At 28.5% G+C, this 143222-nt stretch overlaps 12 protein-coding genes and 6 long non-coding RNA genes across 21 annotated transcripts in view; 9 read left to right on the top strand and 9 right to left on the bottom strand.

Annotated features, from left to right (window-relative positions):
* Positions 1-346, bottom strand: part of LOC135119756 (CDK-activating kinase assembly factor MAT1-like) — a 10576-nt gene extending 10230 nt beyond the window's left edge. The window contains exons 1-2 of the mRNA XM_064044137.1: positions 238-346; positions 1-112 (exon numbers count right to left, since the gene is read on the bottom strand). The exon at positions 1-112 is cut by the window's left edge and continues 72 nt beyond it. Coding sequence (XP_063900207.1) covers positions 1-112; positions 238-323 — 198 coding nt within the window. The 5' untranslated portion in view covers positions 324-346. The remainder of the gene's footprint in view (positions 113-237) is intronic.
* Positions 347-2751: 2405 nt separating this feature from the next.
* LOC135119788 (uncharacterized) lies at positions 2752-4494 on the bottom strand. Its single transcript, XM_064044176.1, has 4 exons — positions 4439-4494; positions 3828-4313; positions 3393-3594; positions 2752-3311 (listed from the first exon to the last, which is right to left on the bottom strand). The coding sequence occupies exons 2-4, from the start codon at positions 3851-3853 to the stop codon at positions 2820-2822; spliced, it is 720 nt and encodes a 239-aa protein (XP_063900246.1). The 5' UTR covers positions 3854-4313; positions 4439-4494; the 3' UTR covers positions 2752-2819.
* Positions 4495-7954: 3460 nt separating this feature from the next.
* Positions 7955-9142, top strand: LOC135119747 (large ribosomal subunit protein uL10-like). Its single transcript, XM_064044129.1, has 3 exons — positions 7955-8061; positions 8122-8324; positions 8379-9142. The coding sequence occupies exons 1-3, from the start codon at positions 8009-8011 to the stop codon at positions 9086-9088; spliced, it is 966 nt and encodes a 321-aa protein (XP_063900199.1). The 5' UTR covers positions 7955-8008; the 3' UTR covers positions 9089-9142.
* A 2047-nt stretch (positions 9143-11189) lies between these two features.
* LOC135119734 (uncharacterized) lies at positions 11190-11889 on the top strand. Its single transcript, XR_010278351.1, has 4 exons — positions 11190-11341; positions 11394-11494; positions 11553-11670; positions 11804-11889. It is a non-coding gene; the product is annotated as an uncharacterized LOC135119734 (long non-coding RNA).
* Positions 11890-22066: 10177 nt separating this feature from the next.
* Positions 22067-23103, bottom strand: LOC135119801 (zinc finger Ran-binding domain-containing protein 2-like). Its single transcript, XM_064044189.1, has 5 exons — positions 23054-23103; positions 22712-22876; positions 22574-22656; positions 22401-22508; positions 22067-22351 (listed from the first exon to the last, which is right to left on the bottom strand). Exons 2-5 carry the CDS (start codon positions 22786-22788, stop codon positions 22080-22082), a joined length of 540 nt encoding a protein of 179 aa, XP_063900259.1. The 5' UTR covers positions 22789-22876; positions 23054-23103; the 3' UTR covers positions 22067-22079.
* A 4115-nt stretch (positions 23104-27218) lies between these two features.
* On the top strand, positions 27219-28457 carry LOC135119786 (uncharacterized). Of its 2 annotated transcripts, none has more exons than XR_010278366.1 (4): positions 27219-27318; positions 27532-27702; positions 27764-28176; positions 28228-28457. It is a non-coding gene; the product is annotated as an uncharacterized LOC135119786 (long non-coding RNA). The 2 variants fall into 2 exon arrangements; XR_010278367.1 differs by having other exon boundaries at positions 27532-27728; positions 28066-28176.
* Positions 28458-28957: 500 nt separating this feature from the next.
* On the bottom strand, positions 28958-30168 carry LOC135119796 (uncharacterized). Of its 3 annotated transcripts, none has more exons than XM_064044183.1 (7): positions 30084-30168; positions 29969-30030; positions 29846-29908; positions 29622-29741; positions 29456-29515; positions 29289-29351; positions 28958-29184 (listed from the first exon to the last, which is right to left on the bottom strand). In XM_064044183.1, exons 1-7 carry the CDS (start codon positions 30086-30088, stop codon positions 29015-29017), a joined length of 543 nt encoding a protein of 180 aa, XP_063900253.1. In that variant the 5' UTR covers positions 30089-30168; the 3' UTR covers positions 28958-29014. The 3 variants fall into 3 exon arrangements, with proteins under 3 accessions (XP_063900253.1, XP_063900254.1, XP_063900255.1); XM_064044184.1 differs by having other exon boundaries at positions 30087-30168; XM_064044185.1 differs by lacking the exon at positions 29846-29908.
* Positions 30169-33054: 2886 nt separating this feature from the next.
* LOC135119735 (uncharacterized) lies at positions 33055-33714 on the bottom strand. The gene is made up of 3 exons (XR_010278352.1): positions 33305-33714; positions 33158-33235; positions 33055-33101 (listed from the first exon to the last, which is right to left on the bottom strand). It is a non-coding gene; the product is annotated as an uncharacterized LOC135119735 (long non-coding RNA).
* A 5804-nt stretch (positions 33715-39518) lies between these two features.
* LOC135119737 (uncharacterized) lies at positions 39519-40039 on the bottom strand. The gene is made up of 3 exons (XR_010278354.1): positions 39817-40039; positions 39647-39725; positions 39519-39554 (listed from the first exon to the last, which is right to left on the bottom strand). It is a non-coding gene; the product is annotated as an uncharacterized LOC135119737 (long non-coding RNA).
* Positions 40040-50064: 10025 nt separating this feature from the next.
* Positions 50065-53553, bottom strand: LOC135119755 (extracellular serine proteinase-like). Its single transcript, XM_064044136.1, has 5 exons — positions 53465-53553; positions 50511-50698; positions 50341-50451; positions 50213-50283; positions 50065-50160 (listed from the first exon to the last, which is right to left on the bottom strand). The coding sequence occupies exons 1-5, from the start codon at positions 53551-53553 to the stop codon at positions 50065-50067; spliced, it is 555 nt and encodes a 184-aa protein (XP_063900206.1).
* Positions 53554-58737: 5184 nt separating this feature from the next.
* On the top strand, positions 58738-59879 carry LOC135119738 (uncharacterized). The gene is made up of 3 exons (XR_010278355.1): positions 58738-58877; positions 58976-59125; positions 59728-59879. It is a non-coding gene; the product is annotated as an uncharacterized LOC135119738 (long non-coding RNA).
* A 3238-nt stretch (positions 59880-63117) lies between these two features.
* Positions 63118-63770, bottom strand: LOC135119793 (uncharacterized). Its single transcript, XR_010278371.1, has 3 exons — positions 63691-63770; positions 63328-63619; positions 63118-63269 (listed from the first exon to the last, which is right to left on the bottom strand). It is a non-coding gene; the product is annotated as an uncharacterized LOC135119793 (long non-coding RNA).
* Positions 63771-64761: 991 nt separating this feature from the next.
* LOC135119754 (uncharacterized) lies at positions 64762-86582 on the top strand. The gene is made up of 9 exons (XM_064044135.1): positions 64762-64794; positions 83438-83555; positions 83600-83800; positions 84176-84257; positions 84574-84584; positions 85033-85197; positions 85708-85842; positions 86054-86211; positions 86508-86582. Exons 1-9 carry the CDS (start codon positions 64762-64764, stop codon positions 86580-86582), a joined length of 978 nt encoding a protein of 325 aa, XP_063900205.1.
* An 8051-nt stretch (positions 86583-94633) lies between these two features.
* Positions 94634-97882, top strand: LOC135119773 (ras-related protein Rab-14-like). The gene is made up of 9 exons (XM_064044151.1): positions 94634-94680; positions 95163-95231; positions 95604-95708; positions 95847-95961; positions 96250-96395; positions 97007-97109; positions 97256-97324; positions 97708-97760; positions 97824-97882. Exons 3-9 carry the CDS (start codon positions 95609-95611, stop codon positions 97880-97882), a joined length of 645 nt encoding a protein of 214 aa, XP_063900221.1. The 5' UTR covers positions 94634-94680; positions 95163-95231; positions 95604-95608.
* A 1834-nt stretch (positions 97883-99716) lies between these two features.
* On the top strand, positions 99717-107391 carry LOC135119753 (uncharacterized). Its single transcript, XM_064044134.1, has 7 exons — positions 99717-99756; positions 99879-99958; positions 100160-100232; positions 100306-100348; positions 101685-101797; positions 103738-103856; positions 107207-107391. Exons 2-7 carry the CDS (start codon positions 99883-99885, stop codon positions 107389-107391), a joined length of 609 nt encoding a protein of 202 aa, XP_063900204.1. The 5' UTR covers positions 99717-99756; positions 99879-99882.
* Positions 107392-112647: 5256 nt separating this feature from the next.
* On the bottom strand, positions 112648-123959 carry LOC135119752 (protein LTV1 homolog). The gene is made up of 14 exons (XM_064044133.1): positions 123945-123959; positions 122905-123068; positions 122725-122854; positions 122444-122630; positions 122277-122388; positions 121170-121348; positions 119520-119638; positions 118220-118296; positions 115722-115780; positions 114518-114595; positions 113440-113505; positions 113059-113138; positions 112886-112951; positions 112648-112709 (listed from the first exon to the last, which is right to left on the bottom strand). Exons 1-14 carry the CDS (start codon positions 123957-123959, stop codon positions 112665-112667), a joined length of 1377 nt encoding a protein of 458 aa, XP_063900203.1. The 3' UTR covers positions 112648-112664.
* A 620-nt stretch (positions 123960-124579) lies between these two features.
* Positions 124580-128527, top strand: LOC135119750 (prohibitin-2-like). Its single transcript, XM_064044132.1, has 8 exons — positions 124580-124690; positions 127014-127143; positions 127202-127270; positions 127320-127412; positions 127472-127656; positions 127757-127886; positions 127966-128073; positions 128376-128527. The coding sequence occupies exons 1-8, from the start codon at positions 124580-124582 to the stop codon at positions 128525-128527; spliced, it is 978 nt and encodes a 325-aa protein (XP_063900202.1).
* A 2003-nt stretch (positions 128528-130530) lies between these two features.
* Positions 130531-132008, top strand: LOC135119749 (uncharacterized). Its single transcript, XM_064044131.1, has 5 exons — positions 130531-130582; positions 130656-130747; positions 130974-131058; positions 131141-131231; positions 131840-132008. Exons 1-5 carry the CDS (start codon positions 130531-130533, stop codon positions 132006-132008), a joined length of 489 nt encoding a protein of 162 aa, XP_063900201.1.
* Positions 132009-143222: the final 11214 nt, after the last annotated feature.

The raw sequence follows: 143222 nt of genomic DNA, 5'->3' as shown, positions 1-143222 counted from the left end.
AGGGAATTGGCACAGGACATCAGTGTTAAGTAAATAAAGTTTGTTAACACAAATTCGGCAGAGTTTATGGCCACAAGGCCCGACTAGAATCTCAACATCGAGAGATTTGTCTCTAAAAAAAGATTGAAATATAAAAAATAGATATGTGATCGGCTTTATTACCTTAAAAAAAAAAGATTATCAAAGTAAATATTTTATTGTCGGTTGCGAACAACTTGGTAAAACGATGGCTATAACCTGGAACACTTCGGACATATTTCTAAATCGTCAACCTCCTCACTCCTAAATACCGAATTTTGTTTTCTGTTAATTTGCAAAACCATTGAGAATTTATTTAGTTCTGATGGAAAAGTTATACACCGCTCAGATATATAAAAGACGCATCTTTGTATCAAATAAATTAACGGTCCTAGAAATAAAGCAGCTTTCCAGAGTAAAGTACTTCAACCACCTCCAGCTGCTTACAAGCGCCTTGAGCGTTATAGCCTCTAACCATTTTAAAATCTTAAAATTTTCTCACAATTAAATAACAAATTATTTTTTATTAATTTGCAAAACGCAATCAATAACTTATTTAATTCCGTTAAAAAAATTAAAATACTGCTCAGTTACACAGAAGATACGGCTGCTTAGAGATAAAAATATAAGGACAATGTTAGAAAATAAGTAGTTCCCCAAAAAAATTTTTACTTAAAAAAACTACTTACAAGTGTTTTTAGCGTTATAGCCGGATTTTAAGTCATCTTTAAAATAATACACTTTTCCTTTTCGTAAAACCTTATATTGCTCGGTTATAATTTTTAAGCATATTAAGTCTTTTAGTTATAGTTGAAGGGAATTAAAGATAAAAACTACTTGAAATACAAATACAAAGCTTACCCATAAGAATACGTTAAGCATTCATAAATTTTTATTTACTAAGATACCACTAAAATTTTGGGAAATATTATATGTAACCTAATAATATTGTTTTCATTATAACCTTTTAATATTTCTGTATATTAAAACGAGAAGTTTTAAAGAAAAAAATTAAACGTAGCAGGGATGATTATACAACTCTGTAAGGATAAAGCTTTCTTTCAACCCATCTGAAAAACTTTTTGTGTACAACTTGTTTCTTTCATCAAATTATAGTATTTTTTAAACATAGCTTAAATAATAGTTTTTTTAAAATTAGATTACTAAACACCATCTTTATTTTAGTATCTTTGTTTAATATCTTAACTTAAGCATTTAGTAATTAAAACCTTTATAAAGTTAGCGTGACTTATTTTAAAAAAGTGAACTACTTATTTTTTCCATGAAAGGTTAGATGTCTAGAATTATAAAATATATCTTTTTATAAAAAAAACCAAACACAAACTTAATCACAAATTTTATACCATCTTTGAAGAATAACTATATTTTGGCTGCTATTAACAAAAACCTTTTTAGCGTTTTACTTTAATATAATTCATCTTTATATAGTAATGGTTGTTAACTTCACAATATAAAGATAGTTGCCAAGGATAAGACCTATAAAGCATACAAGAATAAATATAATCCCCCCGTCTATGAAGAACAAACTCTTCCTTAAGATTTTCAAGCCAAAATTATAAAAAACCATTCATAATGAAAAATTTATTACCATAATACGGAATATAGTATGAAACAAATTAATGATTATAGTTTTGTCAATAAACTTTTCCAAGAAAACTTCATAAATAATAGATCTGGAAGCCGATAAAGTACAAACACTTATTCTTATCCCTCTTCAAGCGTAAAGAGGAAAATGAGCCTAAAAAAACGGGTTCGTCGTTTGATTTACAGTCCCGTTTAAGAAAATTTGAGTAGTTAATAAACATTTGTAAAATAAAAGATACTCTATAATAATTGAACTTATATAATTTTTATTAATGTTATTAATTATTTAGTAACAGACTGCAAACCCTTTTAAAAAAAGCCTGGTTTTTCCTGTAAAAAAAAGTTGTTCTCCACTCGGGTGTTTTAGTTTTTATAAAAAACATAAGTACTTACATAAGTAACTCCGAAGTAAAATTTCTTTTTTTAAAAATCGGATAAAGGTCCTTTTAAAATCCTTATAGGCTTTAAAGTAAAAAATATACTTTTTTTAAAAAAGCAATAATTTCAAACGCGATTCCATAACCTCAAAACGATTACAAGGTTAATTTACAGTACAAAAAAACTAATAAAAAGTATAAAAGCATTCACCCTCATCTTAGTGCTAGCGTGCACATTAAAATTTTTAACTAGAAAAATAATTGTCTAATTATAAGCATTAAAAAAAAAACGACAAATTTCCATCTTTGCACCAAGAACCTCAAAAAAACAAAATTAAAAAAAAAAAGGTGCAAACATAAAATTTAAAATTTTATTAAAAATTTTAGATAAGTTTCCACGAAAAAAAATAATCCTCAACTTTTAAGGGTTGTACAGTTGTTTATTAGTAATAAATGAACCAGTTGAATGACAAAAACTTATAAATTTCTCTTAACTATTCCAACATATAATTTAAGTGTTCTTGAATAATTTATAAATATATTCCAATTAAAAGTTACACAAGTAAAACTAAATTATATCATAAAATCCCTTTTAATATAAAAAAAGCTTTTTATATTTTATTAACACTTTATTAGAGTAAAAAAAATTAAAATAAAATTTACTTATAATTAAAAGAGAGACTATACTTCCAGAGTAAAGTCTAAATTACGGAGAAAACTTGATTCCACGTATTTTCTTGTTATTTTTGGGACTCGTTCTTTTTCCCAATAAAATCCTCAAAACAATTTTAATATTTAACTTTTAAGGGTCATAAGAAATCAACAACTCAAGTTTGACTGTTTTTCCTTTTCCAATTTTTCACGAAGCTGAACCACAAGATTGACTAAGACATTTTTTTCTAGGTTTTCAATGTTTTTTTTCTCAATAGTCTCCGCCATAAGAACACTTTCAAGATCAACAGAATTGTTTGTCTCGCTGTCGGGAGCAGCACCTTCGCCAGAAGCTTCTCTTTGGCTGCTCCATTCAAAGCCGTACGGCGTGGCGGGATTAAAGACAAGTTTGGGTACTTCAGGTGTCAGGTTACTGGCACAAGGCAGAACCGCACTGCGCTCCGCTGCGGGCTCGGTTTCGGGGGGACTTTCCCGTAGCATCTTCTCAAAATCATCAACCTCAAAGCCATAGGGGGTCAGCTCACCATTGTGGTAGTTTTCGCCATGCTGAGCCAAAAGTTGCTTCCTGCGTATTAGCCTTCGCTGTTCTTTAAGAGCGTGACTTTTTTCATCCCGAATGCCAAACTCGTGAATCAAAAACTTTATAAAGTTTAGTTAGTCATAAGAATTATTATTATTTATAATATTATCACTATTACTATTATTATTATAAATTCACACCTGAGTAGTGTTCTTTGGAGCACGTGGGCAGACTGCACCACTTTTTTTCCCTTTATACCGTTTAGTATAAGAACCTTCTTGAGCTTTGATTTCATAATTTAACACCGCAGTGGCTTTTTCTTGCTCGCGGAGATATCTGTCCTTCAGCTCCTCAAAAGACATTTGAGAATAGGGCTTAAATTTCATTCCTCTGGATCTTAACCTACGAATTAGATGAGAAAAAAAACTTAAAAAAAGGTAAAATAAATAAAAAATTAATTAAATTTATAAAAAAGTTAATGTAAATAAAAAGAATTAGAATAATAGCAAGAAGCAATAAATAAACCAAACAATTTGCAAAATAACAAAATGAGTATAATATATAAATAAAAGAAAATTTCAACGTAAACTTTTTAATCTTATTTTTTTAAAATAAAAAATAAAACATATAAAAACCCTCTTCGCGTCTTAGTTCGCTTCATATTAGATTCCAAATCGTCATAAAAATCTCTTGTCACCGACTCGTCCGCATCCGATTCATAAGCGTAATTTAGACTGCTGGAAACACCAAAATTCACGTTAAAAGAAACATCGCCGTTATTGGCGGGATTCTCGCCGGATGGGCTGCGTTCGCCGTTTACAGGGCTACAGACTTTAGTAGACTTCTCAAGTCCGCCCCTAAAACGGGCTCTGCCAATATTATTTCTCTTTCCAGGATGTAAAAACTTATGGTAAGTACTCTGCTTTCCTCCATACCAGGCCCCTTTGCGTATACTGCGCAAGTTGCTACCCCGTAGCGCGGATGAGCCTCTGTTTTTATAAAAATGTTTGTTTCTTCTATCAGTAGATGTACTAAAGGGATGGCCATTGACTAACAAGGCACCGCGAAAAGCGCGAATCCCTCTTCCAGGGGAAGTTCGAGAGTAGACCCCATAACCATTTCTATGCAAAGGAACCATTATTAAACAATTGAAGCTATAAAATTTAATCCACTTAATATTTAAAAGTGTTAAAGTTTACAAAATGTAGGTGCGGTAACATACAAGAAAAAGTCACTAAAACGATACCTTAAACAGAAATGCCTCAATATAATTAAAAGGTCAGCTGGGCATCTAAAAAACCAAAAAATATTGATAGCACAAAAGTAACCCAAAAAATTTTTAATGTATAAAGAGTACTTTTTTAAAAAAAAATTAAGTTCTTTATGTCCCCAATTCTGCGCAACTTGTTGTAATTTAAAATCTTATAACTTAAAAGCACTGACTGTAAATAACGAAATAACGAAAACCACAGTACCGCCACAACTAATAAACCCCGAGAAGCTAATACTAAGTGCACACACAAAGCCCAAAAAGAAAAAACCCGGCCTTCCAGAAACGCACAACGGCAGACCAAAGGACTCCACAGACCCGTAGAATAACTATTTATACTTTAATTAATTTCCATTTTTAGAATTTTGTCTGGTCAAAATAAAAACTTATTGGGTACAAAAATACCAAAGAACTCCTCTTATTAAACGCTTATTGGGCATTAGTTACCCAACCAAACCGAGATTTTAACTTCCACTTAATGCAGTCGTTACTAATATGTCAGGGGGCTGTTTATTGGCAACAACTAATACCTTGACCTTTTCAAACGTTAAACTTTTGAAAGCTAAGGACCATAAAAAGAATTTTTTACTGTTAAGCACAATAGAAAATAAAAAATTTTACGTAAAAAAAGACACTTTTCTCACGACTATCCTTATTTTGATAAACCTTATGCTTTTTTTTTTCTGTAAATCAAATTTTAAAACTGATGTACACCAACATTAAATTTTTTAAAACGTGAACAAACGCTTCTTATAGTAAACTTTTAGCATATTATTGATGTTTCTAAGCATTTTAATCTGGAACTTTGAAGCAATGGTCTACGTCACCTAACACTAACTTCACTGTTTAAGTTTTTTGAGTAATATGTGGTGATATTGCCTAAAACTATTCTCAAAGTAACGTGTATACATTGCAACTAAGAAATTAGTACTTTTAAATTCTTGGTTATAGTAAACAAACTTATTAATTATTTTCCTATCTATATTACTTTAACAAAAGTTTAAAAAAAACCTTTTGACTTGCTAATTTATTTTAGAACTTTGTCTGCGAGTTTACAGTAAATTTGAGATTTAATGCTTCGTATTTAGCATATGAAAAAAATATTAAGTTATTTACTAAATTTAACTTTAATATTATAAGAAGTCTATTTAATAAATTTATAAATATTTCATGACAGCAATTGAATACTTAAAATGCAAAATAATGAATTATCAATGATTTAATATAATTTTTTGACGAAAAGTATTTTATGCTATAATGACAAAATTATGAAACTGAGAAAACGGATTATTTCTTTTTAGTAGGACAAGTTCAAATAATTTTAAGATCCGGGGTCTAGATTAATAATCAGTAATTTTACAACTAAAATTTGTACATTGTTAAAAAGATACACAATAGATAACTAAATATATCCTGAAGTTCTTGATTAAGTTAAACATTTTGCTAAAAAAGGAAACCAACATTTTAGCACAGCTCATTTATAAAGTTGGTAAAATGGGCTCTTTTATAAACTCTCTTCTTTTTTTTTTTTAAACAGGGCAGGTTGGCATAGGAATACATAACTGGAGTGTCCGTCAAAATATATGTTTATCTAACCTTGCATGATATTTTTATGGCAAACAATGAGACAAATTTTTGCTAGGAAAAGGCCGCTTCTGCACTGCAATTGATTTACAATGAGAGACCACAGCAAAAGCAGAATTACGATATTATAAGCTATAAATAATTACAATTTTAATTAGAAATGTTGTATATAAACGTCCTCGTTTCATGTGCGACAAAATTAACTGCTAGTCTTATAACAAAGGCGTGGTTTTAAATGCGCAATGAAACACTTTACCACGGGTATACAGGTTGAGCTGCTAACCACCATCTTTAAATATGATGCGGTCGCCTTCTACGAACGGACAGTTGGGCAAGCTAATCGCATTTTAGCGGATGAACTCAATTACAAGTGTGGGGCGGTGCACTTTTAGCATGACGGTTGAATGCTATGTAATGGGTTTGTACCGAACGTTAAAGGACAACTTTTACTCGTGGAGGCTAAAAACCTGTTTGCGAGCTCGTGAATTCGGGGTTGTTAACGCGCTCGAGCACCTGGAAATCCGTTTAGAACAATAAATCTTCTCTTCATACGTTTTCTTCATGGTCGTAACATTTTCCCACACTGTTCAATAATGGTATCAAACTAAAGTTAAAGAAAGTTGGTTTCGTTAAGCATATTTTTTTATTTTAAGAAAATATAATTTCATATTCAGCCCAAAGAGTTCATTGCTTTTGCTTAAAGCTAGAATCCAGCGTACATATTTTACAATTTATAGATCATAATTTTTTTATAATTGTGTTTAAAAGCACACCATACACAGATAATATTTCAGCTACATTAATTGGTGATTCTGCTAGTTTTCTCACTATGATAAAGGATATATGATTTCCTTAAGGAAGCAAAAAACCCTTTAAATCTATCGTCCGTTAACGACGACTATAACAACGATAACTATTATCTATTAATTGTTTACGGCGGTCTATTAAGCGTTTGAGGCCAATAAAAAAGGAGGAACTTTTTTTAAAGTAAACAGAAGAAATGTTTTACACCAAAAGTTGTGGTCCTTTTATTCAGTTAAAAGTAATTCTTTGCATAAAATCCACCACTTTTTATATTTAAAGCTTAATGTCACTATTCCTTCACCATAGTAAAAATAATTACAATTAATATATATATATTAAGTGATTAATAAGTAGTTTAGAACCCCGCATATATAAGTTCCCTCATATTAAAAATATATTAAACGATATAGTTAAAAAATTTTATTTTTAACTTGTAAAGCTTTGTTTCTTCTCTAAGTTATAAAGTTTTGGTAGCTTACACTTTTAAATCCTTCTTACCTTTCCCGTGCATAAGCCTCTAGAAACGGTCATTTTATATTTCCTATACCTTTTATAAAAAATGTAGAGCGTTATGATTTCTTTAAGGACTGCACCAGTTATTCCACTTAAATGTACACTTTCTCAACGCAAGTTTTAGCATATAAAAAAAGATAAAGTTTGTCAGTGGATACAACTTAGCTACTATATTGTAAGTCTAATGCCTTCAATTTAATTCTGTTTACTAACTCTATTAATATTTTAAAAGTAGAAAAGTAATCTTAACTTAAATTTACAAACTTTATATTTTAAATTTTCGAATACGTGTAACAGTGGTGAACAGACGATAAAAAAAAAAGGAAAAGTACAAATAAAGTTAACAGAAACTTCCTGGGACGGGCAGCTAGTATGGAAAATTAAACTCCCGCGTAAACTTGCCTCGTGCATAAAAAACGTTCAAAAATTCTAATAATCTCGTGGATATAAATAATATCAACATCCCTCTGTAGACACTCCCTACTTCTTCTTTTCTTGGGTCCTGTGCTTTTTTACCTATTAATTGCTAGACTCTCTTACTCTTGTGTAGAGCAGTTTTGAATTTTATACTGTTTGCGATTTTGTAAACTATTTTCTTTTTATATCTAGAGCCCTTAAACTTTTATAAAAGGCCCTCAGCACGTGATGGTGAAGGTGGAACGATCTAAAAAAGAGAGAAAATCTGAGTACTTTGATAGGTAAGTTTTGTTTATCTAAATATTAATTTTTTCTATTTTTAATAACTTTTTTTTATTTAGGTTTATTTCAGCCGTAACCAGCTACTCTAGGGTTCTTATTGTTAATGCTGACAATGTCCGTTCAAAACAGCTTGCCCAAGTCCGAAAGTCGCTTCGGGGTAGAGCCTCTATTCTTATGGGGAAAAATACACTTATTCGCAAGATACTCGGAACTATGATCTCTGAGTTTCCTCACTATGAAAAACTTATTCCTCATATACGTGGTGAGTATTTTTTATGTTTTTTATGTTTTTGTTCCGTTATTGTATTACTGTTAGGTAACATCGGATTTGTATTTACCAACGACTCTTTAAACGCTATTAGAGACATTCTTGTAGAAAATAAACTACCTGCTCCTGCGCGAGCTGGTGCGATAGCGCAGTGTGACGTCACTATACCTGCTGGTCCTACCGGAATGCCTCCGGAGAAGACTTCCTTTTTTCAAGCGTTAAATATCGCCACCAAAATTGCTAGAGGGATTATTGAGATCATTTCAGACGTCCATCTTCTTACGGTTGGCGATAAAGTCAACGCCTCACAAGCCGATTTGTTGAACAAAATGAACATATTTCCTTTTTCTTACGGCTTAAAAGTAGTTCTGGTGTTTGAGGATGGCTTGATTTATCCGGCCTCTATCTTGGACATAACAAAGGAGGAGCTTCTTGCTAAATTCTCTAGAGCAGTTTCAGCTGTTGCCAGTGTCTCTTTGGCTATAGGCTATCCCACTGCTGCTTCCATTCCCCATTCCATTATTAATGGGTTTAAAAATCTTTTGGCCGTGGCGCTTGCCACGGACATAACTTTTGACGCTGCCGAGCGTGTGAAGCAAATGCTTGCTACCCAGAGAGCTAATGTTTCAGCAGGCGTGATTTCTGCTTCTCAAGAAGAGTTGAGAACAGCCGGAAACGAGGAAGAACCTGTTGAAAAGGAAGAATCTGATATTGATCTTGGTGCGGGCGGCTTATTCGGAAGCGATGACGATTTTTAAGCAATTATTTTTAATTTTTATATCGTTGCGCATAATAAACTTGGTGAATTATTGTATTATATTTTTTTACTTTGTACTTTTGATAACATTTAAAAATAATTTTTTATAAAATTTTAGCTGGAGAAGTTTTATACCTGCTTTATAATAATCTTTGATTTTACAGAAACCATAACTCTTACTAATTTCGCTTAATAGCCTTTTTTTGAAAATAATTAAATAGTGGTTAACAGAGGATGGTTATGATGCTTATGTCGTCAGTATGTATATATACATATATGAGTTTAGATATAATATAATAAAAAAAGCTTGAAAGCTGAAAGAAACTAACAAAAAGTTAAAATAAATATATATAACCAGTTATTACTGTTAACCTTTATAATACCAAAAAAGGTTAAGTTACTAATTTGACTTATAACTTGCGCTCTTTTTTTTTTCAATTATAAGGTTTAAAATCGTGCTTGAAGTTATTAAACGGAACCTTAACGTTCACTTAAAATTCAAAGAGAAAAAGATACACTGGAAGTGCATTTCAATCGCCTTTTACCAAAATTCCTTTTCAAACTCCGCCTTCCCTATTATTTAACGGGCATCGCCACAGTTCTTAGTGTTTTCTACCTTACGAAAAGACTTTCGGTACGCTACACTAACCTGGGATATAGTGGAAGGCAAGGATAAGTTGACGCGAGGCACTTCGGGCGTAGTTTACAATGTTATAAGTCAAACACTGATAATAAAGCGCCCGAACACTCTATGCACACCGAAGCTATTGGAATCCTTTATGAAAAATAATATAAACACCTGTAACAAAAAGCTATCGTGTTATATATGACTTATAGTGACTACACCTACACCTTACCTCTGTAGGCATCCTGGAACAGCACTGCAAGTATGACCTAACAAGCTACTTTGAAGCATTGGAGTTTGCAACAACACCTTCAAAAATGAGTAACGCACTTCACCCTCACACGCGGGTCGCCAATTTCGCCGATGACTCGATGATTTATTCTTCGTCAAAGTCTCCCCGTTTACTTTATCAGCACTTACAATTTCACCTCGACGCGCTTGCTAGCTGGTATCATCAATAGGGCCTCTTCATTAATGCAGCAAAGAGCAGGGCGCTTCTTATAACGAAGAATCGCCATGCACTTCCGACTCCCTTAACTTAAAGGCAAGGAAATTCCGTGTTGTTCTCAGGTAAAATATCTGGGAGTCATTATAGATTCTAAGCTCTCGTGGCGTCAACACGTAGATTAGTGACGGCGAAGGTCCAAGGAAGCGACCCAGATGCTATATTCTCTATTATGCAGCAGAAGTAAACTTTCGTTGCTGATTGAGCAAAGGATTTATGTGCTGTGCATTGGGGCCGGTTATGACATATGCATCTTTAGCCTGGGCCTACGATTTATCGGCATCAAGGTCCCTGCTTCAAGTGCGACAAAAAAAACTGCTACGCTTTTAACAAACTTGCCTTTTGTGCGGCGTAATACACTTCACCACGAACTACAAATTGAGCTGCTAACCACAATCCTTCGAAATAATGCCAAGTTGTTTTAGATTTTAGTCGTTAATTTTGGCTAGCTAAGTAAAACATCATAGTTATTAAAACCAAACGACAAGGTGATTGTTATTTTTTAATGTTTTTGAGTATCGCTTAATCACAAGTAGATCTTTAAAAGTATGCAAAGCCTGAGCACTAACTCTTTTAATAGTAAGAAGGTTTACTCCAGCTTCAAAGACTAGCCGATTAGCCCAAAAGTCATTTGACCCAAAAGTCATTTGATCAGTATCTTGATTTTATTAAGTGGTATTTGGCCCTCTATGAACGGATAGCTGGACAAGCTGAGCGCCTTTTAGCGGATGAACTCACTTACAAGTTGTGGGCGGTGCACTTTTAGCATAAGGGTTAAAGGCAAAATTGGGGGGTCTAAGTTGAACGTGAAACATTTTAAGATAAGAATTTTACTTGTACTCGTGGACAACTAAAAACCTGTTTAAAAGCTCGTGTATTCGAACTTGTTAAGATCGATCGCCAGGAAATGCCAAATATAAATAATAATAAAGTTTTTAATGGAAGTCTCTTTACTACTAACTATGGGCCTAGTAAAATATGAGCTTCAGTGGGTTCACCATTTTTAAAGTTCAGGGCTTTGTTGGCCTTGAAGGTGCGTTTCAGGCTGTTAATAAATATATTTCTCAATGTGTTAAACTAACTATCTACTATTCTCCTAAAAGCGACAGTAGTTTAGGAACAAGGTTTTAATATGGAATAGTTATACCTCTTAGTTTATTTTCTTACTTTATGTAGGGAGTTTATTAATTCAAAGATTGTGGCATTCGCAAATAAGAATCCACAAATTTCCATAGAAGTAAGAATTAAAAATCATCCTTACGCAGTAGCAGAATATAGTACATATTTTTCTTTCTCTTAAGGGTTACTATTTTTATAAGCAAACGTTTACTTTAGTTTGCGGGAGAAAGAAACCAACTTCATTGAGTAACATGACAATGGAAAAAGTCGAGAAGCAAATTATGCTCCTTCGGAACTCCAGCGGGCTGCTCTACCAGCCTTACACCAAACCGAAGTATGCTATTTTAAATATTTTATTTTAAAAGTAAATTGTTTTGTTTAATACAGGTTGTTATAAAATTTAACCATTAAATTTTATACATATTGTGGTTATTTAATAAATTTTTTTAATTTTTTTTTCCTTTTAGACAAACGCGAAACGTTTTTTCCGTTCAAGGTCAATGGCATCCTACCTTAAACGTTGTTTAGTGCAACAACGAATTCAACGTAGAGAAACAATAATAATAAAAAAACGCTTTACTTTTTTTTATTTTTTTATATAGTTTTTTTTTTTTATATAGTTATTTAATTTCTATAGACTTTGTATAAAGTTATTAGCAAAAACAACTATAATAACTCGCTCTTCTACTAATTTTCACTATATAAAATTGATTTTATTGCGGTTAACTTTTCATACCTTGTAAAACAGAAAGATGAAAGTTATTAAAATTTCTATTCAACCTGACAATTTTTTTTATTAACTTCATTTTAACTTTAACTTACATTATTGGTATTTTAAAAAATCTTAATTTTTTGTTAAAAGGTATTTAGAAAAAACATTTAATATAACTATATAGCATTGCACGATCGGGTGTTTGTTGGTATTATTTAGGTGAAAAGATTTACTGAGTAGTATATATAAGCACAATGAATATTGCTAAGCGTACCGTTAATAAATTAAAATAGTGATCTTTTCTCGTAAAAAAAAACTCAAAAAAATTATTAGATAATCTCAAAGAAGAGGATTTAAATTTTTGAACTGTAACAAGTACTTTTTCAAGTCAACAGCACGGGTATTGAGTGTACGCAGTAGATAAGCTAAGTTAAAAATAAATTTTTTATAAACATGTTTTTAAATTTAAACTTAATATATCAGCATTCTTTTAAAAATGAGAAAGTAAAAGCAAAATCAGTAATACTAATAATGACTATAAGTATGTCTATTAATAAGATAAACATGGAAGAAGACAAAAACTATTCAAAAGTGACCAAAAGAAAAGTAGTAGTTTTAATAAAACTTTATATAAATTTTTATTAAATCGTGTTCAACGAAGTGCATTAAGTAATAAATATAGCAATTTTCTTTCTAAAAATCCCGTATTTATAATATTTGTGAAAAAGTTTTTAAAAAAATAATAATAGAATGTCAAATAAACTTAACCTTCAAATTATTTACTATATAACAAAAACTTGAGAAAATTACAGTTTAAATAGGATTTAGATTACTTAACTTGGCTAAAGTGAGATTTAGGCTGCAGAATAATAGTTAGTATTAAAAATAATTACCTTCAGGAAAAAATTAGCGTAAATAATATTTCTGTAATATTAAACATGATTTAAAAGTTTATTAACGAAACAATTCATTTATGTAATACTTAAGGAAAACCTTTTACTATTATTAGAACAAAAAATATTAATTTCTAACTAAAAAAAATTAGAAAAACTAAGCCTTTTGCGCAATTAATGTCACGATAGAATTGGCTTCAAAACTATTTACTACTATAAAAAATATTAACTTAACTATAAATTATATAGTGAACACAAAATTACTTAAATAATTCTTTGTATAGTTTGGTAGCGAAGAAAAAACATTATTATATTTTAAAAAAGTTTCGGACAAGAAATTTTAGTTTTTCGAATTAAATCTGTTAAGATAATTAAAAAAATTAACTTTATAATATACAATATAGATCCCAGAGGAGAGGGCTAAGAACCTTTTAAAAATTTAAAATAAATAAAAAAGTAAAGCTTTCTTTAAACCCGAGAGGATAAAGACTCAAGGTTTTGGTGTAGTGTACTAGATGAAGTTAAACCTGAATAGAAAAGCTAATAAAAACTTTAAATTTCGAGTAAACAGAAAAAATCAAAGATTTGAACTAAGCAGGGGTTTCAGTCAAGGTGGATATTTCGGCGCATTATAACTTAAGATAATTATTAAAAAATATAATAATTTTAATCTTAGAAATTTTTACATAACAATTACTAAGTTTTTTTTTAATACTTTGACAAAGTTAACACCATACATCCTTTTTACTAAAAAGTAAACCTGAATAGTGAAATATAAAGCGGATTTTACTTAGCGCTCTTTTGAAGTGATGCAAACCCTCTGATAGAAAAGATCCAAGGACACAAAAACAACTTTAGTTAACTTACTATATCCAGAGTAATTATTAAATAAAGAATTGTTTATACAATATTTTAATAAATATAAATTCTTTTAATTTTAAAAAGTTAAACATGCTTGGTGAAGTTTAGTATGTACCCTACTTAGAATATGAATGAAACAAAACAAACCTAAAGATCTAAAATTTAAGGAATGACTTAGTTAACATAAGTAATGACTTTAGTTAACATAAAAATTTAAATAAATTTTTTTTAAAGAACAATACTGTGAATCCCCAAAAGCCTAAGTATTTATAACATAGAACAATAGTCTTGCAGTTGTAGAATCAAAAATAAAACATTAATGAAGCCTTCTAAGTAACCTACTTACCTTTTAAGTAAAAAAAAGTAACCCTGAAAAAAATTTACTTGCGAATTTAAGCATATCCACAGTTTAATAAAAACTTGACCAAAAAATTAGGAGTAAAATATTAATAAACTACCTATTAAAGCACGAATGTAAAAATTTGCTCAATTTTTTTTTAACATTATAAAAAAATCTTTTTATTATTTTATCCAAAAAAAGAATTTATGCCTTGCATGTTTAACAAAACTGAAATTAATATTTACATAAGTGAGTTTAAAACTTAACGAGGAAATCTGCAAAACATAACAAACTTAACTTTTTAAAGACATTTAAATATTTTTCAGTTCTATAAAGTTCGTTAAATTCTTTCTATATTAGTCGAAATTAGGTACAAATTTCTTTTCTTTAATTGTTATTTACCATCAAATGTGGTATTATTGAACCTTGGTGATCATTAAAGATATAAAACAAGATGCTTTTTTGAGGGGAAATGCAGGGAGTGCACTGGCGAAAAGCATTTCAGCTTGTCCGATCTAAGAGTCAATGCCTCGGGAACTTCGTTAGGACTGCGGTTGGTGACCAGAAGTCTAACCACGTACTGCTCTTCCCCCTAGAAAATCGGAACATTCATGATATTCCTCCTGGAGATGTACGGGTGTCTAACATCCCCTAAATTAATTAAACGGTCTGCTCTCGACTTCCGAGAATTCCGCAAAAATCATTAATTATGAAGAAAAAGGGTTGAACAGCGGCTCACGCTCACCCCGATGATCTACCATATAAGCTGTTCTTCATTTTTGTAGACTGTTTTACAAAAGTGAACACTTTGCCAGGTGGAGCTTCTCAGCGGAGGCTTAAAAGCTTCATTGAAGAGCTTCTTTGGTTTAAATTAATAGTGTCGGCATTGAGGAGATAAACTAAACTAAGAATTTTTCTTAACGAGCACGAAAGCTAAGCTATATCAAGTTTAATTTCGGATGCGCCCTTGCCTTTATCCGGTCTCGACAGTTTTTAAATTGATATCAATACTCACTCTAACTGCACAAATTATAATTTTTAAAAGTAAAAGTATATCTCTTTTGCAATTTTAAAACTAAAATAATAAAATGGAGACAAAAAAGTGTTAAAATAATTTATAATTAAAAGTACTACCAGAATTACTTCTTTATAATTAATTAAATTATTTTTTAAATTTACTATAAAAAAAAGTTAAAAAATTAAAATCCAAAAGCTAATGCAAAGCTACTTAAAAAAAATTTGATACAAAAAATTAGTATTTTAAAAAAAATCTTAACAAAAAATAACAAATTATTAGTAATTTCTCCTAGACCAAATTAGATTTATTTTAATAAAAAATATAATTAATCCAATTAAATTCCATTAAAGCTAAAAATTATAAACAACTTTTTATGAATCTATGACTGCGACCACAAAAAATACTATTAAAAAATAATTAATAAATAATTCGGGAACAGGCTTCCAATTAGTTATATTTTAAAAAGAATAAAAAAAAAAGAAATAAAATTTGTTCTTCTTTAAATAAAATTTTTTATAAAAAATATAAAAATTTAATATAATAAAAGTTTAAGATGAAGAAGGCTAAAACTTCTTTGAGCTACAAAAATTTAAAAAAAAAATTAAAAATCCGTAAGAAACGAAAAATAAAGCAAAGGAATAAGATTTAATAACATTGAAATTAAAAAAATAAAAAGTAATTAAAAAAATTTTAAAATATTTAAAAATAATTTATTATTGACTTATAAAAAATATTAGTCATAAACTAAAAAACATAAAAAGTAAAAAAAAAAATAATTTTATAAAGTAAATAAAGATCTTTAAAAATATTAATTGAGTTACTTTACTTATAAAAATAAGCCTTAAAAAATCGACTTTTAAAGGTTTAAAATAAAAAAGAAAAGTTGAGTGAATATAAGAAGATTGTAAGCAAAAACGTACTAAAATTCGTACTAAAAAAGGGAATAACCAAAAAAATTAAAAAAGTTAGTCAACAAATTTAGATTCTATTTATAAATAAATAATGAAACATTAAATTATTTTAAAAAAGTATATAAAAATTAGTTTAAAAGATAATAGAAGTTCAGTAATATGAACAAAATCAAAATAAATTATATAAAAATTTAAAAAAAGAATATAAAAAATTATAACAGGAAATCTACTAATTATAAAAATAATCTAGAAATCTCATAGTGATAAGGGAAAGAGTGAGCTCAAAAACGAGGTCCATCGCTAGAGCAGCCTTTACTGATTAAGTGTAATGGTTCTTCGAAATGTTGCGGTTTCCGCCCCAATAACCAACCATAAAACTAAAAATCCTGAAAAAAGTTTAAAGAAATTCAGTTAAATCAAAAAAACGTGTTTTTTGAAGGGTAAAAAAGACTCTCTATCGCCATAAAGGTTAAAATAAAAACATTAATTAATTTTACTTTTGTGTATTACAAACAAAAATTAAAATTTTCTATTAAGCAAAAAGAAATTATAAAACTTATTCCGTAAGTTTACCTATCATTATTAAAAAGCTTAAGCAGTAATAACATCAAAGAAAGCACAAAGCGGATAGTACCAAAGGCAATGGCATAAGCTTAAGGAATTCAAAATATATATTAATTATAAAAAAATAAAACAAAATTTAATTAGGGTAAAACTTGGAATATACAAAACAAATTTTTTATATATAAAAAATAGGGTTATCCACAATTTTTGAAAAAAAATTTATAACCAAGAAGTTTAGTTGCCAATAAAAAATGATAGATCTATACACAGTTCTAATTTAGAAAGCTTAAATTATAAAGATCCCATATATGTAACAAAATAGGATTTACAGTAAACTGAAAATAACTTAAAGTTATGGTAAGCAAACAAGTCCTCATACAAATATTGGCTCATAACTTAAAATAAAGTTATAAAACTAGTCAATAAAAAATATAAAATGTAAAAAATTTCAGTTAATAAAAATTATTATTAAAAAAACGACAACGACAGATTTGATTAATGAACTTAAATTTTTCAATAATAATTATCTTTGTAAACTGCTAGAAGTCAATAAAATACCCTACATTATAACATATTAATAAAAATTTATATTATAAGTTAATTTATATAAGTATTCAGTTAAAATATGTCTTAAAATGTTATATACTTTATTTCTTCCTTCTTTTTATAAACAAGCCTTGAAAAGTACATAAAAGATGATTAAAAAATGATTAAAAAACTGCCAAACTTAAAAGTTTTTGGCCACCTTAATTTAATCTTCTCTTTACGTGAAAATAAAAAGAAAGAGTGCTCCTTTTTACACCTGTCATGGATATGCTGACCTTTTTTTCCTTAAATATTTACTTAAGATATAGATAAGCTAATTAAGTAATAAACAAGCGGAAGATTTTAAATAAAGTCCATATATAATTTTATAATATTGCCGCTGTAGGAAGTGCATATTGTATAATCACACACCGGCGCCGACACGGTTAGGTAACACAAGGTACTAACCATAAGAATTCCGATTACTGCGGAAATGATGTCACGCTCAAAGTTGACTCCTGTTATGGAGGAACCGCAGCATAGAAAGAAGTGATATCTTTCCTAGCTTCAAGGGTGCTCAGTTTAGCTAACTTAATCGTTAAGGGAATTGCTCGCTCTTGAAATGACTTTATAATAAAATCTCTTTCCTTGTTGGATTGCTGCGTTGAGTATTAGTATTGTCTTCCGGAGACGCTCCTTTAGTGAAAATCAAGGGATGATCAGTAGTAGTTAACTTGAGCACTATATAAATAGTTAACGAAAACTGCTAAGTTAATATAAGACAGTCCTGTTATGTGAATAGCAAAGACGAAAGCAAAAAGAATGATTAATATATTGATGAGTAATGTTTACTGTATCTTGTTCCTTTGTATCCGAAGGATGCATGTTTTCATCTTACCTTATTGGTTAAGCATGTAGTATAGTACTAGCACTAGTACACTAGTATCTTTAGCATACGTCGCGGTTTTTGGCTCATAACTGGGCTTCGATTCGTGCTATTGGTACTATTGTATTAGTACTAGTACTATATATATTAACGCACCGCTCCCGCACACTGCCAATAAGCGCGCTCCAAGCCGACATAAATCCATTCGGGTTTAAAGGAGCATAAAGGTTACAGCCCTTTAAATGTTCCTACCCCAATACTAGCTTACAAAAATAAAAATTGTTTATAAACAAATGAAATAATATATTTTCAAGTGACCTGCCCACCATACACATAAAAGTGGGAGCGACTAAGTTCATTATTTGTGGTTTTTCGGGCATAAAAGAATTAATAGCTAGCATCAAAGCTGTTAGAGAGTAGAAATAATCCTAACTGCTAGTGCGTAAGCAGCCACTCCAGTACGTATTACTGTAGTGAGTTAATATAAAAAAAAATTAATACCAGAGTTAGAAATAATATGGCAGGTTGAGTTAAATAGAAAACAGAAAAGAGACAGAGACAAAATAACACAGCAGAACTTGGACTATTAAGCATTATGTTATGAGGTCTTTTAATAGAATCAGCCGAAAAATTTTCACCTTTTATCCATGTTCTTTACTATATTTTTAATTGACAACCTTCAAATCTTAAAAATAACACATCTTATTGATGTACCAAGTTACTAAAAATAAACCAAAAACAGCTTGCTTTAAGGTTTTACTTTTACTTTAATATGTGGGGCAACTGACTTAATTTTTTTTTTTTATAAACACTAGTATGTGTAGACAAAGGCCATGGCTGAAGTAGAAAGTAAAGTTATTGGCCACCAATATATGCCAGAAGATTACTTCGGAATATAAAGTATTTTTGGTTGGCGAGTTCGTTAGTTTTGGTTTAATAATTGTCTACACGTGCTAATCATGTAGTTTCGGTGCAATAGTAGTTTACTGAGACTTTCCTATGTAGTATTCTTTATAAAGTAGCTCTAATGAAGTAACTGAGTTACACTGAACCTATAGGGATTAAAAAATATTCCATAACATCGATTAGCTATATCTTGATGCGTGGTATGCAATTGCCTTATGGTATGATTACCTTAGTGAGTTAATTACAATCTCGGTTACCGCAATTTTATATTTAGAAAAGTAATATATATTTAGCACACTCGTTGGGGGTTTATAATCGTTGGGGCAGTGACCTCTTAAAAAAACTCATGTTTTTATAGCGCCACGATTTAATTTGTAAGAATTACCCGCCTTGTAAAGCTTAAAGTTAATAATTTATAAAAAAATGAAAATACTATAATACTAATAAAAAAATAATTTTTATGATCTAAATAGACGAGATAATCAAGTTTCAAGATTACTAACGTTCTAAAATGACCGCCAGGGGGGCTAAAAAAGTTCGTTTTTAACCAATAAAAATAATTGTAAGTTATGGTTGTTGCAGCAATTTTTTTTTAATATAAAGCCATACGGCATCAATGTTTAATAAATGCAGAACTATAAAATATTAAAGGGAGCTTCTCAGTAACCCTATTCTAGGAGGCTCGTCGTCTTGCATATGAAGTTATTCTGTTTCTTCTCTTGGTTCACTCTTTTTAAACACAGAGTTTGTTATTATCAAGTTTTAATTATATGTTTTTCCCTCGGGTGCCTTTTTAAATTTTCTAATTTCTTTAGCTTCAAAACTTTATGTTATTAAAAGTAAGTAAAACCACTTAATCCTTAAAATGCTGGTTAGTGATCGTATATGCGAACGCATGCGTTAGTTTTAAGAGGGCTTGGAGTGGTAGTGATTGTGCCGTGCGTAAAAACAGCAGTAGGCCCTGTGCAACCCCTTGCATAGGAACACCGACGTCTAAAATTGTTTATTAATAAAAATTGTTAATTTCACAGGCTGTAAGCATTCGAGAACTTGTATATAATAGACAGAAAAGTAATATAGTACAAGAAAGTCGAAGTACTAGAAAGCACTATAATTTTTTTTTGATAATTATAGATCCCAGAGACACCAAACCCAACGCACAACAAACAATGGATACGAAAAATAAACTGCCGCAGGTGTGCATGCCAAACTTATATAACCACATGTGCTCTTCTCTCGAATACAACCCTCATACTGTAAACAAATTAAACATTTTGAGTTGTTAATTTAACAAGATGTAATAACCATATAAACAAATATTAGGCAGTATTTCCAAATAACAAAGCACAAATCAAAATTACTAAATTTAGTTATAGTTCGGACAAGCCCATTGACTGAAAAATACAAAATGATTGGTTCAGATTTCCCGAGGTGATGAAGAAAGAACCTTTGTTCAATATGTGTTGTTTTTAATTTGCTTCTGTCAAATGAAGGCTATATCGATTTTTTTCTTTTTAAATTTATTAAGATGCATATAAACTTTGTTTGAACTCTAGTAAATTTATGTAAGCATATATTAGTTCTGACTACAAATCCTTAATTATAGTTAGTACTTGAAAACCATTACAGGAAAATACCCACTTTAATGGTGTTAGGTTCATAAAAGAAAATAATGAATAGGCGTTATAACAAAAACTGATATGATTTTAACATAATAAAAACACTTTTATAATATACATCAAATTATCTATAGTAGGCTTGAAAGAAAAATAATTAGCGCGCATACTGCTCCTTTAGGGTTAACGAACACAATATTACAAAACTTATTAATAGAACCAAAACTAAAAGCATTATAGTTACTCAAATATCCCAAACGCCCCTCTTCAAGCATTCCGCATATATGCGACTTCATTTAGCGTATAAAAGGTACTTGTGGCCAGTCAGTATCATGGATAATTTAAGAAAACATGAAAGTCGGTAGGATTTATATTGGCTTAATTTTGTTTGCTTGGAGCTCCGCTTTTTCTAGAATACGTGTATACTGAGTGCCGGTTGACCATTTACACTATTTATTTTTACATCACCGGAATTAAATTAAATTAGTAAGTTTTGAAGCAAGTTTACTATTTAAAACATCTTGACAAATTTATAAAAACGCAGTAAGGTTAACTTTTGAGATGTTGCATATAGTTAGTTTATATATACGTCTTTACATAACTTCGTATGCCCTCAAGTTGTTCTTGGATACGGGTTAAAGCTTTTCAGTAAGATGGTGTACCTCTTTTAAATAACATCCCAACTATAAACGCTACGGTTCAACTTTAGAACTGAGCGCAGAGAGAGCCAAAGCTAACAATATATAAAACTAATATTAGGTATTGAGGGGAGCAATAATTACTGAGATAAAAAAAGTAACTCAAAAATAACTTGTTCTAGTTGCAGAAAAAGGAATGTTAAATAGTAAAGACTAAATTTCAATCTGCAGTCAATTGGGTTTAAGCAAAGGTTAGTTTAATCCATTTATTATTTAAAAAATTAAGAATAAAGTCATTCTTAACGATAAGCTTAGCAACTATATTGAGTACAATCCTTCCAAAATGGATGACATGAAGTCAAAAAGATTTTTATCAGCTACGCTTAAGATTTCTAGTTTTAAGAAGTTTATATTCTAAACCTAACTTAGTAGGTATTGACTGCCTACACGTACCGTAGCCGTTTAGGTTAAAGGTCAAAAAATTAGTTTATTAGTATAATAACTTAAAGTGCTCTACGCTTCCGTAGGCTTACGTTGAATCTACAGTAAAATCTACTTTTTAATATTATATTTCTTCAATATTTACAATAAACGACTTTTTATAATAATTTGTAGTAATATAATATCATAAGGTACGTGTTAATGACTAAACCTTGCCACATATTATAAATTGAGCCATCTAAATACTTACCAATAAGTATAAAAAGCTAACAAACTACTAAATAAAATTAAATAAAAATGTTAACTTAGGTTTAATCTTTTTGTTTAATTAAATTTATAAGGGTCGATAATTTTTTCAGATTTATTAAACTTTGATATTTATATTCCTATACACAAAGTAATAAGGCCAGAAGAAAAAAAATAAAACAATATTCAAGAGCTTCTTGAAAAAGATCGCGATCTTGAGCGGCTTCTCGAGTCTTTCAAGCGAGTTCGGGATGAAGATCTTGAAGATGATCGTCGACGGGAAGTATATTTATGGTCTTTACATTTCACGGGGGAGCGCGATCTTGACTGGGAATCAGATTTTGGATTCCCATGTAAACCCTGTGGGTGATTTTCCTTTAGAAAATCAGTAGTGGATTTGGTATTCATATTTCCAGTATCCATCCCTCCTTCTAATGGATCAGCAATACGAGCAGTGGCTATTAATCCAATTATTAACAGAACACAACTAAAGAAAAAAAAAGCAACTATTTCTTTTTCTTTTCTTTTTACGACCAAATTCGTCGTATTCGCCTTCTTCAACAATAACTTCTTTATACTCGAGACCTTCTCTATCGTTAAACCCACCACCGACTCCTAACAAAATAGCAATAAATCTAAAAATTAACTATTGAGTAGTACTATAAACTATACTATGAAACCTGAACGATCTTCGACGGCTTTAAACTTTTGAACCCCACAAATGTTACAAGCTAACCGGCGAGCAAAGTTTATGTTCCCACAACTAAACAACTCTTTTTTTAAGAACAGTAGAATAAACGAAGAATATATAAAATTACGCAGAGCAAGCCCAGTCTTTAGCGCTAAACAATCCGTTAGAAAATTCAGCTGCCTTCTCTCCTAATTCACGACCCATAATTTTTACCTTTTTTTCCTCTAACACTGGTTTTGCGGATTTACATTTATTACAAACTTTTCTGAACTTAAAATTAATATTTCCGCACCTTAGAATTATAATTAATGTAGAAAAGAATAAGCAAAGTAAATTATAATATAAAAATAAAATTTTATATATAATGTTTAAATAAAACTTATGATTCAAGTTTTAGAAGGAGTTACAAAAGCACAATTTTATATAAAAACTTTCTTAAACGAATCTTACTGTACACATTCCCAGTCACCTGGATTTGTAGGTGGTCCACTTTTTGGCATTTTATTTTAATTTGATTGTGCAAAGGTGGCAAATATAGTATAGTAGGTTAAAACGAGTTATAAAAAGAAAAGTAAATGAGGTGGCAATAAACAAAAAAAACGCCTTGAGAGGAACCTAAACGTGTAAAAAAAAATTACCTCTCAGCCCTCACGAAAACTACGACTTCCTATGCCACAAGTGTTTGGGATCGGTCTTCTTCGCTCTGGTATTAGGCTACCAGAGCATTTATGCATGTCTGGCGTTTTTAAAGACTTATTTATTAAATAAGATCTTAAAATTTTAATATTTTTAATATTTCTTGAGCTTTCTGAAGCAATTAAGGCTTTTTTCGTTGTAAAAATGTTATTATCACCGGGAGTATATATCTGATCATCCATACGTCTTCCGGTAGACTAATCTAAGACCTACTTTGTCAAAAATTCCATTGAGTACTCCCCTTGCAATTTTTGGATGCTACACGACCTAAGACTTACTGCACTTACTATAAAAATTTGCATTTTCTTTAATAACTATGGTATACTTTTTTTTTCTCTAATTTTTATCAGAAAACTAAATATCATTTTATTTTTTACTTCGTGTACATGTTTTCAAAGGTTAAGACCTAAACTTATTGACTAAATTCTATATTATTTCCATTTTTTTTAATTCTTTTAACCCTTACTACTCTTGTAACTAGAGAAGTACAACCACAGATAACAACTCAATTCTAGGTATCCGAACTTACAATAGAAAGTGTACAGCCTCATAAAAACTCAGATCACTGCAGACGCAAGAAAAAAAGATAATTTACAGCTAAATAAAACGTTACGTTACCGAATTTGAACTCTCTACATCTAAACATACCTTCTTTTGAAACCAAAAGCCCTTTGAAGTGGATTATTTCTTTATAAAAAAATAAAATTAATATTGACATATTAAGAAGAACAAACCTCGTTTAAGTCCTGTTAACAGTATTCTTGACAATATTGCTAACACAACGAAATTTTCGCATCGAAAGGTTCCCTTTCACTCTTAAAAGACAAAAGCAAATAGGTTACCTACCATGTTACTTCTAAAATGGCCTAATGACACAAAGTTTTTCCTTCCTTTTCAATCGAATATAGAAGAACTACCACACTTTGGAGAAAACTAGTATGACTACTTTAATAATTGTTCAAAGAAAAACAACGTAGAGCGGTTTTAAATAGAGTATATTGCATAATTAATATACTCTATCTATTGAAAAATCTTTTCCGAATTTCAAACCCTTTAAATATAGTTAGAGAGCGCAGTTTAATATTAGTAGGCAAGTACTATCACTAATCCTTATGAAACTTCCAAGATTTGAGACCTCCATAAAATTATCATTTATTTGCAGTTTTGAAAAAAAGTCAGACACAATTCTAAACACTGCATCTCTACACTAAACACTTTAAATGCGGGGAGGTCAACTAGATCTTAATTTGCTTGAATAATGGCGGATCTACACCCAATATTCGCTGGTTATCAAAACTAACGCACCGCCAGTAACATTTCCAAATTAATATTATCAAGACACTTTTGATGCACCTGCCTTAAATCTCCGATCTCATACCCGAAGGCCTCCTACATCTTTAATCTCAACTAAAGCTTAAAAATTTTTTTTTTTATCATTTTGACTGCCACAATTACAGAGAAGTTATTGCATTTTACAAAAAAAATATCTCAAAACTAACTATCGTCTTTCAGTAACACTTTTTAAATTAAGGAACATAGTTTTTTTTAATTGCAGATTTACTCTATAAAAAAAAAAGAAAATTGCAGAGCTATTTACGAGAAAATAATCGATATTACCCTTGTTCTGAAACACATCATAGGTAGGGATACGTTAAAGTAATAAGCTTAATTGGTTATCAAAATGATAGCTTTTATAGAAGTGGCGGAGATTGCCTAATATGTAAAAAATTATTTTAAACGTGCTCTTATATTAAAGCTATTTGTAACAAAAGAAATTTTTTTAAAAACCATGTTTCTTTAAGAAAGAACCTTACTTTTTTTCTCTCAGTAACCCCCATACAAAAAAAAATAAAAATTTAATAACGAACAAATACCCTTTCGCCATTCACATTCTATACGAGCAACAATCCTCTCCCAGTTAACCCTCATATGGTCCTTTAACCCAATTATATGTTTATTCATTTGTGGTTAGAATCGCCCATTTTACCATGCAGGTACCTGCAGCTTATCTAGACGCGATTGCTAGCTGGTGTCGTCTCATTGAGATTCTTTTATAAGGATGTAAAGAGTGGAGAGCTTCCTATTATAAAGACGCATTGTGCTCCCCATGTCGTTGGCAAGGAAATTTTCTGGTTCTTTCGGTGGTGTATTTTAAGGTCATTATAGATTCTTCGCTGTTCGTGGCGTACTCAAGGGTTTACTTGGTAGTAAAGGTCAAAGCAGCAAACCAGTCGCTATATCGTCTATTGTCCAGCAAAAGTAAGCTTTCTTTGTGCGATTAGGAAAGCGCAGCATGTGGTGTGCAGTTGACTAATCATAACGTCTGAGCCTACAACTACACGACAATACATCCTCGCTTTAAGATAGTAAACAGCTGCGCTTTCAATAAAAGCACCGTGATATGTTCACAATGATATACTAAACCTCGAATTACAGGTTGTGTCACTAGCTTTTAAGGTACGAATAGCTGACCACGCTACTCGTTTTTTAACATAAAAGACCGTCCTCAAGGTGCAACTCTAAGTAAAATTAGTAGCAGTGGAAGTAGAGTATTTTACCACTCATGACTAGGCAAAGACAAGCCATAATTTTATCTTTTTCCAAGGCTTAACTTTGTGCTTTAAGTTAAACTAAAGCCACCTTGCCGAATATATACATTAAAGCAACTTAAAATTCGTCGATGAACGGGTGGCCCAAACAGTATGAGACGGAAAAGCTAGCTCACTTTTACGCCTTGTGTCTAAGTATCCCAAGTTTGGTTAATATGAGCCCAAGTCGTAATTTTAGCTCTCTTTATGGCGCTTTAATAGCTTTTGTAGCATCCAGATTCAAATTTTTGTAGGTGCTTTTACCACAACGACCGGAGACCCTCCTATTTTTTTTCTCGTAGGACATTAATATAACAGCGCCCACTCCAATTCCAAATCCAGCGATCCAGCTCACACTTTTATCTTAATATTATTTTCCTTTATTGTCTTTCTAAATCCTCACTTCGTGTAGTTTCAGACGATCTAATAAGAGTTTTTAAATTATATATTATAAAAAGAGGTTAGGTATAGAACTCTATTAAATTGCTTTACACGCTGCTTGCGCGCACGCTCATATAAACATTATTAATGATGTCATTGGTTTTCAAATGGTATGTACCTTGAAAAATCCACTTTTTAGAGCTTTTTACAATTTCTTTAAGGCACACAGGATGCGTTCTCCCCTTTAAGCCCCTTTAGATAAACTTCAGACTTATATAGACCTTTACCTGGCCTTCAATCCTCATTTCTTCAACTTAAAATTTACTTATTTGACATCGCTTACTTTACCATTTCCATAAACTTTTGGTTCACACTTTTCATATCTTAATAAGGCACCTTTTTTCTTAGCTCTTATATATATAAATTTTTTAGGTATATCATTATGTAGTCAAACTTTTTTAGGTCCTTCCTTCCTTAGAGAACATCATTTTATCTTGTAGGTTATAAACTACATTCAAAATTATAGCTGCCTTCCAATTATTGATTATTGGTTCTACTATGCCTACAATACATTTAATTACAAACTTCCTGGCACAAATATAATTTACATAATTCTATATTATTATTTGGGATAAATGTATATTATAATTTTAAAAAAAAGGGCCGGTGGTTATGGGCTAGGACTATCAACTGTTTTATATAAAGGGCAATAGCTAACGGCTACAGTGTTATCTCCGTCCGTAGAGCATAATTACAACAACGAGCCCGATGTCTGCGACGAATTATCGTTACTAGCCTATCAGATAAATTATATGACAAGGCCTTAATTTTTCTTAAACAGGTAGCACCATCAACGATAATTGACCCATTATGCACATTAAAAATAATTTGTCGTGGCACGCGGACATCTAGATACGTAATAACTATCATTTTTTCAAAATGATAACGAAAAAAGAAATATTTAACTCAAGTACTGTTCAATTCTAATTACACTTACAGACCTTTGTTAACGGAGTCTTTCACAAGAAAGTCACTTTTAGTATGGACATGAAAGCTCCATCAGGGAAATGTAAGCTCGCCCTAAAGATTTGCCAATAACTTGTTTACATTTAGTTAAACCTATGGCCAATAACCCAAAGTCCATCTTTATGTATATGTGAACATATATATATATATATATCTTGAACTCATTGAGTAAACAATATGTAATTTGTGTAAGATTATCATAAAAGGTTAACTTTGCCTTCTTCTGAAGGCTATTTACCAATTCTTTTTTTCCAAGGTAATATGAACTAAGTATCAAAAAGGACGTATATTTTCGACTATAGAGGCCAATTTCTTAAATAAACAATATATATATAAACAAGCTTTATTTATGCCAGCTTCAGTTAGCTTGCGAGCTCGTTCTTACCTGGAAAAGTTTAGCAAAACAGTTATCTCAATGAAAATTTGTGTATATGCTTTAATATTTTTCTCAAGGTACGAACTTTTTATATTTTGCATATATAAAATAGACATAAGATTTATACCAGAAACAAAACAGTCCTCTTATTTAGTGCTTAAAAAGGGGATTATTACTTTTTAAGTGCTGCTAAGATACGCCTCGTACACCGGTTGTTTTTTTATTTCTATTTATTGAAGAGCAAAACGCCAGATATATGCATACGGTTCCTCGCACATGTCAACTCTTTCTATCAAATATTGTGATTTTGTGCTCCTCAGTCGTTTTTAAACTTATTATATAAGTTGTTACCGTGTCTGAAGTCTTTTAATAAATCATAACCAGTAACTTGATACCTTTACATAAATTTACTAGATGTCAATAGGGAGTGATTCGGAAGCAAATTATAAAAACTGAATAAACTGGAGGCGTATGAATTTTTAATTAATAAACATGATACCTAAACGGACAGGATGCCGAAAAGAGGTAAATTAGTTTATATTCTCACTTACAGTACCTAAGATGTTTTCTCTTTAGAAGTTAGGCATCCCAAAAACTTCTGCAGAAAAAAAACAACGCAAAATAGCTTCTCTTAACAACTGGTGTATCCTATAATTGTCGCTGCTTTGGAAGGAAATACGTACAATTCTTCTGGAAGGTGATATTAACGGCAAAATTATTTTTTGCTAGCTTCAATAGAATTGAAAGGCGGATTCAAAAAACTCAATGACTCTACACTTCTCGGCCACGCACTATAATGAAGCATTTAGTAGGTCTTAGTTATCTTTTAGTCGATAACATAACTTTTAAATAAATATAAACTAACCCTAAAAATTCACTAAGCTAACTGACATAAAAAAGTAAGGACTACTTTATTCTCTATCTCTATCGCTTATACAAATATATTTTTGAAATATGGAAACAAATAAAACATGTGGAAAAAAATTCTTGGTTACAAAACTGTTTCAAAAAGTTTTCGTTACTGTACTCCTGCTAATTAATGTCCAAGTATTATAATAAATGTAATTATTAAAAGTTTCTGCAGATATATATTAAAGTCTCTCACTTAAAATCCCGGCTAGGCACCATATTTAAGTTAGGTCTACATTTTAATAAAACTTGAAGCGAAAAATTTAAGATTTCAATAATAGTGGTCTTAATATAAAAATTTGTTTTTGTTGTCAAATAAAGGCTTTTCACAACTATAAGGATAAATGATTAAGTTAAATAAACATGTTTCTTTATTAAGTATGAAAATTGCGATCGCATAAATTTAATATTAACAGTAAGATTATAAAATAAATAAAAGAAATTAACTTATACGTTAGCAGAATATACTACTAAGTATAAATACTAAGGTAATTGCTAACGAACTTCCGAAATAATCATCGTTTTGATTAGGTAAAGCTTTCTCCTTAACTTTGCCGACAAATTGTGTCGCGGTAGTTCCTATAGCATCAGCGCCTTCGGAAATCTTACTGATACTTTGCAGATCTAAAGATTAAGTAGAAATTAATATAGCTAACCAAGCAATAAGTTAAAACGAAGCAATCATTGTTTTGATTAGTTAAAACATTCTGCACAAAATTCGCTGACACCTTCTTTCGCATTTTTTTTAAAAGCATCAAGGTCATCTGACATAAAATTTAAAGATTGCGGATCTAAAAATTAAATAGAAATTAATATAGCTAAGCAAGCTCTAAGTTAAAACGAAGTAATCATTGTTTTGATTAGGTAAAAATTTCTGCACAAAATTCGCTGACACCTTTCGCATTTTTTTTAAGAGCATCAAGGCCAAGAGCATCAAGGCCATTTGGAAAAATATCTAAAGGTTGCAGATTTAAAAATTAAGTAGAAATTAATATAGCTATAACTTATACGTTAGCAGAATATACTACTAAGTATAAATACTAAGGTAATTGCTAACGAACTTCCGAAATAATCATCGTTTTGATTAGGTAAAGCTTTCTCCTTAACTTTGTCGACAAATTGTGTCGCGGTAGTTCCTATAGCATCAGCGCCTTCTGAAATCTTACTGATACTTCGCAGATCTAAAGATTAAGTAGAAATTAATATAGCTAACCAAGCAATAAGTTAAAACGAAGAAATCATTGTTTTGATTAGTTAAAACATTCTGCACAAAATTCGCTGACACCTTCTTTCGCAATTTTTTTAAAAGCATCAAGGTCATCTGACATAAAATCTAAAGGTTGCAGATCTAAAAATTAAGTAGAAATTAATATAGCTAAGCAAGCTCTAAGTTAAATATAGGAAAGACCAGCCAAACTGGGAATCAATACTAATAAAAGCACCGCCGACCGACAGAGAAAAGTAAAATTCCTAAATGATATAAATTAAAAAATAAATAGGTTTCTTTCCCCTCCAAAACAAACCACATTTTAAATAGTCGCGAGAAAATCACCCGCTCTACCACCAATGCCAGCTCAATGAAGCCAAGCAGTAAGCAAAAATTATAGAACTAAAAAATTTTTAAAAATCGACTGCACATGGGCACCCAGGTCAGTTGCCCACTGAATGCCAGAGGTAAAATGAGACAACGCCAAAGGCATTCTTGCTTTTAAAAAAAAATTGACCAAAAAAATAAAAACATTGTCTTATAAAAATGTTATTATTCATTTATCCGTACTTAGGGAAGTTTCGAAATAGGAAATAAATATAATATGAATTAGTAAAATAAAATCAGGTAAATAAAATAAATAAAAATCACAAAAATAAAATGAACTAAAAATTCCTTTATTTTAAAAAGTGCTATTATATAGAACAATTAACGACTTCAAGATCACGTATATAAGAGAAGAGAGCTAGTTAATTTTCTTCTCGCTGCGCGAGGACAGAACCATCTTAATAAATCTATTTTTCTAAAAGCATCAGCTTTTTAATGCACCTTATTAACAAACCTTTTCTTATGACCATATTTAGCGGTTTTGAGGTCGCCAATACATATTGCTAAAAGCAAGTAATGTAAGCATTGAATAAAATTTAATTATTCTGGACATGTGACTTGTTTGTACTTTTACTTTTAAACGATTTTTTTCGACCTACGATATATATAAAAAAAGGTTTGCTTTTAAATACTGATAAGGTAAAAGTTTTTTACTGCCACAACTACATCATCCACCAAAAAAAACAAAATTTTCCGCATTACCGTTTATTTAGAACTTTCTCTTCAAAGTACGAAATTTTAATTTAACACTGGATATTAAACCTTTTAGTTTATTAAAGTCCCAGGGCTCGAGGGAAGTTTCTTACACGCTAATAATATTATACCGTTAAATTATTTTGTTATTACGTGGATTATTTCTTTGACCCAATTGAAATGGCACTTAAAACTGTAAAATGAATGACTTGATGATTGGTTAGAGTTAATATTCTGCATTGAATTCCTTTTTCTTTAAAGCCCTGTCTATATATAATATAGACTAAGTCATCCTTGCGACTATGAGTTGAATATAATATTAATTTTATTAAATAATAAACAATATTATTTTTGCAAATAAAAAAAAAATGACTTGCATCTTAATGCAATTCCACCAGCATAAAAGTTGTATAGGCCCTCTCCCCTAATTGTTTGCCAGACTATGTGCTGGAATTTAAAGCAGCCTTTATAAATTGAGTTATTTTTAGGATCTTAAAATGATAAAGATTTTTTGATGATAAAAAAGCGCTTAAAAGCTACAAAAACGTTATTAGTAAAAGAATAATTAGAAAAAAGAAACAAAATACATAATTTGTTATATAAACAAAAATATAATAAAGGGCTCCTCCCTTATGGTTGAGGAGCTCATACTCCAGGAGGCCTGACTAGCAGTGGTGCTGGCGGGTGTCTTCAGGTAATCTGGTATCTTGTGCCTAAGGGTACCTTTCCAGTGATGGTTTTAAGCGGTTTTCCCCACTTTAGGCCGAATGGTGAGAATCCCCCCAATATCTTCTGCTTTTTCAGTCCTTGGATACAGTCATTATAGCTCACTAAGAGCGTACACTGGCGGGCCAGCGTGCCTGTCCCATGCCCTGCGGAAGAGGGTAATTCAGATTAACCAACTTAAGTTCTGAAGAAGACAGCCGTAGTATGCCGGTGTTAATATATATAGATATATAATAAAAGAGTACCAAATAAGCTCAAAAAAAATGCAAAAACTAAGAAAACAAAAGGACTAAAAACACAAGCGAGAATCATATATAGAAAGACACAATACGCGCTTCACTGTAAAAATATATGAGGCAAGGGGCTTAGTTATTATAGTTTTTGGAAATTTGTAGAGATGCTCGGTATAATCAAGTGCAGGTTGCTTAGTTTTTTTTCGCTAATAACTCAGTGTAATGTGTAGTTTGTATTCAGTTTTCGCAAGTCCTCTAATCCTTCTATAGATACATATACATTTTGTATGAGAAGGTTTACAATAAGTGTGCGCTTAAAGAGCATCGCGGAGCTGTCAGGAGCGTGCGTTTATCTAGGGTTCGTGTTTAAAATATCTGGTAAAACTAGTTAACATAGTGCTTAATTTGTTGTCCTCTAGAATAAGTTATTTATTAATCTCGTTTAAAATGCTCTCTAGCCCTCTAGACTAAAACTATACCTTTACAATATTGCTGGTCCTCTATACTAACGTAAAACTACAACAACAAAGCTACGCTCAACACCGAAAAAGAACGAGCAGAGTACAAAAAATGAATGAACCATGTTTTTTTTTATTTATAAAATGGCATGCTACATTAGAGGTCGCAAAACCCTTAATTGCTTAATCTATCTTCCTTTCGTATTGTAGGGCGATGGTTTTTATAACCAACAAGAAAAAAACAAGACAAAACAAAACAAAAAAAACTCGCGGGGGTATCCCTATGAACAGTAAGAAAGTTTACTTAACGACCCGTGCATTATATACTGACAGGGCTTCTGGATATTTTACAAGCTCTTAACTATTACATGTTTCGGGCTGTTTGTATTTAGGATACCGACTGGGATCGTACTTGAACGTTTCCAATAGCAATTTATTGATGCGTTAGCTGTAAGCATTGAAGATGGTTGTGCGCGGCTTATTGTAAGGGCACCTATAGGTTCCAGTTGACAGTCTCGATGTAGCTAACTTTTGCTCAAAAACCAAGGAGTATTGAGTCATTTGAAAGCACCTACTTTGAAATAATTGTACCCTTTTAAGATTTTCCGCGAAGAATAAGCCCAAGCTATAGAGGTATACTGTAACACTGGACGTATACAAGCCGTGTAGAGGAGAAGTTAGTTATGTAGTGAAAGTTATAAAATATATCATACCTTCAATGCAAATTATATAGCTACCCTCAAATATTAAATTTTCAAGTTAGTGCTGTAAAGTAATTAAATTCTAAACAGTTCGTGTGCAATTTTTCGAACAGCTAGTGGTTTGAATGCCTACAAACTTAGAAACATTAGTTGCTTTTCGGAATAAGTAATAAGTAATATAAACGTCCTTACTCAGGCCGTCCTACAAAGTGTTATTGCATACAAAATACAATTCGCCGGTCATAAGTCGCAGAAGTGCAATTCTCAATGCTTATTCGTACGTCCAAGCAATAAATACGTAAGTACAAACACTGTGTCAAGGAACAGTTTATAACGTACAGAAATTATCCTTTTGCACACAGCCGCGGTCAAGTGCGTGGTTGCTGCCAAGTTCCTCGGTTATCAATTATGATGCCCAAGTATTTGATCTGAAAAAGCCCCACAGGATCATCGTCGGGAGGGAGTGCATACATTTAAAATGAATATTGCCCTGCTTTTCTCTGCATTAATGATTACTCGTCACTGCTGCATCGGTTGGCAAGTGTTTCCAAGTAGCTTGGTATTGCCGTATTTATGAGAGGTTTTTTAAGGTGTTCTGTCATCGGCGTAAAGGGTGAAACCAGAGAACGTTGCGAAATGCCAGTTGTCAGTAAACGGTTGATAACAGCGCAAAAATATTACTCAAAAAGTTCGCCCGCATATAAATGCAAGCATGTTACCGAGGCTTAATGAAGGGCCTAATACGCGTAGTTAATGTAACAGGCCCTCCTGCCTCACTCGGTTATAAACCTTTTTACGTGAAAGACGACCAGGTGATAAATTATAATTGAAGTTCCAAGTTGTCCACTCAACAAAGCGCAACAGTTATTGCGTCGTGGAGAGACATCTTCGAAATCTAGTGTAATTCTGGAAGCGGTTTGTGTTTCGCTAAAGTCTTTCAGCTGGTTTTCTAGAACAGCCTTTACGGTTTTTCCCACTACTGAAAGTAGGCTGATAGTTCGATATTTGTTGGATGGCGTCACTATAGTATATATTTTCCATCGTGTTCGAAACGAACCAAATGACATTGCAGAAACTGGAAAATGGAAAGAGATGGCAAAACTTTTTAAGCATCCCATTAGTACTGCCATCGGGACCAGTTGAAAGCTTCCTACTAGCCGATTTAAGGTCAGAAGTAAAACATGCGTACTGATAAAGTAAGCACTGTATTTTACGATGAAAAAAATTTTCGTTACAACTGTCTCCGAGTAGGAACGACATATTGTTTATGAAGTTAAATGCATACTAATAATGATGTGTTGTTAAATGAAAGCATTATAAATATAATTTAGGAAACTTGATGACTACCACATGAAAAAAGTAAATTTAAGAAAAAGAAGAGACTGATAAACACAAGTAAAATACAAGTTGTAAGAAGGGTGTTACAAGTTAGTTACTCCTTTCTATACACACTAATTTTATGAATTAAACAATTCAAAAAGAGAAGTAATGTCAAAAACTAGCCTCTTATTTTGTTACCTTTATTTTAAGCAATGCTAGTGTTAAAACTTGTTTATTTTAAGACGATGTACGCGTAGTCCCGAACGTTCTCAAACCCATAATTAATTAAATCATTGTTTAATACTCTTCAAGATATAAACAAATTGTTTTAAAACAAGTTGTCTTTTTTTCGCACAAAATTTTTTGTAGGACATACATAAGCTTTTTTGGGACTAGAATGGTAATTAACTATTTTAAAGTTTGACCTGACAAAGGTAAGCTCTTTTGAATTACTCAAAAAAGCAGTGTTCATTTTTAACTATAATACTTACAAAAACAACTAAGCAAGGCACTGTTTAATCCCTAAACTATTCAAATATGTACAACAATAACACTAATATAACATTTTTTTCAAAATTAATTTAAACAATTTTTACTCAGACCAGTGGGCTTGTGCAATACGCCCTTTCTCCACGTGCGCATTACTGTTAACCATGATTAAGTTGGTTGTTTTTAATTAGTTTATACCAAATATAATTTTCTCCTTTTTCTAGAATTTTTATTATTGAAAGCGTGACTGGTTTCCTTCCTTGTTATTAAAAGATTTTTAGAAGTCAGTTATCTTAGCTTTGCACGGCGAATTAACATGCCGGGCGTTAGTTATGAAGTTTCTGCTGAACTCCTTGGAGGTCTTTTCATATTTATATAAATTTTTTATTGGTTTGAATGTTTATTTTAATTTAATAATTATTTTTATGCTTACACCATTTATGAATTTAAAAGCTTAGTAATTTTTTTAACACACGGCTACTTCAAACTTTTATTATAGGTAAAATGCACGGTGGCTTAGCTCGTGCTGGAAAAGTGAGGAAGGTTACCCCGAAAGTCCCCAAACAGGAGCGTTTAAAAAAAAAGTTGACTGGTCGTGCTAAGAGGAGAATGCAATACAATAAGCGCTTCGCTCCTTCTTCTAAGGGCTTTGGCAGGAAAAGATCACCTAATTCTAATCAATAAAGTTTATATTTATCAATAATTACACTTAAATTTATTGATTGTGAGATTTCTAATTCATAACTCATAATAAATATTATTTTTATTATTTCTGCTTGTAGACTTGACTTATATAAATTATTAAAAGAGTTAGTATCTATACAACTTTAGGAGATGACTTTTGGCTCACCAGTTGATTTTTTTAACACGTTAACTTTTCTTACTGCCTTTGATCCTTTTTTTAAAAAAAGCATCCCTTAATTGGCAATTATTTATTTCGTTTAAAGTTTGGTCATAGACAAGAGAAAGGAAACACATACATTAATATATATATTTTTTACAAATAGGGTGTTTTAGAAAAGGTAAAAGAAGGTGCTGCTTGAGCAATAATGAAACCTTATATATTAAGCTCACCTTATGCACTAGAGCCATTTTAGAAGTCAAGCACAATATAAATTTACTCAATCGTTGGAAGGCTAGTTACAATGTTTCCTGCCTTTCGAAGAATTTGTGGGAAGTAACTTGAGAATCATACTAAAAAAGTTCAGGAATATTTGTGTCTTTAGGTTATACATTTGTTTACGGTGCAAAAAAAGGTATCAGACGAAAGGTTGGATTTTATTGCATAGAAGTTATACAAAGGGCCTTTTTTGCGTATATATTAACTAAACAGAGGATAGCGTCTTAAACGTTATTTACGAGAAACAATGAAAAAAGAGGTCATGTACTATTGACTTATTAATATACTACGATAAATAAATATATACTCCGTAAAAAAAGATATTCAGCTTATTATTCCTATCACTAGTGCCCGGCCTTCAGGAAACATTAATCGATAGGAACTTATTACTCACGTCCTAATTGCAGCATTCTTAATGATGCCTTAGCAAACGCTATTGCAATCGAAATTTAGTTGCCTGCACTGATTGTTAAGACTATTATTATAGTAACAATTCTTGTAGGTAGCCAAGTTGTCCTCAATATCGACACGCCTATAGAGGGCCGCTCCTTATGTCGAACAAGTACTAAAGCATGAAAGCTATAGGTTTCAATATGTGCATTTTACTAGAAACTTAGCTTATAATTTTTTTTTTACTAGTATACTATCCTCACAGAGTCAAAGTGATTCAGTAAATCTTATATTTTAGGCTTCTATTTGAAAGAAACCATATACAGCACGAGTTTGCAAGAAGAAGAGAAATAAGAATGCAAACTTTGCTTTGAAATACTAACTGACTGATACAATATTACTTTAAAAACATAAGAGCTATATTCACTTAAGTTATTAAAAAGATTACGAATAAATGTTATTGGACTAAAAGTTGTCTTATTTAATTTTTTCTAAAATCAAAAACTTTAATAATGTAAAGTGAAATTTATATTTTAAATTTTTGTAAACGGTAGATTCGTAATATTTATATTAATTTAAAAATCTTTGAAATAAATAAACTCCTATAATTTAAAGAAATTAAAAATTATATGAAATAAATGTCCTAGAAGTTTCTTAAATTTATTTCATTCTAAAAGCTAAAAATATAAAAAATCTAATCTAAAATTATAAAAATTAGTAAATACAAAACCTATTATTATGAAATTTAAAACTTTTAATAGTAAAATTAGAAATTTTAAGAGTGAACTTATAAAACTTAATAATAAATAAAGCCATTTAACTGGTTTATAACTAATTTTGATAAAAACATACTTTTTATTACTATATAATGTTTATAGAATTATTTTTAAAGGAACATCGTTAAAAACTACCTTACCAAATTCATTGAAAAAACCTTTAAGCCTATAAAATTTGATTGGAAAGTGACCAATTTGTTAACTTTATTTATAAATTTAATATAAACAAATAAATTTATAAGTTTTGACTTTAAGCTTTAAAAATAATTAAAAATTTTCAAGATCTTTAAAAAATTTATAAAATATAACGAACTATAAATTAAAACTTTCTAAAGTTAAAAGTGATTCGCCTTTTGTGAACATCTCGTCTTTTTCCAAACTAATTGGCTCAACTTCAGATTCCAGAAGATTTCCAAAATCTTTTATTCTTTTTTCGAAACTGGTCTCGGCAAGAGCTGCTAACTTAGCGGGCATGTGCGCCCTAAAAAAAAGTAACAAAAAACCAATCATTTATTAACAAATTTTATACTTTTTAAACTTTTAGATGAAGAATCACCAAAAAATTTATTAAATAGAAAAAATTTCGTTCAAAAATTCAAATTAATAAATTTTAAAATAAAAATTAGTATATATTTTTAGTTATTAAAGATTTTTTACTAAATCCATTAAACTGATATATTTTAACGAGATTAGCACTTATACTTTTGCTTGATCAAAAATAATATAATAAAATTGAAAGCTACTTTCATCATTTTAACTAACGAAGTTAAAATAAAATTAATACCCAGCGCTCGCGTTAATTTAAGCTAAAAAAGTACTTTGAAACTAATATTGGTGCCACGTTCGTTTTACATAGTAAAATATGTTTTGACACTGTATTAGTAAAGTAAGTTTCATGGAATGTTAGGTTAAAAACCATCATATAAACTAAAATACAACACTCTTTGAGCCCAGGCAAAAGAGAATTCAAATGTGCGAGTTATATAATATATATAAAAAATAACTGAATAATTTATAGCACATCATGCAACAGTTTTCTTTTTAATGTGATACTATCTAACAGTTTTTAGTGAATATATATAAAATAATTCCTCAGTAATTTAGACAAAGCTAGAAACTAATATACGATTGTTAAAAAGAAAACTTCGTGAGTACAAAGTAAGGCCCTAACTCGCTTCTTGTACTGCTGCTTGAATCATTTAACGAACCAGAATACCAGCTAAAGAGCGAAAAGAAGCTATAATAAACAATAGCATTAGAACAGAAACCATTTGACAGGCAGAGCGCAATATATACGTTTATTGCTTTCGAAAACCTGTGAAAAGAACATAACCTTTCTAAATTTAAGTAGAGTAAACCTAAATTATTACTGCTTAATAGCGGTGTTACGATGTGTCGTGCTTTTTATATATGTCTATTGTAGTTACCCCACGAATCTTTCTTACTAGGTGATTTATTTCTTATCTACCGCGTACAAAGTGTGTTCAAGCTGCATAGTTGCATGAGTGAAGTCTCATAGCGCATCGTAAGCGGAGGTGACGCTTTCTTTTTCGTCGCTTACCCCTTTACATAAGCAGCGGCTGCTGCTCTCAGAAAGTAATTTTCGAGGTGTGTTACTCATCACAAGGGGTGCCTTGGCAAATAGGTCACTAGGGAGAGTTTTATCCTACTGCTAGAGCAGGGTCTCAAAAAGTGGTAACTATAATATTTTGCCTAAAAAAAGTTAGACACTTATATTGCCTATATAAGGAAATTTAAATTTGCCTTTGACTATCATATTTAAAGTTACTTTAAACTTTTCGCAGGTAAAATAAACAGTATGCTCCCAAATTTAGTCTAATAGTCTAACCTAAACCTTTCAAATTATTTCTTTGTGAGCGGTTTATTTCGGCAACTTTATCTTTTCACCCAGCAGTTAATATTTTCTCTTTTTGGTATAGCAGATTGAAAAGCGAACTTTTAGAAAGGTTACGAGGAAGACAGAGGTAAGAACGGCGTTTATTTTTTTCAAGCACTGTTATCACTGTTGCTAGTATGATCCACTTGCGCAATTAAATAAAGTAGACCCCCGCAACCGAGGAGTAGTCTTTTTTGTAATTTTAACTGGTAGATCTAATCTAATTAGAAAATATTAAAACTATATATATTTATTTAGTCCTTGATAAACAGCAAGGGGAGGACTCCTCTCTTCTGGGCCAGGGTTGTAGTCGGGGGGGCTCGGCTGGCAGTAATGCTGGCCGTTCTCTCGAGGTGGCCTCTGGCTTTGTGCCTAAGGCCCCGCCTCTCTGGATGGTAGTTTTTAGCGGTTTTCCACAGCGCTAGACCGTGTGAAGGCGTCCGGGCCGGATTTTTTCTGCTTTTCCGGTCCTTCAGCACAGTCCTTATAGCTCTATAAAGAGTATACACTAGTGGGTACTCACGCTCTAACCCTTGCAGAAGAAGGGGAATTATAGTAAGCTGCTCAAAGTCTCCCATGAAGCCCGGCAGTAGTAAGCTAATAAGTATAAATAAACAGATAGATCAACTATATCGGGAAGAGTATATGTAATAAAAACTAAGTAAGCATTATATCGATAAGCCAAAAACTTTGTAAAGGTCAGTCGAATCTTTTTCGGTTGAAGTTGAAACTTACTACTATCTCCTATAGTAGTGATTTTAAGTACCTCTGAGTTTATATAACAAATAAGCAGTTACAAATTTTGTTCTAGAGATCTTGCTGTAATATGCGAAAGTTATAAATAGATAAAAATATATGCCTCTATGGGTTTCTAATTGTAAAGCTTTTTTTTAAGGAAAGGAACAATCGACTTGGACCAATATAACATATTTTGTTTGTGGTTTTCGCAAGTTTTTTTTTTTAGATTCGCCTTGCCAAGAGTGGAGTTCGTTGCCGTTGCTTAAATCTATTTTAGATACACGCGGGTGTGAGAGGTGAAAAGGTGAAGTGGTGTTGTTGTTGATTAATTTGGTTTCAGTATCCTATAATATCCTTTTAATAAACTACACTACAGCTCTACTATTTCTTAATGAAAATTGGTACTTAGCACTTTTAATATTATTCTAAAGTCTTATAATGCCAGAAACCCATTTAACCAGTACATTGTCAAGCAATAAGTAACTTGCTCTTTCGCCAATTTTCTCTCTATATCTTGCCAAGCCCAGTTAATAACAAAGCATTACCTTCTCTCTGAACTTAACTGCTATACTTTACGATGTAGAAGTTATAGTTTGATAAAATTTAAGTAGTACTCTCGTACGCTTAAACTACAACTTGCCGAAGTTAATTTTTTCAAACTGAAGGGCGAAGTAATTAGATTTAAAATAACTATAAATCCTTAATATTTATAAAATAACTTATAAAATAACTAACATATCTTACAGTAATGACCAAGATTATAGGCAGTTGAGTTATCTAAAGCTTTGTATATCTGTTCAAAAACTTACGGGAGCAATTGTTATCTGAAGATAATAAAATTGTTCAAAATCAAATATTAAAGTCCTACTTAGTGTCCACGCAAGGCGCTCGTGGTAATAGTACAAGCGAGAGGCACCGCTATAATTACTCTTTTAGATATATACATAATAGATTTTAAGCTTAATATAAGTCATATATATAAACTTGATTTAGTTATTATAGTACTAAAAATAAAATTATTAGAAGCAAAAATTAATAATATATTAAAAATTTTTAAAGTCATAACCAAAGTAATCGTAATAATTTAAAGAAAATAAGGAATCAAATATTATAGTAGTAAATGTATTTATGGGTGAAATAATTAAATAAATAAAAATACCGCAAGATAGTTAAAAATTTACGAATCTATACACATATACACATATATATGTGAAAAAGTTAATACACACAAGAAGTATAGATTACTAATAGTAAGAAGACAATGTAAACAATAAAATAAAAAATTGAAAAAAAAATTTGTAATTAAAATGGTGATACATATAGTTATATTAACAATACAAACAATGAAACAAAAATTGCAATTTAAAATAATTCTTGAAAAAGATAAAAAATATTAATATAAATTATATAATATATATATGAAGCTAAATTATAAAACAATTACTAATACTATTTAAAAAACGTTCTATAGGGAAAATATTAACGTTATCATTAGAGGAAATAATTATAGTAATAAATTAATATATTCAAAAATAATATATAAAATTTTTTTTTAAGTGCTTGCAATAAAAAATATTATAAGAATATATTAAAATATTACAATGAAGTTGTTATTAGGGGTTATGAATGTGTTATTAACGAAAATAATAGAGCTCATAACTACAAGTATTTAATAAATGATTAAAACATAACTAGTACTTCAATACAAAAAACAAAATGGCAAATAGTAAATATAAGTTTTTTATAATTTTAATAAAAAAGTAGTCGTGATATAAAAAGGTTATTAATAGCAGTAATAAGAATAATAATATAATTACATACTGAGTTCTACACTCCCCCTTACCAGCTAAATGGCTATTGCTACTTAATAAGTCTAGTTTTATAATTAAATAATTTTTATTTGTAAGAAATGCGCTTGTTAAGGAATTATATTCTTGTTGATTATGAATATACTAGTAAGATAAATTCATAAGGGTGGAATATACATCTTTCACTACAGTGGAAAAAAATATACCTTATTTAAGCTTCAAATAACATAAGTACAGGCAATCTTATAGGATGTCATTAAATCACCCAGACAGTTTATATTATAAATAACTACTTTGATCAAACTTTGGAATAAGACTTTTCGAAAGATTTTTACTTGTTTATTGTAGCCTTGAATCGCTTAGTTTATATATGATGAAGCGCCTAACCATAAATGTAATATAGAGAGGCACAAAATTTTCTGAAGTGCAAAAAACTGCTAATATGAATGCTGATTACTTATATACGCTCTTTAGCAAAAGCCTTAGAATAGGCCGTCCAACTGCTACCTTAGCTTTTTTTTACCGCTTTAGTAAAACTGCTAACTAATCATTCTCTATTTAATAAATGTTGAGTAGAGAGCAATAATTATTTTTATGTTTAAAAGAGCTATACCTCGAAAAAATGGCGGTATACCGGCAAAAGGTGGAAGAACAAGCTTAAAAAAAAAGTTTTTCCTGAAGCCAAAAGTAGTGAAGTTATTGTAAATAATTATTATTAAAAGTAAGTATTACAAGGTTTACTTCCGGGGAGATCGTACCGTTTTTTGAAGTTTAATGAACAATCACAATAAAGGCTTAATAAGCTTACTTGTTTCTTAGCAATTATTACTTTCAGCAGTAGTAATAATAACTATACACTATAAAAAATATTGGGAGGGTTATTCAAAGCAAATCTTGAATATAATATATTTCTTTTTAAAGTCAGTATTTTTGTAAGAAAAAATTATTTATTATAAGGTTTTCTTTTTTAGCACTGGCGTACTGTGGTTTTCTTGAGACCTTAAGCCGCTTAATCTGAATTCCCCTCTTCTGCAGGGATTGAAACACCAGTGCCCACTAGTGTACGCTCTCTAGAGAGCAAATGACTATCCCGAAGGACTGAGAAAGCGGTCATTCGGTCTAGTGTTGGGGGATACCGCTAAAAAACACCACTGGGAGAGGCTGTCTTAGGCACAAAACCCAAGGGGCCTGGGGAAACCGATCAGCACCACTGCCAGTCAGGTCTTCCCTGTTATGAGCTCCCCGCCCGGAAGGAGGAGCCCTTGCGTAGTAAACTTTATAAACCACTCATCTATTTTAGTTAAAAAATAAGCAAATAAAACTACCACAGCAAAAAATTGCACGCTATATTTATCTCTCTACCGTATAATAAGGGATCGAGTTGTAAAATTGTTAGGTTTGAGGTCGTCCAACACTAATAGTTTTATACACCGCAATTAAGTTAAAAAATAACTTTGTGACTGTGTTGCATTAAATTTCTTAGCTCTCTTTTCCAGTTTGCTTCCTACTCCAGAAACGTGTAAATTTCTTAAATATAATATTATAGCTTTACGACTGCGTACTAGCGTAGAAAAGGGACGACGGGAATATCGTTCATTTTGTAGCTCTGACTTTTTTTTTTATAGTAATTTATAACCGCTTTCTAACTCTAATTAGTGGCAAGGATACAAATATGACCGCCACATTTATTTCTGTTAGTTTGTTTATTTTATCTTCTTAAATATACCTATAGTGTAACAAGGTTAGAAAACGAACTTTGTAAGTATTTGATTTTTTAACTAATTTTTTTTTGTTAGAAATTTTACTTGCCTACCAATCTGTACTTTCAGAAGTGCGTAAACTTATTGATGCTAGAAAAATTTTGCAGATGAAATCCGTCGGGGTACTAACCTGTTTTTGACGATATTTTATTGCACCGCAACTCAGAAATGTAGAAGAATAAGTAGCCTTTTATTTACTTTCATTTATATAAACATAAGTTTACCAATCTAAGCGATATTGCTAGCGGTGGAACGCGGACATATCTGGTTGGTCTCTTCCTGCGGGGAGAGGTGGTGTATATAGATATATAAATTTTTTTTATCACCGCTGGGGGTGGAGACTGCTTTTTTGTAAAAGTGGGACGAAAGAGAGAGAGACAGCAGAAAGGGAGAAGAAAATGAGGAAATATTATCTCTCTTCTTTAATTTTAAGTTTGGTTGTTTCCTTAGTATTGGTTAGGCGGATATATATATATTACTAGTTACTAGGGCTATATAGTAACTACACTAAATGAACAGCACAGTTACACAACGGCAGATCCAAGGCTTTGAATGAGAGTGCAAGAAAATACCGAAGGCCCCGGAAACAGGCAATAAACCTAGTAGTCATCACTCATTACGTAGCTCTTGCTAAGAACGCTTTCGGTGGAACCTAATTGCTGCTTCATAGTAGTGTACATAACCTAGCATGTTTTACCAAGCTTTCACATAAGGTTTCACACGCTCTTTCTAGGCAATCATGATGGACCGTTCGAAATGGGGATGCTAGTACTCCACGCGGAGCTTTGAAGCGTCAAAGATTCTTCTAATACAATAAAAGTCCACAAATGAATGAAATAAGTTTAGTCAGCATGTAATTAGGTATTTTCGCGAACATGCTTATATCATCCAAAGTTACAAGGGATTTAGCACCTGCTTCTAGACTAAAATTACTTGTTTAGAAACATTGAAAGGGCGCTAAGGTTTGCATTTAGAGGTAACAATGATATTTCACGGAGGTGGACAGTCAGTAAATGCTTAGATAATGAAAACAATTTGAAAAATATTATTAGCAAATCTAATGGTTTGGTTTGGTTTTTACGATTTCATTAACTTCCCTTTAGTTCAGAGTACCAGAGAAAAACCTCAGGAAATCTCACCAAAGAAAAAGTCGTAATGCTTTATAAGTGCTAAAGTTTTGCGTTTAATAAATATTTCATTGTTTTTTAACATTTCGGTGCCTTACGCCTAAGGAACTATTCTTCACCGTGAAAGCTTTTTATAACTACATTAGAACCAAATAAAATTAGAACTATTTCTTTTACACCTATTTTTAGTTTCCACAGTAGCTTTAACTTAAGATAGAAAATTTACGAAAATAAATGGTCCTTAAAACATTTTCTCCTTGACTCCTGCTGCTATTCTTTTAATAAATATTACCTATTAACAATTTTAAAGCCGTTCTTTAAAAAAATTAAGGTGACATTATTTCTCAGTCGTTATAGCAAAGTTTTCTTCCCAAAATAATAGATTACTTTAAAAACATTAGGTAATCCACTCATGAAATTCTTTCTTAGTCAGCTTTTTTAATAGTGGAGTTGGGTCTCCAAATTACCAAGTAAATTACGCGGGACTGGAATGAAACAAAGGTCTCGACTTTTATATGTAATTCTGTCATAAAAGGTTGTGTCTGCTTATTTATATAAGATAACATTTATTTTGTTGTACATTTCTTAATAAAGAAACTACTAACTGAAATCCACTATCCTCGCTCACATTTAGTAAACAATCCTATCATTATATTTTGTTAATAATATTATCAAATATGACTAGTAGTAATGTTTTTAAATAACTTTACAGACTAACGGTAACAAAGTATTAGGATCGCAGGAAGTACAGAGACCCCCAAAAGTTACTTTTCATGAGCATCTAGTGCGGTCGCGTAGCTGGTCACAATATATATATGAACGTTGACTGATATTTCTAACAAATAAGTAAAAATCGTTTATTATCAAGGTAATAGATCATAATTTATTATTCGTTGTTATTATATTCTACTGTCATCTAATATTAATCTTACCTTACTTAAATTTCCGTCTTCTTGGAAAATATGAATGTTCTCGTTGAATTAGCACAATAAAGTCGGAGATATGTGCAATAAAATTTTATAGATAGAGTTCTAATATATTTTAAAGCAGTTTCATAACATTTTAAGTAGCTATTTTGCTCTTTTGCTAAAAGGACCCACCATACATATTTTTTGAACTTAAGAGATTTTAATTATATATATACTTTAAACAGCTCAACAATTCTTTGTCAAAATATTTATAATAATTACCTATATAAATTATAACTTTTTACTTTATTAAAAATAACTTAAAAAGTTAATTACAATAGGAGAGTACATTTTTTTAACACACTTTTTATAGTAAAAGTTACAGGGATAGTTATATACGTTATTTCCAAAGTGTATTAAATTTTAAAATAGTATTGATATTCGACTAACAGCAGGCTTAGCTTGATCTTCATCGTTAATTATTATATAGAAACTTATACTATGTTTAATTAGCAACTTTTTGGAATATGAAGTTTATATAGACTTTAAAATAAAGTTCAACCCTCTTTCCTTTTTAAAGTGTTATGGCAGATGCACATATTGAACAAGTTATAAATAAATTACACCAAAAAATTACATTTTATCAAGCACTTTGAAAAGTGTAATTTCAGTTTTCCGTAGTGGGTAAATTAATATTTGTCATTTATCTACGTGACCGCAAATTTTATATAAAATTAGATTCTTTTAATTAGTAGACTTATGATTTAGTACGAGAGAAATTATTAGGATGTGATGCTCAGTTGTTAATTTCACCCTTTACTATAATTCAGTAAAAGCAACTTAATCAATCAAATAAATCTAAGTAAGAAACAGTAATTTGCTTTTATACTACATTAGTCTTTTATTATTTAATATAATAAAAACCCAATAAATTATTAAATTGCTTTTGAATCTCCAATCAATTTGTATAATAACCTAATTTAGTATTAAAGTTATATGTAAAAATTTATAATTTACTCATTATTCATATAACACATGGAAGTTCAATTTTTCTCTTTCATCATATTAAAAAATTTAAAAGCAAAACTTAAGAAATGTAACTACATTATTAGCTATTTAAAATTTTTTACACCTAATGTTATTATAATCCAGGGCCCGAACATCCAGAAATACATTAAAACTTCTTGCTGTCTACATTCTATTCGTAATTGCGACAATTTCTGTTATTGCGCTGGTGACAGTATCAATTTTGCTTGTGAATACCTATAAAGAAAGTGGGGGTAGATATTATTATCTATTATGAATAATCGTTAAAACGGAGAGTAATGGGAATTCTCCTCTATAAAAAATTGTTAGAGTAACGTATTTTCTTTATAACGTATAAATTAATGCATACCTTTTTAACAATTATATTGGAGTTAGGGTTAAATGTTTTTAATGTTATAATTGTATTGCAAAAAACTTGTTTCAAGATAAGATTTGCCAATTGTTATATAAATTATTAACATTTAATAATACAGTTTTGAAAAAGCAACCAAGTGAAAATACAAGTAATTTACTTGATAAAGATCCTGATATACTTAAAGCGCCTTTGCTAGCCACTCAAGATTATTCTATCGGGGATGAAATTGAAATCATATTCAATAGAAGTATCGACTGCACCCCACGAAAGTATTATATTATTCTAACTTTATACGAAAAGAGAAAATATTACGACGTAACCAGTGTAGAAGGTATTCTTTATAACATTCGTTGTCCTCTAGAGTTTGCATTAATTTTCTTTATATTATCGTTAAAAGGAAATTCAGTTACTCCGGGCTTAATATCAGAATGTAGGAACAACAAAATTTCTGTATACATTACTTCGTTAGCGAATTTTAGAGGAATGAATAATCGTCCCTCGAGATTAGAGGTAAAACAATATAGTTTTTTTACTAATTTATTCTTGCTATAGAGTTTTGTTGCTAAAACTACATTAAAATTCTAATTATGAAGCAATAATAGTAAAAAATTTTATTATTAAATTAGTAATTGCTGTTCAAAGGCGGAAAGAATGAGAGATCACTAATGTTTGTTCGAGTTAATTACTTGAGCTGTTACTTAAGTTGCCCTTTTGAGAAAGTAGTAACTTCTTAATTAAAAGAGTTGTAGATTATTTAAAAGCAACCTACAATCCCTTGTCTTTAAAATTTTCTCAATGCACCTTGGGAATAACTACCTAAAAAATATTTTATTTAAATTTTTTAAGGAAAAATTAAACAGTTGTTTTTCATAATTAAAAGTGGCCCTAAAAGAGTTCTTAGACTCAAACCAAAAACGATAGTTTTTATCGTGTTTAAATTGAAAACTAACGTTTTACAGAGAGCTTACTTGGCGATGCAGTTTATTAAAATAGTTTTACACAGCACCACATGACAGTAATTAATCTTTTTTAACCAAGAGATATAAATAAGAGGAAAGGCTTCGTTTATTACCAAACAAGATGCCTAAATTTCCTTTATGCTTAATATATAAAGTTTAATCGTATCTTACAGTCAAGTGGATCCCTAAATTTTATGTATAACACCTGATTACATAAATTATATATTTATTTATGTAATTGGTATATAGAAATGTTTCAAAGCTAGACAATTTCGTTATTCATTCACAAAAATTGTACTTAAATTCATGGTTATAATACGATATTTTCTTTTGTACTAGGTTTGCAACGTTTACGACTTATTGGGTAACGCTATGAAAGGTTGCAAAGGTTGGAATTTTAAAATAAAACCAGTAGAGCTAAAGTATGTTACCTCCAAATTTCAAATACCAAACGTTGCTACCACCGCCAAGGATTTTAAAATACTTAAAAACGAAATAAGTTCTGCTTCTCGCTGTCCTCCTCGACAAGTAACTTTTGAGTATATTGAATCAAAAATGCTTCCTCCGGCACCCACTGGTCAAGGTTTTTTTTCCATAATGACTAATATTAAACTATTGGTAAAGCGCTTTTTTTTTTTAATTTTTTTTTAGCCATAACTCAAAAGGATTTTTTTTTTCGATTCGAAAATGAGGGGCCGAAAAGTCCGTTAGACTGTCTTTATGACATGACTATGTCTTTAAAAGGTATTTCACCAAATAGCGTAGCAGGACACCCCACTGGAGGGGATCAGCAAGTAAGTCAACCAAAACAACCTCGCAATAACTTGAAGGATAAAGAAAGCATTACTTCCATAACTTTAAGTACTAGTAACGATGAAAACACGAAGGATGAGGAAAGCGCCAAAGAAGTAGAGCAAAAACCTTTAGACGGAGACTCTTTACTAAAAAATGAGCAGGGACAACCAAAACCTAGTAATCCTGTAGGGTTAGAACGAAAGCATAACTTACAAAAGTCCTGGAAAGATAGCTTAAGTAAGCTAATCCACAAAAAAATTAGTATGCTCGAAAAATTAGAATTAAAGCTTGAACTAGGAAAGCTAAGAAAATTTTTAAACTCAAAATTAGATCTTGAGCCAAAGAAGTCAGAGATAACCGCTGCACATAACAGTCAACCTCCCGACGGCCTTAGAAACCGAGAGCTTGATAACTCCATCCCGGATATGAATTTTGTGAGAACAAAGGAAAGCGTATTGCTTAACTCTGAAGATTCCGTTGAAAATTTTGGTGGTAGAGAACTACAAAACAAAGTTTTATTTCCTATTTCTAATGACCACTTAGGAAAATTAAAAAAAAATTCTTTAAACGAAGTTTCGAATACCCAGAACCCAAATAACTATGTTTTTCTTGATAAAATTGATGTTTCAAAAGGGCTCCCTATTATAAAAGTTGGTATATTGAATGATAAACTGAAAGAGAGGAAATACAAAAAAAAGCTGTTTATGATACTAATTATTGCTTTTGGGGGCGCATTAGTAGTTTGTATTATCCTAATTATTATCATGATATTTTGTTTAAGCTCCACCAGTCTAAAAGTCCAAGAAAAAAGTCAAGCTTCACTGCTGGAATAGAAATATTTTATTTAAAATTTTTAAAATAAATAATAAGCTCTGATGAGGCATATTAAAGCCTATTTTTTACAAATTTGTTTCAACTTAAAAAATTTGCAGCTGTTACTATTAACAACCTAAAGTTATTACTTTGTTTAGGATAATTAAAGTTTTATTTAATGTTATTTAGATAAACTGGGCAAGTAGTAAAAGTAAAGAAACAAATAGAAATGTTCTTTTATTAACTCGTTAAAACATTGACCATAATTAACAAAATGAAAGTTAGTAGAGGGAATTTTTTTACGAGATAATGACGGTTTTTTCTATTATTACAAAATCCACGAGCGAGAAAATTGTTATAACCATGTTGCATTTTTATAACACCCTTTTCAGCATAATTTAAGAGTTCTTCATAAACTTCTTGTTGTTCATAGGTTGGAAATCGTTCTAGAATAATAGCCGCAAGACCTGTTACAATAGCGCAAGCTTGGGAACTTCCTGATCGAATTTTTGGTGAACTCTGGGTACCGTTTTTCAAAGGAATAGCTAAATTCATAGCAATTAATTATATTTAGTAGAAAAAATTCGTATATTATGAGTTCTTTAAAAGTGTTTAAATTTTTGTAACTAAAAATGTATAATAACGAACTTAAAGAGGGAACACTCTCGCCTACTGCATAAATACTCACGCAGTCCCCATAGTTGCTAAAATTTGTTTGTTCATCTTTCATGGTTACTGCCCCAACTGTAATAGCAAGAGCAGATCTAGCAATAGTAAAAACTAAGTATATTTTATAATTAGGTTTTATCTACGAACCCTCCTGGGGATACACTGCATGCATCAACGTTATCATTTCCAGCGGCTGCAATAACTATCAGCCCTGCATTAACAGCCTATATTAAAGTTAAGATAAGCTGGATGGAATTGTTTTTTTCACATATATACCTCTAATATTGCTCCATCAAAAATTCTGGAATGACTTTGGTTACCCGCGCTAAAACTCAAATTAATAATACCTACGCATAAAATACAATTTTGTTTAACAAAAGGAGGATTTGATCGTTAAATATTACTTTTTTTCCCTCTCTTTCTACTTAAATTAATCGCAAACTCGATCGCAGCAATCATTGGGGACTCCTTACCGTCACCATGCTCGTCAAGGACTTTAAGATTATGAAAGAGGACTATAAATTGATAAAAAAGAGACTTTATATATATTATACGTTCTTTATTTTAAGCATACCCCCCTTAGCCACACCATAATCCTGGGAACCAATAATCCCTGCGACATGTGTGCCATGGCCATCTTCATCCTCAAAGTTTCCGTTGCCATTAAAAGATTGTCGAGATAAGACTTTATTATCCAGGGCTTTATCATTTAATCCAGTATCAACCACGTAAACTTCAATACCTTTTCCCGTGTACTCATACCTAGTTAAAAAGGTTTGAACTATTTACTAACAACAACGCGATTATAATATAATCCGTAACTTTATACATTATTACTTATACCTTAGCATGGATAAACAGAAATTATTTATATACAGAAAAAAATACAAATATTCGTTTTTCAGTCCGCTTAGTCTTGCTAAGTGATGTGGCGCGTTGGGTTGCACTTTACAGGACCGGTGGCTTCCTTAAATAATTTATTAATAATTAGCTTAATAAAAATGGTTTATTTTCACCACGAAGCATTAATCTCTACTTTGTAAAAAAAGATGTAATTACCCTTATATATAAAGAAATGAGCCAAAAATAAAGCCAAAGCAACAAAAGTTATTATCGTTATTCCCATTAAAAGATATAGAAATATTTTGGGAGAGAAAAAACCATATTCTTTTGCAGCAAATCTTTATTTTATCAGTTAATTCATAAACTTGTAATATTATAAATTTTATAACCTGGAATTTTTTGTTTTTTCTCTTTCATTATCTGGAATGTCGGTCAGACGTGCATTAGACTCATTGTTTGCCATTTATCTTATCTTTAAATTCATTAAACACTTCGCTACAACAACAAAACTAGAAAGATGAGATGTTTAAATTTTATAAAGCTAATGAAGTTAATTTTAGAGGCGTAGTTTAAATAACTATTAAAGAAACAAATATAGCATTTATGAAAAATAAAATTATCAGTCTTAGTTCTTAGTAATCAAGTGAACGACATATTAAAACTTTGAATTTAATTATAAACGCCATTTTAGGTAGCCCTCATAGTAATCCAATAGGAACTTAGTTATAGGCAATTAACACACTTTTTAGGGCGAATTAAGCTAATAAACTATATAACACGAAAATATTTATAAAAGATTTTTCTTTTTTATTTAAATTTATAATAATAGTATATAATTAAGAAGTTAAAAATTGAATTTATTTCTTTTTAGCTCTTTATCCTTTATTTAGGAGTTTTTTCTGTGGATTTTTTTAATGAATGTTAAAAAATTTTTAAATCAACCTTATCAGATAGTACCTGTCTATTTCTTAAAAGAAGTATTAAAAAATAATTAAAAAAGCATTTAAAAAAAAATTTAAAGGACGTCACTTTTAAAACGTAAAACACTTGAAATATTTAATCCACACTATCTCTGACTCGATGTAAGCAAATGACGCTACATCTTAAAAATTATGTAATGATCAAAAAAATAGCTTTAGCATAAGACACAATAGTTAATAACAACGCCTGTTCAATTTTTTCTATTTTTCGAAGAACAGAAAAACTTAGGAGCTTTAAAGACTGAGGGAAGGAAATGCAAAAAAGCACAATAGGAAACAAGTAGTAAGTTAGTAAACTTAATAGATTACTTAAAATAGTATCTAATAATTTTCTGTATGGAAGTCCTAAAACCCAATTTTTTAAAAGAGGAGAATAGGAAGAGGGATTATCTATGACTGAAATTAGAAATTTTATTTAAAAAAAAAAAAGGTAGATAAGTCCAAACCTCACCCATTAGTTGAAAACTAGTTATTTCATAAAGTAGGCAAATCACCCAAATGTTATTACAGCAGAGAACACAAATTTAAGAAAATTTTCAAGCCATTGATGACAAAGATTATTAAGTACTACCGACTCTGCTACGTTGAGTAAGTAAAAAATCTGTTGTAGTAAACAAGAAAGGGCCCTATTACTGAATGATCGAAAGGCCATCTTTTAGTATGATGAGAAATTAAACATTTTTATTAAACATAAAACACGATCTCCTGGCTACAAAAGTGACGATTTATACTAAATATATAGTTATGTTCAAAAGGTAGCCTTCTATTCAGCTAGATCATTTCTAGAAGGGTAGGTGGTCCAAGGACACAAGAAGAGCTAAGATAGAAAGCTTTGAAATAGCAGGTATTATATGCACCAATTTCTTTATCTTTCCTTGTGAGGTATGTAACGAAGGAAAGTTGTATAATAGGAAAAAAAAGAAGAAAAAACAATCTATTTCTTTTTTCATTTAGAAATATGCAAAGAATTCAATATCGATATTACTGGTTCATGCATAGAAAAAATCACTCACATAGGCCTTTTTGAAAATTTTAAAACTATTAATGAAACTGCTTGAAAGTTGAAGGTCAACAAAAAACTAAGAATAGCTTCTTTAAAATGAGGACTTCATAAAACTACCAATGCGTGGCGCCATCCTTTTAGAGGATCAACTTTTCATACGGTGAACTCTAATGGACAAAACAAACCGAGTTTAACATGAAGTGAAGTTAATAAGAAAAAAATATATAGAACTTAAATATCTGGACATAATTTTTTTACATATAGTAGAAACACAAAAAAAAAAAGAAGATATTAAACAAAATGTAAAAGTACGAAAAACGAAGAAAAGCATAAAATATAGTTCAAATAAAGATTAAAAAAAGCGAGATTTCACCAGCAACAAATTAAAAACTTAACCAATGGGACTGTTTTATGTACTGCTTTCCTATGAAACTAAATGAAAACAATATATTCCAATAAACGTATGGAATAAAACTAATTAATAATTATTAGCCGTCAGTAATACCTTACTTAATGATTATAAATTATTTAATATATTTTACTGAGTTATCCACTATTACATCCTCTGAGTGGTAATGGCCGAAGGAAACTCTAACGGTGACACCGATAATGATATTTAAGCCACGTCAAGGGAGGCTTTGCGTAGGCAACAAGGCTAACTACAGTAACAACTTGTTACTTCACTGCAGATATGCTGAGTACCGGAGAGACTTTGTCATACTATGCTTCTGAATGAAAACTTGAGCGATAAGCAACATAACCACCGAATATGGTTGTAAGCTCCAGCTCATTGTGCCACCGACATTTTTGGCGATGAGATGTTAACGGCCTGGTTCGCGGTAAGAGCGTAATGTACCTGTAATAACAGTTTATTGATTTAACTATCTTACAAGCGCAAAGGAGGCATTGCTATTTTCGGTGCGTAGAAACTTTTAATTACTCTCCTAATCCTAATGTTTGAGAAGCATCAAGGATCCGGCATTTGAATAGTACGTGAGAACAAACAACGTTAGCAATCTAGAAATAACCCGCTACCGTATTTGACTACTAAGCGCGAAAAAAACGTTACTCGCCAGCCATTCTCTGTGATGCCTTCTATCGAGAACTTGCTGCTTAAAACAGTGGAGTGGAAAACTCAAAAAGAAGTTATAAGACAATTGCGGAGACCGACTCAACCTATGCATGCTGACACCTCAAACACCTATGCAATAAACCTAGTCCTTCTTAAGAACGGCTCTTTGCAGACAAGCCTACGCGATGTCGAAAGCCTGTAGATAATACATCAGCAGCTGCAGTGGTACCCGAAGAAACTAGCTAATAGTGCCTACATTAAAGCTTAGTGTCATACCGGCGAAGAGCGTTTATAAATACATTGTGTTTTCTTCACCTTTTACTCTTTCATCTGAATGTTGCAACTTTATGAAATTTTTATAAAGCGCAGTCATGTTGCTTAAGGGCGATTACACACAATCAGCCGATGGGCACAGAAATTTATCGAGGTCCCCACGATATACACGTTTTTTAATGGTGAATTTTATTTAACTCCGCGCTTCACACTAATCTGTCGCTCAGCAACTCTTAATATCACATATATATAATTAAAACCTTAAATTTTCTGGTTATTAACCCCATTGCTTTCTTTATAGATTTTGTTTTAGCCTAGAGTGGGTAACTTAAAGGCAAGCATGTAATGTTTACAGGTCCTGGAAGACTGATGAAGGTAAAGATCAATCCGATAATTATAGATCATGACAAAAAATATTTTTTGTCGGGTACTAAGAGCTGTTTGACTAGGCACTAAAAGCAAACGTCCTTGTTTATATATAGCTCATGAGCTATAAAGAACCCAGAAGCTTATACGGTCTCATGAATAACAGGTATATATCAAATATCACAAAAGTTACAGTTCCTCTAATTATTAATTAGTAAAAAGCTACCTTATAGTAATAGATTAAAGAAGGCTAAAGTAAAATACTCTTAACAATTAATCTAGAGATGAAATTTTTAAGGGCCTAGCTATACCTTTGTTCACTTTTAATAAAAGGCCATTACGATTTTTTCTATAGTTTTATTTAAAATTATTGACTTACATTGCACGGCTCGCTTTATGTGTTATTAAAATAAAGTGTCGAGTAATAAATCATTTTATACGGCAATTATATACTAAGTTTCTAAGAGCATAAATATTTTGATGGTGAATACAGAAAAGAAAAAGGTACAGGATTTAACCAAGCATTTTTGAGAGTGAAAGTAGATTTCGTGTTCAATGTATTCTAAGTTAATGACCGATTAATAGCTATTAATCAAAATTGTTGAGAAGTTAAAAAATAATTTAAAAAAAAAGGTATAATATAAGAATAGGTGAGCTAGAAATAATTAATTAAACTTTTCATTTTAAACACTTAGTAAGATCGCATAATTGGAAAGTACATTTCAAAAAAGTTAAATTAAAATACTTAGAAACTCATTAGCATATGCGTCTACCCTCCTACATTCAGTGGTGAACTCCCAAAATCTTTTTAAGCAGGCACTTAAAAGTAAGTTAAACAAAATTAATCTTGTAGCATTTAGTTACATTTAATCTTTGTTAAATATATAGTTTTCAAACAGCGCATTGTTCAAAATATTTAAGTATTCTTTGTCAATTATGTTAATTATGACTCTCCGACTAAAATGTCTCACGCAATATAATATACTACAATGATATACTTTACCGCCAACGTGTCATTTTTACTCTAATGGTTACTTTGTAGTTTAAAAGATATTGAAGGGGGCCAACTTTACATTGATGACCTACCGACCGAATTTTTCTTTATTCCTTTTGTTGATATCATAAATAATGGTGCTTACTACCTTAAATGCTATTTTTGTATATCATTTTAAGTAGATAGTTAGTAAAAGTTTATACTAATACCAGTTGATTATAAAATAAATTCAAGTTCTTTTTTATGAGTACTATTAAGATGCTTAAATAAATAATTTACACAATATGTGCTATCAGAATCAAATTTAATTAACTACTTTATTAAAGTAGGCGCAGTGTTATAACAGTTATTAGTGTTATATAATGCTTATATAGTTATTTAAACTATAACTATTTTAATGTGTACCGATTACCACCTTTTTTCCTCGAATTTATCTCCTAAGCATTTTGCCAGGAATAAAAAGCAAAATTCCTTTTCCACTGTCTGTGGTTTTTATAGCTAAGTACTATATACTATAGAGAAATAGTAATTAAAAAAATGGAGGAAGCACACCAATAGTACATATCAAAAAAAAAGCCATTAGAAATAGTTAAACACGTACTTATTTAAAAATAAAACATGGCCTGTTTAAAGTACGGTTTGACGGGAAAAGCAATTATTCACTTGCACTAAGTTAATATGCAGGTAGCTATTATTTATTAATTTCCTTTGCCGACTTTTATTTACAAGAAAAAAACTCTTTGTACTGAGCTATATTTTATTACAGATATATTATAGTTAAAACCCTTTTTATAATAATTTAATATATTCTAGTTATTAATGTATTGTAATCCTTCTTAGAAATAAAGGCTAAAAAGAGAACATAATTTAAACTTAATAATAAATTACAGTCAAATAGTTAAAAATGACCTTGATAAATAATCTTTTTAAAGTCAACTGTTGCGCAAATAAATTTATAAATAGCGTTAACTTTTTAAAATTTCTGACCGACCCAAATAAAGATAAATACTTAACTTTTAAACTAGACACTTTTTAACCAGGAAACAAACATACAATTTTTAAATACGCCTTGCACAAAATTTAGTTTAATTAACTAGAATTCTAGTCACTGAATTGGTAAAAACTATAACATAATTTTTTTGAGTTAACAATTCAGTATGAGATCTGCCTATATTATTCTTTACAGAACAAGTCGAGTAATTAACGATACTAAATTTTTACATGGTGAATGTTATACCTTACGTCCACCTGGAATTATAACTACTGAAGAGATTAGCTTTAGAATTTTAACATTTCTATTATAATTATAAAGAAAGTATTTTTCAGAGTAAAAGTAAAAGTTGGTCGAGACAGATTTTAGCCATCAGCAAAAACCTCAAGGTAAACTGACTGTTAGAATAAATCCATTACGGCTTACATAAAGAGCGCTCGTATTACGTCATTAAGTTTTTATTATCAAGCAGAAAAGAGTTCACTTACGTTCTTTAACTGTTTTTTATCTTCAACTGTTTATTAAATACCATGGAGTCTTCCGTACATGTATTAACGTCACGTCTTTGATTTTGTTAAGTGAGAATCTTAAATTGTACTTCCTTGTGGTTTATATTCAAAGCACTTAGCAATGAGTTCACAGTATATTGATTCTATAAGAGAAGATTTTTTACAATTAGAGAAAGAAGACAATCCCACCTCTTTTGTACAAGTAAACTCTACTTTTAAAAAAAATGAAAAACATCCTTCTGAGTGCGGTACGTGTTATTCCCTTCCTGAAATTCCTAATAACCAAAGTCATAGAGTTCTTCATAGTTTGTCTATGGATCAGGCGTTTAATATTTATATACGAAAAACTGAAAAAATACCCAAACAGTTTCGACCACTTTTTGAAAAGTACTTCAAAAATTTATTTCAAACAATGCCTTCTTTTTCCACTGATGCAAACTCTTTGGGCTTCGGAGCGCTGTTTGCGTAAGTCTTGTCTTGTTTTGGGAATTTCTAATTATTCTTCGATAAATTTTAATTAAAAAAATAAATTTAAGCATTAAATTTTTTACTAAATATAAAGAGGCACCCCTGCCGATATGGAATCTCTGCACAGATATTTTCAAAGAGTATTTTTAAAAAGTTTTAGCTCACAAATTTTACTGGAAAGTTCTCCCAGCTACAAACGATCAACAACGTAATTAGTTAATTTTTTTAATTCCCGTTTACAATTTTTTAATTATATTAATTAGGTTCGGTTTTTTGGACATGGCTCCATTTGTCACTAACGGAATAGAATGCATCGTCAAAGATTCTTTTACGCAATGGCAATACAAAATTTATTTATATAAAGTTTTGTTATATATTAGTAAAATTAATATAGAAAAAAAAATAGTTGAATTTTGGATTTTATAGTAAATATTAAATTGAACGGCTGAAATTGCAGTATATGAAAACTATAATTTGGCTTTTATTTTTATAATATTTTTATAACGTTAATTATTTTTGATTAAAAAAATTTTATTTTTCTTAGAAATTTTTTAATTATTGGTGAATTTAAGCTATATGTATTATAGATAATATATATATTCTAATTTTATTAATAATTAATTTGCTAATCTTTAAGTTTTTTTGTGTAAAATTTATTAAACTGTTAACGTGATTTTAAATTTTTGATTCATTTTAAAAAGTGTTAGATTTCAAGTTTAACATTTACCAATTTTCGTTTAAGTATATTTACTTGGTAAATTGAAATTTTTATATAATTTTCTGTTTTAATAATTTATAATTCCTGTTAATAAAAATCTCGTAATCTTAATTTCTTATGCTTATTTTAAGAGATGCTACTTAATTTTTTTTAATAAAATTATTGTATTTTTAAATTTTACTTACATTTAATATTTTATATAAATTTTAATTCAAATTATATAATTTAATTATTTAATTATTTTGCTTTTTCATTCTATTTATGATATATCTTTCAATACAGCTTTGAACTTTTAGCAGAAGAGCACTGGAACTGGAATATCTATTTATTTCCTACTTATATAATAGGTTATATTTTAATTAAATTAAAGAAATTTAATTTTTAAAAAGATTTTAAATTAATTATCTTAAATTTTTTTTCCGAAGTACTATTTTCTTACTGTTATTATATATATAAGATTTTATAAAACTTTATAATAATTACAAATTTTATATCTTACGTTTATTGTTATTCTCTTCCTTTTTTATATTATTATTATTTATACTATAATTGTTATTATCAGGAGTTTTCATTCGCTACTGCGTTCTTTTTCCGATGCGCTGCTTAATATTATTTCTTGGTTTTGTTATATTTGGGCTTTCTTATGCGGGAACTCTTCTTTTTAAAGGAAAGAAAAGAGAACTATACCAGCAGAAGTCTCTAAAGTTGTTTGGATTTATGTGGGGTCCGTCGATAATAATAGTGCTAATAATATAAAAATTTATCTATGAACAATTTTTTTTGTTTTTATGGTTTTGTAGTATTTATATTTATGCATAACAGTCGCCTCGTGGACGGGCGTCATTAAATATCATGGGAAATGTCCAGCTCGGAAAGTCAACCAAATATTCGTAGCCAATCACACGTCGCTGATTGACTTGATTCTTCTCTTAAATGACCGAATCTTTTGTGTGGTTGGTCAAAAACATTCAGGTACTTTAACTAACTATTACGCTCTTTTTAACCAATTAATGTTTCCTTGGAAGTTAGCGATACTTTGTAAAAAACTTTGCTTCGTGTTATTATTTTTTTTGTAGAGATAGAGAGTTTTAAGGCTATTTTATTATAAAATAATAGTGTAGAAAGTTTTAGTATATAAATGTAAAAGGCTCGTAGGAAAATCTTATTAACGTGAAAGACCTTTTGGGGGTGTCTGATAAATCTTGCATTATACGGGTCGCCTAGTCCTGCTAGCTAGTCAAAATATGACTCTACCATATGGAAAGCAATAGGTTGCTGGCTACCTCCTAGACCACCCACTTGAGTTTTTTTTTATCAAGCTGAAACCTCTTTTTAGTATATCGAGTCTGTTGGAGGTATAAGCGGGAGCAGGATTGGCGGGCTGTAGGCCTATCAACTCTCTACATTTTATTTAAAATGCATTTTTATTGGTTGGTAAATTGTATGTGTACACCAAAGAACCAAAGAACAGTACCATGTTCGTTTTTCATTTCAGCTGATTTTACAATGCTGTTGCATTATAATTTAGTTTAAAGTATAAGCAAGCAACGATTATAACTCTTTTTCTATTGAAGGCTTTGTTGGTTTTCTACAAAACTACATTCTGAGCTGCATGTCTAACTTGTGGTTCGATCGCATGGCCCAAAAAGACCGTCAACTTGTCTCTCGGAAAATCAAAGAGCATATATTAGACGAATCAAAACCGCCCCTTATTGTGTTTCCCGAAGGTGCTGGCCGGTATCCGTCCCTGTTGATACCAATATTTAAAATAAATATCCGCCCGCAGGTACATGTGTTAATAACCACTATGCTGTTATGTTTAAGAGAGGGGCCTTTGCCTTGGGTGCCACTGTGGTCCCAATTGGTCGATAATATTGTTTTTTTTACTTTGTCGCTTTGCTTACTTGGCTTCCATCATTAGCTATTAAGTACCAGCGAATCTTTGCAGATACTTTTTGGAACTCTCAAGTGCACTCCTTTCCCCGCTATATTCTGCGACTTACGACCTCGTGGTGCGTGGTAGCGGATGTTTGGTACATGGATCCTCAAACACAGCGCGAGGACGAGACCGCTATAGAGTTTGCAGCTCGCGTTAAGCACATGATTTGCCAGAAGGCTGGACTGAAGCCTGTAGTTTTTTTGTGATAGCTATTAATAATTGTTTCTGAGTAATTATTGTGTCCCTTTAACGAAGCACTAACTTTTAAGATTAAAACAGAAATTAGTTTTTGTATAATCGTTAGTCTGACCTTATAAAAACAATTACATTTTTGAAGTATATATATTTACGAAACATGCAGATGCTTTTACTTTTTAAAGGCGGGACTTTTTATACCATTACGTGATTGAAAAAATATCTATTTACAATTAAATAAATCTATAATTATTAAAAAATCTTGGCTTCCTTTTTTATATACGCTACTAATAGGTTCCTTGGGACGGTTATTTGAAATATTTTCGACCATCTCCTAAAGAAAAGGCTGTTCGGCAAAAGTTAATGGCCGATATTATCAAGTCTCGGTTTAATATTTTTGAATCTTTGGAAACTCTAGTAGAAAATCAAAATACTAAGGAATTCAAAGAGGAATACTTAAAATGACAAATATCATTTTTTAGTAATTTGCAAAGTAGCGTTGAAGATCAGCAAGGGAAATTAAAAAAAAATTAGAAAGCTAATAATAACACGATATAGAAAGTCTTATGAAATTAAGTAGATTAAAATTTAATTTATTTATGAATATATTTTTTTATCTGTTTTAGTACTTTTTCTAGTTTGTACTAAACTAATAAATAATAAAATAATATTGATTTACAACTTTAAATTATTTTGATTTAACTGAATAAGTTGGGGAGGCCAGGGCATATATATATATACTAGTATAGCACTGTTGTATCAGTGCTTCTAATATAGTATCACACTAAATGCTACCATTTTTGAGAAGTAAGCATTATTTGTCAAGTCACAACTCAACAGCATAGAACTCTGTGAAAATTATTAGCCAGACTAAGCTAAATCTGCTATTGCATAACTAAACCTTCAACCGCAAGGCTCTGCGGGCCCCAGGTAGAAACCAGCAAGGAACACGCTCGGGCAGTACGGTAGTATACCAGCAGCAGCAATAAACGACCACTTACTGGTGCAAACTTCATCAGTTGATGCGACCACTTGAATCTCCGGGGGGGACTGAATGTTACCGGAATCAGAAGCTCAACCTGTAAAGGTCACAAGAACCTGCCGATGATCAATATTCCTCGTGAGTTTTTTCCATTTTTAAGAGTAATTCCTTAGAACCGTGCTTAGAGACAACTTTAGAACTCTCCAAGGTGAACAAGAAGCTTGATAACTTTAGGACAAAGCAAGGTAACCACAGTTACGACTTGGGGGTGAGAAAGGGGGTTAATCATTTCTTTGAAGATCAAAGTAGGTTACCTGAAACCTGCTTAAATGTTTTCAGCTTAGGTCAAAGAAACCCCCAAATAGTAGAGGGTTACTAACCGTCATAAAGTTGTCAGGTTACACTCCGCAATCAATACTCGGATGGTAATCCACCGTGTCGAGTTAATGACATGAAGGAAAGTACATGACATCTCCTTGCAGTTCGGTAAAGACTAACTCAAGTAGAACTGCCAAATTTTTTATATTGACATGAGCTTTTTCGTGCGCTTTACGATAGTAGCCTAGGGACATAAAGCAATCCTCACTCTACTACACAGCCTACAAAACCATTGCTAGGCTCGTAAGTTATGGACCGTCGACACCGCTACACACTACAAGTAGCACCACAGTTGCCAATAATGGCTCTTTACATGTTGGCGCAAAGCCTACAACTAGAGAGTGCAAGGGGGATCCCACGCTTTTCAGGGATAAAAATAAAGATGTAATCTTTTAATTTATTAATATTTTTTTTTGCAGCAATCCTCACAAAACATTTTAAGATCCTTTCGTTTGTACGTTTATATATTTTTTTTCTTATGATGTGCTTATGACTCATAACACCGACATGTTCTGTTTAGTATGGTCTGTCACTTGCTATTAATAATAGTCTTTTTGCGAGGTAAACTTACACTTTTGTTAATTTTCGACTTAAAATTAAACTTGTAACCCATATTCGGATGCTTTGTTTTTTTTTTATTCCAATGAGTAAAAAAAAAGAAAATAGTTACTTTGAACAAGTGGTTTCGGGCCCGGCATCTCCATAGAATTTTCAATAAGTACGAATAAAAAATCTGCAAAGTGCAAAGAATATATCGTAGTTATAAAATTGAGTGCTAGATTGATAAGGGGATTGCACATTTACTTGAAGGCCGTTCGTATGATCGATTTAAAAATCACAGAGGAATTAACACCGTCCATTTTTCAAAAGGGGCCGAACCTGGAATAAACCGGATGTCGATTTTGATGAGCGATATTTCGTTCAACTAAAAAAAAGGAATTTAGAGGATTATTTCCCATATATAAACGAAATCACTATGATATCGCAAATAGTTGCAATAGATGGTTTTCCATTTAAATCTTTTGTTACTTCGACGGATTTAAGAAAGCTATACGTTAAAAAGGGGGCATATTTTACCGGTTTCAGAGCATACTGTTAGGAATATGTGGAAAGTCGGTTAAAAATGGAATGAATGAGGAAATTCTTGCTTTGTATCGTTGAAATAATAGGTAATTTTTTTTTTTTCTCTTTTTCTTCCATTTTAAACGGTATGTATGTATAACATATTTTTTATCGTAGATTTTCAGTAACGTTAGACGAATGGACCTCTAAAAGAAACCGACGCTACTTAAGTGTAAACGTTCATTACTCCGTTAAAAATTCTAATCATAATTACAACTTGGGACTCGCTCGGTTGAGAGGAAAAATGCCTGCCGAGAAAATTATCGAAATTTTAGAAAATAGTTTAATGTCATTTTATTGTCACTCGAAAAGTTATAGTAGCTGTTTGTAATGATGGTGCTAGTATAATCATAAGAACGGAGAAACTGTTAAATGCAGAGCTAGATGTTGTTAGGTTATAAATTTAAAAGATTTAAAAATTTACTTTGCTTAAATAAATAAATTTGTGTTTTTCTTGTAGAACAAGCGCAGTATTATCTTCATAGCCTTCGGTTAGCTGTCTTAGATATTTTTTCTTTTACAAAAAAAAAACGATAAAGTGGAAGAAGAAATTGAAACTGAGATTGAAAGCGAAAAGGAGGATTCTGCCTCGGATGAATCGGACGATGCAGCATTCACCGAATTTGAAAACGAAGTTTCATTAACGGAATTAGTAGAATATTATAAAGAAATAATTAACAAAGTCCGTAAAATTGTGAAGTTGATCGGAAAATCTCCAGTAAAAAAGGAGATTTATCCGCCAAAAATATTGTAACAGATCAGTTTGGAAGAAAATTATGTTTGTAATTGGATTGTAAGACTAGATGGAGTAGTCAACATGGTATGGTAGGAAGATTTTAAAGCTAACGACCTGTGTTACAGTAGCATTGTTAGTGATGTTGCATGCGGAAATAAGTTTTTGTGAATCAGAATGGCAATTACTCCAAAATATCCATAGCGCACTTAAGCCTATTTTAAGCGGTCGTCGAGGTCTCGGCAGGCGCAGCACGAATTTATTAACAGCTGAAACCGCCCTGGAAATTTTAGTAAAGAAATTGGATCAACTAAAGAATAAGTTGAGCAATGAATTATCTACAGGTATTGAAAAAAAATTAACTGAAAGAAGGGGCATTGACGCAAGTCTTGATTTTTCTTCATAATCCGAGAGCATTCAAAAGAAAATCTATTGGCCCTACAGTCTTTACTTGTCCATAGCAATATATTATCCGGAAAACAATAAAAATATTTGTTAGACGTTTAACCTGTGAGAAGAACGTTAACCGAACGCTAAGGATAAAGCCAGGAAAAACAATGACAAAATTCCACAAATGGAGAATTTGTCGATCAAGGAACAGCTTGATATGGCTATTGCCGAAAATCTTTCTAAACCACAAATTAACGATCCGAAAAATTTGGATGCGATCATAAAGGAAAATGGGAGTAAGGCCAACAGCGAAGGAAAAATTTAGAGATGGTGTGCCAACACCTTACATTTCCACCTTCAAGCATCGAGACAGAACGAGTGTTTCAACCGCAGGAAACTTTCGTACGAAGATATCTTAGACGTATTAGTTTTTTAAAAATCCTTTTTCTGAAATCAATAATTTAAGCACTGAAAAAAAATATACTTAACCACTCCATTTCATCTTTTAATTAATAACTTTAAATTTCAAAATTTTTCTTAGTGAAAGTTTCTGAACTGTTGCTACCTGATAGGGAATGGAGAAGTGTCCAAGTAGAATAGGATTTTTTTCAGCTAAAATTTTCCTATTGTAGATACGCATAATATAAGAAAACCTTCAAATTAGAAAAATATAAGTTAATTTTTTACTCCTGTTAGTTACAGGCTGTAACAAAAACTGGCAAAACAAGGAAAACAAGTAATTTTGCTGATCCAGCAAAGCCCAATCTTGCGCGGGATTGCATTCCCTACCTACATCGCTTTGGTCGCAGTGAATAACTCAAGATACCGAGTACATCCAGCATTAAAGTAAGATAATAGATATAATAAGCATGTTGAGCGTCCAGGGGATCTCGCTCATCAAGGTACGAGAGATGATCACGGTTTTTTAATACGAGTTTTTAAAAAACTTGATGCGAAAAAATAACTTTTTTATTTTAGGGGGTGGGGGTGGGAATAATAGTGTTTATACTCACTAAAAGAAAAATAACTAGGTGTGTTTTAATAAGTTGAGAGAACGCTACGTACAGACAAGCATCAAGACAACAGGTTACAACTGGTTTAGTTTAACGCAGCCTTCATATAGAGCAGACCTGAGGGAAGGTACCATATTCATGCTTCAATAATTTTTGTTAGTCCCGAGTAGCTCAGCCTGCTGGCTATATCTTGCGAAAGACAGCTCAGGTATTCTTGCATTCACGCTGCATTCCACCTCCGGGTGGCGACCTATTGTCAACCTTAGATCGCTGACAGGTATGTATATCAAAAAAATCGGTAACGCATATCTCGCGGTAAAGTATTTACGAAGGATGCAGAACCAACTTCTGCCTTAATTAAAAAGATAAATCACGTATCTCTTGGGTTCCTCAATCCTTCCTGCTAACAGAGAAGCACTAGATCACTGCAAGTCAGTAGCAGAGTCTAAATTAGAAGGGTGATTGCTCATATGTCAATTAAAATAAATTCATTCAATGAGTTAAAAACCAAGCTAGTTACTTTTATAACTAATTATTAACTATAATAAGCTGAGTATTTAGCCAAGGCTGAAATCCCTCATGTTTCCTTTTCATATTACTTACCTATCTTCACGGTAAAGTCCTGCCCAAGAAGACTAGAAAGCTTATATTAAGCAAAGGTACTATCAACAGATACGCCCTACCATTAGGTTCCCTGATCTATATCACTCCCTTAGAGTTCTATTGTACAGTTTTTCTTTATAGTACTATTGCATATCCGTGTTCTCCACTGAGTTGGCCGAAACTTTTACAAAGTCTACAGATGTTAGCTTGAATTCAAATATGGATCCTTCGAAGCCATTAGCTATAAAACTTTCCGTCTTCAATACTAAGCTCCTCTCCATCGTTGATTTCCAGTCTCATACTCGTTAACGTATGTTTAGAGACCTTAGATTCACTAATGGTAAGCTAGCTAGTTGCTTTAACCACTAGGAGATTAAGATAACAATGATCAATTCACCTAAGCTTTAATAAAATAAAAGTTATTACGCGGAGCTTCAATGACATTCAATAAAGCGAAGCGAATGATTGTATCAACTTAAGCGAACCATTGCTAATTGATCTTAGAACCTTAGCTACAAAGTTAGTACAACTATAATATATTAGCCATACGAGGGGTTAAAAAAGGTTCCAGTTGAATTGCTTGCCCCTAGGCAGCTATGTTTAAAAATAGAAATGAACCATTGATTTTACTGGAAAGAAGTAAGGTTATACCACTTAACTACTTTAGCAAATTTATTAATAAAGTTCTACTATAGTAGAACAAAATAAGTAAGTGGCACTCTAGATATGATAGCTACTTAAAATGCTCTACTAAAGTAGAACGAAAAAAAAAGTAAAATAGGAATGTTTCTTCCGGCATCAATTTGTACTTAACCTTCATAAAAAGGCTTAAAAAAAAAATGAAAGTTGAAGCGTGGAGAGTTAGTTTCGGCTACATAACTTTAGTAAAGGGTGACTTCTACATAAGCCACAGAGGTAAGCCTACTCTCGCCTTTCAGGAGCATCTTTGCAAAAAACATGTAAATCTTTGGTTATTTCTGTATAAATTCACCACGGAGTACTATTAACTTAGTAGCTTATTTTGGATAGCAGTAAAGTAAATTTTTACGTAGGATAGTATTAAGCTACACTTGAGGAATAAATATAATTGAGGGTGCTAATTTTCTTTTTGCAAGCAATAGCTTTCTAAATCCCAAGTTTACTTTAACTTTAATTATTATTATTAATAACTTTTATAGAGACTTGCATTACAGTAAAGATGGCTTAATCTAAAATTTTAAAAGGTGATTTATATAAAAAAGTTTTCTATGCAGCAAACGAGAAAATCGGAATTATGGTTTTTTTCGTAGGAAGATTTCCAGCGCTTTCTTATTAATTTATCACGTTTTGCTATTGTGCACGCACGGCCCTGTGGTGATAGTATATACGGGGTTGTACCAGAATATTCTCGAAACAATCAAAGTTTGTTTTCAAAAAGAATATAAATGCTCTTCCACGCGAAAGACACCGAGATAACTAATGCTCTCTTAGATAAATACATAATAGTAAGTTTTAAGCTTAATATTAGCCTTATAATACAAAAACTTGATTTAAAATTATTAAACGCTAAAGTAAATAATATATTTATAATTTATATAGTTATTACTAAAGTAATAATAATAATAATGAAATAATATACATAAACATATGTATATATGGGTAAAGTAAACGAAAAATATATAAAAATATTCCACGAGATAGTAATAAAAACTACGAATCTATATATAAATATATGAAAAAGTTCGGCCAATGATAATGACAAGACGAATATAATATATTAAAAAATAAGAGAAAAAAATTTATTATAAAAAAATTATTGATCTATAATATATTAACAAGACAATGTTAAACAATATTTTATGAGCTTTAATAAAAATATTAACAGAAAAAGTTAACATAAATTATGTAATATAAATATAAAGCTTATTAATTAATCACTTTCTAATACTCTTATAAAACGTTCTATAGAAAGAATATTAACGTTATGATGCAAAGGTAGTAATAATTATAGTAGTAAATTAATAAACATTAATAATAAAGTGCCTAACCCCTAACCTTAACCTAACCCTAACCTACAAAAACTACATATAAACAGTATTATACAGTTAATTTTATAACCATTGACATTTACAATTTTATTATCAGTAATATTTACAAATTTGTGTTAGTGGCTTATAATCAAAAATATGGAAATGCTAAAATTAGTAGTAACGTCTAACCTCATTTCTTTGCAATAAAAAAATGTTGACAAGAATATATTAAACATTATAAGGAAGTTATTTAGGATATACGAATTTATATTAAACGATAAGTTAATAGAGCTCATGACAAAAGTATTTTATAAAAAGATTAATATCCTGACAAGAGTACTTCATAATATAAGACAAAAGTGTCAAATAGTAAATGTAAGTTTATAATTAAACAAAATAATAGTCGTGGTATATAAAGTTAATAGTAATAATAAGAATACTAATAAAGTTATACACCGAGTCATCCACCCGCTCTTGCCTTGCTACATGTCATTAATATTTAATAAAGTTCGGTTCTTCAGATTTTTTTTATTAAATGATTAATTCCTTTAAGGGTAATGTATTTGTTAATTATCAATAACTAAATTCATAAGAGCATAATATACATCTTTCATATTATAAAAATTATACATAATATCAGCACTTTCTCGCTTCAGTAAGTTTTTTGCCTTTTTATGTTACATCTTTGTTTAAGCACTACACTATATTTAAACTAAACGGTTTAAAGGATAGGACGTTTTTTGATGTTTTATAAATAAGCTTCATATATAATTATATATATTTTATATTAGTATATCTTTTTCAAAAATTATATTAAATTGCAATATTTGTTTACATTGTTTATATTCTTAATATAACTATTATGTATCACCATATTATTTATAAGATATTCTTATATTGTATCTTTTCATATATTTTTTTCATTGTCTTCTTCCCACGAGTACTATAGGAGATAGTAGTAAGTTAGAACTTCAACTGAAAAAGATTCGATTGACCTTTTCAAAGTTTATGGCATATTGATATAATACCTACTAGGTTTTTATTATATATTCTTCTCGATATAGTTGATCTATCTGTTTATTTATACTTATTGGCCGGTCTTCGTAGGAGAGTTTAAGCCGCTTATTATAAATTCCCTTTCTTCTGCAAGGGTTAGAGCGCGAGTACCCACTGGTGTACACTCTTTATAGAGCTATAAGGATTGTGCTGAAGGACTGGAAAAAAAGGAAAAATCCCTGCCCGGACGCCCATCATATAGTCTAGCGCGGTGGAAAACCGCTAAAAAAAAAAACTACCATCAGGAAAAGCGGCCTTAGGCACAGGACCCGAGGCTACCTGGAGACGCCGGTCAGCACCACTGCCAGTTTGACCTTCTCGGCTATGAGCTCTTGACCCAAAAGGAGGGAGTTTCTTGATTATTATTCATTATTTTCTATTATTTTTAATGATTTTTGAGGAAGCTCGGTAAGTCGAGCGCAAACCGCTTAGTCTTAACTTGACTCCAAGTGGTTGTCCATACATCATAAGGAGGATCACTGATGTCCCAGTTCGCTGGAGGGAAGCGCAGGACGTGGTCAACCTTCTGTCACCCCCTGCAGTACTAACACAAACTTACCCGAAAGTCGAATTCTTAGATAAAACGGGTTGAAGTGCATTTCTCCAGTACACTTCTCCCTTTTTATTTTTAAGGATTAAAAGAATGTATATACATTTATAAATAATCTGAGCGGTTTAGATTTACCAGTTAAAATTAATTAAACATGAAGCGCATACTTCTCGGTTGCGTGGATCTATCTTAACAACTTGCGTAAGTAGATCATGCCACTATTAACAGTACCATGAATATTACTCCTATTGATTTAAAAAAACAACGCTGTTCTTATCTGTCTTCCCCCTACCTTTTGAGAGTTCGCTTTATAAAGCTGCTACGTCAAAGAGAAAAAGGATAAATTGATGTGTGATAAGGTAAAGTCACCGTCTACAAAGCAATAATTTGAATGGTTTAGTTTATCTTATTATGCTAAATTTGGGAGTAAACCGTTTATTTTAAATTATATCCATCACCCGCGAAAAGTTTTTAAGAAATCTAAAAGTGAATAGCCTAAAGGTTTTTTTAAAAACTCTTATATAATCTATATCGCGTATCTGACAATTTTTAGGCAAAATATTAATTTTTCCGATTTTTGAGGCCCCATTCTACTTGGTAGGATGAAACTCTCCCTGGTGACCGGTTCGCCGCGTGTTGTTTTGTTTGCTACGACGCCCTTAATGAGGGTTTGGTATAACACGCCTCGGAGATTACTTTCAAAGGACAGCAGCCGCTGGTAAAGAAAAGGGGTTGCGACTGGGGTGGAGAGGACTAGTTAGCGAGTATCCATGATGCAAACTTAGTTATTTATGGTCACCCGGGTAAAGGCACTTGGGCCTAATTTAAGCGTTTCTCCTGATAAAAGTGATGATGGCGTTCCTTAGAGGCTAACTCTTTTATGTTGTTAGTTTCCCACCACGCTAAAAAATGGACCGACCTCAAAGGTGCAGAAAATCATTGATGTCTCATGGAATGTCATATAAACTATAAGCAGCCCGTTGGATGCTTACCTCTTACGGTGTAAAAACCAAAAAAAAAATTTGTTTCATAAATAACTTTGCTTTTTAAAACATAAATATTAATAAAATCGACATTATTTATAAGACATTCCAATATAAAAATTCAGATAGAGAATGTATGAAAGGATCTCTTCTTACCGCTAATGCCATTTATTAGTTTAATAAAATCTTTGTTAAATAAGAATAGTTACTCATAGAAAAAATTTTTTCCTATGAACGTAGAAAAATTAATTAAACGTTACTGGTGGCATACTCCATTTCTTATAGGTTAAGAATTAGAATAACAGTGATTTTAGAGGGAGCATTATATGATACCTACCTGCAAAATCTGTACATAGCTATTTCCAGAATGTGTGAATGCAACTATTACTTTAGTTCATTAAACTTTATAGATTGTCGTAATTTAAAAGTTTAAAGTTTAATAATAATTACAATCTAAAAATTAAAGTTAGATCGTCAGTTTATAATCGGTAAAGTATCTTTAAAGACTGATTTGAAGGTCTAAGTAATCTTAAGTGCTTGTGAGTTTTAATTGTTGTTGCTAGCGTGTAAAATTTTAATCTTTCATACTTAAAAGGAGTATTTAGCTTTTTATCACTTTTTTCTTAAAGAATTTGAAGATTATAATATCGCTTCCATTCTCTCTGGAGTCTATGCATGCTAATTGGTGAGTATACAGAAGCTTATAATTATTATTCAAAGATAGAGGTATAGTTTGTTCCGTGTGGAGAGTGAAGTTTTAAAATATTATTACTGAAAATTTAGAGATTTAAGCAGCAATAAACTGGAGTTAGTCAATAGCGACTTGTTTACTGGTCTTAACCTTTGGACCTTGTACGTTTCCGGGTGATTTATAACAGCTAATATTTTATCTGTAATGACGTATCAGTAAAATCTTTAAAAAAACTTATATTTTAAAGCAGCGCTTATAATAGTATAATAACACTAAGAAAACTTAACAAAATGGTTAACACTAATAAGTAATGTCGTCCCCTACGTTCTTATTAAAACCACCGGGGAATCTCGTGGAATCAAAACTTACTAGGGTTGGCAGTGTTCAATTTATATAACCAGGATTAAAAGAGATTAAAAATTTTTATAATATAGTTTTAATAGTGCAACATATATTAGAAATTATAAGGGAGAATAGATTAAAGAAAAAATTTAAACTCTGAAATACATTAGGTAAAGCTTTTAAATTTCAGTATAAACAGTAATCAGAAAGTGTATCACATGAAATAGGATCACAACAAATTTAAATTTTTTTTTGCCCTATATTGCAAAGATGTCGCTGTGTACTGTTTACTCTGCATCGATCATTAATTAAAAATGTCTTTTCTATTGAGTTTCTGAACGGTATGTCTAACTTAAATTACTGCCCAATAACCAACTCACTTATATCAACTATGACATTTAGTGCGCCTTCCACTTTTTTTTTTCCAGGTAAGCATAATACTTCCTCTATATATAATGCCACTCCACTTTTAAAAATAAAACTTGTAGTCAATAAAAAATTTACTATACTACATTCTAACCGATATAGAAATTAACCCTATTAGTAAATTCCTGGACACATGGGCAACTCCTGTTACTGAAGTTATTCGCAGTCCCTTTATTAACTAACGAAATAATAGAGCGCTACGTCCTGCTAAAACGTTTTTTAGTTGATTCCACCTGCATTATCAAAATAAACTTTCTCGGGGTCCATTGCATTGATCAAGAAGAACTAAAATAATAAACATTTTTAAGAAATATCTGTAGTGTTTGGCTTAATCATACTATGGAAGGCTCCGCCTCTTGTATATAAAGTAAAAATGTAACTCTATTGCTTTACTAAAGCGCCAGAAAGTAACAATTACTTAAACTATTTAAGGCAATTAACTTTATTCTAATAAAAAATAATAATTTTCAAGGTTAGAATTAAACAAGGTGCTTTCCAGAATGCCTGAAAGCTCACTCCGATTCTTTTTTTTAATTACTAATGGCTCTAACTATTTTAATATATTTACTATACTTTACACAGTTGAAAAAAGGATCTTATAAATGCGATAAATTCACTTTCCCCAAAAGCGAGTGGTCCAAATGGTAAAAAAAAACTAAAATAATGCTTAAGTACCTCTATACTCTGTCACACCTACAGTATGATGTCTCTTTTAAGAACATTTTTTAAGGCTATAAACTTCCTTAGGTTATCATTATCTAAAAATTCATTATCCTTACTTAGACAAGGTTATCGCCCTATAAGCCTTCTATAATACTTAAGAAAAAATTCTAGAGGCGCTTTTATTAAGGTGTTTAACTTGTAGAGGTGTCTATAAATTCCTTATATACAGTCCGGCTTTCGCAAAGATTATCCCCAATAAATATAATCTTGCGGTTTTCTAAACACGTTACCAAAGCGTTAAATAATAAAAAGTCACTACTCTTGTACGCTTAGGTGTTAAGAGCCTTAATAACATTACGGCAAATCACTTACCTTATAAATGGCAGCCCATAGTTTAGAAGGGAATCCGATTCACTGCTATTTTACAAAGCTCATTTTTTGTCCTATTCGCTGTTTCCTTTCTTCATTTTTGATTCCCATGATTAACGATGTTTCCCTTTCTCACTAAGGGATTGATACTTCAATTTATACAAGATAAATGTCGATTAACTCCGATATATTACATGACTCTTTACGTGGTTCCATCCGGTCTCTTACACCGTTGAATTGGCACGTACCGTAGCATATGCTTTTCCTGTCCCATCTTTTGTTTATTCCTTTTTACCTCACCAAAGTTAAGATACACGATCGTGCCTCCTATATCTCGTCTTTTAATTAAGTTCGTTAGTTATTAAAAATATGCAGTAATCCTTGAACTCCCCTATAAATTGTTAATACCCGATAAACAAGGGAGGGCCATACCGGTCTCGCGTAGGTAAACATAAGTGTTTCAGAGTAACTTGACCTTCTTAATAATAAGTTTACAAGTAGTTTTAGAAGAAATTGATATACTACGATTAAAGAATAATAAAGTTCTATGTTATCTACATTGAACAAAGAGCAAGTTTTTGACTCTCAGTAGTAAGCCGCCTTCATGAAACTGCATATTAAGGCTTATATCTAATATATATCGTTTGCTTGAGTCAGCTCTTCTACAAGACAATTAAATAGGGCTACTAATTTATCATTTGAGGCCTCATGGTGTAAAAGAAACTTGCACTGAAACTGTAAAAATTTAAATTAAAATCACGGAAATGATTTATGAACAGCGCAGAAATATACTTTAAGTTGGCCAGAACTCTCTTTAACTAATTATTTTTACAATAACTTACAATGCAATATGGTATACTATATCTAAAAGGCCTAGCACTGGTTAATAATAATTATAGTAAATTAATAATTACGATAATAGTGAATGTAATATTAAAAATAAATGATAATTTTAATAGTTATAGTACTTTTTATTATTATTAATAGTTTATACTGATTTTTAATAATAACGGCAACTATTATTTCATATAAAGTTTAACCTCCAGTCCTTTCCCCAAAGGGAAAGAGGATTAAGCATAAAAAAGGACTTATATTTCTGACGCACGCCTGCTTCTTTAATAAATAAATAAATCAAAGCGTTCTTTTTGGTAACATTAGCTTTCTACTAGTTTGAAAACAATTTAGAACATAGACGTCGTGAAAGAAAATTTAGAGTGTGATGCTGTCGCTGATCTATACGTGACGGTGGGCTTCACCGTCCAAATAATTTTTAGCACATTTTCATTTTCTATAATTAAAGAACAATTTTAAAGTTACTTTTAAAATGATACGAAAATAAAAATGTTCAGAGTATATAAAAAGTCGTTTTAGAACTTTTTAAAGTTTTTCGATAAAGGTTGTAGAAACTTAAATGAGCTTTATTAGAAGTACAAAAGATAGTTATCATTTGGTACATTGACTTATTAGGACTCGATACCTTTATTAATGATTTCCTGCATTATTAAGGTAGACTAGTTGCTTAACTGCCAATTAATAGATTTGCTCATTAAAAGTCAAAAGTATTACTATTTCCAACACTAACTTTTATATTAACTTTCGGTTTTACTGATTTATATACTATGTAAAAAATACTACTGGAATTCAAAAGGTTTAGTTTTGTTAAAAAATTTATTTAGCGATAATTTTTTTAGGTCAATATAGATATTTCTTTAAAAAACATATTAATTATCGGCAATTTTGTAGGTGAAAATGCTCAAAAAATATTTTTCAAAAATTAACTTAATGTTTTCTAACAATTTTTAAGCTTTGCTATATATTCACCAGAAAACTTTAATATTTATATTTTGTAGGAAAATAATTACATATGATTTACTGCTGGTCTTGTTAAAATGCCAAATTTTAGTAGGACTTCTTGAATTTTATAGCTTGGAAGCACGTAAACAGAATATCTTGTACCTAGTGATCTTATAAGCATACGACTAAGTAGTGAATAGAGAAAGAGTTATTAATAACGTGGTGTTTGTTTGAAATTTCGTTTTTATCACGTAGAAACAAGCATTTTGTTAAAGAATTTACGTTAAAAATGAGAAGAATTACCTCTTTAGCTATAAAACTAAATTGTATTTTCGCTAACTGAGATATCATAAATTAAGTTAAAAAAGTTAAGAAAAAATACTAGAGAGGTACTAATTTTTAAAAAAACAGTCATAGTGAGAATTTTAAATTCATTATGCTAATATATAACAAGAGCAGCTGCAAAGTCGAGCAAAGTCGAACACATGACACATGACACATGACAGTACTATCACATTTTCATTTTAAACGTTTTTAATGTGTCAGTATATAACTTTGCTTCTCAGCCTAAAACTGACATAATTCTTTTGTTATAAAAAAAAGACGGTTAATAAGAGAGCCTAATGTGAATAACTATTTGGTTATAAAACTTAATAAAGCTCTTATTTTTTGTACGCCATCCTAGGTTGAAATTATTTCTAATGAGTGCATAAATACTGATTGAGATTATCCTATTACAATATTAAAACAGTATAAAAAAATTAATTTCTAATACTTAAATAGTTATATAAATAAGCTAAAAGTTTAAACCTTTAAAAATGTTACGAGCCAGGTTATGTACTCTACAAAGATAATTAGAAAAATATAATTTAAATAATATAGGTGGCATCAGTATGAGAGCTTTTATATAGAAGGAAGGCAGGCTTTAGAAAAGGGCGACAAGTAAAAACAAAATCAAGTCTTTAGACTAATAGAGGGCTGAAAGAAATACAGCATTTGATTAAAAACTTAAAGGTATTAATTGATAGGGATTGAGAGGTGAAATATTAGAAAACTGGTTACTTCTAAATTATAATTATTTTTAATAGCTTTAAACTCTCTGAGGTACACACTAGCAGCTTAAAGGTCTTCTTAATGTACGAGTACAATGTATTTTCAACTTGAGAACTCTTTGCATTCTCGCTTAGATTGTTAAATTTGTGTGCACATTAATAAAAGCTAAGGATTCTATTGCTGAGTTGTTATGAGTAAAATAACTTCAGTAACCAGACTAGTACCCTTACAAAATTCATCTGCTAAATTTTTCTGTCTTTAAGTTTATACATTTATGGGGACGTACAATGTGGGAGGCAAGTTAAGTTCTATATTATAAAAAAAATTCGTTTGACTCAAATACTACGTAAGTTAGTTTCCTAGCCCTGTTACATTATAAGAATATTTCAGACGATATAATTAACAAACTAGCAGAAATATATGCGGTGATCATGGTTGTAGCCTTGCAACTGAATAGATATAGTAAGCGGTAAAATATTACTACATGAAGTAGAGCTATAAAATGAATGCTATTCCCATCGTCCCTCTTCTACGCTAGTATGTAGACGTAAAGCTATAAATTTTATTTAAGAAATTTACATGTCTCTGGAGTGAGTAGCAAACTTAGGAAGAGAGCTAAGAACCTTGATGCAAAATAGTTCGAAGTTATTTTTTAACTATTACGTAGTATAAAGCAAGTACTGTTGGACGAAACTCATAGCTAACAATAAAACCACTGGGCCTCTTATTTTACGATAGAAAGAAAACGAAGTGCACAATTTTTTGTTATGTAGTTTTATTTGCTAGTTTTTTAACTAAAATAGATGAGTAGTTTATAAACTTAGCTACGCAAAGGTTCCTCCCTTCTGGGTGAAGAGCTCATAATCGGCGAGGCCTGGCTGGCCAATGTCTCCGGGTGACCTCGGGCCTTGTGCCTAAAGCTGCCTCTTCGGGCGTGATTTTAGTGGTTTTCCGCCACACTAGACAATGGTTGGAGTCCAGGCCGACATTTTTCACTTTTTCAGTCCTTCGGGACAGCCATTTAATTGAACCAAATAAACTTTGTTTAGTTTGTATCAACTTGATAAGGTAGTCAAATTAAATTTTTTATGTTAAAATATTAATTTCACTTTTCTTGTGTTTTTATTTAAATGTTTCTCAGGTTTCTCATCGGATTAATCACGGATCATTTTCCCTGTGAAAAATTTAGAGGGTTAGTGTTTTAAGTTTATGTTCGTAATTTGTATATGTGTTTTATGGCTTTGTACTTTATACTTAATGTAATATACAATATGTTTTTGTAATGTACGTTTATTTTTGTTTTTCTGTTTGTCTTATGTCTGTCTTATGTGTTTTTCTTATACTTTTTTTTTGTATTTTGTGTTCTAAATTATATCTTAGGTGTTGTGTATACTGTGTTATCGTGTTACATTACGCGAAGTAATAGCATGGCGGTACCTTAAGGTTTTTTTTTATACCATCTTATAAATTGAGGTTCAGGGATTTTTCAATTACCTTTACCTTTTCGTTAACTTGAGAAACAAACTGAGTCAGTCAGTTTTCATTTAATTTTTTGTGTTATATAAGATGTGTCAAGATTATTTAAATTGTTTAATTTAGAATTGAACTAATATCGAGGAAACTTACCTCAGCAAATTATACAGAGCTTTAAGGTTTCAACAGTAGTCCGCAATTTTGACTACAAAGGTATCTACGTATAAAAATGTTTTTTTAAACATTTTCTTTAAAAAATTACCTTTTTACAGTTTGAAACTGGTCTTTGAACAACTAAAGCTATAGTAGCTGCTCAACTGCTGCTATTTCTGTGGATCTTCTCTTGTGGTGAATCGAAGTATTCTTCCCAGAAAAAAACATTTTTCTTAGAAAGAACAGGTAGTCCTTCAATAAAGTCAAAATTCCAGCGACACCTTTTTTCTTTTAGTATTTCTAAATCTTTTCTAGCCAATACTTCTAAATAATGAGGTTGTATCTTCAAGTTAATACCAAATAAATTACGCTGGGCTGGCATGAAAACAAAAGTCGAAGAAGGCACTTTCCTTAAAATCAGATATGACTGTTTAATTATATATAACAACATTAGAATTCCTTATTTTTCTAAACATTCCTAAATAAGGATACTGTAACTTTAAATGTTCATTATACGGCCCTGCATACCCAAGAAACAGTCTATAGTTTCTTCCAAAGAATTTATTATTTAATAATTTATATATAATTGTACTTTTGGTTATTTTGACAAATTGCACTAATATTTTTTATTATCAAAAGCTTGTTCTCGATGTGCATTTTTTTTATAATAATCAATAATTTTTTTTCACAAATAATACCCTAAAAGTTAGGTTTGCATTTTCTTTGCTTAATACTGCTTTTACTTAGATAATAATGGTTTAAGTCAAACTTACTTTTATCTGTCTTTACAAAATAATACTTTTAAGATGAAAAATATAAGAGACAGGCTTCATCATAACAATGCCAAAACCATATGCAGATTTCCATTTTTAAAGATTAATTCTAACGATCGATCCGCCTAATAATGACGGTCTGAGATTAATGTTAACACCTACCTTCCTATAATAATATTTTTTTTCTATTACTTAAAGGAAATTATAAATCTTTTTATAAATTAATATATAATAAATACAAAATTTGAGAGTGCTTGAAAGAAAAAATGTTACAAAAATATATTAAAAAACATTATAATGAAGTCGTTATTAAGAATATATATGAATGTGTTATTAACGAAAATAATAGAGCTTATGAATACAAATATTTAATAAATAATTAATAACATAAAAATAGTACTTTAATACGTTAAACAAATTAGCAGATAGTAAACAGAAGTACATTATAATTTTAATAAAAAAGTAGTCAAGATATAAAAAGGTTATTAATAGCTATAATAAGAATAAAAATATAGTTATATACCAAGTCCTACACCCTCCCTTCCCAGTTAAATGACATTGCTACTAAGTAAAGTTCAGTTTTATAATTTCCACATTTTATTTTTTAATATTTTGTAAGAAAAAAAAAAAACCGCTTGTTAACGGGTAATATATTTGTTAATTATAAACATACTATAAGTTAAATTCGTAAGAGTGGGATATACATCTTTCACTTTAATAGAAGAATATATTAGCAATTTCTCGCTTCAGTAAGTTCTTTGCCTCTCTATATTACATGTATGGTTTAGGCGCTTCAATATATTTAAACCAAGCTTTCTAAGGCTAGGTTAAATATTAGTGAAAACCTTTCATAAAGTTCTATTCCAAAGTTCGATTAGAGTAAAAACTTTTAATATAAACTGCCTGTAATTTAATGGCACCTATAAGGTTGCTTGGACTTAAATTGCTCGAGAGTTAAAAAAAAGGAATTCTAATTATAATATACGCGCTTTAGAAAACGCCCTGAAGTAGGCCGCCCAACTGCAACCTTAGTTTTTTTTAATTTAGATAAAACCGCTTTGGTAAAGCTGCCAGTTATCCCATTCTCTATTTAATAAATGTTGAGAAGGGAGCCTAATAATTTTTATATTTAAAAGCTTATAGCTTAAAAAAATTGCGTTATAACGGCCAATGGTGGAAGAACAAGCTTACTGGAAAAATTTAAATAAAGTTTTGCCTAAAGCCACAAGTAGTGAAGTTATTTTATATAAATACTATTAAAAATAAATATTACGAGGTATATAACTCCCTTGGAGGCTATACCGTTTTTTAAAGTTTTATGAACTGTCACAATAAAGTTAATAAGCTCACTTGTTACTTAGCAAACTAACACTACCAACCACAGTAGCAATAACAAATATAAATTAAAAAAATGTGAATAGGGTCATTATAAGTAAATTTTTGAAATAATTAAGTCTTATCAAAGTCAGTATTTTTCGTATCGAAAGAAATATTATTATAGGAAGGTAGGTGTTAACATTAATCTCAGACCGTCATTATTAGGCGGATCGATCGTTAGAATTAATCTTTAAAAATGGAAATCTGCATATGGTTTTGGCATTGTTATGATGAAGCCTGTCTCTTATATTTTTCATCTTAAAAGTATTATTTTGTAAAGACAGATAAAAGTAAGTTTGACTTAAACCATTATTATCTAAGTAAAAGCAGTATTAAGCAAAGAAAATGCAAACCTAACTTTTAGGGTATTATTTGTGAAAAAAAATTATTGATTATTATAAAAAAAATGCACATCGAGAACAAGCTTTTGATAATAAAAAATATTAGTGCAATTTGTCAAAATAACCAAAAGTACAATTATATATAAATTATTAAATAATAAATTCTTTGGAAGAAACTATAGACTGTTTCTTGGGTATGCAGGGCCGTATAATGAACATTTAAAGTTACAGTATCCTTATTTAGGAATGTTTAGAAAAATAAGGAATTCTAATGTTGTTATATATAATTAAACAGTCATATCTGATTTTAAGGAAAGTGCCTTCTTCGACTTTTGTTTTCATGCCAGCCCAGCGTAATTTATTTGGTATTAACTTGAAGATACAACCTCATTATTTAGAAGTATTGGCTAGAAAAGATTTAGAAATACTAAAAGAAAAAAGGTGTCGCTGGAATTTTGACTTTATTGAAGGACTACCTGTTCTTTCTAAGAAAAATGTTTTTTTCTGGGAAGAATACTTCGATTCACCACAAGAGAAGATCCACAGAAATAGCAGCAGTTGAGCAGCTACTATAGCTTTAGTTGTTCAAAGACCAGTTTCAAACTGTAAAAAGGTAATTTTTTAAAGAAAATGTTTAAAAAAACATTTTTATACGTAGATACCTTTGTAGTCAAAATTGCGGACTACTGTTGAAACCTTAAAGCTCTGTATAATTTGCTGAGGTAAGTTTCCTCGATATTAGTTCAATTCTAAATTAAACAATTTAAATAATCTTGACACATCTTATATAACACAAAAAATTAAATGAAAACTGACTGACTCAGTTTGTTTCTCAAGTTAACGAAAAGGTAAAGGTAATTGAAAAATCCCTGAACCTCAATTTATAAGATGGTATAAAAAAAAACCTTAAGGTACCGCCATGCTATTACTTCGCGTAATGTAACACGATAACACAGTATACACAACACCTAAGATATAATTTAGAACACAAAATACAAAAAAAAAGTATAAGAAAAACACATAAGACAGACATAAGACAAACAGAAAAACAAAAATAAACGTACATTACAAAAACATATTGTATATTACATTAAGTATAAAGTACAAAGCCATAAAACACATATACAAATTACGAACATAAACTTAAAACACTAACCCTCTAAATTTTTCACAGGGAAAATGATCCGTGATTAATCCGATGAGAAACCTGAGAAACATTTAAATAAAAACACAAGAAAAGTGAAATTAATAACTTTGACTTATAAAGATAATAAAAATTACATCAAAGTAAGTCTAAAGCAAAACTCAAATAGTTAGCCTCATAACGTATAAGTTACAGACTTCTGTAAAAAAAGCAAGATGGTGTAACTTAAAAATGCTGCAGAATATTTAGTGAGCATTAAGATTTTAATGAATTTTTGAAATTACTGCGAAACGCTATGATGATTTTTGCTTAACAATTTTTCAGGCGAGGATAACGAAGTTGATCTGGATAAAAATTTAAAATAGATACTCTTTGATTTTTTTTTTGTAAAAAAAGTAGTTTCTAATTAATAAATTATTTTTAACTTCCCATAGCCCTAATTACCAGAAGAGAGCCTCAGAGAAGCTTAGAAAAGGTAGCAAAGTTGTTAATGCTCATTTATTCCTAATGTTTCGCGTTTAATAAGTATTTTATTGTTTTTAAGTCTTTATGTGCCTTATACTTTCAGAACCCTTTTTTTTTTGAGTGAAGACCTTTTAAACCACATTTCACCTATTTTTTAGTTTTTCATAGTACCCTTTAACTTGGCAAAAGAGTTTACTTAAATAAATGCTTCTTTAAATATTTCTCTTAGCTCGGCTCTATTTATTTTATAAATATTTCCTACCCACAATGTTGAAAAAAAAATTTTATTAAAAACTAAGGCTATATTAGTATTTCAGTCGTTGCCTTGATTGATGATCTTTTTCTGAAAGTATAAAAGTTTTCTTCCCAGGAAAACACATTTGTTTTAGAAACAAAAAATTATATTTTGGCATATCAAAATTCCAGCGGACATTTTTTCCTTTTTGCCATTTGCAATTCTTTCTTGGCCAGATCTTCTAATAGCTGCGGTGGGTCTCTAAGTTAATACCAAATAAATTATGCTGCTCTTGCATAAAAACAAGCAATCTTCTTAAAAGAGGTTGTAAGTTTATCTATATATTGCTATTTTGTAAATATTTTGTCGTAATTCCTTAAAAAAGGAAACTATCGACAGTTATCCACTTTATTATCGCTCTCATTAATATAGTAAACAAGCCTATTATTTTAACCTGTTTATAATATTATTTGTAAACATTAGTACTAGTTTAATTTAGTCATAAAATTTTCGATGAAGCTGGATTTAATTGAGATGATGTTAAATCTGTTTAATTTAAACTGACACCATTTAAGGTTGTGAGAGAACATGCTTTATTTATTTTATATAATTTTAAAGACCTATAACAATTACAAAGTATTAGCGGTGCTAGAAATACAGAGGTATATAAAAGCAACTTTTCTTTAGCACCGTCTATCACTTTCCTGTAGCTAAACACAATATATATATATATATGAAAGCTGCCTGATATTTATAACAAATAAACCAAAACGGAATATACCATAATTAAGTATTTGTTGTTATTATATACTACTGTTATCTAGTATTAATCTTAACTTAAATTCCCGTCTTATTGGAAAATATGAAAGTTGTCGTTAAATTAGCGCCATAAAGTCAGAGATATGTGCAATAAAATCTTGTAGATAAAGACTTCTTTTAATGTTATCAAAAACAGTTTTATATTAATTTTCCGAAATGATGCGACTTGAAAAGATTTTTTAGCAGTTGGTAGGCCTTACATGCACCAGTACTGGTCTATTCTGCGTGCTGACAAGTGGAGCATCTCAAAAAAATATATAAGGTATATATAAAATATTCGTGCTTATAAACTGACAAACATAAAAGGGTTGTATAGCTTTAATGTGAACTATGCCTAAAAAAATGTTTAAGCAGTCTTAAGTGATTGGAGCACTTATGTTTTAAAAAAAAACTAAGAACTGGTAATTAGTACAAAAAAAATGGTTTTGCATTCTACCTCTGTTAACGTTAATTTTCAGCTAAAGTTTAGTGAGGGCTAACTTTAAGTAATATAAGGTTACTACTTTTAATTATAGGAGGAGCATTATAATTTTTTTTTTTGATTTATTTATGCTAACTCATTGCTGTACGTTGGTTGCCCTCTAGGAGAGAACTGTAAAGCTTAGGTTTTTCATTTGGCTTTTAATGTAGTGATAGTCTCTAGCTTTTAAAATATTAACCTTCTCTCGGCTACCTCCAATATAGCTGCAATAAAGCCAAATTAATATAATAATCAAGACATATAGAGGCTATTGTTAATAGTGATTTTTTGGTTAACATCGATCATCGACGGTAGTGGTTTCTAAATACATGTAGATAGCAACCTCTAATAAGGAATTTGTTAATAAAGTGAACTCATTGGTTAATTTAAAAAAATTTTTGTTAAAAGATTTACCTTTTTTGTAATATAGCTCTCCGAATAGAGATCTTATTAAATCATGCATTTTCAATTGGAGTTATAATATCTACTAATTAAATGTTAAGGCAATTTTTTAGTTGTAAACTATATTGACTTCCAAACTCTTGGAAAAAATATTACTGTATAATTGATTACAACCTAACTGAGAGTTTGGAAAGTGAAATGCTTTCAATTATTTACTGGCTTTTTTATTTATTCAGTAAACTATTTCATCCTACAAACAATCTAAGTCTGAAAGTAAAATTATTTAAAAATTGACTTTTGAATTGAATTTTCTATCGTTTAAGGTTAGTAATAATTTAATTCAAAAACCAGGTTCCTCACGGGATCTGCGACCAGGTTAACTCTGAAGCTGGTTATTACCCTGTAGGAGAAAATAAAGAGTATTTTTACTGGTTCTTCGAAAGTCGAGCAGATCCTTTAAATGATCCTGGTAAGAGTATTCACTTTTTGCTAAAGCTAAAATCAATATATAAGTAATAATACGGGCACCGGAACTAGTTGTTCTTTGGTTAAATGGAGGACCCGGGTGTAGCTCAGAAATTGGTTTATTTTATGAAAATGGACCATGCCGTTTGAAATCAAATAATAAAAGTACTAAAGTTAATCCTTTTTCTTGGAATAATAAGGCATCTATCATTTATGTGGATCAACCTACAGGAGCCGGTTTTTCGATAGGTTTACACCCCTTGTATAAAAGACAAATTTTAAATATTAATAAAAAAGCCAATGGTTCTACATTTATTATAAAATATATTATAAGTTACATAATTTACTACTTCATATTTAATTTAATAAGGGAGAATCGATGAAAGCAATGAGTTGGATGTCAAAAATTACATGTTATCATTTTTAAAGGACTTTTTTGAAAAGAAGTCCCATCTTATTAAAAATGATTTTTTCCTTGCTGGTGAAAGTTACGCCGGGCACTACCTCCCAAACATCGCAAGAGCTATTCTTGATTCAAATTCGGTGCAAAATACAAAGATAAATTTAAAAGGTACTCCTTAACCTGTTTTTATTTTCATAGTTCATAAACTTTAAAATTTACAGGAATTGCTATCGGGAACGGACTGACTGATCCTTTAGTTCAATATAAAAGTTACTGTGAGTATTCACTTAACAATGGCTATCGGTATATATATATCACCATGAATTTTTAAAATTCCTCGAAACAAAATTTATTTATTAAAAATCTAAAAATTGGAGACCTCTTATTACAAGGGAAGAGTATTATGAAGTTATGAACTCCACGTGGCCTAACTGCATCTTTGAGCAGCAGAAATGTGTCATGAGTCACTATAAAGATAACCTTCAATGTAACTAACTTTTTGAAATTTTTAGGATAATAAATAAAAATTATATAATATTAAAAATCTTTATTTACGGAATAAATAATTTTCAAAAATAAGGTGTTCGCTCTCTGCGTAGTTGTGAGTTATTGTTTGTAGAATGCTCTCCAGTTCGAATCCAAGAAGGTTTTCAACTGTATAAAATTGACTAAAAAAATTATAGTTATATAAGCATATATATTCTCATAATACGTTTTCGATATTTCCTTCCTATATATTAATTATATTCAAATTTATAACAAGTTTAAAAGCTTTACATTTTAAAACTCATTGCAAAATTTTTTAGTAGTTTTTTTTTTAAAGGTATAACTATATTCTTTTCTTCTCAAGAATAATTTTTAGGTGGCTTTGTTAATTTATTTATTTATATGAAAATTAATAATTAAAAATAGTTTATTACTGTATCGATTAATTTTTTTTTTAGCATCTTTTCTTTGTCAATAATAGAAACAGGTACTGTAAATCTTTAAAAGTGCCAAAAGTATTGATGAATAAAACTCTTTATAAAGCTAATTTCTATACTTTTAAATAAAAACAACTGTAAATGTGAAATACTAGGTTTGAACGTGTACAACATTAAAGAGAAATGCTATCAGCCTCCCTTATGCTACGATTTTTCTGGCGTTGAAAATTTTCTCGGCTCGCCTCTAATAAGAGAAGCTTTGGGGGTAGGCAACGCCTCGTGGGAAAGCTGCAACAACCACGTGAGCTATAACTTTAGGGGTGACTTCATGCGAAACTACGCAGGCGTGGTCGAGGTAAATCTTCTCTCTGCTGTTTAGAATCTTCAGTTTGAGGATTAAATTCCTCTTTTTAATTAAATTAATATTTGGAAGATACTATTTTTGTACAGATTCTTTTTACTAACATTAAAATATTATATCATAACTATGTATTGTTGATATAAGTTAACGAAACTTCTTTAAATAGGTATAGATATATTTTTTACTATCTTTATAATATTATTCTGTACTTGGGTCAAAATTAGTATTATTCCGTACCTGACTAGTCAAAACAGTTTTGGTGCTCGTGGGATTTAGAAAAGTACACCACAATAAATTTGACTCAAATACCTTCAAAATTTTAGTTCGAAATAATGCTAAATCGATATGCTCTAGCATAATTTTTTTTTGAGCTTAGCTATTACTATTTAAATATGTTGCTTTTAAATAATGTCCCACAATTTTCGCCTAGCAGACCCGTATAATTATGTAGTAAATAATTTTTTGTTAGAAATATACAACTTTCTGGGCTTATTAAAAACCGCTTGGTTTTTTTTTAATAAATTAAATTTCAAGAGCTTGCTTGAAGAGAACATTAGAGTGCTGATCTATGCGGGAGATTTGGATTACATTTGTAACTGGATAGGTAATAAGAGGAATATTAACTTTTATTAATAAGTAAAAAATATTTAAACTAAAAAAAATTATATATAGGAGGAACCAGGAAAGCATTAAATTTAGTACAATTAGAAAATATAAAAAATTAAAAAAAAATAATGTTACATAATTATTATATTAAAAAATTATAAATTTATAACTTTACTAAAATATTTTTTTTGTTATCTTTTTTTTTATAGGAAATAAAGAATGGACAGAAAAACTTATGTGGCGTTACGCAATGCGCTATAGGATTTCTCCTTTGGAGCCTTGGAGTGGCGATGGAGGGGCCATTAAGGGAGAAATAAAAAGAGCAGAAAATTTAATTTTTTTAAGAATTTATGAAGCTGGTCACATGGTCTCTTTGCAAAGACTAAGATTATCGCTTTACTGAAATATTTATATTAAAAAATTTATGTATACTTCTGCTACGTTAAAAGTTAATTACTTTAAAGGTAGATTTATCTTAATTTTTAACAAATTATAAAAGATTACTTTGGTGACGTTAAAAAGCGCAATCATACTTCTTTGCTAGTTTAATCATTAATATATAATAATGCTTTCATATAAAATTAAATTCCTTTGAATATGAATAATCTTAAAATCAAATAATATTTTTATTGAAAATAATTATTAACTGTTCTTACACAATAGGTGCCCATGGATCAACCAGAAACCGCACTTCTTATGTTCAATCAGTTCATGGAAAATACTTTAGATTACAATTAAATCCGAGCAAAGAAAAAAGAAATAACTTTTTTTTAAAAAATAAAATCTTTCCTTATGTTGGTTATTTCGGGACCTCTCGCGTAGTATATCTTACTATATAGGCCTGCAATGCGTAACGAGATAAAAGAGATATAACCTTCATCACACAGCTGAAAGACTCCACCTCGGCTTTAACATAAAATACAAATGCCATTTATCTATTTAGTTGTCGTTTTGGCATCTACAGTCGTTATATTTGCTATAACTTAAACTAGTTAATCTAAATTCCCTCATTACGTAGAGGGTTGAGGAGGGTAGACCTCCTTTACAAATTAAAGTCTCCCGGGTCATCACTCATAGCATAGAGAGCGATTTCTTTGCGATTGATTTAAGCGTTTAACACTCACTCCCCCTCCATCCAAACCACCCATGCGGGTGGAGTAGGGATCAAGGAGGCTTAGACCCAAGGAATCTCCACTGTGGCATGTCACTCCGTAAATAAATAAAAATAGGGCCAGGCACCCTCAGAAACAGTCTAAAATTTCTTCCAAAAAACTTAATATTTAATAATTTTTATTTTTAGTTGTACTTGTCACTGTTTTTACTAATTGCACTAGTATTTTTATCATATGCTTGTCCTCGATGAGAAATTTTTGTCATTATAATCAATGCATTTTCTTTAAAAGTAATATCCCAAGTTTGAGGTATGCTTTTTCTTTCCTTAATACTGCTTTTACTTAGGTTCTACGGGTTTAAGTCAAAATTTCTTTTATTTGTCTTTAACAATAATTATAAGATGAGGATACAATGAAGATATAGGCTTCGTCATAACAATGTCAAAATTATGTGCCAATTTCTATTTTTAAAGATTAATATTAACGATCCGCCTTCAAAGACGATCTGAGATAATGTAAACACCACCCTCTTATTATTATAATAATTTTTCGATACGAAAAATACTGACTTTGCAAAGAAATTTTATTACATTAAAATATTTGCCTTGAGTAATCCTCCCAATATTTCTTTTAAAGTGTATAGTTATTGCTACTGTTGATAGCAATAGTTTGATAAAAAACAAGCTCATAAGACTTAATCGTAACTATTTATTAGGTCTCAAAAGACGATATAGGCTTCCAGAAAGTTATATACCTCGTAGTATTAACTTTTAATAAAATTTATATACAATACCTTTACTACTCCAAACTTTAGACAAAATTTTTTTAAATATTTATAATAAGCTTTTTCTTCCACCATTGGCCGTAATACCGCAGATTTTAGGTGTGAACGCACTAGTTAAATATTATGTACAGCTGAAGCCTTCACAAATATTTGGCTGAAATTATATATATATATATTCATTTCATTACCTTAGAAAAACTATCCATGTTGGGATATTTTAAATAAGCTGACGTGCAATTTTAAATTTTGTTTAAATAAACTAATACTCTGTCAGCTTTATATAAACTTGAAGACATTAATTGCTCTTCTAAACTGAACTCTAATAGCATGGGTGCCACACAATTTCCTGACTTTAAACTTTTAGGTCAGTGGCAATATTAAAAGTACTAATTTCCTAGACTAGACTGAATAACATACGTAAATGACCACCCCTATAGCTAAGGTTACTGCCACACTAAAAAAAAAAAAGCCAAAGACTATATTCATATATTCTATAAGATAATTGAGACCAAAATAAAAAAGTTCGTAAGGACCCCTTCTAACATCTTTCATTTAATTTAGCCTCCTAACATTTTAAACCTTTTTTTGGTTATTTTTTTAAAATATAAATTTTTTCTATGGTTTCACTTATATTCTTTTGGTATTCGATTATTTCCTTTGTTGGCCATTAAAAAGCATCTTAGTAATGGTCTAATTTAAGCACAAAAATTAAAGTTTTAGATGTAAAGGAAATTGTGAAGTTATAGAAATTTTTTCTTAAAATTTATATAATATTTCTGTTTACCTGATTAGGGAATAATATCTAAAATGAAGCTGCATGGCATCTGCAAAGCTCTCCAGAAAAAAATTTATAAAATTTGCCTATATCTATACACGCAACTAGAATGTAAAAGAGAGTTATTTTTAGGGCCTTCTATCGAACGTTTAGATGTGTACAAAATCTCTGTTGCTAAAAATCTTTAAACTGTACATGTAATATACTTGAACTAATAATGTTTAGATTATTTTTATCGATAAAGGTTACGATCGAGCTAACTGTTTAACCAGCAAACAAAAGAAATTAGTATATTCTTACGTCAAAAGCAATTTAAGAGAGCAGACAAGTGCCCATTAGCGCACTTCTCCAAAAAACCAAGATGAAATTGGAGGTATAATGCAAATTAATTAAGTTCAAAGGTAAAATAGAACCTTTTTCAAAGTTATTAATAAGTTTTGAAAGTATATAAATATAGTACTGTAATTTGGAAGCTAACTTCAGTCTACATTTCAGCCTTTATAGATATAATCCCCTAAAAGGTTTCTACTAAATTCATTAATCAATTGGACTGGAACCCTCTTAAGTCTTAATAACACTTCTCACTTTGTACGTGGATTGAGCAGATAAATACTCTTCCAAAAATAATGGAGATTTTACTCTTTAGATATATGGAAACCCAGGTAGCGACATAATCTTAGCTTTCGATCGCAGCCTTACCTTTCGAAAGGATTACTTATATTGTAGGTGGACTTGTAATGTACAGTAGTGTCTTTGAGTGGTGTTATTATCTTCCCTTTCAACTGTGCAGGTAGCATTATACTCCCTAACTACCAAGTAATGGTCATAGGTTAGCCTGAGTTTAGCGTTAAAGATATGTGCTGGGGCGGGATCGCCTATGCTGTTTATTGCTGATATTATAGCGTTATTGCCAGCCTCCTTAGTCATAGTGATTTTCACCAGTAGCCTAGTTGATATTTAAGACTTTCTAATTTATTTGGTCTATCGACTTAGTTTTCTTTATACAGGGCTGAAGAAAATAGTTGCCCCCGAAAAGGTGAGTTCACGTTGGTGCAATGTAGTAATTAATACTAAATAACACTACAAGCTCTAAACTTAAAGATACCATTTTTATATAGTTTAAAGCTGCTTATACTACTCTAGCTTTAGTATATTTACTTTTTGTCTTTACTTTGCAATCGCGATTTAGCTTAATTTCGTACTATATTATTAGTACTTGACTGTTAATGATCTGCTAATCCCTGGTAACTTATTGGAGAAATGGAACTAATTACTATTATATGAACAAGACCTCCTTGCTAACTTTAATTCAGTAAGAAATGAATACCTCATGCCAAAAATATGTTTACTTTAGCAAAAGTCATATTTATGATAAAATGTAATAGCATGAAGAAACAAAGCGGTTTTAGCCTTTAAGTTAAGGTATAGCGATTTTAAACCCAGTGGCATATATAGTAAGTATGAAAAAAGATTATAATCAACTCCTTTAAAGAACGTAGATTTACTTATTTTAACGTTTTCAAACAAAAGTAAAACGTCCTAAATATTAGTTTGTCCTTTCGGCCAAAAAAAAGACGCATCTTTCGTTCTGTAATTAGTTGTTAGAACAATTATTAACACTGATTATAACCGGATAAGAAAATCTTTTTAGTGTTAATGAGAATGTGCTATTTTGGCCTTATGAGCTTAGAGTAAAGGTTAGGGCGACAAATCCAATTTTGTTAAATGAATTTGCTAAATTTAATTTTTTATTATGATGTCCTTGTTAAAAGGAGTAGCTAATATTGTTTAAAATTATAAAAGTAAATAATAGAAGAGCAATAATTAATTAATAAAAGGGGGTGTAATATTTTTAATTTTAACTTTTAATTAAAGGCAAGATTTCTCATCAACCACTGTTGGGTTCGTATACATACACTTTATAAAAGCATAATTATTATTATATATGTAAAAATAAACTCTTTTTCTACAAGATTACAATCTTTAATTTTACTTTTTTCGTTCTACCTTGGTAGAACCTTTTTAATTAGCTAACATTTCTAGACTGTTAGTTAGTTATTTTGTTCTACTAAAGTAGAACTTTATTTTCAAACTTCTTAAGTAGTTAAGTGGTATAACCTTCTTTACAGTCAAGTCAATGGTTTGATTCCATTCTTAAGCCTAGCTGCTTAGTCGACAAGAACTTGACTCTCCACTGGTTTGGCAAGCTGTAGAGGCAACCTTTCTCTTTTTTCAACCAGAAGAATAATTTCTCAAAGTTAGGATCCAAGTACTGTATAATTCTAACCTTTGCTACTCCCTTGGGGGCTAATTGAGTTTGTAGCTAAGGTCTCTAAGTGAAGCCAATACTTCGTCACGAACTGAAAGTGCCTACTATACAATCTATTATATCATTTAATAGTACTAACATAGAGTTTTATGTGAATTGAATAATTACAAAAAAAAAAAATAGTTATATGTAAATTAACTAATAGTACTTTTTTATCCTACAGTGATGTAGTATTATAGATAAAATTTTTGATTATTTTGTTCTGCGTTGCAGTTCAACTGCTAAACCTCCTTATCGTAGAAGCTCGTTCAACCATTATAATTCCTTTTATACTTCTTTTAGTGCTTTTTACCCATAAACTTGTTTAAGTTTTTGATCCTTCTCTGGTTGAAGCACTCTTTGATCTTTTGAGAATAATTTTTATCCTTTTGAGGGTAATTCTGTACCTTTGGGTGGTCATTTTAACTTTTACCTAATTTTTTTAGTGCTGTTACATAGAATAATTAAGCACCTTACCTCGTATAAAGAGAACTGCATTTTTATCGTCTGTCGTTGATTAGGCAGATCCTGTGAGTGCATTTTTATCTTAAACATCTTAATATCTCACTTTTGGCGCGCGGGATGCGCGATCCTTTGCTGGGCTGTGACCGTAGCAAGTAAGACCTTTGTTGGTTCATAGTTAGACCCATTCGCAACTGCGCAGGTTGGTGACTGTAGTAGAGGCATGTTGCTGGACGCTTGGTGCTGGCTCTGACTGTTGGATCTAACCTTTTGATTCTTCGCCTAGCATTGTTCACTCTTGATTAAGGTAACGGTTGCTTTCTGCCGCCAGGTTAATCTCGTAAAGCGGTCAAGAAAGATTGACCCTTTAATAAAATTTGCGTTAAACCTCCGCGTTATTCCCTGAGCCTTCTCTCAGGTGGAATGCAACGTAAGAAATGTAACGAAATCTCTCTTAGGTCCTTTCACCTTTCACCCTCTACTTTTCAATAGGATCAACTTTGATGTTACAGTAAAATCAAACCAATAAAACTCTACAATTTGGACACGATTGACTAATTGACCATGAAACCTGAAGGAACGTGATTATGGTAACTTTGAGAGCTCAGTTGTGAGTTTACTTTGTACTGGGAGAGCCGTGGGAGGTGTTAAAATATCACTTGGTAAGCCTCGGTTGGAAAAAACCACTCTTAAAATTGGTAAAAGCCTTAGGTTTAATAAAGTCTTGCAGCAGGTTAAATCTTACCTGTAACATTGACTGACCCATACAATGATTCGCCTCAAGTCTTAAGCTCGCTGATCGGACTATGTTCCTGCTACTTTTTGACTTTAAAGCTTAAACAGAACAATAAAACATAAATCGAATCGACTATTTGCTCGTTTTGTAAGTTTCGCATTGAGTACTAGCGATGCCTTCTAAAGCGGTCCTTCGTTATTTGCCAAAGGAGAGCTGACGCAGTTAACACTTTCACTAGTAAAACCGTAAATGAAATCAGCTTAGTTATGCAGAAATCTGTTGTATAGTAGCAAATAGGTGCGACCAAAGCATTTACAAAAACACTGCATGATGAGTATTGTTTGTCTATGGCTATTATTCTGTTCCTGAGCCGTGGGCGGCTAATTCTGCTTGTAGCTATTGGTACTATTTTGGTGTCTTTGATGCATTGGACTTGACCGCCGGTGTGTAATCACATTATATTAGTGTGATTACTATATAGTCTAAGTACTAGTAGTATATATATAACCGCGACCGTCCTTATCTTTATAATGTTTTGCTCAAATAAGTTGCTTTCGTTTCTTTTTAAAAATTCAAGGAGCACTTTACTTAGTTCCAAAAAGATCGTATTACAAAAATAGTCGTAATTTTAAGTTTGATAGACTATTTTTCCCGGGGGGAAGGGGGTTTGCAGTCGCCGGGTGTTCGTATTTTCTGTTCCTTATCTAAGTTTAGGAAGTAGATATGACAAAAGAGAATATCGGTTTTATACATAGTTGAAATAAGTGAATATCTCCGTTGGAGGTTGCGTAACTTCATTAAAAAAATAATTTCAAGAGTTTTGAGAGTCAGATCTTTCATTCAAACATATAACTCCCTTTTAGACACAATCAAAGATCATTTCCTACCGACATTCCTCTTATTTTCTTTAGAAAGGGCACCAAAGGGATATGGTGTTTTGTCTGTGATTATTAGATCGTTTACACAAGCGCGCGGTGTGACTTATATAGGGAGAATCGAACAAGCATAACTTGCAAATTAAAAGATGTTGGCTCCCCGGAAGTACAAAATTGTGTATCTATTAGAAGTGTTTTACAAAAATAAAAGGTATATTAGTTATTTCGCAAGTGCTATTTTATGTAGATTATAGCAAAAGCTTATAAGCCCACTTAAAGGGTAACTGAATAACCAGTAAAGTGAGAGATTACCAGAATTAAACCAAAAATTCATTAAAAGCAATAATTACACAATGAAAGTAATAGCAGTAACTTCCTTAAAATAAGGATACGTAGGAAGCGAAGGAAAGTTTTTATAAATCATTGGTATAGATCTAAGTATTAAAGGTTAATTCTAGAGGAAGTCCTTAAAAAAAGTATTAAAAGTAATTAAAAAAATATATATGAATGCAGCGAAGGTATGCCAGCGGTTATCAGAGAAACGTAAGAGCTTTTTATTAGTACACCGAGGGGGTTGTGAACTTGTTATACTCATACAAAATCCCTTCTATTATAATTTGGTTATGAGTAACACTCTGTAATGAATTATTAATAGTATTTCCTTTTTAAAAACTTAATACATTCGCTGTGAAAAATATAAAAAGATGTGATTAATAACCGAGCATCACAGCAAAATATTCCATAGGATAAGCTTAGCTGTATCTAAGTAGTTTGCAGAGATGTTAAAAAAAATATAACAAAGGGTAAATTTATGGTTTTTCTTAAACTTAATGTTTTTATAAAAACATTAAATTTTTTTTTTTCATAAGTAGATAACATAATATTACGTTGACCTGATACGTAATGATAGATGGTTTATAGCTTTAACACTGAATAATCTAGTTAATTAAGATCTCCATTTCACCTTACTAAATTCGCTAGTATAGAATAATAAAAATGTAGTAATAAACTACTATTATATCGAGGAAAACCAGTTTATTTCTTCTTCTACTTGTATAACAACCTATTATATTTTTAAAGTTCTACAATTAAAGATACTGTTAGCTTTCTTAAAGGGACAGGAAATCACTTATTAAGGTATCAAATCCTAATACATACCAAATCAAAAAATCATCAAGAAGTGCAATAACCACTTTGCCGTTGAAATTTCAAGTAACTAATAACCTTTTTGAGATCTTTACTAAATTAGCCTTTGCTCATGGAATAAAAATGCTTGGAGGTCTTTTTATCTTCTTTTATACATTAGAAAAAGGCTTTTCTATATCATGTACACAAAGACAAAATCTTTGCAGGAATGGCGTTAGTCAACAAGTCATTGAATATCAGAAACCAATTTTTTCTATATACATTCACCCACACAAAGTAATGGATTACTGCGACATGGAGAACAGACGCATTGTTAAAAATGGATTACAGACTTATTGTAACAAATTCTAATCCCTATACTAATTTAGGCTATTCCTTAAATTTAATAATACAAAATTGTTAAACGTGGTTTAAATTATTAATGATATAGTTTTCATTCTTATGTCTCAAAGAAGAGAGAACAACCTCGTTTAATTTAAAAGAAAAAAGTATTTTTACCTTGATTGTTTTAGATTAGAGTGAATAGAGTATATAATTTAGTAGGCGGTTTTTCATCGCGGGTGGTACCCATTTTTAACATAAATGGAAAAAGAAATCTAAGAAACTTCACCTCCATAGCGTTAAAAAAGTGTATATAGGTACTTTCCTGGGTGTTTTTAATATTTAATTCGGTAATAGGGCAAAATATCACTACTGATAGAAGAAGGTTAGTTGATTTTTATAGGCTGTCATCTTTTAAATAAAAAATTACTTACCACTCGTTAACGTAGCTGATTAAAAAAACTTTACTTTTTTAAGAAACTTTGAAACTTTTGTAAATTTTTACTACTTTAAAGTTAAATTTTTGGTGTTATCTTATTTAAGGTTTAAAAAAAAATAAAACTTACAATATTTTTAAACAGAATGGCGTATTATTTCAATTTTTTTACTACTTCATTGCTAATTTTTTGTTTAATTATGTAAATACGGCGTTATCTTAAAATATAAAAAAAAACTAACACTATTTTTAAAATGAATAGTGCATTAGTACTTTATAATTCTCTAAATTTACAGATCTAATTATTTATTATAAATACTTAATACTTAACATGAATATGTAAACTGATTTTTTACACAATAGCCGTAAATATTGTACACAAAACCGTTGGCACTGTGGCATTCACAAAAGAAAAGAGCAAATAAAAATAAGGTTACCTGTTTTATAATTTATTTTGTAATTAGTATTTAGTTATTATATTTGTGTAGTTTTCTAAAATCCATAAAAAAGATTTCATGTTGCGTTAATAGTAAAACGTTTCTTTGTCAGTTTTAAAAAAGTTGATTCATACAAAAATGAATTAGTTATTGGAGGCTTTTTATTTTCATATTCTATTTAAGTTAAGACCTTTAAGGGAGTGAGTTAAGACTTCGTTAACTTTTTATTACTTATTAATTTTTCCCTGGTAACTTCAATGTTGGTAAAGATTTCCTTTAGTTCTTAAAAATAAAAAAAAATTTGTACTTGGAAGCTGATTTTTAAACTTTTTTTATAAGTTTACTATTGCTTACAATATTCTACTAGGGGAAATGGCTACCTACAACTATTCTTATATCTTTAAATACATAATTATCGGCGACATGGGAGTCGGCAAGTCTTGTGTTTTAAATCAGTTTACTCTAAGCAAGTGTAAGTGAAACCAGTTTGTTACTTATTTTTCCGTAAATTAATATATAGGTCCGCCTATATCTTTTATTAATTTCTTTTATTACTAGATAGTAAAAAAATAAACAAAATATAAGTATTTATCTAAACTTTACAAAGCAGTTATGGCTGACATTCCTCATACCATCGGAGTGGAGTTTGGCACTCGTATAATAGAAGTTGACGGACAGAAAATTAAATTACAAATCTGGGATACTGCCGGCCAGGAACGTTTTCGGTTGTTATAGACAAGATAATAAAGAAATATATCTAATATAGCAACCAACCTAAAAAGAAAAAAGAAAAAAAGAACAAACTTACATATATAAAAAATTGAGACAGTTTTAAAAAAGATTAGTAACTAAAGCAGAAGAATAGAAATTTATATAGTGTTAAAAAAAAAAAGAAATTTATATTCGCAATCAACTTGATAAAATAGAAAAGTGAGTTACTATAAATAAAATATAATTTTTTGCATGTAAGAAACGATAACTATCGAATCATAATAAAAATAATTCCCGTGTAGGGCTGTAACACGAAGTTACTATCGAGGAGCTGCTGGTGCTTTGCTGGTGTACGACATTACAAGAAGGACAACTTTTAACCACGTGGCCACATGGCTTTCGGATACTCAAACCTTAACCAATCCCAATACTACAATCCTCCTTATTGGTGTTTTCATATATCTAAAATTTACTCCTTTTGGCGAGTATTATATAGTTTTTTGCACGAGAAGTATTCATTTTGGGTCAATTAATATAATAAAAATATTAAAATCTAAAAGTACTTTTTTTTTATTAGAAAAAGTGTTATTTTAAAAACCTAATAATTTTTTTAAAAAAGTAATAACTGTTTTTTTAAAGTTGCAAAAAACTTCCTATAAGTTATATGAATATATTTCTAAATCTTCTGCCGTTAGGATGAATTTAAATAAAATATGCGACTATAACTCAGTTGACTAATTTTAAGAATACAATCTTATCTTAAATCAATTTTATCAATTTTATATATATACTTTATAAATTATGATTTCTTTTATTTATTTTTTTCACACTTAAACTTTTACTAGTGTCATTATTTTTCAGTGCAATAATAAAACCCACCTAAAACTTTTATTTCTTTAGAAATTCTTCAAAAACTTTTGGTTTACATTAACTTTTTTATATTATAATGCATGTTTTTCGTTTTTATATTTATAGTTATTACTCATTTTTTGAAGTAAATTTCTAATTCTTTAGTATATACACTTTTTTTCTTCAAAGTTGTTACTTTTTTTATTTAAGGAAATAAATCGGATTTAGAAGAACAACGCGATGTTACTTATGAAGAGGGAAAGAAATTTGCTGAAGAAAATGGGCTTTTATTTCTAGAGTGCAGCGCAAAAACGTAATATATATTATGTTATATGTTACAATAATTAAAATTAGATTATTTTATTTACATTTTCACTGTTATTATTTTGTTATCAATACTATTTTAATTTATTTATTATTACTATCTCTAATTTTATTTATTTATTTATTAATTATAAGAGGGGATCACGTTGACGAAGCTTTTGTTGAAGTTGCTCAAAAAATATATCAGAAGATTCAAGACGGAAGGTGTGTCCGTGCTATTAATTGCTCGAATTAAATATATTGCAATTCTTTTGGCGCCTATCCATAGATTTTAGTGAATTTTAAAGCTTTTTATTCACTAAAATTTTTGAAGAAACTTTTAAGAATTTAATTAATTTTTTTAAGCCCAAATAATTCTTAGTAATAACTATAAATTATCTACTCTTTCGCTTATATTAAAATTACTATATTTCATTATTTATTAAGTTAGTCTTATTATGAGATTTTATCTTTGAATATCCAGTTACACTAATTACTAAAATTGTTATATTTTAATAAATATAAAACTCTTCTTTGAGTTTTAATTTATTCGCTTAATTCATTCATTAGTAAGTTTTTGTATATAAATATATTTTTTACTACTTTAGTCTGGACCTAAATGCGGCTGAATCGGGCGTTCAACAAAAACAATCTCAGAAAGGTAATAACTTATTTTTATTTTTATAAATAATTCTATATATATTTTTTTAATAATTTCCGACAGTGGAACTTCCGTTTGGTGAAAATAGCGCTGTTACTAGCGACAGTTTTTGTTCTTGCTAAAAGAATAAAAACTATTAATAAATATTATATTATTTTACAAATAATTTGTAATAAAGAGTTGTTTAAATTTAAAAAAGAAAGTTAACTTTATAAAAGCAGCACCCAATGGAAAAATGACCTGCGACGGTCAAAGTTAGTGAGGGTTAAGGGATAGCGATAATATATAAAGGTTCACTTAGGGGGCAAGGACTTTTTTTTTCTATCCTCTCTTTTTCTGTGTAAAAAGTTTTTTTGTGTGTGCCGCCTTGCTCTAAACGGAATAAACATGTAAAGGGAGAGTATGTATATATATATATAATCTTTATCTTAACTTCAAAGGAATGCTGAATCTACGAGGATCTTGACTATCGTTGACTAGTTATCAACCGTGTGAGTGTTTAGAAGAAACAAGCCTAGAGTTGAATTGGATAATATACAGCCTTGTAATCTCCCGACTGGCCTTTTAGCTTTGAAAAAAGTTTGGCGACTAGGCCCATTAACTTAGCTTACGTCAACTTCTAAGGAGAAAAGCTAAAGGTTAATGGGTAAGATAAAACCTGCCTAAGGACTCAAGCTCGACCAAGGTTTTTGCCAATTATAAGATCAGATATTTCTGCCCCTGCGTAATGCTGCCTGTAGCTCATATATATATGTGTGTGTTGTTAAATATTACTTTATACTTGGATTAGCCCCTTGCTAGCTGATGTTAGCCTTAAAATTAAAAAGTATACTGGGAGAGTCCAATAAAGGCACATATATATATTCGGAGTCGAATAAATAATATATAGTACCTTTAATCAGTCACTTGCTAGCTAGTGTTACCACAGTTCTAAAATACGAGATTGCAAGTTTGCGACTACAGACAAAAGTTTAATAGTTACTAAATAGCGATTGTTAAAAGTGATTTTATATTCAACGTAAGTAATTCAGCGACATCTCAGAGGCATTAAAGCGCATATACATGAAAAAAGGCTGGCGTTTCACTATCGCATGATTTTTCGATAAACTTTTTTTAATTAGGTAAATTAAATTTCGACGTGAGTAGACTAGTTAACGTTTTTTACATGAACTATATAGGAATTTCTTAAAACCTTCTATTTGCTGAATATAGACTAACATGGATTATATAATAACTTGATAATACATGTAATTATGTTTATTTAAACAAATTGTTAACCCGATCAAAACCAGAAAATACTAAACTTTAATAGTTATAGAAATTTGTAAAATAGAATACACTGAAATATTAATGAAGACTAAAAAGCTGAGTGTCATATGTTTAACAAGAAAAATTTGGCATACACTTGTGAAGGATTTAGAGCATCACATAAAATATTAGAATAAAGCTATTATTAGACTCATTGAAACATTTTAAATGTTGTATTTACCTCCTCTATATACACCGATAAATTGCCCACTACTTTTTTATTTATTTTTTACGAAGATTTTAGTTTAAGCTTATACACTTTATAATACTACTTTCTATTTCTTTAAGATTAAAATATGAGTGCACGGTTATAAAAAGAACTCGTAAAGGATTAAACCTTTTAGATTCCTAAAAAAGTGTAATTTTTGTTTGTACTTTTAAAATTATCGGCCAGTATTAAAGAGCGTAAAAACGTTTCCAAACTCCCATAACTATGAAATTATAGTCAATATATATTTTTTAAAAATTAAAATAAAAACAAAGTATTGCAGATCCCTCTAAAGGTAGTTATGCAATAAAAACAGGGATAATACAAATAAGGAACTAGAGTCATAAAGTGCACAATAATATTAATATCGTTTAAACCATTTACTATAAAGATTTTAAAAAATATATATATTAGTGATAAAGAATACAAAAAATAACTAATAACGGCACGACTAACAGTTTTCTCTCGTGGACCAAACAGGTCTTGCTTGAAGGGGAGTTCAAAAAAAAAGACTAATTTTAAAAATAGTTTTTTTTTATGATGTTCCTATCACTTCGGTATGGTAAATTAACTAATTCTTTTTATAAAAATATTTTTCAAAGGCTAATGTCCACAACGCTAACTTTTGCACTCGATCAATTTGCTCTTAGACAGTTTAATCACAACGATCCAACTTATAAAGGTGTTAAGAAATTTTCTGCTTCCTGTTTTCTATAAAGTTTTTCTTATTACTGTGCGTTCTTTAGTTATTTTATCAAAATTCTTCATTCTGCTAAGTCATTTAATATAAATGCTTTAAGTATCCTTTTTTTAGTAAAAAGAAATGTAACATTTCATTTTAACACCTTTTTTAAACCTTATTTTACTAACTAACATATTATAGGAACAATAATTATTCACGATGTAGATGACTTCGTGGCACGAGTAAATAAATTTTATGCAGAAAGAGGATCAGAGTAGATATTATAGCCTTTTAAAATTAATTTTCAATTCAAATAAGATACATGTATTTTTAAAAAAATTTATTAGTTGTTTAAAAGATGGCTACGCTGATTTTTGCAAACATTTATATGTAAGTGTGAGCTTCCTAATTACTATACGTATATTTAGTACTTCAGTTTTAATTTATATTGTATTTTCTTGAATTAAAAAATTACCTTCTTTTGTTGTTTTACAATTTACAACCAAATTATTATTAGAAAAAACATAACGAACTGTTTTATATATAAAATCTATTTATAAAAATTATTATAATTATCAATTTTTTGTAAATTTTAAAGTTAACATTTTAACTCTCCTATAAATTTCAAATTTACTAATTTTTTTTGGTTATATAATTAATTTTATACATCTTTATGTAGTCTTTCATCATTCCTAAATCATTAATAAATTATATTTATTATGTAAATTTATAAAAGAAAAATATATTAATCTTTAAACCTATTTAAATGTTTATATAAAAGCAACATTCAAGTTTTAGTTTATTAGTAACAAATTGCTCCGTAACAAAAAATATAAATAGAAAAAGTATAGAATTTTTTATCATAAATAAATTTTTTGTATAATTTACACTTAACAATTACAAGTAAAAATTTGTAATAGTAACAATAATTTATTTAAATAAATATTTTATTATATTTTAATAATAACAGTAAATATAATTCTTTTTTGTGCAGCTAATTTGCCTCACTGTATATTTAAACTTTTTTATGAAATATTTCCACTAATTTAATTTAAATTACTTTTCCATAATTTTGATTTTCATAATACACAACTTTGTAGATTTAATGAAAGTGCTCTTTTTTTTAAAAAAAATTTATTATAATTTATAAAAAATACATTGTATTTTTTTGGTATTCTATTATTTCAATAGATGTAATTAACTTTAAATCTTACAAATGATATAATTTCTTAAGTATTTTGATAAAAAATTTTATCTTTTTTAATTATTTGTTTATTTTTTTGGAAATTTTATTCAAGTATTTATAAATATTCATAATAAAAATAGAAAATACGTTTATACATTAATTTGGTTAAAAGAATTTTTATTTTAAAATTCTAACTTTTTAAAATTTGATCCCTTTCCAACCGAGCTTGTGGCCTTCTTAAGTAATCTTCATTTTTTATTAATTATAATAAATTTAATTAAATTTAAGAATTTTAATAAATGTTTCTTTTATTATACTGAAATCTATTTAAATATTATTATACTGAAACTTTTTTTTATTGATATTGAAACTCTATTATAAATATTTTGTACTTTTATATAAACGTTTATTATCATTTTTATGGTACTGTTTTATCTTTATTATAAATTAGAAGTTACAAAAGTTCTTATATACTTTTAAATTTTTAATTTTTAAAAAAAATTTAAATTTATAGAAAACTTAATTAATTACATATTTAAGATTCCCAACTTTACTAAAGCACATGTTGGCTCGCTGCCGCTTTCTGAGGAAACTTTACCTTTTTTAAAAACGGGCTACATGGCGAGAACGGCGCAGGAACTTCCTGTGCTTTGGTTTTTTTAAATGATCTTTTCTAATTATTTTGAAAATCAATTTTTTTTATAAAATTTTAAATCAATTTTAATTTCTTTTTCAAAATTTAATATTTTATATTTAATTTTCTAAGGATATATATAATTTGTATTTAAACATCTGATTTTTTTGTATAATTGTTTAACTATTAAATTTTTTTTTTGAAAATCTAATTTTTTATATGATTGTCTGAAAATAAGTTATTTTGTATTTATTTTAATTTTTTATATATATAAAGGAAAAATTTATTTTATTTTTAAATTTTAATCCTTCCTTTATGATTCTCTGAAAACAAATTTAATTTGTACTTGAAATATAAATTTTTATATAATCATATAAATATTAATATCTCTTTTTTGGTAAATCTTATTTTTTATATAAATTTGTTTAAGAAATATTAGTAAACCTAAATTTTTACGGCATTGTTAAATTTCAATTTTTTATTTTTTTGCAAGTGCATATAAATTTGATTTAAATTATTATTACTTTTCAAATTTAGTTGAAAATTCTAATAAAAACTTTTATAATTTAATCTATTTTTAAAAAGATTTAATTATTTATTATTTATTTTATTTTAAAATAATAATTTTACTCCAGTTTAATTTTTTTTTATTATTTTTACTTTTTTTTTTCTTTTGTTATAAATTAGCTGAAGTGGATTATAGTATTCCTTGTGAATATAATTTTATAAAAATTAAATTATTAATTTAGGAAATCAACTGAATATTCCTAATAAATTAAGATTTACTATTAAAAATTTTTGTTTTTTGGTTTATTATTAAAAAAATAAATTTATTAAAACTGTTAACATTTATTTATAAAATTTTTTTAAAATATATAATTTTTTTTTAAATAATTTTATTATATATTTAAATTTTTATTTGACTATTTAAATTTAATTTCATAAATTTTTTAATTTGAATTTAGTGGATTAATAAAATTTTTTAATTCTCATATTGAAAATAAAATTCTTTATTAATATATTTTTTTTAAATTGTTTTTTTTATTTTATAATAATTTAAATTTAAATTATAAAATTTTAATTTAAAGTTTTAGTTGATATATATATATATTTTTTTTATATATATTTCGTAATGAAAAGTAATAACATAATAATTTTTTTTATTCCATAAATTTTGAATTTTGAATTTAGCAATTGTAAAATTATTATTCTTCGTATAGAAATAATTTTAACTTTAAATTAAAAATTTAATTATTTAAATTTTATTTTAAATAAATATTTAATTTTTTTTATATTAATTTCTTATTACTTTTTATTTTAAAAATTAATTTTTAGTGGAATTTTTTTACTTGATAAATATTTTTTTGGGTTTTTTAAAAATTTTTCTTCTATTTTTACTTTATAATTGTTATTTTTAATTATTATTTTTTTATTATAGTTTTTTATATACTTTTCAAATTTTTGTTAATTTTTTTAAATTAAAATTTTTTCTTTTTTAAATAAATTTAATGGATTTGCTTTAATTTATATTTTTTACTTTAAAATATTTTTTAAATAATACTTTTTTATAATTAAATTTTTTACTTTGAATTACTGTTTTGTGCTTAAATCTTTTTTTTATTTAGCTTTTATAGTTTTATTTAATTTTTATAAATTATTTTTACTTTTTAAAATTTATTAAAATTTTTTTTAATAATTTTAGTTTAAATTTTTATTTTTAAAACAAGTTTTTTATATTCAATATCTAAAAAGTTCAAAATATTTTATTAAAGTCTTTTCTATTGAAAATTTAATATTTGTAAAGTCTAAATATTCGTAAAATCCAAAATTTTGTTAATATATTTTACTTTTTTGCTTAAACTTTTTTATTATTATTGAAAATAATTTGTTTTATTAAAAGTTATTAAATATTTTTTTGTTTTTTATGTAAACTTTTGGTAAAGTTATTATTATTATTAGTCGCTGGTTCAGCCGTGAAGATTTTGAGAATATCTCTGAAGCTCCTTTTTTGGATATTATTTGTTATTCACGAGAGCAAATAATAAAAGAAGCAAAAGCGAGAAACGAGCCGCTTCCAAGTAATAATAATAAAAATACATTTATTATTATTGATATAACAATAATTATATATATAAAAAGTTATAATAGTATAAATATAATAATAATTATTTAATACTACTAAAAATATTATATTGTTAAACTTTTTTATATATAAATAATAATAATAAAATATATATAAAATAGTTATAAGTGTATATGATAACAATAATATAAAAAACTAATACTATATATCTAATGCCACTAATAAAACTTTTTTTTATTTAAATAATAATAATATATATAAGAATATTTAATACTAAAACTAATAATAATAAAATAAAATAGTAAATATACTTTCTACTACTTATAATACTATAGTATTAAGAAACTTATTTACAATAAATGATAATAATTATTAAATATATGAATAATAAATATATTTAATAATATATTAAATTATTAAACTTTTTTATATATAAATAATAATATTTTATATAAAGCTATTTTCTCAAGCAGTATTTTATAGAATATGCAGTTAATGCTTAAAAAGTTTCTTTTTTCTTTAAGTATGACTGCAAATAATAAAAGAAAAAAGCGAGAAAAAAAAACAATAATAATATATTTTATTCAAATATATAATAATAAATGTATTAAAAAATGTTCTTTAACAAAAAATAATTACAAAATTAAAAAAAGGATTATAATAAATATATATACTACTAATCTGATATATATATGAAATAGATAATAGTAATAAAATATAAAAAGAAATAATATGATAAATATATTTAATACTACTAATAATATTATATTATTAAACTTTTTATGTATAAGTAACAATTATATTATATAAATAATAATAATAAAAAATAGTAAAGGGATATAATAAATATGTTCAGTACTACTAATAATATTATACCATAAAATTTAAATATGTAAATAATAGTAATAAATATTAGAAAAGAAATACTAGTATATTTAATACTACTAATATATAATATATATTTTTTTATATAAATAATAATAATAATAATTATATAAAAAAGAAATATAATAAATATTTCACGTTGCCACTAATCATATCATATTATTCTATATTTATATATAAATAATAGTAATAAAAAGAAATAGTAATATATTTTTATTACAACTAATATAATATTATATTTTTCATAAATAAATAATAATTTATATAGTTATTATTTTTGCTGGGCACTTTAACAAAAATATGAAGTAAATTTATAGTAACTTTTATTTTTTAAAAAAAAGTTATTATTATTTAAACATTTATAACAAAAATTTATTATATATTTCTAAATAATTACAAAAAGTTTCATAAAAAATTATGATAGTTCTTATATTTTTTTAATAATACTATACAAAAGTATATATGAAAAATATGAAATTTAATATATATATAAACTTATAAACTTTATGCTTTTTTTTTCTAAAAGTTATAAAAAAGTATATAAACGTTTCTTTAAACTTTTATAATATTTTTTTTAAAAATTATTGAAAACATTTTTAGCTTCAGTAAAAAAAAACTTATATATATTTATTTTATAAGTTAGTAAATCGCTTAAAAATAAATAATAGTTCGCTTTTTTTTTTATTGTTACTTTAAAGGTAATTATAATTTTTGCTTGTGATTAAAATTTTAAAATTTCTGATTTATAATTTTTTTAATTTATTTTATAATTTGCCTTTTTTAAAAAATTTTGAACTTTAAAAAAAAATATAAAAATAAAAAATTATAAACTTCTTTATAAAAGTTTTATAAAGTTTTAATAAAGACTTGAAAAGTTTAATATTTAATTATAAAAACATTATAATTTTAATAGAAATAAAACTAAAAGAAGTTATTAGTTATAAATAAATACTTTTAATAAAAAGTTTAGCGACTTTTTTTACTATAACAGTTTTTTATTTATTTATTATTATTTTTTTAAGTTTTATGATAAAAATTTATTTTGCATTTTTTATAAACTTTTATAATTTAAAACTTTTTCTGGCTTTCATAAAAATTTATTTATATAAAGTTATTATGATGACAAGTTTTATAATTAAAGTATCGCTTTACTGAATTTTATTTATAATATAAATATTTTTATTGAATTAAATTTATTAGTTTTATTAATTTTTAAAATGAGCAATCCAAAGTTTTTTAAAAAAAAATTTTCTTAAAATTTAAAAAATAAATTTTAAAAATTCGCAACAGCCGATAATTATATTAAATTCACTATTTATTAATATAATAAAAATATACAAAATAGTTATTAAAAAAGTTTTTTTGGTGGAATTTAAAAATAATAAACCTAATAGTAAAACTTTTTTAAGAAATATAAATAATCTGTTTTATTTTTTATAATTTGAGATTTTAAAAGATTAAATTTTATTATAAAAGAATACAGTAAAGTTATTCGTTTAATAAAAGTTATTAATACTATTATAATAGTCATAACATAAATTTATTTTATATTAAAAATAAATATAATAAAAGCAAAATAATAAAATTTATAATTTCTTATTTTGTAAAAATTTAAATTTTTAATTATTTTTGAAATAAATTTTGAGAACTGCTTTGTATAGTAATGGAGTTATAAACTATAAACATTAAAATTAAACCAAAATATTATTTTTACTAACAAAAATAATAAAATAAAAGAACTTTAGTAAATTATAATTTCTTTTCTATTAAAAAAAGTTACTACTTTAATTATCTTTTAAGAATTTTTGTTGAGGACAAAAAATCGTTATATTTTACTTCCTTTAAATAGGAAATTTAGAAAATCTTAAAAATTTATATTATATTAATTGTAAAATATAAGCAAACTGTTACTTTTTCTAATAATAATTATAAAATCACAAAACTTTAATGAATTATAATTTCTTTTGTATTGAATTTAAAAATTTATTAAATTTTTTCGTTCCAATTTATTTGCTTTGAATAGTAAATTCAAAAAAAATTATAAACTATTAACAATAAATAAAAGCAACTCTTTATAATAATAGTTAAACTTTCAAAATTTATATTTTCTTATATAATAAGACATTTGAAATTTTAATTAATTTATAAATTTTCATGGTGGTGAACAAGAAATCTTTAATTTTTATCTGCTTTGAATGATAAATTTGAAAAGATTAGTAAATTTATCCAAGTGCGCTTACTTTCGTTAACATAAATTTTTATAACAAAAACTTTATAAAAATATTTATTACTAATATCTTATATATATATATATATAAAGTTACGTACTATATCACGATAAAGATTATATTTTTAAATATTATATAAAATTTAACTTAAAACGCTAATTTTCTAATTTATTTAGACAGTGATAGTTATTTTTTTATTTAATTTTAATTTTTTATGAATTTATTCCTTTAGCTTACGATTCTCCGTGGGGCATTATTAGCATCAAAGCTCAAGACGTTGACTATGAAACTCCGATGCAACCAATCACGATTATGCGAAACGCGTTAATAGAAGAGGGAGGAAGCGGCGTTAAGATTAATAGAAAAAAGTATATGGAAGCTGTAAAGTACTGGGAAACACGCGCTCTTTTGCAATAAAAAAATAAAAATATAAATTAATTAATAATTCGTCTGAAATGTAAATTAAATTTTTCTTTTAAATGAAAATTCATCTATAATAACCCCTCAGGGTTGTGTAAAGCTCTAACCGTTTTTGTTTACGAGTGATAGATTATTAAAAAAAAATTTATATAGCTTGCAGTCCCCTTCAAAATTTTAATCTTTGCTTAATTTTGTTGGCGACAACGTAAATTCAAAAAAAAAGATAAACCGTTTTGAGTTTATGTTATTAAGAATGTTTCTAACTTCACATAGTAAAACATGTGTTTTCCAAAATTAACAAAAAGTTCTGTAATAAGAAGCACGCACAGTTGCAATATTACTTGCTAACATTCAGCTTATAGGAGATAATATAGTTTTAAAATTACCTAATATATTTTGTTTTTGCTTCTATCTTTATTGTTATTTGCGTATCACAAGCACGAATTATAAACAAGCAAATGATAAGTAAAAAAACCGAATATTCTGGTTATACTTTAAAGAATGCTGCTATAAAATGCGATATCTTATTTTTATTACTTTTGAAAAAGTTTTATTATTTTATAAGCTTGAAGTTAATTAGCGAATTAACCAACTTAATAAAGAGGACTCCATCTTGTAGTTACAGGTTATGTAAGACTTAACACGCAATTCTTTGCGTTTTCCTTGATGCGAAATCATCCATGATATTAATAGCTGAGATTGATAGCGTTGACCCCTTTTACCTTTCTTTTTTTAGTGGGAAGTACGTAAATGAGCAACCCATTGAAGTAAAAAAAAACTGCTAAACTAATGAAGAATAAATTTATTTTATATAAAGTAACTAAGATTTAAATTTTAGCTTAAACTTCCCCTTCTAAATCCCACTTATTATTTTTTTTTTAGTTTCAGGAAAAGAACAACTTTATTTCTATTATAAAATATACTTCACTTTTTGGTAATATTTAAGTATTCAAAAAATTTTAAAAGATATTTAAATCAAGAGGGTCCTCCTCATAGATGGTCGGAAAGAACAAAAATGTTAAAGCCTCCGTATTTCGCTTTTTGCGAATTCGAGGTAAAAACAAAAAGCAGAAAAAATAACTGAAAAAAAAAATTTTAACAAGAACACTAGCTTTAACTTTACTAACGACTGTACGCCTGTATATATGCCAAACTATATGTTAGAAAAAAACAATTTTTTTTTCAATCGTTGAAAAATTGTTACTCAGAAATTGTTTTATTTATATGTATTTGTATTAATATAATTCGGTAAATTAAAAATTGTAAAAATATCATCGATATCAAAATGGTTAAAAATCTTGTTTAAAGTAAAAATTATTCTCATTTTCAGTTTTTATAACACCCACTATATTTTTGCAATAAAACCGCACAGGTATATTCAATATATATTAATACTTTAAAGCTTCTAATATTATATATTAATCGTTAATTTTTAGAGTTTAAAGCGCTTATACAGTAGCCTTTTAAAGAAAATGTATATTTTATACTTCTGTGTGAACGACTTTTGAAGAAAGCATGCCTATCTACCGCAAAAAATATAAAAATCTCAAAATATTTGCAAATAATTTAATAAAATACTTGGTAGAAGGTAACTAATTCACTTCATTCAAGTTTAACAACGCAAAGTTTAAACTTTTTGGAAGTTGTGCAATAAAACATGCAAAATTTAATTGAATTAAGATATTGGTCACTATTCCTTACTATTTAAAACTGATACTTCATATATACCACTCTTTCTCCTAAAGAGCTATTTTTTAGTCCTTCATATATTATTTATATAAGTAACTAACTTTTTAAAACATATGCAAGTATTATAATATAAAAATTTATAGAGAATGCAAGGTATCTTTTAAGAATGGTGAGCGCTTCCCCTTTCCCCGTTTAATTAAAAGCTATGTGAGCCTGAGACAGTAAAGAACCGCTAAAATTGTTCTTAAATACTCAAATTTATTTTTCTCAATTTTTAAAATAACTGGTAATATTTACAATTAGTAAATAAAACTCAGTAGTCCTATTATAAAAGCACAGCAGCTTTTGGTAGATGCAAAGTTCACAAAGTTGTTATAGTAATAACTAACATTGAAAGAATAACTCCATAACCCAAAAAAACAAATAAAGAATAAAATAAACCTAGCAAAAAAGAAATATCTAACTAATACTACATGACAAAATAAAATTTTAACTTCGCATTCAAGCGAGGGCTGTTTTCGAACGTTCATAAATGGTAGACAAATATCAGTTTCTTTTTTTTAATTGTTGTAAATTCTAGCTTTCCCTGCGCATAGTCAAAGTTAAACTGTAGCCTTGTAACTAGTATGTATAAAAAGAGAGGGGGAAATAGGTTTACTGAAATTCTTTGCACCTAATGACAGCCTAAGGCGAGTAAAGTTATTTTCCGCAAATTCAAAGTAACTAAAGGTGACACCGCGCAACCATTGTCTTACTGCGCGCATGAAGCTTAAAGAAATCTTGAAAGTAGCTAATCGGCATTAATAAATGTTTCTTGAAAGTGAGGTTCTAGTAAACAACGTATAAAATTTTAACAATTCGTAGATAAGAAAGATTAAACCAAAAAAAAAAATTGGTTTAAGGCTTCCTTCTACAAGATCTTAATGAGTTATTTTCCCTTTGCAAACCATGAAGAACCTGCTATTAACCTAAAAATAAAGTTCTTGAACTTTTGTAGTTCTATATTTTTAGCTAATTCATTAAACTAAGAAGGCGAAGTTTACGTTATGATTAAGCATATAATCTTTTAATAGTTGGGCTTCCTAAGTAAAATTAGGCTGTTAATAGTTGTCCAATTTTTTAATTATAATAATAATAGACGACAGACTTGAATAAGATTATAAATGTTAGTATAAGCTTTAAAAGATGACTAGCAGAGCATATTTTCTTAAACATCCTTTCTAATGCCTTTTATACTAAATCTCAAGTTTTCCCATATATAATTTGCAATTTTGATAAAAGTATATCTCAAGTTTAGTCTTCAGTAAATTAATACACTTTTTTGAACAATCAGTCGAGTATGGTTCAAGGATTCCTCTGGAAAAATTAGCGAAAACTTTTACTAATTAAATCTCTATACCGCATTCGAATATTTTATTAACAAAAGGAATAGTTTGAATATCTTCAAGTTTAGCGATAATTTTTTGAATTCAACAACTGTATATATGCATAAACGACTAAAATCAAACAAAAAAAAATTAAGCAATAACTACTTATATAGTCCAGCTAGCTGATGTGCTAAGGATTTTTATAAGTTATAACTTCATTGATAAATAAGTTCGAACTGAACAGTTTCTTTTTAACAAAAGTCATTAATGAGGTAAAGCTCGCAATTAGCATGTTTTAAGACGTGTAAGTAGTTATTAATTTCGTAGAGAATCCATGCTTAATGACGCTCAGAGGTAAAATTTCATTAGATTCGGTTAATGCTTTCTGTATGGAATAACTTTATATCTCCAAACAAATACAGTGAAGTCAATAATAATTAAAAAAATAAAAGTGGTAACTAAAAGAAGCAAATTGTTTTAGATTAATGAGAATTTTAAACATTTAACTAAAATAAGGAGCTAAAATCCAAATAACACTGAAGAAACACGAATCGTATCAGTTAATCTAGTTCTCTCTCCGTCCCGTTAATTGGATTTTTGAATTTATTTCTTCAATATTTCTTTTATTAAACTTTTTCTATGATTTATATTGGTTCCTATTTTACTTTAATTATTTTAAATTCTATTATACTACTATCTGGAGTTGAGAGGGAGCACAACCATAATTAAAAAATTAAGGGATGCTAGCGTCGCACTTTTTCTTTTTTACTGTAATTGTTGTTGTCAGTGTTTGAGGTGGTGAGTGTAATGCTACTCCGGCGGGTTGAGCGCGGTCCAGTAAATTATTACCGCTTTTCTTAATTATTAACTAATTCTGTAGATTATTTCTTTGTAAATTAATATAATATATTACTTTCAACTGTTTATTATAATATAGTTCTTGAAGTTTTCCAATATGTAAGAACTCAATATTATAAACTTTTACTATATTTTTTAGTTATTACAATGCTTTTGTTGTAAACCAATATTTTTTATATTAAATTAAATCAAAATCCACTTTCCTTGCAACGCGTAAGCAAATAAATTATTACGTCCACCTTCAATATTCTTTGGGTTAGTAATCAGTTACAAATCTTTAAATCTTGTTTGTTCAGTAAAAATAAATTTTATTTTAATGCATAAAATACTCACAAACAAGTTATTATTTAAAAATTTAAATAAACCAATTTAATTCCTTCAGTAAACGCAGTATTCTCTTTAACGCGAATCTTAATCTAACAACTAAGGGGAAAATTATGTGAGATCTAAACACTCAAAACGTCTTGTATTGAAGAAAAACTTGTAATAAAAATAGTAATCACTATTTTCGTTCAATAAATTAAAATAACATAATTGATTTCAAAAACATTTCAATAAATTTTTTTGTTAAAGTAAAGTAGTATATTTGTTAACGCGGACTTGATTTATAACCTTAGCAAAAAAACATAATAACTTTCGCAGAAATTAAACCGAAACAAAAATTTTAAATTATATTTCCAATAGTTTTCATGCTTTTTTATAGAAGTGTGCAAACAATAATATATTTTCATGCAAAAAATTTTATAATATATACTAATAATAAAGTTATTATAATAATATAAAAAGATATATAAGTAATATATATTAAAAATTGAAAAGAATTTAACAAGTTTTATTATTATTATAAATAAAATATAATAGTGATATATATACATGCAATATACAAGTAATATATATCCTATAATAAATTAATTTTTCCGAAGGATTTAAAAATTATTAGTAAATGAGTAGCTAATAATTTAGAAACCTGAGGTAAAACTGCCGTATACTTATTCCGTAAAAAGTTATTGAAATATTAAAAATGTAAATATTTGAATGACTTTTGTTGCCTTGAACCAATAGACTCAATAACCTTGAAATTAGAAGCTTGGGCTATGTATACAGGTATTGCCTTTCGAAGCAGTTTTAAACCTAATATGCCTAGGAAGGTCTTGGAAATCCTTATCCAAAACCATGGTCAGAGCGTGCCAAGTTATACTTAAAATTATAGTCATAGAGCGAGTACTTGCGAATGAAAGCAATGGCTAAAATGTATGTACAATGAGTGATGACAAATAACACTATACTTATTCCAAAGCCACCAAAAAGTCACATGAAGTTTGGTTAATTAACTAAACCTTGCGATTGGAGTGGTGCTTAAATCATATGCATTCGAACGTGCATGAAATTCAGAGCTGTTTGCTATGATATAGAATAGCGTTATTTACTAGTATACGTATAATATAAGCGCGCAATCCCAAGAAAAATATGAAAATATTAATAAAGGAAACAATAGCTATAAATTTTTACTAAAGAAATTTCAATGTATCTTATAAATGACACGTGGCTGGAGGATTGCACAATAATTTTGAGCGTACTTTTTCCTGTGCGAGTTCTTCGTACTTAAAAGTCTGTTTATTTTTCTTTTTTTGAGCTCTTCTGGCCTAAAAAAAATTATAATAATGAAGATTTATTTCAACCCCATCTTTTTTTAATTATAAATTTTTAGTTCACTATAAATACTAAAAAGAAGGGTAAAGTCAAAGAATACTTTTCTTTCTTGGCGAATACGCGTTTTTCTTTCTTTTTTCTCTTCCAAAGTTTCGTGTTTGTCTCTTACAAGGCCTTTATCTAATATAATAACAATTATATAAAAAATAACAAGATATAGTATAATAATAAGTAAAACAAGCAAGCAACAATAGTAAATATATAGAAGAATAGTAATTAATAATACAAAAAGTAACATTATTATTGAAAAAATGGTAACAATAATAAAATAAGAAAGTAAAACCAAAAATATTATAATTAATAAAAGTAAAAAACAAGAACATTAACCAATATGATAAGTAAATTAAACGATAAAGATATTATTATGGTTAAATGTAACAACAAAATGGCAATAATAATAATGATAAATATAATAATAAACCTTGCTGAACTTCTTCAAGCTGATCGGATATCACTGAGTTACTTATCTTCTTGTAACGCCTTTTTTCTATTATAAATAAAATATTTATAAACTGCTTTAATTACTTAGTAATATAAAATATTAACTTTTAAAGCCCATAAGTACGTCATACAAATATTGAAAAAAAAAGAGTATAAAATAATTTTTAAGTAAAAGTTAATTAAAATTATCCCATAAACTTTATAATGCAAAAAAAAAATGAAAGAAAAAACTAATAAACATTAAAGAAATATTATTCAAACATTTTTTATTATCCAATATATTATCCGAAAAAATTGGGTAAATAGTAGTAATATAATCAGCCAATCAAGTATATATAAACCACAAAGTAACAATAAAAACAGCCAATTGTATAGCATATAAGGCCATAATATATCACAATTTAAAAAAATTAAAGAAACAAGTAACGTTAGACCCACAAAATAATAAAAAAAGACTAAAAGTAAAGTTTGAAAGTTAAATTAGTCAAGAAATGAAATTTTAATAAGAAATATCAAAGTTTACATAAAAAGGACAACATTCACTCCATTAAATAGACAAATTATACTTTTACAATACTTTTTATAATAGTTTGTAAATATTAACTTCTTATATTTTAATGTTAGGCAAATGAAGAAGCAAAATATTTAATGATTAATACTACAGTACAACATAAAAATAAAAAAGTTAAATAATATCTTAACTTTCATATAAGTTTATTAAAAAATAAAACATATTTAATTCGCTAAAGATGTTAGCTAATAATATTGATAATTACAAGCAAAAAGTTACTTTTAAGTAAGAAATCAAACCAATTATGTAAAATTTGCTTCCAAATAGCTACGATTTACTCATAAAATACCAGAAGGAGCGTTTCAAAGACCCAAATTAATTATAAAAGTGCTATTGATTGCGTAACGTTACAAATTATCTGAAAAATCCCCTTATGGGTCAAAATTAATACAAATTTTTATTATAGTAATTAAAGGTTACAATTAACAGTATATTGGTCCAAATAAACACGGGAAATAAAGTCAAACTAAAATTTAATAAAAGGGACCAATAGGCAAAAGCAGTGAATTTTTCCTTTTATTGACTTCCAACACGGAAGGCTGATTGGCGTAAACGGGCCGCTGGTCTACGAAAAGTAGAACTTTATTATATATTTAAGTTTTTAATATATACAAATTAAAACTAATAAAAGTTATGCTTCGCTTATTTCAAGTTAATATTAAAAAAATAATAAAAAGTATTAAAAAAAAGTTTATTTTCTTGTAAATATATTATTTTCATATATTCCAATAAATAAAAAAGTTATGCTTTACGTGTCATGTTTTTATAAAAAAATAAAAATAAAAAAGTATCAAATGAGTTTATTTTTTATAACAATATTTTACTAATTATACACCAAAAGTTTTCCTAGTATTCATTATGATGTATATTTAATACAACTAATAAAAATTATGCTTCTGCTTTTTATAATATAAAGAATATGAAAAGCATCATCTAATTTCTTGTAAAAAGAGTTTATTTCTTAAAAAAATTATTTATTCTCTATCTTTTATATAAAAATAACAAAGTTATAGTGATCTTTTATAAAGGCTAATAAGTACTATACTTTCTTTAAAAAACTTTTTATATAAACAATACATAATAATATAATCTGATAATGTATTTTAGCTTAATATATAAATAATAAATATTTATATATTTTCAATAAACACTTCATAGAATATTTTGTAAATAGTATTTTATATGGTGCCAAATAAAGATGTTTCTCTTATGCTATAGTATAACTATATTTACTTGAGAAAATATGTATATCGTCATATTAAATACATTATTAATTACTATATAAAAGAAGTTTTATAAAACTTTTTTGTATGAATAAAACTAACTTTTAATAAAAATATATAAACTTGAAAAACTTCGAAGATTATATTTTTTACTAAATAAAGAAATTTCATTATATTTAATAAACATTAAAAATTTCAATTCTTTTAATATTCACTGTATTTTTTCTTACTTTTTCTTTTATATAAAATATACTTTTTCTCATTTTTATCTGATTTTTCCTTATAAAAACTTTTGAAAATATTGATATTTATTTTATCTTATAAGCTTAAGCTAAAAAAAAGTAACTTAATATTATTTACTATTTTTTTTTAAAAGGTAAAAATAAAACTTTTGCGGATCACCAAAAAAAACTTTAATATATTTATTATTAATATAACACAATAAAAATATAATATAAATAATTCTACTCAGAAAAGACTCGATATTTGATGGATCTTCATAAACTTTTGAGCCAGTATAGTCAAGCCTAATAAAAAATAAAGTATGTTCGTAATAATAAAAATAGTGAAACTTTTCGAGCAAAATAACGAATTATAATTAATAGTTAAAAAAGTTGACTAAATAGTAATAATAGAAACGAGTATAAATAAAAAATACAAAAATACATGTTTTCAATTAAAAATTAGAAAATTTATTAAACATCAAAAACTTTTAACAATAATAAATATACTCTAAAATTCACAGATTAATAATAATGAGCAAAAAAGGGTATAAAAAGGGTATATTTAATAGTAAATAATGAATATATAAATATAGGATATGCATTTAGAATATGTATTTAATATATATTTATAGTAATAAATGAATGAAATGTTAACAGTAACTATTGTGTGAAGAATAAAAATAATAAATATACTGAAAGTTGGTGGCATAATAATAAGTAAAAAATTAAAATATTAATAACATAAAATAGAGGGTAAAGAATATAAATAAAATAAAATATAGTCAAAACAAATCGAATAAGAAGTTAACAATATAATATTGTAATTAAAATTTTAAATAATAATACAAAGTAAATAAAAATATGGGAAAGAAAAATATTAAAAACAATATTTTATGAATATTATTATAAAACTTTCATTATATATAAAAAAAGTAAAAATTTAATATAAAGATAAATAATGTTTTAAAAATAGACAAAGCAAAGTAATAAGAAGTAAAAAGGAAACTTACTGGTTTCTTTTATTAATAAAAAAAAGTAGTGCATAACTGTAAAATATCGTAATAATAAATTCATTATAACTTTCGCTATAAAAAAAATTGTTCTTAATAAGAAATAAAATTATATACTGCCTTCTTAAAGCGCTCATAAAAAGCGCAGAAACCCGAAAGAATGTGGTGCGATGGGCACTGATAATTAACCAATCAAAAAGTATATTATTATTGTAAGAATAATATTATAATACTTTTTCATCATCTTTTTGCACTAATAAAAATAAAAAACCAATAAGAAAAAGTCAAGCTTTCACTATATTTATGTAACCTTTAAAAAAAATAAAAGGAAGAACACAAATTTATAAAGCTAGGCAATAACCTTAAAACTTTTAAACTATAAGCCTTATTGGTAAACAGAAAACTAGGTGGGCTCTCATTGGTTGCCAATAGCATTATTTTCTTATTAATGGCGACTGTTCAACATCTATTATTTAAATCGCAACCAAATAATACTCCCTTCCGTATAAACAGTATAAAAACGCAAGCTATTTAATAGTGCCCCCAATAAAAAAAGAGTTTTTACTTTAGCACTTTTTTTAGTGCAGCTCAAGAACCTTTTTTGGATAATAATAATATAAAATAATAATTTGCGCGAATAAGAACAACAATAGCGAATAGCGCGGAAATAAAACTTTTTATATATAAAAAAGGTCCAAACAATAATGTACAATAAAATAGTTATATTATCCACACTTACATTATTATCTATAAAAACTGAATATGAAAAGTTATGTGAAGTAAAAAAACATATATCAAAAGTGCCTGAATAATTGCTATTATTAAATTATAATAAATATTATACTACTATAATAAATACAATAATAAGCAAATATACATAATTATAGACAATAAAAATAATTTTATTATAATAAATTGATAATATACGTTTTATATAATTATTAAATTTAGTAGAAAATTTTATATTAAGTGATAGCTAATATATTCTAATAATAAACAAATGAACCAATCATAATAAAAAAAGTAAAACTATAAAAAGGGCAATTAAAAAGGCATAAAAATAAAGAAATATACTTCTTCGTTTTGCAGTAAAGGAGAAAATATAAAAGTATATAAAACTATAAATATAACAAAAGTTAAAAATTAAAATTACATGACAAAAATGAAAAGTTAGTAATATATTAAAAATATGTATATATAAAAATAAAAAGTAATATATAATAAAGACAAAAAAATCAATTATACATTAAATAAAGTAGTTTTTTGCTATAAAGTGAGTATTAATAAAAAATTTTGTAGAGGTAAATATATAAAGCTAAAATAAATGAGTAAAAAAAAGTTATAATATTTAAAAAAATTTATATTATTTAAATAAATAGACTTTTGATAGTTGAAACAAAAGAAGTAAATATTACTAAAACCGCATAAAAAACAGCCAATGAGTATTTGGGCATTAACACAACAGTCCAATGAAATTCAAGTATTATTAGTAAAATTCTTTTTATTTTTAAAATGCAATATATTTAAATTAAATAATTTATAACTATTAAAATTTTAATAATATTTTCGGTAATATAATAAGTTTTCCATTACGAAATTTTCTTTAAGAAGTTTGATATTATCTACTTAACAAGCGCTAAAAACTACTTTAAAAGCACTTTTCTTAATTCTCTTTTTTGCTTAATTATTAAACGTATAAAAACACAATAATAATAATAATAATAATAATAACCATTGGTGCGCGCGAAGATCTTCTTCATAACGATATGCTTTTTCGTCGTCACTGTTTAGTTCTTCGTTGCACCATTTCTAAAAAATTAAAAAAATTATTAATAAAAACATAAATTAACACAATATACACAACACATTATTTTTCTTGAACAAATTGAGTGCCAAATTTTTTTACCGCGATTTTTAAAAAAATACTAAAGAGTTAAAAATTATCTAAAAGCGTTTCAGTTATATTTAATTAAAAAAAAACTTTTATATATTTAATTAAGCGCCAAACTTTTTAGCCGCACTTTTTAATGATATGAAAAACTAAAAGTTATATAAGCAATCAGTCACAAAAAATTGAACAACATTCCGTAATTTTTATACATATATTCATAATTAACATTTAAATATAATGTAAAAGCGTAATCATAAAAAAATTTACATATTTAAATAAATTAATTGTTTTTTTTTCTTATAAAAATATTATAAGCAAATCTAATTTAGCACTTCCTTTAATTTTATAATTAAATATGCCATTATTTAAAATTTTATAATCATTTTTCTAATAATTCCACCTAAAATATATAAAAGTTCTACAAAAAATATAATTACACATTCATATAAAAAGACGCCAATATTTTTGACGCTAATTTAAAAAAAAAATTTGAAAAAAAAATATTCGGTAGTTTAAATAAAATTACTCAAAAGTTTATATAATCATAATAAAATTGATGAAAACAAAAATTTATATAACGTGACTAATTTATAATACCAAAAATGGGTGCCAATCATTTTGACGCTAAAACTTAAAAAAAAAGGCGTTTTTTATACAAAATTAACTTTTAACAGACTTTTTTTTAATTCAATATTACAAGTTCTATATTTTGTTTAAAGATATATAATATACTTTGAAATTGCGTATTATTTCAGAAAAAAGTTAGTGTTATTAAATTTTTATTATGGCTTACTTTATAATTTTTATTTTAAACTTTTTAATAAATTTTATTAAACTTTACAATTTTAATAATAAATTATAATAATTTCTAAACTAATCTTGCACTTCTTAATCTTTTTATTATTACTATGAATTTCACTATACAAACTCGTAAAGTATATACACTCATATATTTTATTTCCGCGATTTTTATAAAAATATTCCAAAAAGTTACCTCTAACCAAAAATTGTATATTATTATAAACTTTTTCATTTTTAAGAAAATTAAAAAATATTTTACTTTTCAAGTAATAAAAAACTTTAAAAAATCTATTATGAAAAGTTATATATACATATGGTATATATATATATAGCCGTATACTATAAGGCGCTTAAGTATTGGGTTGTCCTTGATTTCCGACTGGGGATCTACATTTATCCTTTTTTTTTTTTTGTTCAGCGCTTTAAAGTTTTTTATTAACTCATTTACATCTGCAGTCCCTTAAAAAAAAATAATAAAAAAAATTTAATCGAGAAAAGTAATAATTATAATCAAAAACCAAAAATTTTAATAAAATAATTACAGAAGTTACAATAAAAATATTAATTAATCAACATAATCATTTACAAATCTAGAAGTTATATTAGAATTAAATCTTAAAAAACTAATAAATTTTTAGTAAAAATTATTATATACAAAAGTAAAAAAGAAATTACAAACAAAATTTTTATAATTGAAACTAAAAATTAATATTTATCGTAAAAATGAAAATTATTAATGAGGTAATTAACTTTAAAATAAAATAATATAATTTTTAAAAAATAAATTTGATAATAAAAATAATAATAACACGTGATAAATGAATTTCTTTACATAAAAAAATTCGCTAAAGCACAATAAGTATAAAAAAAAAGGCCCAGGACGGTCTCGACTCGATCTCAAAATTTTAAGAGAGTATTAACCAATAACAACGGTTGCAATTAATATAATACTACAAGAACTAAAATTATAATGATAATAATAAATTTCTTATAATAAATTGAAATAAAAAATAATTACGGAAATAATAAATTTTGTATAAATGAAAATCCCAATACAAAAGGCCTCGGTTGCTCTCGGTTGGGTCTCAAAAGTTAATGATATTTTTAACCAGTAACTACTGTTGTTGGTAATAAAAAAAAAACAAACATTCTTTTTATGGAAAAAACTGAGCAGTGCAGTCTTTTCTACTTCAAACCAAACAGATTTAAAAAAACTCGCAACTCAAAAAAAATAAAGAAAAAAGTATTAAATAAAAAATTAAAAAAAATACTTGTAGTAATAAAATTCGTAACAGTACTATATATAAACAGAGAATATATATCTTCGACAAACTAAAAAAAATTTAAGTCCATTCTTATATAAAAAGTTATATTTCGACTTATATATATAAAAAAATAACAAATCTGAATCTATTTTTATATATAAAGTTATATTTCAACGTAAATACATATACCAAACTTAAATCTATTTTTATAGAAGTTATATATAAAGAAAAATAAAATCTGTTTTTATAAGAAAATTATTAAAAAAAGAAAAATAAATAAAATTAAGGTATTTAAAAAAAAGTGTATAATTTTCATCTAAAATATATATAAAAAAGAATTTAAAAATTTAAATCTATTTTTTAGAAAAAAGTATAAATAAAATATATTAAGAAAAATACATATAAATATACAAGATAATAAAATAATAGACTAATCTATATATATATATATTAATAATATAAATAACAAAAAAAAACAGTAATGAAATAGAAAATAATATATAATAACTAATAAATATTTGAATAATAAAAATATTAATAATTATTAGAAATAAATAACAAAACACTAGCAATAGATAACGTAATAAAAGTAACAATAAGTAAATATGTTATGTATTCAGCTATATATATAATATATTAGATCTATAATTCATTTAAGAAAATATTATCAACTAATAATAAAATTAAAATCTAACTACAATTTCAATTTAATAGTAATAACTCACCATCCAAATCTTGATCTTCGCAATAATAATCGTCGTACTGCTTAGAAAACTCTTCGAATTGCTCATCTACGAAAGTAAGGCCGCTGTTTCTTGGCAGGACTGAAGAGCTCAAGGAATACTCCGTAAATCTGGAAACAGTTTCTACTTCGGAAGAGCTTTTCTCCTCAAAAGTGGAATCTCTGATTAAATATATACAATTTTAAATTCAATAAAAAGAAGTAAATTATTAAAGCGGGAAGGACTGTAAACCTCTTTAAAAAATTCAAATTCTATGTAAAAATAACAAAATATCATTAAAAAACTTACTAAATTTTAAAAAGCTTAAGAAAAAATTGAAAATATCAATAATTAAAAGTTTAAATGCTTAACAAAACGTTTTATTAATCCCTTAATATAATCAATACTACTTACTGCATAAGATTACTATAAAGTTCTTTTTTATATATATCAAAAAAATTAATTTAATTTATAAATAATAATTGTTTTATACAAGAAAAAGCAATCTAAAATTAAAAAAATCTAAATTTAAAAAAACCAGCTTAACTTTTTGTAACATAACAAAAATAAGTAAAGTTAGATAACAACTACTTCACAAAAACTAAATTATGTATAAAAATAGTCCAAAATCTCATAAAAAAATCAATGTTAATTAGAAAATTTAGAATATCTTTCAGTAAACATATCGAAATCTCTATAAAGTGGCACATACAATTTAGAAAACTTAAAGACAACTACAACTGAAATAAATCTTCAGAAAAATTTAAAAAAAATTAACACAAGAATTAAGAAAAAGTTAATAATAATAATAAATAAGAATAAATTTAATTTACAATCAATTAAATGAAAAATATTTAAACTTCCATATAATTTAATAGATAAGACATCAACAAAAACACAATTTTCCCTTGAGTATCTATATTATAAAAACAACTCTACTCTAAAAAAATGTACAAAAGGAAAGAATTATATATATAGAATATTTAATAAATGTAGCAACAATTATAATTATTTATGTAAAATTAATCTAATAAATAAAAAAATATATGAAATAATGCAAAAATTATTTTTACTAAAGTAATATTTAATTATAAAAAAATTAAAATTTACAAGTCAGAGTCCACACAAGTGGAACCACCGATATCAACTACGTGATCACCATTAACCACAAAACCATCTTTAAACTTATAGTTGTAGTCAATATCCTCAAGCTTCATCTCTTCTATAAATTTCATCAAATAAAGTTATGATACAAATTATGTAAATAAATTTTATACTTGCTTTGATAATAAAGTCATCTTCTATTTCCCATTCTTTGTTATGTACAACGTCATCTTCTAATTGAGCAAGAACGTCAAGATCATAATCAGCTTGTAATGTAGAAGAAGAAACGGTGCTAATAACAGAGTCCTCTTTAAAAACTCTTTCAGGTAAAATTTGATTAGGACGATCCACAACAAACGCCTAACAATTAAAATTTTCAGAGGCATGAATTATAATTCAACAAAGAAATTCTTAAATAAAAAATATATAATCTAAATATTATAAAATGAATAACAGGTTGAGTTGTATTTTCTATTCTAAAAACACTGATGTTTTCGTTGACGGAAGCTAAGTGCTGAAGGTAATCATAATCATCGTCAAAATATATGCCATACTTGAGCTGTTCTATCTTTCGTTCATAATCACTTTGAAATAAATTAAATTTAGAATTTCAAACAACTAAAAAAAAATAAACCTTTTATCTTTTGGCACAAAATTGTCCTCGTTAGCTATTTTGTTTGTAGATGAAGAAAAAAACTGATCGGCTTGAACAGCGTTAAGCACAGACGGTTTTGTAGAAGAAGAAAGTGAATATTTAGTTGCGCTTTTTTTATCTATGAAAGATTTCTTTTTTTCTCCCTTATTAAAAATAAAAAAATATAACTGACATTAAAGTTTTTATGTATAATAAAAAGGTCTACCATGCTAAGCCAATATGTTCAAGTTTGAAACTTTGTCATACCGCGTGGCCTACACTTTCAAATATATAATAACCCTTATAAACATTTTTCTTTTACTTATTGGAGCAAAGATGGTTTACTATACTTTCACTTATAAAAAAAATATTATTTCTTGATTCTCCAGTTTTATAATTTTCTATATTAAATCTTTTTAGGACATAAAATAGAAGTAGTAAAATATAAGGTTAACAATAAACCTGTAGCTCTGTTTACCAGGGCGCAGGAGAGGTAAAAGTGATACTACAACATAGTTTTATTGCGCACATCATTAACATGATAATAACCATTGATAAGGTTTACAGAAACATTTACAAATTTTTTCTATTCATCGGGTGATACACAATATTGCATATTGTAAACTATTCTTGGGATTTTTTTCTGTTAGCTTACTGGAAAAGGGTTATAAAAATGTTTGTTAAGTGAGGTAAGGTGCCCTTGTGACGGTTTAAGCGAGAGTCAGTTTTATTACCACAGCGAAAAATAAACGCTCCACTTTTAAAGGAATAGTAAACCTTTTATTAAGATATCAAGTACTAACAATGAGTGTTTTCAAAAAATTTTTTTTATTTAGTAGCGTATTTCAACTTTTAAACTGGTGACCTCTTAATACTTAAAAGAGTATTAGTAAGCATTTAAAGGGCTTCAAGTTTAATTTTGCCTTATTTCAGCCTTTAAGCAGAACGTATAAAAGAGATATCCCCTTTTTCGCCCCACCTACTACATTAAGCGTAGAATTGTGTGTGTTTTTTTAATATTATAAAACCACAAAACTAACTAACACTTTAAACATGCTTATTAGCTTGTTCTATTAAAGTAGAATGAAATAAAAAAGAAAGAGAAGTAGGTCACTCTTATAAAGCGTTAGCGTCAAGAAAAAATATTTATATGGTAAAGGTCACCACTTAAGGGCTAGTGGGGGTGCAGTTGATAAGAATCAGAATTATTAATTCAAAGTAGGCAAAGCAATGGTGCGAGACGCTCGATCAATTGTGTTGTTACCCAAAAATAAAGATTGTGGCATTGACTGCGGATGTTAGTTATTCTCATATCAGCTAAAGTGCCTCATATAAGCATGAAACTAGGGTAAAATTAATATTCACACACACCGGTGAAGTACGAGAATCTAGCACTTGCCGAAGGACTAAAGAAACAAAAGGTTGTGGAAGTATAAGGTAACTTGTTATTTCAGAGAGTATATATATATACACTTGTATATAAGGCTATTGGAAAAAATGCATAGGAAGTTCCGTGTTAGTGTGGGGTTGTTTCTCTTTTGCCAGCGTCGGAGATTTGGTTAATATTGTCAGGGGTCCTGCGCAAAGAAGACTATCTCCAGAAACCAAAAATTAATGCGCTGCCTGCTGCCCTCAAGCGCTATTAATCGGTAGTAATTTACCTACATGCAGGACAATGACCCTAAACCCACCGCACGGTGTGCAAAAGTTTCCTGGCGTTAAAGATGAGGAAGACGCCCTCCAAATCATAGCGTGCACCCCCTTTCCCCACTCACTCTCCCCCCAAGTCAGGATTGAATTGATCGAAAAAATATGGCTTAACTCAAAGAGAGAGTCAGGAAAGAATATGTGACATCAAAGGAAAACCTTTTTAGGGCTCATTAAAGAGAGTGGAACAACAACCAGCAGGAAACATTGAAAAAATTGGTGGCAAGGATGCCGAGAATAGTGCGTGTGGTAACTGCCTCCAAAGGTAAATTTTTGATGAGACTAAATTTAATTTTTTTGCATTTTTACATTGTCCTGTAAAAATGATTTGCTGTTATGTTTGTCCATTAATTAGTATTTACCACAAATGATAATATCATATCCGGTTTAATTTTATTGCGCCAATTATTATAGCATTTATCAACATATACTTATTTTCCATTCTTTCGTTAGCAATAGTGTACTATAATGATCTCTTTTAGAAGTTGTATTAATTTTACAGCCATATCAATATTTAGGTTTTCGCGCATGCAAAAAATTAAATTCAGGACTTATTTCAGGACTTATTTCTGCTCTAATATATTTTATTATAGAAGTTGTTGCAGTCCAGTTAACTTTCCTGTTCATTATATATAGGTTGTCCTTATGTATCTTTATAAAGTAGTCATTTCATATTTAAATTTAGCAGAAATTTCAGTTAAATGCTTTGAACTTGCATCCGTTACGATTTATTATATAGCTGTTTCCATTATAGTTAGAGGTTAAAATTTTATTGAAGTGTATTCAATAAAGCAAGTGATCAGGGAGTTTAAGTAACGTGTTTTCCAATCTTTTGGGACAGTTTGATTTTAACTTCCACATCTCGCTACATGACATGCTCTACAGGAATGGTTTCATAAAAAATCTTAAATTTGGTTTGGTTAATACCTTAGTAGTGTAAAATGAAATGTGGTTACTATAAATTTTATTAGTGAAATCAAATATTTCGTTATCTTTAATATTGCTGGTATAATTATATCTTCTTTACTGGTTGTTAGCTATCTCATTACTAAACTTTTTAATAATGACATTAATTTTATCTTGTTAGGCAAGTGAAAGCAAATAACTCGAGTATCGGGGTAAAAATAGTTTTTTACAATATGTTGATTTACCGGTAAGTGTAAGCCTTTAAAAGTGATGTATTAATAAACTATTAGTTATATAATATGGTAGTTTGTATATTATAGGCTATAAGATATCACAATATAGAGTTGTTAAAGATTTGACACAGTAATAATTTATCTGATAAATTTAAAGACTCCTGAGGGTCACCACAGAAATCAAAGAGAAAAAAAAAGTGTGTTCGGGTCATTTCATATATATAACAATTAGCCCTCCTCTATACAATTAAGGAAACTTTATAACCTGTTTTTGGTCTAAGATAGCATGCAGAAACGCTGCAGAATATAATACTATAAGAGAGGTTTTATTGTTTTCGTTACTGTTTCTTAAAGAAGAATGTAGCAGATCAATTGAGCCGTTGTATAATGTTGTATCTTCTTTTAAAGCATACTTTAGCCCAAAATTGAAGAATAACGTTTTTCTCCTCACCACATCTTAAACAATATAGTTTTTTAATTCTTGAGGTTTCTGATTAGCCTCATTAGCTAAAGAAAGGGGTGGCGTCAGTTTTGCAATTTTTTTTGGTCATCATTCAGAGGTTCTTTTCTAACAAAAAAAGACCTTTTAATTACTGTTTTGACATCCATCACCAATTTATCTTCTAATTCGAAGTTAAAATCATTTCTTAGTTGTAAAAAAGTGTTGTAAGGCAATGACAGATGGTGTTTACAGAAGTGTTTTAGATCTAGATAGGGTAGGTAAAAAAATATTTCCCTGAACATTACTCTAGTGAAATCGCTGAAAAATTGTAATTTATAAGTGTATTGCTGTTACTTTTGTTATTTTTTCGAAGTATAATAGAAAGTTGTTCAAGCTTTTGCGCACATATATATATACGGGATAATAGCAATTTTTTAAAGAACGCACACTGCCAGCGAGTAGCACTAGCTGGATTAGTGCCAATGTCCTAATTAGTCGCACTTTCTAAAAAACCTGTATACAGTACAGTTCTACGGTCGCCTCGACGCTCACGCGTGCGCGTTGAGTATTTTGCTCAAAGTATGGTATAATCCCCAGACGTGAAAAGCGAGTATATTTGTTCTTTTAAGTATTAGAATTATTTAGTGTATATATGTATATCGCGCAGCCATAAGGTCTTCTGTACCCGAATGGTCAAGCGGGAAAGTCATGCGTAGATTACTAAAGTAGCCTCCGACTACACAATATCCAAAGGTAACTGTTTATCACGTGACCCTATCCTTATATTTTGTTCATTACTTGCTTTTTTTGTATGTCGGCAGTTGTTTAATCCGTGGTATCTTCTTTATATGAACAATCCCGGGCAACTTCGCGCTCTCGGTCGCTTTGGCGCTGTCTTCGCTTCAGTAGGAGCTTTAGGAATATATGCTTTTAAAAATTCTATCTACACTGGTATACGTTTTGTTTTATAATTCTAACGTCTTTGTGATTTTAATTTTTTTTTCTTTAGTTGATGGAGGCGAGAGAGCGGTAATTTTTAGTCGAATTGGCGGCGTACAGGAAGGAATTATATCTGAAGGTAAATATTCTAGCTTTTGCCCCAAAAAAAATTAATTAAGTAATTTAAGGAACTCACTTCTGCATACCGTGGCTGCAAAGGCCTATTATATATGACACCAGGGCGAAAGTTAGAAGAATATCAACTCCTACTGGATCTAAAGGTTTTAATAATATACAATTTTGTTTTATTAATTAGTTTATTTTTAAATAAATTTTCCAGACCTGCAGATAGTAAACATTACGTTAAGAATTCTCTGTCGACCTGATAAAGAAAAGTTGCACTTAATTACTAAAGAAATTGGCCCTGACTGGGATGAACGCATATTGCCTTCTATATGTAACGAAGTTCTTAAGTTAGTAGTTGCTCAATTTAACGTCTCGCAACTTAATTCTCAGAGAGAGCAGGTTTTCATAAACTATAAAAAACTAATTATTGAATATTATTAATTTAAAGTTCAAGTTTTAAGATTTTTATAAATAATTTAATTAATATTAAATCATGTAGATTTCTCGCTTAATTAGTCAACAGCTCTCTTTACGATGTTCTGAATTTCATATTGTCTTGGACGATATATCTATTACAGAGATAAACTTTTCACCAGTTTATATGGCCGCAGTGGAAGCAAAGCAAATTGGTCCTTTATTGCTTAAAATATAACAATATTTTATTTTTTAGATTTTGTATCTAATGTACTCTAATTTATACCAATTAAGCTCAACAAGAAGCTCAGCGGGCCCAGTTCACAGTAGAAATGGCCAAACAAGAGGCTCAGAGGAAAATAGTTCGCGCACGTGGTGAAGCCAAAGCAGCGGAAGTGATTGGTCCGCTCTTTTATTAATGCCTTTTTTATTATTATCTATATTTATTCGTATAAAAACTATTTTAATATTCATAAATCTTTTTATATTCTAATTTCTTTAATCTTGTTTGCGCTTTGTGCGTTTGATTCTTGTATCGGGTCTAAAACTTTTGTTGACTAACAAAGTTTATAGGTTAGGTTATAAAATACTTTTTATTACTAAATTTAATTGTATTTCCTAATCCTTATTTCCTTTTTTTCGGCTTATGTTCATATTTTCCTTTTTTTATTAATTTTTCTTTTATTTTACCTTTTTACATAAAGGGAAACAAATTGCTGGTAATCCTGCTTATCTTCATAACCGAAAAATTGATGCAGCAGTGACCATGTCCAACATCATGTCTAAAAGTCAAAACAAAGTTGTTTTGGATTCAGATGCTCTTATTCTAAACGTTCAAGAAGTTTTGCTAAAATAAAATATATAAAAGTTATATTTTTTAGTTTTGGAATCAAATTTAATTACCAATTTTTTATTGTATGGAGTTTTTTATTAAAATTTAATTTTATAAAATAAATTTAAATATATAGTTGTATATGTTATTCGATTTATTTATATAAAATTTTTGGACAGCAAAATTAAGTAGGTTTGCAGTGCGTCACACAAAATGCATATGGTATAGCTGTTAGCATGAACCCTTCATGATGCAGTCGCTAATCTCTTATGCACGGGCTACCCTTAAATATATTTTTTAATTATTTATATTATAAAAACCTCCTACACATTAAAAACGTGTATATAACAGCAGGAGGTAAAAGAAAATAATGTAAAGAAAAGAGATACGTAGCAAACTCTTCTTTTTAGGGCCGGTATTTCACTTATATAATATAGTAACACTATTTTCTTAGTCTACTCTATCCTGTTGTGATATTGGGTCTAACTGTTTCCTTTTATGGTATTGAGGCGACGTCACGCAGTTCTATTATTTAATAGAACAAAACTGCAGTTTGATAGGGTGTCTTTTGTCTACTAACTGTCTCTAGTTTTAAAATGAAGTCCAAAACACTTATTTTTTTATGTGAGTAGTAAGCTTTTCTAGGTTTTTGACTTCAAAAGCGCATTTCATGCTTAAATGAAGTTTTTACATTAAGTCGCATATTTTCAGAGGTTATCCATTTTTGGTTAGAGAATAACGCAAAATCCTGTCTAAAGAAAGTTATGTTCTTAAAAAAAGTTAATACTATTACTTATTCCAAGTATCCCGCTTCTTTTAAAAAAGCCAAAATACGTCACAAAGAACAAAAATCCATTTATTTCCACTTTCTTACATTAATAATATAAAGATATTTTTAACTACTAAGAAAATAAGGATACTTTGGGGTTCTGTAAGTAAAAGGATGGTCTCAAGTATTGCACCAACAATACAAAAGTAGTTTTTACGTATCATACCGGTAGAGAAATTTGTCAATGTAGCTCTGCGAAAGCAGTCATTTATTAGTCTTTCAAGGTTGCGTTTTTAACTTCGCCTCCTTAAATTTATAAAAATTTATATACAAAAAAATTTGACTTATATGCTTATTCGTTTTTTACTGTAAACCCTCCACATATGTAAAAGAAACTCATTTGCATACATAAAAGTATATTGCTAAAAAAAAAGTGATTACAGGTCTATGATTAGAGAAGCCAAAACTGGCTTTTAAACATTCTACCGGCAAGTGGAGCTACAACCTTTTTTAAAAAGAGAAAGTTAGAAAAATACTTGGAAAATAGGTTGTTGTTTTTTTTACTATAAAACTTAACTAGCTTTTTAGTTGTGTGGGAACCCGTAGTGACTTGGAGATAGATTTATCTTCCCAAATAAACTTTTTTTAGAACGCGATAACAAATATATGTATCAGAATAAAAAAATGACTGACTTTTAACTTTCTGATTTTACTATATATATTCCTTAATCCTCACCGCTCACTAAGTTTTAAACGTTTGATAAGCTTTCTGTATTGGAGACGGGGTCAAAGTTATAGTTTAATGGCAGTCTCAATTGGCTCCTCAGTTAAAAAAAAGCGGGCTACCTCATGTAATTCAATAAGCTGCTTTAAATTAAGTTGAAAAAGGACTCTAAGGATATCTCAAGCTATAAATACTTAAGTAGCGTTCGCGCAGTAACGTTTTTTTTTTTTGGAAAATCATACACTTTTCCTAGGATTGTCGTAGAGAGCTCAGCAGCAAAAAAAAAAAAAAAAAAAAAAAATTGTCCAGTAGTATTAAAAAAAACAATTTAAAAGTTGTAGAAAGTTACTCTGCGAAAATTTTCTCGTTTCTATTCTTTTTTTCAGAGATGTAAAATTTATTATAGCGTTTGGTTTTTAACTCTAAAGCCTTCGTACTAGACAATACTTAAAAAACAGCCCTTGTGCCCATTATGAGGGTAGAAGGCTATATATATATCAAAGCTACTTCTCTGCTCTGTAAAAATGTGTTAAGATGAATGGGAAAGTACAATTAGAAAGCAAGGAAACCTTAAAAACTTTAGAAGGTGATCTGAAAGTTTATTATCCCGTTACTTTTAAAGGTGGGAAGTAATATTGCTTTTTTTTTTTCTTATTAAGAAAACTGTAGAAGCCATCTTCTTGAATATGTTAACAAAAATAGTGAATGGGGGCCAGCGCAAAAGTCCCACTTTCAACAACGTTTAGAAAAAGTTTCTTAAAAGCAACACATAATTTTTAAAAATACACCTTTCATCTAATATATTTTAATACTTCATTTTAACTTTAAAGCAAGTTTATTAAATTGTTTATTTGAGCAAAGACCTTTTCAATTAAACTAATTAATAAATTTTGCCTTTTTACTGTTTTTTGTGAAAATCTCTTTAATTTTTGTAGTAATTTTTAGTTTTCGAAATTTATCGTTCCTTGCATTTAAAGGTCATAGAAATAGCCTTTGAAGTTTGTAAAGAAAACGTTCAAATAAATGGTGTCGAGTGGGATGAGTACAACGAAAATTCTGAAGGTTTTTTTTTTTTTTAAAAAAAATTCTCTAAAATAAGAAATTACTTAAGTAATTTTTTTTTATCTTTAATCGATTCTAAAAGCTATTGAACCCTGCGACCTTCAGCTTGTCGAAGATCTTCGGAGAACTCAAATTGAAGTCAATACGCTGCTTTTAAACGTTACAAAGTCGAGGTGAATAGTGTAGAAGTAACTATGAATAGTAACTTTTAAGCAATATTCTATTTTTATAAGAATTTATAAATATGAATTTGGGATTTTTACTATATTCCTTGTTTCTTTAATACTTTTAGTTAACTTAGTTTTCTTTTAATTTTGAATAGAGGTAATAAATGTTTAATTAAGTTATGTTAACGTAAACCTTTGAATACTTTATAAAACCGGCTTTCAATTATTTATATGCATTAGCAACTTTGGTTATGAATTTACTTAGAGTTCATTTTTTATTATAATGGTTTAAAAATAAAATATTTGGTGGTTTTTTTGCCTATGATTATTTTTTATATTATTAATATTATAATATTTTTAATAGATGGTAAGGCTTTTCATTACTTTCAATAATAAAAAAATTTATATTTAGACTAGATTTAACTGAGCTTACTATTTAAAAAAATATAATAACTAGAGAGTGTATACTAATTTTTGTTATAAAATTTATTAATTTGCATTTTGATTGAAATTTTTTCTATTTTATAAATTTTTTGATATTTATTCATCTCTAAGTTTAAAAAGTATACTAAACTTTGTTAATAAATGATTGGTATTTTGTTCCTATTTTTTAGGGCGGAGATGCCCGCTAAGTTAGCAGCTCTTGCCGAGCCTAGTTTTGAAAAAAGAATAAAGGATTTTGAAAATCTTCTGGAATCCGAAGATGAGCCAATTAGTTTGGAAAAAGACGAGATGTTCACAAAAGGCAAATCACTTTTAACTTTAGAAAGTTTTAATTTATAGTTCGTTATATTTTATAAATTTTTTAAAAATCTTGAAAATTTTTAATTATTTTTAAAGCTTAAAGTCAAAACTTATAAATTTATTTGTTTATATTAAATTTATAAATAAAGTTAACAAATTAGTCACTTTCCAATCAAATTTTATAGGCTTAAAGGTTTTTTCAATGAATTTGGTAAGGTAGTTTTTAACGATGTTCCTTTAAAAATAGTTCTATAAACATATAGTAATAAAAAGTATGTTTTTATCAAATTTAATTATAAACCAGTTAAATGGCTTTATTTATTATTAAGTTTTATAAGTTCACTCTTAAAATTTCTAATTTTTACTATTAAAAGTTTTAAATTTTATAATAATTGGTTATATATTGCCTAATTTTTTTAATTTTAATTTAGATTTTTTAAATTTTTTGCTTTTAGAAGGAAATAAATTTAAGAAAAATTTAAGACATTTTTTCATATAATTCTCAATTTTTATAATTATAGGAGTTTATTTTTTTATTTATAAGATTTTTAAAATAATATAAAATATTACGAATCTACCATTTAGAAAAATATATAATTTAAGTTTACTTTACCTTATTAGATTTTTTGATTTTAGAAAGAATTAAACTTAAGACAACTTTTAGCCCAATAAAATAATTATTTTAAACTTAATGTCTTTTGAATCTCGATGATTTTTACTTTTTTGAAAATTTTAGAAAATCTATTATTTAAAAAATTTGCACTTTAAATTTTGGATTGCTAATTTTATAAAATTTATATTTACGTTTTTATATTTATAAATTGATATAAATTTACTGTGAATTAATTTTTAATAACTTATTAATTACAAGTTTTTAGTTTATGACAATGAAGAAAACATTTACTAAATAACTTGTTTACTTGTATACTGGCTTCAGTTTTTAAGTCAAGTTAGTGCGAATTAGTTTTACTATTTTTTATTTAAATTTCTTTATTTTTACTTATGACAAATTTATTATTACTATTATAAAATAAGATTTCAAAATTTTATAGTTTACTTTTGATAACTTAGTGCGAATCGCTTAAGTTTTTTAAGAATATATTTGCTTATCGTTTAACCATTAGTGGAGGCCAAAAAGTTTTTTTATATATTCGAGGCTTTCCTTAAAATAATTGCGAACTATAGTTAGAAGTTCGATCACTCTTACTTTTATTAAATAAATAACCGGAATATCTCTTATAATTTTATTAATTAAAAAAAATTAGAGTTTTTAAATTTTTATAGAATAAATTAATGTAATAGTAAGACATTTAAATTTTTAAATTTGTAATTACTCGAGTTTTTGTTAAAAAATTTTTTTATTATAAAAATTGTTTCTTCAAAATCTTAGCAAAATTCGTTTTCATTGCTGCATCTATAACTTTATTATGATTATATATAAATTACTTTTTTACTGATAACTTTTGACTAATAAAAACAGAACGTTTTATAAATTTAAGTAACGTCATCATTGATACCAATGAAAAGTTAATTGATCTCTGCCAGGTATATATTTTCTCGTTTATTATTGTCTTATTATTACGAATAATAATTATTTAGTAATTTATATTGTGTTTTATTGGTCTGTAAATTTAATTTATAGGCGACAATTATAATCTTATTTCTTCGTGACTGGTTAATATTATTTGTTATTCTAGTCGTTCTTTTCTTAAATGTTTACGCATTTTTTTTGTTTTATATAAATGGACTTAAAATAGAGATGGATAATATTGTTAGTATTACTCTCTTTGGCTTATTATTATTTAATAAAAGCTTACCTTAAAAATAAAAAAAATAAAAGTAATAAAAATATAAATAAAATAGCTGATTAGCCAATTACTAGCTTTATAAAACGCACCAACAAAATTACAATAAGTTTTTTAATGAAAAATTTAGTATCCATGCATTAGTCTTCCGCATCTAATTAATACACACCTTTACAATGACTCTAATAACAGCGTACGTTAAAACTCTACACCAATGAGACAAGAGTTACAACACCCCTGTAAAAATGTAGAAATATGATTTAGCTTAACTATTCTTTTTGTGTTTCTGTATTGATAACTTTTTATTGTCTATTCATTTGAAAATTTTTACCGTTTTATTGGTGGAAAGAGTTTTATAAAAAATTCTTTTGCTATTTTTACATATAATAATTAGCTCTTTACTTGCCACCATCTTTTATATTAAACTTTTCAAACACTTTAAAACATGGTTTATAATAATATATACAAAAAAATACCTAAATCTCAAATTGTAATAAATTCAATAAAATGATTACTTCCTTACTTTAATTTTTTGGTCACTTTTTTGATCAATATTATATATTAGAAAAATTATATATTGTGGAGTATTCTTCTTATGTGTCTTTATTTGCTTCCTTTTATTATTTGAAAGCTTGTTTATTTTAAATGCGTATTATTTTACTTGTATAATATATATAACTTTCTTAAAAATAAATTTCTTATAAATCTGATCTATGAAATTATAATTTTGTTTATTGGTTTTTTTAATTCTTTAGTTAGAAATAGTATAAACTTTGTATTACTTTTTAAAAGATCTTTACAACTGATATTATCTACTTACATTATACCTTTAGAAACTTCCGCAGACAACCCGGAGTATTTCACGCATCCTTTCATTAAATTCTGAAAGTAATTACGTTCATTCTGGAAAAGAAAAAATCTTTGCTCACGTGGAAGACATGAATAACTAATTAAGCAGGAGAAAAATAAATTTGTAGTATATTTTTTCTTTAAAACCTCTAATATTTATGTATTTGTGGGCTGAGTTCTATACGAATTTTGTAAACTAAGTTTTTCGCTTAAGTACATTTAATTATTAAACAAATCTCAGAAGCAAAACGGTTAAATTTTAGGCTAGTCATAGTTTTTATCAGAATAAAGTATATATAAAAATTTGTTTTTCCAGTTGAGGTCATCTTTCAGAATTTAGCTAAACTAAGCGAGACAAGCACACAATCGTTTAGAGTACTAAACTAATTTTCTTCTTGAGAAGTAGTCTATTTAGTTGTAACAAAAATGGTTTGCTTTTTTAATTCATACCATCAACTAAAAAAAAGTTTATTAAGTAAGTGCTGTTATTTTAAAACTACGCTTGACTTTTATCCTACGTCACGGCTAACAGTATTTTAGAAATATAGGCTTTAATTTATTTGTCGTGAATCTACAGTTTATAAGCGTGACATAAATAATTTCTAAAAGTAGCATAAAACAGCTTCCACATAACCCATAATAACACGCCGATAATTTTACTTCCTGTCTAACGGCGAAGAAAGCGTGACTGTAGAAAGGGTGCTGAAGAAATATCAGTAAAGATTTTATGCTAAAATTAGCAATAAAAAATTAAACTATAATATCATTTTAAACGTAATATAAAAGTGTGCCTGACTCTTTTATCAATTTGCATTTTCTCGGTTCTTATATAAAGCGTATGTCTGCCAAACAAAACTTAAACTTAACTTCTTTTTCTTTATTGAACCTGTTCGAGCGTTCACGTTGTGTTACTCTATCTTTTTACCTTTATCTATTTTTGCTATACACCTAAAGCCCTTAAAAAAAGTAAAAAAGAGAATTTGCAGTATACAGAAAAACAATTATTTTGAACGAAAGGTATTGCTTTTTTAAGCGAAGACAAGCAGAATATTGTAACGGGTTTTAACAAAACATCTTTACCAAAAGTACAAAATTAAGTTCAACATTAAGCGTAGAAGACTTCTTTATTTTTTTTTTTGCCATAATAACTGTTATTATAAAAATGTTGTGTAGCTTAATTTTAAACTACTCCAACCACTATTATATGCATTCGTAATCTTTTTAATAACTTAAGTGAATATAGTACTTATGTTTTTAAAGTAATATTGTATCAGTCAGTTAATATTTCAATGCAAAGTTTGCATTCTTATTTCTCTTCTTCTTGCAAACTCGTACTGTATATGCTTTCTTTCAAATAGAAGCCTAAAATATAAGATTTACTGAATCACTTTGACTCTGTGAGGATAGTATACTAGTAAAAAAAAAATTATAAGCTAAGTTTCTAGTAGAATGCACATATTGAAACCTATAGCTTTCATGCTTTAGTACTTGTTCGACATAAGGAACGGCCCTCTATAGGCGTGTCGATATTGAGGACAACTTGGCTACCTACAAGAATTGTTACTATAATAATAGTCTTAACAATCAGTGCAGGCAACTAAATTTCGATTGCAATAGCGTTTGCTAAGGCATCATTAAGAATGCTGCAATTAGGACGTGAGTAATAAGTTCCTATCGATTAATGTTTTCCTGAAAGCCGGGCGCTAGTGATAGGAATAATAAGCTGAATATCTTTTTTTACGGAGTATATATTTATTTATCATAGTATATTAATAAGTCAATAGTACATGACCTCTTTTTTCATTGTTTCCCGTAAATAACGTTTAAGGCGCTATCCTCTGTTTAGTTAATATATACGCAAAAAAGGCCATTTGTATAACTTATGCAATAAAATCCAACCTTTCGTCTGATACCTTTTTTTGCACCGTAAACAAATGTATAACCTAGAGACACAAATATTCCTGAACTTTTTTAGTATGATTTTCAAGTTACTTCCCACAAATTCTTCGAAAGGCAGGAAACATTGTAACTAGCTTTCCAACGATTGAGTAAATTTATATTGTGCTTGACTTCTAAAATGGCTCTAGTGCATAAGGTGAGCTTAATATTTAAGGTTTCATTATTGCTCAAGCAGCACCTTTTTTTACCTTTTCTAAAACGCCCTATTTGTAAAAAAAATATATATTAATGTATGTGTTTCCTTTCTCTTGTCTATGACCAAACTTTAAACGAAATAAATAATTGCCAATTAAGGGATGCTTTTTTAAAAAAATAGGATCAAAGACAGTAAGAAAAGTTAACGTGTTAAAAAAATCAACTGGTGAGCCAAAAGTCATCTCCTAAAGTTGTATAGATACTCACTCTTTTAATAATTTATATAAGTCAAGTCTACAAGCTGAAATAATAAAAATAATATTTATTATGAGTTATGAATTAGAAATCTCACAATCAATAAATTTAAGTGTAATTATTAATAAATATAAACTTTATTGATTAGAATTTGGTGATCCTTTCCTGCCAAAGCCCTTAGAAGAAGGAGCGAAGCGCTCATTGTATTGCATTCTCCTCTTAGCACGACCAGTCAACTTTTTTTTTAAACGCTCCTGTTTGGGGGCTTTCGGGATAACCTTCCTCACTTTTCCAGCACGAGCTAAGCCACCGTGCATTTTACCCATAATAAAAGTTTGAAGTAGCCGTGTGTTAAAAAAATTATTAAACTTTTAAATTCATAAATGGTGTAAGCATAAAAATAATTATTAAATTAAAATAAACATTCAAACCAATAAAAAATTTATATAAATATAAAAAGACCTCCAAGAAGGTCAGCAGAAACTTCATAACTAACGCCCGGCATGTTAACTCGCAGTGCAAAGCTAAGATAACTGACTTCTAAAAATCTTTTAATAAAAAGGAAGGAAACCAGTCACGCTTGCAATAATAAAAATTCTAGAAAAAGGTAAAACTTATAGTTGGTGTAAACTAATTAAAAACAACCAACTTAATCATGGTTAACAGTAATGCGCACGTGGAGAAAGGGCGTATTGCACAAGCCAACTGGTCTGAGTAAAAATTGTTTAAATTAATTTTGAAAAAAATGTTATATTAGTGTTATATTGTTGTACATATTTGAATAGTTTAGGGGTTAAACAGTGCTTAACTTAGTTGTTTTTGTAAGTATTATAGTTAAAAATGAACACTGCTTTTTTGAGTAATTCAAAAGAGCTTACCTTTGTCAGGTCAAACTTTAAAATAGTTAATTACCATTCTAGTCCCAAAAAAGCTTATGTATGTCCTACAAAAAATTTTGTGCGAAAAAAAGACAACCTTGTTTTAAAACAATTTGTTTATATCTTGAAGAGTATTAAACAATGATTTAATTAATTATGGGTTTGAGAACGTTCGGGACTACGCGTACATCGTCTTAAAATAAACAAGTTTTAACACTAGCATTACTTAAAATAAAGGTAACAAAATAAGAGGCTAGTTTTTGACATTACTTCTCTTTTTGGATTGTTAAATTCATAAAATTAGTGTGTATAGAAAGGAGTAACCAACTTATAACACCCTTCTTACAACTTGTACTTTACTTGTTTTTATCAGTCTCTTTCTTCTTTTTTTTTAATTTCCTGTTATTTATGTTATTCGATTTATTTATATAAAATTTTTGGACAGCAAAATTAAGTAGGTTTGCAGTGCGTCACACTAAATGCATATGGTATAGCTGTTAGCATGAACCCTTCATGATGCAGTCGCTAATCTCTTACGCACGGGCTACCCTTAAATATATTTTTTAATTATTTACATTATAAAAACCTCCTACACATTAAAAAACGTGTATATAAAAGCAGGAGGTAAAAGAAAATAATGTAAAGAAAAGAGATACGTAGCAAACTCTTCTTTTTAGGGCCGGTATTTCACTTATATAATATAGTAACACTATTTTCTTAGTCTACTCTATCCTGTTGTGATATTGGGTCTAACTGTTTCCTTTTATGGTATTGAGGCGACGTCACGCAGTTCTATTATTTAATAGAACAAAACTGCAGTTTGATAGGGTGTCTTTTGTCTACCAACTGTCTCTAGTTTTAAAATGAAGTCCAAAACACTTATTTTTTTATGTGAGTAGTAAGCTTTTCTAGGTTTTTGACTTCAAAAGCGCATTTCATGCTTAAATGAAGTTTTTACATTAAGTCGCATATTTTCAGAGGTTATCCATTTTTGGTTAGAGAATAACGCAAAATCCTGTCTAAAGAAAGTTATGTTCTTAAAAAAAGTTAATACTATTACTTATTCCAAGTATCCCGCTTCTTTTAAAAAAGCCAAAATACGTCACAACGAACTAACATCCATTTATTTCTACTTTCTTACATTAATAATATAAAGATATTTTTAACTACTAAGAAAATAAGGATACTTTGGGGTTCTGTAAGTAAAAGGATGGTCTCAAGTATTGCACCAACAATACAAAAGTAGTTTTTACGTATCATACCGGTAGAGAAATTTGTCAATGTAGCTCTGCGAAAGCAGTCATTTATTAGTCTTTCAAGGTTGCGTTTTTAACTTCGCCTCCTTAAATTTATAAAAATTTATATACAAAAAAATTTGACTTATATGCTTATTCGTTTTTTACTGTAAACCCTCCACATATGTAAAAGAAACTCATTTGCATACATAAAAGTATATTGCTGAAAAAAAAGTGATTACAGGTCTATGATTAGAGAAGCCAAAAGTGACTTTTAAACATTCTACCTGCGAGTGGAGCTGCAACTTTTTTAAAAAGAGAAAGTTAGAAAAATACTTGGAAAATAGGTTGTTGTTTTTTTTACTATAAAACTTAACTAGCTTTTTAGTTGTGTGGGAACCCGTAGTGACTTGGAGATAGATTTATCTTCCCAAATAAACTTTTTTTAGAACGCGATAACAAATATATGTATCAGAATAAAAAAATGACTGACTTTTAACTTTCTGATTTTACTATATATATTCCTTAATCCTCACCGCTCACTAAGTTTTAAACGTTTGATAAGCTTTCTGTATTGGAGACGGGGTCAAAGTTATAGTTTAATGGCAGTCTCAATTGGCTCCTCAGTTAAAAAAAAGCGGGCTACCTCATGTAATTCAATAAGCTGCTTTAAATTAAGTTGAAAAAGGACTCTAAGGATATCTCAAGCTATAAATACTTAAGTAGCGTTCGCGCAGTAACGTTTTTTTTTTTTGGAAAATCATACACTTTTCCTAGGATTGTCGTAGAGAGCTCAGCAGCAAAAAAAAAAAAAAAAAATTGTCCAGTAGTATTAAAAAAAACAATTTAAAAGTTGTAGAAAGTTATTCTGCGAAAAATTTCTCGTTTCTATTCTTTTTTTCAGACGAGATGTAAAATTTATTATAGCGTTTGGTTTTTAACTCTAAAGCCTTCGTACTAGACAATACTTAAAAAACAGCCCTTGTGCCCATTATGAGGGTAGAAGGCTATATATATATCAAAGCTACTTCTCTGCTCTGTAAAAATGTGTTAAGATGAATGGGAAAGTACAATTAGAAAGCAAGGAAACCTTAAAAACTTTAGAAGGTGATCTGAAAGTTTATTATCCCGTTACTTTTAAAGGTGGGAAGTAATATTGCTTTTTTTTTTTCTTATTTAAGAAAACTGTAGAAGCCATCTTCTTGAATATGTTAACAAAAATAGTGAATGGGGGCCAGCGCAAAAGTCCCACTTTCAACAACGTTTAGAAAAAGTTTCTTAAAAGCAACACATAATTTTTAAAAATACACCTTTCATCTAATATATTTTAATACTTCATTTTAACTTTAAAGCAAGTTTATTAAATTGTTTATTTGAGCAAAGACCTTTTCAATTAAACTAATTAATAAATTTTGCCTTTTTACTGTTTTTTGTGAAAATCTCTTTAATTTTTGTAGTAATTTTTAGTTTTCGAAATTTATCGTTCCTTGCATTTAAAGGTCATAGAGCCTTTGAAGTTTGTAAAGAGGCTTTTTTTGCCTAAATTTAAAGGTTTTCCTTGGCTAGAAATGGTGATGTCACTCTTTATAGGCTAACTCTTTCAAGGAAGGTTGTATGAACTTTAAGCAGCCGAATGGGTGTTTACCTCCTACGGTGCGAAAACCAAAAAAAATAATCTATAGTGTTCTATATGTAACTATGGTTTTTACAACATAAATACAATTATAATCTACATTATATATAAAACACCCAAATATACAAAGTTAGATTAAAAAAAGTATGGGGGACTGTTCTTTCCTCAATGCCACTTATTGATAAATATTTAGATAACCACCAATCATTGCGTCTTGTTAAGCTTAGTAAATTGAAATTGTTTTTAGTACTGCATTGTAAGCCACAAGAGTCAAAGCCCGAAGACCTCTTACATGGAAGCTAGGTGGTTTAACTTAACCCTGTTGCTTATAGCTTATTTTTGATTATTTTATTATTTAAACTGTGTTTAGTACATAGCGGTCCTTGGTTAGATAAGCTGTTAAACTACTAATTTATAGACATAGATAGCTCATTCTTATATTTTTGACAATTACTAACAGGCCTTAATAAACAAATTAATCAAAGCATTCTTTTCAACATTAGCTTTTTACCGGTTTGCAAACAAATTAAAACGTAGACCTTGTTAAAAGAAATTTAAAATGTCATGCTGTTGCTGATTTATACGTGAACGGTGGACTTCACCGTCCAAAAATATTTGGCACATTTTCATTTTCTATAATTTAATAACAATTTAAAATGATTCGAAAAATAAAAATGACCAGATTGAATAATAAGTCCTTTTTAGAACTTTCAAGTTTATTATCGAAGAGGAGTGGTAATAACTTAAATGAGCTTTGCTAGAGACACAGAAGATAATTATCACCCGGTACATTGACTTTGTACGATATCTTTATAAAATCCTGTATATAAAAAGTGGGCGTCCGCTAATTGTTGTATTGGGAAAGCTAACCTTGAAAGGCAATAAAAAAAGATGGCAGGAAGTATTTTAGGGTGACGCAACCAACTTACTTTTGAGAAAGAAATAGAATTAAAATTTTAAACTGGAGGAAAAACTCTCTATAAAGCTGAAGAGCTGACAAACATGCGTAGTTGCAAAAATAATCTGCGTTTTTTAAACGTGTTACTGCAGTTTGTTAAACGCGAAAGGGTCTTCTTTTAATCATGGCCCTCCCACAGTGCTAATAATTTAAATTACACTTAAAAAATGTTATTGAGTTTAATTAATAATTTAGCTAGCTTTGAAATTGCAATAAAACTAGTAAAATTAATTGTTTTATAAACAAATGATTCACGACGTATTTAAAAATCAAGTAAAGAACTCCAAGTTTTAAAGTAATATTAAAAACCTTAATTTTACAAATCAATTCCAACTAAAAAAATGTTTACAAAACGATATTCATAAAAATTCTTAACCTCTAAGCTATTAAATAAATAATTCAGCTTTCTACATTTTAATTACCTGGTAGAGCTTCTATTTTAATAAAGTAAAATATCATTAAGAAAATTTGTAAGTATCATTCAATATATGGTTTCCTAACTGCTAATTAATATAATCATATAATACTGTTAAAAGCCAAAAGTAATAATATTTCGAATGCTAACTTTTATATTAACTTACTGTTGCCTGATTAATATACTATACTGTTATACTAAATAAACTTTGAATTCAAAAAGTTTAATTTAGCGAAAATATTTGTTATTTAACTATAATTTTTTAGATCAATACACGTAACATATTAATGAGCGACATAGTAGTAGGTGAAAATACTCAAATATTTTTTAAAAATTAACTTTATGTTTTTTTGATCATTTGTAAACTTTGATAAATATACGCCAGAAAAATTTAATAACTTATTTCGTAGGTAAATTATTACATAATTTACTGATGGCTTTGATAGCATGCCAAATTTGGGCAATGAATTTTTTTTATAACTTGGAAAGCACTTAAGCAGAATATCTTGTACCTCGTGATCTTATAAGCATACGACAAAGTAGTAAATAGAGAAAGAGTTAAAGACATGGTGTTTGTATGAAATTTCGTTTTTAACACGTAGAAACAAGCATTTCGTTAAAGAAGTTACGTTACAAGTAAGAAGCACTACCTTTTTAAGTATAAAACTAAAGTGTTTTTTGGCTAATTGGAGTATTGTAAATCAGGTAAATAAAATTAAAAATACTAGCGAGGGCACTATTTTTTTCTTTTATATAAAAACACAGTGATAACTATTAAATTTAATAAGCTAACATATAGCTAGAGCATCTACAAAGACTTAACCTCGACTCATGACAATACTAACCTTTTTCTTAAACCTTTTTAAAATGTTTTATTACATATCTTTCATCTCTGTCTAAAACATAAGTCTTGTGTTAAAAAATAAAAGATAATTTATAAGATAGCGTAATGTGACTAACTATTTTTTATATAGCATTATCTGTTGCTTAACAAACGCTTTTATTTTTTATATGCTTTATTGGGTTGTAATTTATTTACTAATAGGTGTATAAATACTGAATCAAATTACTATATTATTATATTAATACAAAATAACTAGCAAAGCACATTATCCGCTTACAACTCATAGA

Source organism: Zophobas morio, unplaced genomic scaffold, assembly GCF_036711695.1.
Source record: "Zophobas morio isolate AGI-343-1 ecotype UQ-CSIRO unplaced genomic scaffold, CSIRO_AGI_Zmor_V1 ptg000304l, whole genome shotgun sequence".
NCBI lineage: Eukaryota > Metazoa > Arthropoda > Insecta > Coleoptera > Tenebrionidae > Zophobas > Zophobas morio.
Note: the sequence above shows the minus strand (reverse complement) of the source record. Positions and strands in the feature narration are given on the sequence as shown.

Coding starts and splice junctions, on each gene's coding strand:
- LOC135119801 (XM_064044189.1), bottom strand. CDS start 22,788: ATGGGTCGTGAATTAGGAGAGAAGGCAGCTGAATTTTCTAACGGATTG. Junction 22,509..22,573: donor AGCCGTCGAAGATCGTTCAG/GTTTCATAGTAT, acceptor CTATTTTGTTAG/GAGTCGGTGGTGGGTTTAAC. Junction 22,352..22,400: donor AAAGAAAAGAAAAAGAAATA/GTTGCTTTTTTT, acceptor TTGGATTAATAG/CCACTGCTCGTATTGCTGAT.
- LOC135119755 (XM_064044136.1), bottom strand. CDS start 53,553: ATGAGCTGGAGCTTACAACCATATTCGGTGGTTATGTTGCTTATCGCT. Junction 50,452..50,510: donor TTATGGTGTGGCTAAGGGGG/GTATGCTTAAAA, acceptor ATCAATTTATAG/TCCTCTTTCATAATCTTAAA. Junction 50,161..50,212: donor TTGATGGAGCAATATTAGAG/GTATATATGTGA, acceptor ACTTTAATATAG/GCTGTTAATGCAGGGCTGAT.
- LOC135119773 (XM_064044151.1), top strand. CDS start 95,609: ATGGCTACCTACAACTATTCTTATATCTTTAAATACATAATTATCGGC. Junction 95,709..95,846: donor TCAGTTTACTCTAAGCAAGT/GTAAGTGAAACC, acceptor TTTACAAAGCAG/TTATGGCTGACATTCCTCAT. Junction 95,962..96,249: donor GCCGGCCAGGAACGTTTTCG/GTTGTTATAGAC, acceptor ATTCCCGTGTAG/GGCTGTAACACGAAGTTACT.
- LOC135119752 (XM_064044133.1), bottom strand. Junction 119,639..121,169: donor CGAAGATCAAGATTTGGATG/GTGAGTTATTAC, acceptor TTTTTTTTTAAG/GGACTGCAGATGTAAATGAG. Junction 113,139..113,439: donor GCTTGAAGAAGTTCAGCAAG/GTTTATTATTAT, acceptor TTATTATATTAG/ATAAAGGCCTTGTAAGAGAC.
- LOC135119753 (XM_064044134.1), top strand. CDS start 99,883: ATGTCCACAACGCTAACTTTTGCACTCGATCAATTTGCTCTTAGACAG. Junction 100,233..100,305: donor TATGCAGAAAGAGGATCAGA/GTAGATATTATA, acceptor AAAATTTATTAG/TTGTTTAAAAGATGGCTACG. Junction 101,798..103,737: donor CAGGAACTTCCTGTGCTTTG/GTTTTTTTAAAT, acceptor TATTATTATTAG/TCGCTGGTTCAGCCGTGAAG.
- LOC135119750 (XM_064044132.1), top strand. CDS start 124,580: ATGACCCTAAACCCACCGCACGGTGTGCAAAAGTTTCCTGGCGTTAAA. Junction 127,413..127,471: donor AACTCCTACTGGATCTAAAG/GTTTTAATAATA, acceptor TAAATTTTCCAG/ACCTGCAGATAGTAAACATT. Junction 128,074..128,375: donor CAAAGCAGCGGAAGTGATTG/GTCCGCTCTTTT, acceptor TTTTACATAAAG/GGAAACAAATTGCTGGTAAT.
- LOC135119747 (XM_064044129.1), top strand. CDS start 8,009: ATGGTGAAGGTGGAACGATCTAAAAAAGAGAGAAAATCTGAGTACTTT. Junction 8,062..8,121: donor AAATCTGAGTACTTTGATAG/GTAAGTTTTGTT, acceptor TTTTTTATTTAG/GTTTATTTCAGCCGTAACCA. Junction 8,325..8,378: donor ACTTATTCCTCATATACGTG/GTGAGTATTTTT, acceptor TATTACTGTTAG/GTAACATCGGATTTGTATTT.
- LOC135119788 (XM_064044176.1), bottom strand. CDS start 3,853: ATGAAGCGAACTAAGACGCGAAGAGG. Junction 3,595..3,827: donor CGAACTAAGACGCGAAGAGG/GTTTTTATATGT, acceptor TCTAATTCGTAG/GTTAAGATCCAGAGGAATGA. Junction 3,312..3,392: donor CTCCAAAGAACACTACTCAG/GTGTGAATTTAT, acceptor AACTTTATAAAG/TTTTTGATTCACGAGTTTGG.
- LOC135119749 (XM_064044131.1), top strand. CDS start 130,531: ATGAATGGGAAAGTACAATTAGAAAGCAAGGAAACCTTAAAAACTTTA. Junction 131,059..131,140: donor GTACAACGAAAATTCTGAAG/GTTTTTTTTTTT, acceptor CGATTCTAAAAG/CTATTGAACCCTGCGACCTT. Junction 131,232..131,839: donor TTAAACGTTACAAAGTCGAG/GTGAATAGTGTA, acceptor CCTATTTTTTAG/GGCGGAGATGCCCGCTAAGT.
- LOC135119796 (XM_064044183.1), bottom strand. Junction 29,909..29,968: donor ATTGATTCCCAGTTTGGCTG/GTCTTTCCTATA, acceptor CTTAATTTTTAG/ATCTGCAACCTTTAGATTTT. Junction 29,742..29,845: donor TAAAAAAATTGCGAAAGAAG/GTGTCAGCGAAT, acceptor CTTAATCTTTAG/ATCTGCGAAGTATCAGTAAG.
- LOC135119754 (XM_064044135.1), top strand. CDS start 64,762: ATGTTGAGCGTCCAGGGGATCTCGCTCATCAAG. Junction 83,556..83,599: donor AGATCCTTTAAATGATCCTG/GTAAGAGTATTC, acceptor TCAATATATAAG/TAATAATACGGGCACCGGAA. Junction 85,843..86,053: donor TTACATTTGTAACTGGATAG/GTAATAAGAGGA, acceptor TTTTTTTTATAG/GAAATAAAGAATGGACAGAA.